This window comes from Micrasema longulum, unplaced genomic scaffold, assembly GCF_059751315.1.
Source record: "Micrasema longulum isolate JH-2025_06_02 unplaced genomic scaffold, ASM5975131v1 h1tg001332l, whole genome shotgun sequence".
Classification (NCBI taxonomy): Eukaryota; Metazoa; Arthropoda; class Insecta; order Trichoptera; family Brachycentridae; genus Micrasema; species Micrasema longulum.
The window spans coordinates 1-136,011 of record NW_028278518.1 but is presented as its reverse complement, the minus strand read 5'-3'; the positions used below and the strand labels follow the sequence as shown (position 1 = coordinate 136,011).

At 32.3% G+C, this 136,011-nt stretch overlaps 3 protein-coding genes across 3 annotated transcripts; all 3 read right to left on the bottom strand.

Moving 5' to 3' along the window:
- Positions 1–28,591: 28,591 nt before the first annotated feature.
- Positions 28,592–35,767, bottom strand: LOC148275852 (uncharacterized). The gene is made up of 2 exons (XM_088235117.1): positions 34,655–35,767; positions 28,592–29,121 (listed from the first exon to the last, which is right to left on the bottom strand). The coding sequence occupies exons 1-2, from the start codon at positions 35,641–35,643 to the stop codon at positions 29,064–29,066; spliced, it is 1,047 nt and encodes a 348-aa protein (XP_088091243.1). The 5' UTR covers positions 35,644–35,767; the 3' UTR covers positions 28,592–29,063.
- A 4,769-nt stretch (positions 35,768–40,536) lies between these two features.
- Positions 40,537–57,401, bottom strand: LOC148275851 (sorting nexin-14-like). The gene is made up of 16 exons (XM_088235115.1): positions 57,176–57,401; positions 56,917–57,082; positions 56,719–56,826; positions 56,513–56,644; positions 54,256–54,506; positions 52,081–52,234; positions 51,783–51,948; positions 49,539–49,819; positions 48,872–48,933; positions 48,525–48,780; positions 47,152–47,339; positions 46,760–47,047; positions 45,903–46,111; positions 44,415–44,579; positions 44,137–44,321; positions 40,537–41,836 (listed from the first exon to the last, which is right to left on the bottom strand). The coding sequence occupies exons 1-16, from the start codon at positions 57,283–57,285 to the stop codon at positions 41,771–41,773; spliced, it is 2,787 nt and encodes a 928-aa protein (XP_088091241.1). The 5' UTR covers positions 57,286–57,401; the 3' UTR covers positions 40,537–41,770.
- A 9,633-nt stretch (positions 57,402–67,034) lies between these two features.
- On the bottom strand, positions 67,035–132,568 carry LOC148275850 (regulating synaptic membrane exocytosis protein 2-like). Its single transcript, XM_088235118.1, has 12 exons — positions 132,505–132,568; positions 109,686–109,810; positions 100,137–100,311; positions 98,889–98,947; positions 89,907–90,088; positions 85,507–85,681; positions 84,384–84,561; positions 82,188–82,373; positions 81,417–81,581; positions 78,118–78,281; positions 69,403–69,564; positions 67,035–67,223 (listed from the first exon to the last, which is right to left on the bottom strand). The coding sequence occupies exons 1-12, from the start codon at positions 132,566–132,568 to the stop codon at positions 67,035–67,037; spliced, it is 1,824 nt and encodes a 607-aa protein (XP_088091244.1).
- Positions 132,569–136,011: the final 3,443 nt, after the last annotated feature.

The window sequence follows — 136,011 nt, the reverse complement described above, 5'->3', positions numbered from 1 at the left end:
CATCTCAGAGGAAAAAAACGGGGGTCCAATGTTTAAGGGGGTTTAAAGTCTTAATCTTATCAATTATACTTGACTCAGACTCTACACTCTCGCCTGATTTCATCATTCGTAACCCTGTCATACATTGATTTTCCACATTCGTCAATGAGATCGCATTTCGAACGCGTTCACTAGTAAAAGATATTAGTACCTAAAGTAAACGTTGAACCCATTGGTATTAAAATCATATTTTAATTGCTTACCTAGGTTTTATGGTAGAATTTCACGCTGTGAGACGTAAATTCCGAGCGTTAATTATTTTAGCATGCATTAATGCTAACGATAAACAATGCACATATTAAATAAATTTTATGCATAGCATTTTTAACTTCTCTAGATAGCTTTATCTTTGGTTTATTTTATGTACATATCTGGTGCATGTATTATACATAGTACGTTCCCAATACATTTATTTTAAAATCATCTTAATACGTACATCAAGAGTAATTCACTATACTTTAAGAAGATTGTAGATTTAGCGAATTCTGTCAAAAAACAAATTCGTAAAAGCTCCTAATTAAAGTCGCGCTGTCAACTATCCCGCGAGTTCCTCACACAATAGTCAGAGCGGCTAAAGGAAAAACTTTATGCAGTAAATAACACATTTTATGCGGGCTTCGCTACAATGTAAGAAAATATGTAGATTTAAGCTATTTATATCAATAGTCCGGCTTCTACTGATCAGTTTTCTGCGGCTTACTTTTAAAAAAGCAAAATCGCAGATCCCTTTTAAAGCCGCTTTGCCGACTATCCCGCGAGATCCTCACACAAAAGTCAGAGCGGCTAAAATGAACACCTTATGCAGTAAATAACACTTTTTCTGCGGGCTTCGCTACAATGTAAGAAAGTATGTAGATTTAAGCTATTTATATCAACAGTCCGGCTTCTAGTAATGAGTTTTCTGTGGCTTATTTTTCAAAATGTAAAATCGCAGATCCCAAGTAAAGCCGAGTAGCGAACTATCCCGCGAGATCCCTCACACAATAGTTTCGAGCGGCTAATGTAAACACCTTAATGCAGTAGATAAATATAAACCGTGCACATAATAAGCAAGAGAAAAATAAAACAGGCAATAAAATAAAAAAGTGTTATAGGGCACCATGTAATTATTTTTAGCAAACACATTACGTCATTTCCATTATCAGATCGTCTTTAATTATTTCTTGTATAAAACGCAACGATGTTTGCGTGCCAATTGGAGATAATCATTTAGTAAAATAGCGACAGGGGAGTTTATATAATTTAATCCACTTAGAGTAATGGTATTAAACCAAAGAAGGAACGCAGCCCTTTAACCCTTTAAGGCGCAAGTATTTTTATTATAATTACTATGATATTTTTAGAGCATATTAAAAACTTTTGTTCAGATGTAACTTTCAAACTACCTATGTAGTTTCAAGATAACCGCAAATTTTCAGTGATCTCAAAACTAACTACCTATATATGTAAGGTAAATATATTTCAACAAAATATAAAACATCTTGAATTATTGTTTATTTATGGAAAAAATGGTACTACTAAACCTATAAAAATTATAAACAAATTAAAAACTAATAATAATAAAATTAATTTGGCAATAATACGACGAAAACAAGTACGGATCCATTTATCATTCACTTTATGAATGTATTTATAAGTTATCGAGCGAACGCGGCAATTTTATACCAATTGCTTAGTTTTAAGATCACTTCCGTCTATAGTGAAATAAGCAATAAGGACCAAGTTCAATACAATATTGTATTGATTTATTTAGTTTTGTCCTCACCTTACGGGGTAGTATTCGGATCCTCTGCCTCTGAACTGAGGATCTTTCTTTTATTCAAGGCCGTTCTCCCATTTCGTGTTTTCAATTATGTTTTGTTGTGTTGTTATGTTTGTTGTGTTAGATATGTTTGCTGTGTTACTTTAGTTTAAGTCCATTGTTTTGTAAACGTTTATTTGTGTAAATATATATTTGAATAATAAAAAAAGCAGAGGCATTGAGATGATCCTGGGGGTGGGACGACGTGTTGGTCTCTGTTCATACATACTTCTCCCCTCCTTAAACTGCATAGAGTTTGTACTCCTTAGGAATATTATAATAACTTTCCTCTATGCGCGCTGACAGAGTCCCCGAGGACTCTATAACAGCTACGGGTGGATGGTGGGCTTAAGGATCTCCCTAAATGTATGAGATATGATATGAGATATAGCCATAATCTCGAAAACATTTTTTTACTACTTGCGCATTAAAGGGTAAAATTTCCAGTAAATTAGCATGTCTGCAAAGTTCTATCTCGAAATGAAATGTACTTCAATATTTGCAGATAGTAATACGTTGTAAGGCTAGACAGGACAGACTGTAGACACGAAACAAATAGGATTGGTAACTACTAGATATCGGATGATTTTTGTAGATTTGTAAAATTTCATAAACTTTATCAAAATTGTACTTTTTTTATTTTTTTTTTTAAAAAGAAATATTTGCGTTCTTATGATTTACCCAAATATTTAATTTTGAGGGCCATTTTCAACGAGTTGTAAATACTCACTATTAGAAAATAGAATCGAGTTGGGGTAGAGTGGGATTCGAACCACGGACCTTTGGTCCGTGAGTCCGAGACACTAGCCACAGGACCAACAACCCGATTAAATTATTAATTACGTTCATGCGATATAGTTTAACTATCGTATTTTAGACTTTGTAATTAGTCAATATTAATTCAGTACCTTTGCTAGTAATTTGAAGATTTATTTATTTATTTATAAAAACGGAAAATCTTGCCTTTTATAAAAAAATGTTATTTGGCATAGTATTTAAAAAAAAACATAAATTTCCTTTTACCAAAAATTTAACCTAAAAATTATGCATGATTTATAAAAAAAATTAACCTAAAAATTATACAACATATTCAGTAGAAAGTTTAAACAATTTAAGAATAAATCTAGAAAACAAATTAAATAATAAAATATTTGAAAGTAATATACAAAGAAATCGTAAGTACTGTTTCATACAGCTGGCAAAGTGAAAATGTTTTTTATATATTAACGAAATGTATAAATAAATAAATAAAGTTACCAATTCACCATCTTTGAAAAAGTTCAAAAGGTTTGTTATATAGGAACAATACCCTACACTAAATATATATGTTTAGATAAATAATGAAAATGAGTAACAAAAGTTGGCTTCGCTAACATGCAAGAGGTCTCGGGTTCGATTCCCGACATAGTTGATGTTAAGTATTTATTTGAAAAAGGTGTTTTTACACTAGAATATTTCATAGTCTCTGGACTAGTACCTGAAGCGGTTAGACTGATCATCTTACCTTCATATAACAAAAATGATTAAGATACCCCACGATTGGTGTGCCAATGCAGTGCCCTATGCACCATTAGGTGCGGAAAGGGAATGATGATGAATAGTATGAGTACCTAAATCTTGATGGGATTTAGACAAATATGGAAAATTGTAGGTGTAAGTATTAAAGAGAAATATGAACAAATAATGATGGAATGGAAAATACAAATGAACGCATAAAAATGCTTGTAATAAGGGAAACAACGTTAATACTTTTGTACATCAATCATGCTGCGTGTGCATTGGACAGCTAGAAGGATGAATGGATCGATACTGGAAGAGCTCCATATTGCAACTCGTCTGTCAGTGGTGTGTCTGAGGAGGATACTGTCTTTCTTTGGACATATTGCTAGACGTGAGCCAGACAATCTAGACAAGGCAATAATGTCTGGCCGAGTTGAAGGTAGGAGAAGAAGCCCGAGCAGAATCCCATATAGATGGACTGACCAAATAAAGGAGGCTACGGGGCTAAAATTTGATATGTCGGTACGTCGGGCTGAGGACCGACTGGAGTGGAACAGACTAATCAGAAGTGTTCATGGTGGTCACGATCCTCAGCATTGAGTGACCGACTTGAAGAAGAAGAAGACATGAAACATAAGGAAATTGAATTTGAGCGTATGTAGCCATATCTACGTGGTATCAATAAGTAATATCGCAAAATAACAGCATGCTGTTAGTAAATAGAGCGAGATAAGTAAGAAATTGAATGTACCGATATAATGATATATAGATACTGCACTTGGATATGCTACACTGCATTATTTAAGATGATCTGTAATAGAGTATACGCAACTATATATGTAAGGAGATATCTTCAATCTAAATAATACTTGCGGAGAATGTGATAAGTTTAAAATGGATAGTGAAATATCATCGCATCTTTTCCTATTGACTATTCATCGTTGCAATGTTTTCTTTTGCACTGTATACCTTGTAGAACTCCACCAAAATATGTAATAGGAAAATATAAATCATCCTAATTCTAATTTCTCTCTATTCTGCGGTTTAAAAATTTTTGTCGGGTCTTTAAGGGAATTACTAGAGCATTTAAGATCAATATGGAGTGTTTTTTTTTTTTAAAAAATATTCTTAACTTTTTTTTTACAATATACATATGAGGTAAAACAGAGTATTTAAAAAATAAAGAAAAATACATAGCAATGAATACATATTACCAGTAAAAATAGTAATAAAAAAATCCCACAAAGGCATGGCCTGTTCGTGGGTATACAAGAAGTGTTTATAAATTTTTTGCTCCTAATAAATAGACAGGTATTATATTTTGTGCAATATAACAAAGAGAAAAGAAATATTGTGTAAAATATAAGAAGGTACTTTTTTATTTTATAGTAATTAAAAAAGGAAATAATATTTTAAAAAACATAAAATATTCCTTATTATTAAAGGTCAACAAAACATATCATAGAAAAAAAGAGTTAATATTTTAGTTTGATCCAGGATAGTGCGTGTTTTTTAAAAGAAGGAACATTTTGAAAGTTTGGATCAATGACAATTTTTAGTAAAAAAATAATTTTAAAAATTGGCCTATAAAATATGCATGTGTCTGTGCTAGCCTCGATTATAACTGTGGTATTTCTAGCACACGATTATTTCTTTGACTTGATCTATTTGAAATTACTTGTAAATACATTTTGGTTCTTAAATACATATTTTAAACATGAGCACAATATATTTGTCTTATTTCCAAAAGTTTAGCTTCTTGAAACAATTGGAAAGAAGAAAAAGTGTGATTTTTGTGAAGCATTATTTTTAGACAAATATTCCATAGGAAAGCGATGACTGCACAAGTGCATAATATACCATTTTAATAGTATTTAGCTGGGCGTAAATACTTATATTACGATAAATATCTCAATTCACGTTTAATTACTTCAAGATGATTAGTCCATTTGGTTACGTTAGTTTCCATTTAACAAATGAAATTGATAAATATAATTTATTTCTGTATTGTAATTCAATCAAATAACATGATAGACTATAAATTATCATTTGTATAACCTTAATCTTTCTGTGCAGTGAAATTCAGCATACAACAGGTTTAAATCGTAAAAGTTTTTTGAATAGTTATAAATAGATTTAAGAATATTTGAAAATGATGTAACAAATACATGGATTAGGTATGCATTATGCCGAGTAGGTACGTGTACAAAAAGGATATGTTCGACATAATGTGTATTATTTCCTTATTGCAATCGTACTTCCGCACGAATGTGAGTGACCTTTACAAGTTCTTTTAAATTCGCAACTCGCGGACAATTTGCAAGGATAATGACACCGGTAATGAAAGAAACGAGTTCTTTGACGTCATCTAACTGAAGCGCGAAAGACATTTCCTACGTCAACCAAACAAATAAAATATTTTTTTATAATGGTATAATCGAAAAATGGACACCAATTTTAGTAAGTGATTGTTAATGAGGAAGTTCAATGCTACGGGGAATCGGCTACAAAAAATGTTTTCTTTTACGTAGGAAAAAATTATGGGGAAAAAAACGTTTTGATAAAATGAACTACTTTGAAGCGTCACAGGTTCGGGTGAACACGTGCCTATCACAATGTGTTGTGATATATTTCCAGTTTCCGGGTAGCCATGTTTAACGTGTTTTAAAAAGTATGGGGTTCTTTTTTTAAATATCAGGAAAACTCACCGTCTTGAACTCGTGGACGTCACGGGCGGCAGAACTTTGAAAAAAAATAAAGCGAAGTTGTGTGATACATAAAAAAAAAAATTATAAAAGATTGTTACAGTTTGATTTTTTTATATTTCTCTCTAAAGCACCAAAATTAGAGCTATAAAATAATAAGAAACCACTGAATTTTTTCGATTTTTTTGTCCGTCACGTAGTGTAATTAATACTCGCAGTAAGATATTAAAATTTTTGTACCAAGGGATAAATATATTACGATATATATCTCAAATTACTTTTACGAAATTGATTTCAGAATTATTGACTAAGTTGCTAAAATGGCGCAGTTCTTCAAAGAATCATGTTTCGAATGTACCGATGTCTATGTAGGTACGTTTATACATTCACACATACCAATATGCAAGAAACTGTACATTTTCGCAAGTTTTTTTGGTGAAAGTGTATGACGAAGTATCTCGAGATGACAATTAGTCACATTTTTATTTTGAAGAAAGTCTAGATATCGTCACGACACAGTTATATAAAATGCTGTAACTAGATATCGTGTGGTTCGATTTATAACTAATATTGAAGTCCGAGAACGGGCGCAGCAGCCTCCTATAACGAGCGTCTTGGGGATGCGGCAGTGGACCTGGTGCCTCAAAATTGCCTCTTCTTTAAACCCGCGGGCTCACGCCGTCCTGGAAGGCCGTCGATGACGATCTTTCGACTTTATTCGGCGAAACTAAGGGCGCTGGATTGACGTAGAAGGCTAAATGCTGACTGGGGATAGGGTCTCCTGGAAGCAACTGGTGATGTCCACATGCTCCGCTTAGGAGCGGGAGTGAAGAGAAGGAGAATATATAATATAAAAGACATTTAAAGTATCAATACATATAAAAATTTAGGTTCCGTATGTATATTTGGGGTCGCAAATCTCGGAAAGTAATTGATGGATTGACTCAAAATTTGACAGAACATTGCATTTCCATACATTCTACAGCATAGTAACAGCAACGCAAATTAAGCAATGTTGTTTTCTCGGTAAATGCATAGTTGCTAGACTATTTTTATTTACTTCTAAATATTTAATATCAGACAAAGACACAGCGAAGCGTGGCCGGGTTCAGCTAGTATTATATAAAATCCAATGATGCCCGTATTGATGACAATTCTGTGAAAGTTATGATTGACCGAAACAAGATTTTCAGCTGAAACCGAACATTACAACACACCTTTCAATTACAATGTACATACGAGTATTAGATTTTTTTTTTAAAAAAGGCACAATAGAAATAACATGTAGTCCATAAAAATAAAAAAAATCAAGACAACTAAATCACCGATACACAGACACGCAGTCTAAAACTGGTAATCCTAGCGTGGGAAAAGATTCACCTCTCTCGGTAGGCTGTTCAACAGACCAATCATCCTCCCCACAGGTATCATGAACGGTAAATTGGTTTAGCAATCGGGGAGAACAAATTATGTGTGTGTTGCCGAGTTCTTCAGTGCATAATTGTATGCATAGATAAATTTGTATTGAAACTGTAACAATATATATGTATTTGCTATAACGTTATCAAACCTTCAACAACCAATTATCCTTATTAAAAAAAAATAAAAAAATGAGTTTCTTGTGTTGTCATTTGTTTTTACACACATATATATTTTCATTTTAAATTGTATTTTTACATTTATTTATTCATACAAATACCTATGTATTACATGAATAACGTATTCCAAACTCTATGAGGCCAACAGCCTGTTTGAGTTGGGATACAACATAATGGAAAGTGGACGTATGCACATTATTAAATTCTATACTTTCTCGGGAGTGCTGCAGGGCTCTAACCTGGGTCCATTGTCGTTCTCAATTTTTTAATGATATAAAAAATGACATTTTAAATGTCACGTTTTCTGTTAGTTGCGGATGACTTAAAACTTTCTTAAATGTGACAACTTTGGACGATTTTCATCTTCTCCAAGCGATATTCTTATATATGCATGTGAATGGGGAGACGAAACAAAACTTAGGTTTAATGTTTCCAAGTGTTCGGTCACGTCTTTCACTAGGGCCCAAAAAACTATATGTTAAGGATCTGGGCGTTTGATTTGTGAGCACCCTGATGTTTCATGATCACATAGAAGCAATCAGTGGTAAATCATTGAAGATGTTAGGATTCGTTCTGCGTTCTGCCAGGGTTTCCGAAAATACCCGCGTACTGCGAACTCTTTACACTCCTTGGTGTAAAGTAGACTCGAGAGTGGCTTGATGATTTGAAGGCCACATGAACTGAAGTACTATCTTATGACAGAGAAAATCCAAAAGAAGTTCCTGAGATATCTCTACATGAGAGAGTGGGGTATTATCCTTAGCTCTACCCGGCCGAGTTCTCTAGGGTATGCTTGGCTACAACAGTTTAGAGACTAAAAGAATGTGTATTTGACTACACATTTTTATTGATTGATGCGCGATATGGTCGATAATCCTGAGATTATGAGGACCATTGGTTTGTATGTTAGTGATAATTACCCAAGACAGCGTCAGCATAGATTGTTTCATATTCCGAAATACAGGACCAACCTGCCCATGGTTATGGGTGTTGGAAGGGCTACAGCTATGCCGAACAACATCGCTCCGGATGTTGATCTGTTCCATGTATCCGAAGGGTTTTTCGGAGCAGGATTCTCTTACTACTTTGACAAAAGTCTCTTTAATGTATTTTTTTCTTGTTATAATATGTACGCCTTAAATTTAGTTGTACATGTTATTTTTTTTAATAAATGAATTATGTATTGATAAACAATAGCAAATATTTAAATTAAAAATTATTACATAAACATGTATTTCACTTAACATCTGGGCAACACGCTGTTACAACATATTGTTTATAACCTCTGTATATGTAAAAGCCCTATGTGCGTAAATAAATAAATAACTGTATTATGTTAAATTATTGAATAAATAAATAATTCTAATAGAAGGACGAATGTATCTATTATATATTAAACGAACCGGTAACCGCGAGACTTTATAAAATATCATTTCAGGATACCACATTCATCAGTCGCCAAATAATAATAATGATTAAATTAACTGGCAATAAAAACAGCGTTACATACACCTACTGGTATTTACCAGCACGACTGACATCTATGGCATTTACGTAGAGTGTAAAAATACTGTATGAGATCAGAGTAGCGTTTGAAAGTAGGTACAGCTCATTTTTTGTGGGCAAAATATTGCATACTATGACCACCTACGTAGCTACTAGGTAAGCTACAAGGAAGTTAATCTAAATTATTTTTTTAATAAGCAAAAAAAAAACGATGGTAACGGTATTATCATTTTTCCTGAGCGAGGACGACGACGGATAAATTTTCTGCAATGTTTTTAAAATACGTACAGATAAATTTATTTCAACAGAGAGGGAAAATTTTTTGAGAAGGAAATATGGAAGTCTAGGCATTCACAGGGCTTATGACCTGTCATTGGCTGGTTTAAGTGGCCACTTTACACACTGTGTAACATTCACCGTTCTGCCCTGTGAATGCCTAGACTTCCATATTTCCTTCTCAAAAATTTTTCCTCTCTGTTGAAATAAATTTAAATATGAACAACTCCCCAGGGAGGAAATCCAGCCAGTCTGCAAGCATTTGGACATAATCAAACATTGTTGAATTACTACCTGGTAAAAGAAGAAGTATAAAAATTGAAAAATTGTTTTCAGGCGTTGCCTAGTAGGTGATTTGGTTCAGCCGGATGAATCTCACCCACGTGATAAAAGTTTCAGCTCTTTTACTTCACAAAAGTCAACAGATGGAAGAGTTGAGGAAATGTGGATGTTCAAACTTGGGCAGAATGGTGAATGTTACACAGTGTGTAAAGTGGCCACTTAAACCAGCCAATGACAGGTCATAAGCCCTGTGAATGCCTAGACTTCCATATTTCCTTCTCAAAAATTTTTCCCTCTCTGTTGAAATAAATTTAAATATGAACAACTCCCTAGGGAGGAAATCCAGCCAGTCTGCAAGCATTTGGACATAATCAAACATTGTTACATACAGATATTTTAAATAACTTGAAAACGAGACGTTTTGCTTCCTATGGTACAGACGGCACGCATTACGTCACCGTGCTGTACTTGTCAATGTTGTAGAGAAAGAAAAAAAACAGAGTTAAAAAAATAAAGTATTTTTTGCAAAAGTGATATAAAATAACATAAATTATAGTATATTATGACCGTATGGTGGTCTCAGCATTTCCAGGCATCGCTCGAACAGGGGTGAATGGATCCACCTGGGAGTGACTAGGAGAAGCGTGTTAAAGCTTTTCAGGCGTTCCCATAGGCTAATGTAAACATGCGTGTTTATGCAATGATAGTTATATAATTAGAATCGTAAAAATCCAATACAAATATTTAATATATTTTCAAAATTTATTAGCGATTTGTGAAAATACCCCATTATAAAAGCGGTAGACAAAAATCATTTTTTTATTTGCAATTGTTATCTATAAGTACCTATATATATTTTAGAAATAACGTAATGGAAGTTAAGGTGTTTTTTTTGCCACAAATATTATTAATTTCATCGTAATTACAATCGTAACTTACATCACAGAACACTGAGGAAAATCACATTTGATTTTTGAAATCTCATCGGGAAGCGAACCCGGAACCCTCCGTGCGCGAGGCAAGCGTCTTGGTTATTACACCACGGAGGCCGCCAATATTTCTTCATATATTTGATAATCCGCAATAATTCACAGTGCATGGGCTGGCCCCTAAGCCCTAAAGCATAACACTTAACCATTAATGTACTTAACTAAAATAATCGCGAGATTCGCTGCAATCGGAACACCAATTTAAATTTTATTTATTCATATAAATGTACATTATAAAATAGAGATCTTAGTTCATACATAAAGAAATAATAAAAATAAAAAGTCAGTAAAATTAGGCACATATAAAAATAACACGTAGATAAACATAATATCCTGAGAATAATATATGTTAAAAAAGTAATAGAATTTTGTAACGAAAAACTTCCTCAGAGACTTGAAAAATGTCAACATCCAAAGTAATATTGTTCAACATAGAGATAGTCCTTCCGGCAGGCATAACCATTGGCAGGTTGGTCCTATATATTGGAATGCAGTGCCATATGCGCCACTGGGTGCGGATTGGGATGATTGATAAAATGAAAGTAAATATTTTGAACACAATTTATTTTACATAGTATGCGATAGAATAAGTCGTTGGGTGGATTCAAAACTATTTTCACTGCATTTTACTAAAATTTTTAGAGCAATTCACATTTAACCACTGGAAAATTAAATACACGATTCACTTAAAATACTTTTGCAGAAATAAGAAATATTATTAATAGTTATAAAACCTTTGCACAGCGTGAATAGTAGATACGTTGGCGGACATAAATACTAAAATATATATTTTTGTTAAAAATGCGACTTATAATAGTTCTGTATCCAGCCAACTTAGGTTCAGTAAACATAAATCCAATCGGTGACATGTTGCGCATGGTACCATCAGCATATCTAATGAATGATAATAAAATAATTATACTTGACATAAAAAGAGCAAAGACTGACGTGTGTGCGTGTGCGTGTAAAATGTACATATTATTCTTAAGTGAAATGGGAGTATACGTCATCATCAGATAATAATTAATTATTCACGATTTCCAATACATGACGAGCGAAATAGACCTAATACTAGTCGTGGCATCGTGCGCACAAGAATAATTGAGTTAAAAAAACGGATATCTAGGAATTTAGGATTTTTATAAATTAATTCTGGAAGTTCTTTAAAAATGAGACTCCGATAAATTCTAAGTTTGAATGAGAGGAAAAATCGTATTCGAAAAATCCAACTCGGAACGGTAGGAAAATCTAAAGGAAATTCAAACTAAAAAAAATCTGCAAAATGCTAAGGATCTCCCAATCTACTCTCAAATATGTATTCAGGTTATGGTTCTGTGGTCATATCCCTCTTTTACGCAATTTATTAATTTAAGTTTATTTAATTTAACATTCAAACAATTATTTTTAATTGTCCTCAATGGGAATTTTGTCCTGTGGTGAGTTAAGACATTCACAATCTGCAAAATAAATGCTTTTTTTTAGAAATGTTATTATCTATAAATAATATATGATATAAATAATAAAAAGTATAATACATATGAATAACATTCCCAAGAGTTACTAAAACTCAATTCGGGACTTAAATAATATTATCATTAAAAAAAAAACACATATTCATAACACCGTAGAAACAAAGCAATGTTAACATCTTTATAAATAAATGTATCTCAACAGCATATAAACCAATAAACTTTTCTTGCACAAACAAAATAAATACATTAAAACGCTTTCAGGGATGGAGTAAGCGGTAAATCTAGGACTATGGGAGATAAGGTCGTTAACATCACATGCTACGCAGACGATGCAACCATAGTGGCAGAATCAATAGATGATTTACAACGCATGTTACTCAAGTTTCATCTAGCATATCAGAAATTTAACATGAGCATGAAATTTTAAGTACGTATTCTTTAATTAAGTACATTTTGTATTTTTTTACACCACAACAAGATAGAAGGTCCAATATAGTCATAATGCATGCAAAAAAATGTAACGATTCATAATTAAATAATAACAAAAATTCATTCATAATTTAAGATAAAAAAATAAAAATTTTAAGCAAGAAAATTAAAAAATATTATGTAAAAATTACGAATTACACTTCTACGTAAAAAAAAAACCATTAAATACATAAATGCTATCAATGAGGTTTTCAATTAAATTTCTGCCTGTAAAATTCTGTCAAGAATCCTTCATTGAATACAATTAAGAAAATCATAGGAAAATAATTGATCGGGTTGTGGTCCCGTGGCTAGTGTCTCAGAATCATGGCTCAAAGGTCCGTAGTTTGGATCACACTCTACCCTAACTTGATTCTATTTTCTAATAGCGAGTTTTTTACAACTCGTTAAAAATGGCCCTCAAAATGAAATATTTGGGTAAATCATATAAACAATATTTTGAGTTTGTCTAAATTTTTGTAGACAAGGATTGGATTCAACTCCCTGGGGAGCTGTTAGTATTATCATATTACAACAGAGATGTAGAACATTTTAAAGAAGGAAATATGGAATTCAAATACGGGCAGAATGTTACACAGTGTGTAAAGTGGCCACTTAAACCAGCCAATGACAGGTCATAAGCCCTGTAGATGTCTAGAATTCTATATTACCTTCTCTAAAATGTTCTTCACCTCTGTTGTTACTAATAATAATACTACTACTACTACTACTACTACTGCCATCACGCCATTTCCCCGTAGGGGTAGGCAGAGAGAATGGACCGCCACATACGTCTATCCTGGCATACATTCCTAGCTTCTTCCACATTCATACATCTTGTCATACATTCCCTTAGGTTCTGTCTGCTTTTGACATGACCAGACTTGTTATTGGTTTATTTGATAGTGCCACGTCTTCCTTGGTCGTTCCCGTCTCACGTTACCGTTCATTTTTGCCATATGTACTTGTTTTACCATTCTTTCATCGTCTATTCGTTCTACGTAACCAAACCATATCAGAGACCCATCTCTGTTGTAATATGTTAAAATCATAAGAACGCAAATATATATTTTTTCATTAAAGAAGTAGAAAAAATATAATTTATCTTGCTAGCAACTAGTAAATAGTAACTATAATAGTATAGTAAGTATTGCGAGTAGATGTGTGCGCCGATCAAAAAATCTCAAAATCATCGGCGCGCCGCGGCGAAGCGGTGCGGCGCATACGTCTAATAGCGAGGAAAGGAATGCACCTTTCTACCGTAATACGTGGATGGTGTAAACGTACATTTTATAAAATAATGGGCTAATGGATGCATGGATTGATGCATATCAGCCGCCTTACTCGCTGTGGTAATGTAAAAATACTTAACATACAGACCCGTACATCTGCAATAGCATGCAAATAGCATAGTGCAGTCACTTTCTTAAAACGATCTGCGCCGTGGTCTGCATAGTATTAAGTTGTAATATTAGTTATTATTATTTGAAACGACTGAAAATATGGATATTGTGGGAAATTGTATAGTTTAACAATTCTACCCACGCTCGGTTAGTAGTGTTAGTACACGGTAGATACACGCTCATTTATTTAATAGGAATTTATAGGTTACAAGAGTAGATTCCAGCAGAATGCTCGTACGAGGTTTTCTTGTAATTTTAATTATTTAATACCAAAAGCACGTACGACTTTTGCTCAGAAGAATCTCTCTTTTGTGGTCACAAGAATGTTCAATCTCCTGGATAAACATATTGAGTTCTCCAAAACGAAAGTTATTTTCAGAAAGAGCGAACGAGTTTGGAATTTATCTAAGGGAAGAGATTTGGGACATTGCAGGAGATGCTGCGAGATGTTGCTAAGAATTATATACTGTTAAGCGTGTTGTTCAAATGTTTTTCGAAATACATGTTTCTGTTAATTTTTTTTCCTATTATTTAATCATGTACATGCTTCCACTTTCTATTACGTTGTAACCCAACTCAACACAGGGGTTTTGGCCTCACAGAGTTAGGGAGACGTTATTATGTTTTTTTTGTAATGTATATGTATTTGCATAAATAAATAAATAAAAAATAAAAAAATTCAGCCAGAAAAAAAAAATTAAACATAGGTACCCAATATATTTTCATTATCATACAATTGCTTAAATATTAATAAAACTATTATTTCTGTATCAGAGCGGATGAAAAATACAGTTCTGCGTGTGAAATAGAACCAGATCCCTGGATGAGTGTTTTCGACTCGATGCTGTTCTTAGATAAACATCCTGAAAGGGCAAATGGATTGGAGATATATCCGCTTCGTAGTAGAGTGTTGGCGTATGCGTCTAGCTTACTTAAGACTCCTGGCAGGGTTAACGTGGAATATTGCTTTTAAAGGTGGTTATTGTTTCTCGATTGGTCTATGAAGCGTAAGACTGTCACCTTACCTTCCATGTAACATAAATCATCAAAATACGCTGCAACTGATATGCAGTGCCCTGTGCACTACGGGTACAGATAGTAAAATATTAATAATAATTACTATTATTTTCAATTAATTTCATATTTTTACTACGTGCTTTTCTGTTATTTCGCAAACCCAGTTAAATTAAACAAAATTTAGGCAGTGTCTTTCGAATGAATACGATAGTATATTATTATTACATGTTATTACTAGATTCAAAATAAAAATAAATAAATAATTAAAGTTTACAATCACATCTAAACCGGGTTGTTGTCCCACGGTAGTGTTGTGGACTCACAGGCCAAAGGTCCTAGGTTCAAATTCCACTCTTCCACAATTCGATGCCTCTTTGTCCACAAGTTATTTACGACTTTTGAGAACTTGTCTGAAAATGGACATATTTGGGGCTTATAAGAAATCAAATATTTATATTTTTTATTTAAGAAAAAAACATCGATTGTGAAAAGTTACCGGAGTAAGAAGCTTTGAAGGATAAAACGAAACGGCGGCCTCCGTGGTGTAGTGGTCAAGACGCTTGACTCACGCACGGAAGGTTCCGGGTTCGATTCCCGGTGAGAACACAAAAATTAAAATGTGATTTTTCTCAAGCCTGGGTGCTCTGTGATGTAATTCACCACTGTAATTAGGCCTCCTAGCCTGTTGTGGTGCAAAAAAAATTTTAGTGTAAAAAATGAGATGAAAATCGACCAAATGTGTCTCGCTTCTCCGGGACAACGCGCTTGTGCACAAGAGCAATTTTGCACTGACTGCTCTTCAAAAATATGACTTCTAAATATTAAACCCCTCTGCCTACAGTCCAGACCTGGCCCCGTCCGATTAATATTTATTCCAAATTTTTAAAAAAGTGATGAAGAAGAAAAGTCAGAAATTTCAGCATATTTTGAGGACAATTAAATCAACTAAAATATTAGACAAATAGAAGAACAAAATAAATATCACTGTTGCTTCATTCTGATATAAAATTAATGTGCGTTCGGGTACCCAACCTTCACAGTTTAAAACGGTATTTAAGTTCATCCATTTTTCGTCATGATCTGTTAAGTTTCAAATGATCGTAACACGGCTTCCAGTGACATTAAGCGAGCAAGCCGGTCGCTGTCGCGATGACATGGCATTAATCTCGTGTGAGAAATTATAATCAAATACAACAAAAAAACAGATAAATACGAGTACGTATTCACTTCACTCTTAAATATGAATGATGTTTATAATATTTATGTATATAAATTAATCGTAATTATAGATTAAATATAAAAATATTTAATATAAGGAGGTTGCCTAGTTCTCTTAAAGCAACTACAACAGAGATTGGACATCACTTTTTAATAATCTGCCGGTAGGTAGCTCGTGGGAAAAAACTTGAATACCTTTTGTGTAATCATATATTATGAAAAAACAGCGTGTTAAAGCTTACGATTGTGGAGTAATTATGCGAGAGCGGGGTATAATAACATCAGATGTGGGTAAGTATTCATACAGGTATGCAGAGGCCGTTTTAAAGCTAGAGATTCTTAAAATTGCATGTAAACGTACATATAGTAACGTTTAGCAATAATTACTTTCATGTGGGTGATTATGAGATTCTTCTTGTTAAATTTTAACAAGTTGTCGCACACTACAAGGAATAGAAATTCTCAAGACATTTCTAGAAAAATTAAAAATGTCTCGAGTCTCGACTCGACTTGAAAAATATCTGTGAGTAACAGCATAATTAGACATTGAAAACATGGTAATACAAAGAAGATTAGTACTACGCAAAATTATTCGTAGAAGTACTCCAACGAAACGAGGAACTTCAGCCCTACGGGAAATTGGATGCAATAAAAGTTTTTTTGCGCGCGGTAAAAACTGGAGCATTAAATTGTACGGGAGTTTCCTGAAAATGTAGGAAAAAAATGATAAAAACGAACTACTTTGAACGACGTCAATGGTTCACATGAATCAACCAATTATGAAAGAGTTATGGAAGATTTCTGGTTAGCTTACCGTGAATGGACCAAAGAGCAGAACTGATCGAGAATAAGCGGAGGAGAACCTCTGACGTCACACGCGGGGTTATTTCAGAAAGGCATAACTTTAAAAAATCGTAACGCTGATAATACGATGCATAAAAATTGAAAAAAAAAATTGTCTTAGTTTATTAGTCAATTAACAGATATATGTTTTTTTTAAAACCACTGAACATCCTCATTCTTTCCATAGTTTTACTTTATCGTTGTAGTGGCAAATAATTTGTCGTCATGCACACGGACGCACCCAGAGATAAATCTAAGTACACTCTGTAAAATTATTATCCGTACATTATTAAGAAGTAACTTTTAAGTTAACTAACTGAGGTTTTTTTTACGGGATGAGGAAAACTCAGGAAATATCTCTCATCAGACGGTAACAAGTAACAATAGAAACGTAATAAGAGAACTTCACAATAAGGAAGTTCAGCCCGGAAAATTAAATATAAAAAGTGTTTCCTTACGCGCAGTAAACATAAGAGTATAGTAGAATAGAGTAGTAGTAGAATAGAGTAGAGTAAATTGTACAGCAAAGTTTCATAAAAATGGATGAATTTTTTTTATATACACTTTAATAAAAATTAACTACTTTGAAATATGTCGCTAATTCATAGGAATCAACCAATGATAAGAGAGTTGTGAAAGATTTTCGGTTTACGGTTAATCAGCGGATCAATCGGCAGAACTGACCGAGAAAAAGTGGAAGAGAAATTGATACGTCATACGCGGAGTAATTTCAGAAATGCAAAACGCAACACAAAAATTGAAAAAAATAATAATTGGCTTAGTTTGATAGTCTATTAATACATTAAAAAAAACACACTAAACTTTCTCATTCCACGATGGTAAAATAATATAACCTCAAAAACAAAAGTTTATTTCTCATAACAGTTAAAAAATAAAAAATAAAATAAAATAAGGGTAGGGACTAGGAACCATTGGTGCAGTGCTATAACTGCAAAGTTCATCTAAAGTTTGGCCCCGGACATAAAAATTGGGAGTTAATGTTTTCTGAATTAAGTTCTTGAATACTTTGTTATTTTTTCTATGATATAAGCGCTGTAGGTTTTGTTGGAACATTGGAAATATTATATAAAAATGAACGGCAGAAAAATAGTAGGTAAAATTGGATGCAAGAAACTTAACTATAAAATCCATTTATTAAAATAAGTACTAAGTAATATTAACACGAGCAGTTATAATGATTTACATATAAATACATTGTGACCAGCACTGCGATTATGAACGCTATCTTCATCGGTACATATCGAGACGATTTAAACTAATATCGATATAAACGTACGAAAACGTGTATATCTGTAAGAAAATTCTTATATAAAATATCTTAGTCGGTAACCTGTAATTGAACATGTTCATACAAAAAAAAAATGTGAACATATTCTATTTTTAAAACAGAAAACATAATTTTACTTATTAAATAAAATTGAAGATCAAATTGAACTTCCCATTAGTATACGGACCCTGGGCCCTGATAACAATGGGAAGTTAACATTTTTCTTCAATTTTACCCACAAAGTAAAATTAAGTTTTTTGTATAAAAAGCAGAATATCCAAACAATTTTTTAATCAAAACATGTTCAATTATAGGTCGACGAAGATACTTTAAATGCTCATGCAAATATCCTCATTTTCGTACACAAATATCGGTCTTTCTTTATAGACAGTCGAAGATAACTCTGTTAACTTCCCATTGTAATTGGGGCCCTGGTTATGAATTTCTTTTAAACCAATCTAAAGTATTATACGATTCAAATCGATCTCGAAAAGAAAAAATACATACTACCTTACTTCAGAATAGTAAATATGCTAACGTGATTTTGATATACAATTACCAAAGGAAGTTATATTTAGCATGCAAATGAGAACAAATGTATGCCTGAAGGGCGGGTGTATACAGAAGCGGAAGGCGATGAACATCTTGAACAAAAAGTAATGTATTTTTATAGTCCTGGGAGAATCTCTGAAAATTAATTAGCATAGGAACAATGGGTGGGCGTTGTGGAGTTGTTCAAGAAGCTACAATACCATGTCGAACTTATATTCTTACTTAGATATGTATTGTTACTTGGTTATATATACTATCATCATATCTCATAAAGAGGCCGGGCATGCTTTATTATGATGGCAAATGGTTTTAAAACCTATGTCATTTTTGTATCTTGAAACATGACGGAATCGCCTGATTTTTTTCACCAAAAATATCCTTTTATTTATTTAATTTCTTGTACGAAAATATTAGTACATTGGCGGGATTATTACCAAATGGCAATTTCTTTCAATCAACCAATAATTTTATTTTTTTTTAAATTTACGTTTCGAAACGTACGCGAGAGAAATAAAAATAATAACACAAAATATAGAGAAAAGGCAATATTTTTGTGTAAATTAATTGATATCAATACTAGTATTTAATGGGAACTGGGAATAAAGATAGAGAAAAAAATAAATCAATAAATAAATCATTTAACATAGATTTATTTGAAAATAATCTTAATAACGTGCGGCGTTTGCTTTCAAAATAACTGGTAGTATTTTTTTTGCTTATTTGTTATTTGTTTTGTTATATAAATATGATATAATTATAGCTGTTGGTTATCCAAATAAATAAAATAAATAAATAAAAGCAGAAATCAATGAAGAGAAAGGAGATATTTCTTCAAAGTAGATTTAAACAAAGATATTGTTGAAACATCTTTGATAGAGGATGCGAGATGATTTCACAGTTGAGCCGCATGGACACTGTATGAGAAGGAAGAGGAAATATTGTGGATAGGAATTAAGAAGGGTGCTTTGAGAATGAGAACGAAGAGACAAACCATGTACTGATAAGGGATGAAATTATTAACGGAGGTATATAGGAGCGTTAGGACAATGAAGTACAGTGAATAAAAGTGAGAGGATGTGGTAGTCACTGCTGTCTGATTTTGAGCGATTTCAGTTCCCTACGGTAATCGGATACATCGTGTGGTTATCACGTGCTTCTCATTATAAAACGACGCGCTATCTAAATCTAGTTTCTTGTAAAATACATATCTCAGCATGTGTATAATGCACCATACGACATATATATTACATATATGTATATAAATATTTGAATCAGGTTCTTTATGCAATGTTCCATAGCAGGTTGCAACATAACACAATGCCAGAACAATACTTTAGTCGACCCTGTTCCTTTATAATTATTGCCAATCCACCAGAGTTCCGATAGGATTTCGCTTACTAGCCTGACTGACAGTGCCAACTTGAGAACCGGTTGATGGTTGACTTCATGAATCGGGTGAATTTCAAATAGAACCAGTCGAAGATATTACTCTATTGAAACAGGAAGAGAGACGGAGCAAGGATTTAGGTTTTTTTAACCACTTTTACACTTCATACTTGTAACTATATTTTAAGTAGCAGATATTATAGAAGTATCAAATATTTCCAAATGATTATGTTGATTCATAATGTAAATGAAAAAAAAAAACGTAATGCGTCAGTGTACCTGAAAAAACATCCTACTTTTGGCGTCGGGATATTTTTTTTTTCAAAGGTGTCAAAATTTTTAATAATCTCCCCAATGAACTAAAAACTATTAAAACTAATATCTCAATAAATAAATACAAAGTAATTTTTTTTTTTTTTAAGTGTAAAAACTGCTTTCAATTTTAATTAGTATGAATGTATTATTATTTCATGTTTTTCCTTTTATATCCTATAAGTTTTTTTTTTCTCATTTATTCGTATACTCAAAATTATATAAATTCTAATAAATAAATAACTAAAACAGTGTAAGTGAGTGACTTGGAGAGTCCAAGCACAAGAGTAAGTCTCTTTTTTGGAGAGTTACAGTTATAACATTTACTAGATGTATAAAAGTAGATTTCAATAGATTAAAAAAAAACATGTACCATTTATGAAATATATTTGATTAATAAAACAATAATTGCTATTCGTTTAATGAATATTTTGTTAATGTCAGTTTTGTTTTGTATTTCCGTTGATATCCCAAATAATAACGGAGTTTATTTTTGAATTAACGTATTGTAAGGAAGACCTAGCAAATTACGCCAGTGAACAATGTTCAGGCAAAACCTGCGTCACAATAAGGCTTATGGCACACACGTCACGAGTCGCGACATAAGACAGCTGTGTGTAAAAAGATTTATTTTTACTCGTAATACGTGACGTCTACTTATCCATACGCACCAGAAAATCTCGTTAATATTTCAACAGAAATACGTGTCACATGCATTGGGAATTATAAATATACTTTATGAATAATTTCTATGCACAACTATATTTTGATTATGTCTAAATGTTAGCGGACTGGCTGGATTTCCTCCCTGGGAAGTTATTTAGATCTAAATTTTTTGCAACATGGGCAGAATGATGAATGTTAGACAGTGTGTAAAATGCCCACTTAAACCAGCCAATGATAGGTCATAAGCCCTGTAAATGCCAAGACTTTCATATTCCCTTCTCGAAAATATTTTCCCTCTGTTGCAACAAATTCAATTTCTATACTTTTTACTACCCTTCCATACGATAATTCATCGCCGGTACGAAGGCTGCTAATAATTAGAAACAAGGGTAAAATGCGTATTATATTCAATTTCATGAACTTTATTATATCATTTTTTCATGCATAGATTTTCTTTCCTTTATATTTTGATACCCTTTAAAAAAAATTATCGTACGTGTATACTTATGTATTCTTGATTAAACTTCTTAGATTTTCACGGCCATTAAGATGCACAATAAGTTTTTTTTTCTGGGTTATTATGCCGTGTGTCGTTCGTACTTTTTACCGACGTTTCGGATCGCGTTACAGCGTCCATCATCAGGGTTGATGTTATTTGTGTATGAATATGTGTTACGTTAGGTACTTAGAATTTGTACCGTGTCGTAGTCGTTTATGAGTGACGTCATGTATTTGGGATTTGTACCGTGTCGTAGTCGTTTAGATTAATGTGTATCATTATGTACTTAGGATCTATACCGTATCACAAATCTGTGTAACATCGCAGTCTTTATGCGATTTCTTTATGACTGGATACCAGGATGTTTTTAATCGCATTATGTATTCTTTACTTATCTTTTGTATGTTTTGTTACTCATATAAAAAAAAATGATTATCATTAATGTACGCTCATATTTTTATTTTTTTATCACCTAAATTGTAAAAAGCCTCATGGGCGCTTAAATAAATAAACCAATACTCGTGAGCCTACTGCGGTCAATTATTTTTAATGACATTAAAAATGAATAGCTTTAAGTGTAGATTACAGAAAAATAATTGAAAGGGGTAGAAATAGAATTGCATATTCATATATTTCAGTTAAATAGAACGTGCCCAGAAACGGGTGTTTTTTTTTGCCGTCATGAACTTTCTATGACGACAAAAAATATTTGTGCTGTGTAACATTTCTCAAATGAATAACGGAACGCCATACACTCCAACGACGCCGACTTGCAACTTGTAATTTGTGGAAAAAATTAGTGTTCAGTTCGCCAACAAATAGGGCTCCTCGTGAAACCATGAATTTACTATATGACAAGTTTGGCGACAACATTACTTCCCGAAATGGTGAAGTTAATTGGTATCCACGATCCTGTGATTTGACGCAATTGGATTATTTTCTATGGGGCTACGTTGACTCCATGGTCTATGGAAAACCAACAACTTTTAAAATATTGGAAATCAGTATAACAAGCACCATTTCGAAAATACTGCCGGATTTGTTGTAAAAAGTGGCTAAAAATTGGACCGACAGAATACGCTACCTAACTGCTAGTCGTTTGTTGATAGTTGGAAAAAAAACATTTTTTTTAATACAATAAAAAAAACTGATTCCAACAAATATTTGCTTCTTTTAGTTTAAAGTTATATCACTTAACACACATAAAGAAATTGAAAAATAGGAAAGCTCCCGGAATTGTAAATATCCCAAATGAACTGATAAAATTCTCAGGTTTAGAAAATAAATCCACAAACTATTTAACAAAATATTAGCAGCATGTATTATACCAGAAGAATGGAGAATGAGTATAACTACGCCTATTATCCTTGGCTCTATCCGACCGAGTTTCTCCAGGGTATGCTTGGCTACAACAGTTTAGAGATTAGAAGGAATGTGTATTTGACTACACATTTTTATCGATTGTTGCGCGGTATTGTCGATAATCCTGAGATTATGACGAGCATTGGTTTGTATGTTCCTGATAATTACCTAAGACAGCGTCAGCATAGATTGTTTCATATTCCGATATACAGGAAAATATAGGAAAATAATAATAAATATAATAAAATAATAATAGGAAAAATATTCGTAAACCATATTTGCCGCAACAAATTGGTTTCTTAGAACAGGCATTTGCCCATATAGGAACCGATTGCAACATTAGGCGTATTAATATTTCTGGCTTGCCGACCCTTCATATACTGAGCCTACTCCTAGTACTAGCAGAATTTTGCCAGAGTGTTTTTTGTGCCATTTTGTAACATTGTATGTATAAACTAATAAATAAATAAATAAAAATAAAAAAAACAGGACCAACCTACCGATGGTTATGCCTGTTGGAAGAGCTACCGCTATGCTGAACAACATCGCTCTGGATATTGATATGTTCCATGTATCAAAAGGGGTTTTCCGGAGCAGGATTCTTCTACTACTTTGACATGAATCTCTTTCATTTATTTTTTTCTTTTTTATAATATGTACGTATTAAATGTATGTGAAGACCACTCAAGAGATGGAGGAACAGTTGGGCCTCATCATCTCGGGAGAACAACTAGTTTTCTGTAACACAGATCTTAGGATCTCTTAAAAGATTATGAAGAAGAAGAAGAACACTTACACTATTAGGTATTTTTTTTTTTTAATACAAAATAATATAATAAATGTCAATCCATCCTAATTTTGCCGTGCCGTGTGAATTTGAACGATACATGTGAAATGGGCTATTGCATAGATTTCGTTTATAAAAAGAGTACACATACATACCCAGAACTATTCATGTGGTACGATGATTTCATGGACGATTCTGGAAAATAACATTCACTAGCTAAGGTTGTTTGTCCAGCATGTTTTTTCAGCGTAACCAAAACAGTTTTTCATCCAGATAATTGACTGAAATAGGCACATAAAGATAAACCGGAATCTCTGCCTAGTAATACTTGAGAATCGACATTAAAAAAGAACGGTATGCAAGATTGGCAATCATTAGATTACACGGCACAGACTTCAGACAATAACAGGATGTTACGAGCTACAAAAAATGTAGCATCTGAAAATATCAAGTTTCAAACAACGGTGCTTAGATTAGAGGGTTTGCGAAATCACACTTTGATATCAATCATTGTACAGACTAGACAGAGAGAACAGTGAAATATACATTAATTTGTTTGACACCCTAAATAAAGGCTTTCTAAACGTTGTCTTCTACAAAAATACTAATATTATTGAAGAAAATACAACAAAAAAACTTTAAATCGGTTGTTTACTTTTTTAACTTCATTCGTGTAAGTTTCCGCGGGGCTGCAGAATAACGGGTACCATTTTATAGAAAATATCATCAGGGCCTCGATTATGATGGGAAGATAAAGACGTCATACCTTCACCTTGACGGTATAGTTGAAGATAAATTCCCTCTAGCAATTATAAAGATATACTACCGACCCCCCACCTTCAAGTGTTAGGTAGGCACATCGATATGAATCAAGGAGAAGCGTACGTCACGGTTCACATATCTACGTTCACATATCTACGCTCTAAAATGACATAGCTTCAGTATGACGTCATAGTTGAAGATAAAAGTCTCCCGACCGACTACAAAGGTATAGTACCGATACCCATCGGTACCATCAAGTTTTGATGGAAGTACATAATTTTATACCGACGGGTCTAGAACCCCTCGATACGTTTATCTACACATTAAAAGTGTCAAAAATTTTGTTCCACAGAGAAATTTTTCCTTTGATTATGATTTATTGAAATTTTTAATCGTTTTGAGGTTGGCACTTTTTTACTTAAAAGCCTATTAAAAATGTGAGAGAGAAATAAGTAAGATTTGAAGTCGAATTAAATTCCGACATAACTGTCACTTTAATAAAACAAACGCCTAGATGTGAAAATAATGTCGCTAGGTTCTATCCTATTAATAAATAAGAGTATCTAGGCGCCAGACAGATTATATGCGTCAAAAAGTTACCACTCTAAAAAATAATTTAGTTATTATATTTTTTCCATCTGTTTTACTATCTTTCCGAGTGTATGTATCGAGACGTTAAAGGAGCCGGCTTTGTAGTCGATCGGTAGATACACACAGACGTTCGTTAAGCGTACCGTCTAGGTGATTTCCAAAAGTCATGCAAAATTCACGTTCAAGCGAGCATTTTTTGCTTGAATTGGGATTTATTGGAGTTTATAATCGCTTTGAAGTGACCACTTTTTATTACAGAAGCCTATTTACAATATAAATGAGAACTATTTTAAATGTTAATGACGTAAGGAACGCGGACTAATTATTTGCAGTCATTCCATTGGCTTGTTTCGATCATATGATGTCGATATGACAAGTGGGAAGAATATACCGACGTAAGATACAGATAGTACAGAAGTTAAGTATACCGTCTCGATATATACAGATGAAGATAGCGTTCATAATCGAGGCACTGGAGCTTTTCCCAGATTATTTACTTATTGCATAGGTATATACAGGTTATATATAGGTAGTAGGTACAAGTGTAGGCAGCAGTTTACACGTTTTGGAAATACTTTGGTAACTTGGTTTCTTATCATTCGTTTTCTTAGCGATTTTTTATCCCATTTTTCTTTACAAATACGTCTTCTGTTTAACATTCAGGGCTTAGTCAATGGACAGGAACAGTTATTCTTTGAGTTAGAATTAAGTAAGCATTCTTATAATGATACAACTATCTTGCCATTAGGTAGGTACTATGTACTTAATCATTAAGACAGAAAACAGACTTACACAAAAGGGCGACAACCTTTTTAGGGCAGTTGAATTTCCTGCGTTTTAAGTCAGATTTATGACCAGAACTTAAGTTACAGGGCACTGAACAAGAACAAAGGAGAACCTACAATAACGACGTGTATAAATATTTTGCTGGCTATGAGAAATACGATACGAGAATGTCCGCGGAGAAAAGTCTCGTTCGCTAGCTTCGGGCGAATGCGCACAAAAAGGTTATCAATTTTTTGCTTCGGTCAATCTAAAAAATCCAATTTGCTACTGGGATATTAATCATTTGTTCGTAATTTACCGGCTTTATTCACGCCTATATTTGAACTGGTTAAATCATTTTTGCAATTAACAGTAAACACATCGAGAGATAAAAATAATTATACATAATACATGTTTGATGTACATATGTTTAACTTTTAATAAGTTTAGTATTAAAAGACAAGTATAATGTGTTCAATGATTACCTTACTTGCCTTTAAAGTAAGATCTTCTTAGTCGTTTGCTATTGGCAGATCAGTCGCGGTCACATGGGCAGGAGGGAAGCACGTCGTTACGATCCGCCTCCAACCGTTTCTATCTTCAGCGCTTCTGGAGGCCTCCTGAAGAGGCACGCCAGTCGCTTCTGTCACCAAGTCTGTCCATCTGTTCGAGTTTCCTCTACTCGTCATTGTACCACTGATCTTTTCATACTGTCTCTTCATCTCGTAACGCGGCCGAAGTACCCGAGAATACTGATTTGTACAGGGGAAGAAAGACGCAGTTCTCGGATTATAGAGACATTAGTCCATGGTATCCGCAGCATTCTACGCCAGCACTGCATTTTAAAAGCGTCTATCTTTCTGCGTTCTCTTTTTTTCAGGGTCCACGTTTCTGCGGCATACAAGAATATAGGAAAAATAAGAGTTCTGACCATTTTTATTTTGGTAGACTTGGTGATACTGCGTGGTTGCCAAACTTTTATCAATTTCTCCATCGCAGAGCGAGCCATGGCATTTCTTCTCTCGATTTCAGCAACGCACCCTCCTCTGATTACTGTCATTGAGCCTAGATAAAAATACCCATTAACGACCTAGCAATTTCCAATTTGAGTTATTTCCGGTCTATTCTCATTTTTCCGGTCAATTATCTTAATTTGGGTCTTTTCCCAGATGATTTCAAGGCCAAAATTATTGCTAGTATTTTATAGTAAACAGAGAAGTAAAGTAAGATAGTAATCATTGGTTTTACCGAGGGAAGTTACACTACTTGCTTAACTCAGAATAAGGTGCAAATTCTGGATGGCGCAGTAGCAACTTTTGTTTTGCCTTAGTGATTTCCGCTGATTTTTAAAAATAATTAATTTATTATTCGGCATTTTAATTATCGCCCCATTTTCAAATAAGTACCCAGTAAAGTAAATTCAAATCCCTATAATAAGTTACAAACGTTATTTATATCGACACAACTACCGACAAAACAATCAATAGGATAATATTACAATCGCACGCGAACATGAATAATTCATTATTTCAAGACGAACATAACCTACTTGGAAAACTCAATTTCAATTCATTTTGACTTCACCATCTTTGTTAAGAGAAATGGGAGAATTTGTACCTAATACTTTCAAGATACGATTACGAAGCCATCTGATCGATTGCTAAAGATGACTATTTATCTATTTAACAAATGTTAACTATTTATTATCATGAAGAAAAAAACCGATTCACACGTTCCAGATTTTTTAAATGTGTAAGAACCTACACGTAATATGGTTAATGCGCATTACTTACATATGTGGTTTTGTGTGGGTATTAAATAAAATACTCTTTGTTTAAACCGCTAAGCATAGCAACATTATTCACATTTATTACGACGTGTTTTTTCATGGCGACAATTCAATAACAACTAATATAGGTACACCTATCTCTAATCGTATGCGTATAGTCTTTTGGCAAAAAAAGATATTGGGTCGATTGATATATCGACAAGTCACACATATGATGATACATGAAACAGCAATAGAGTGATTTATGTAAACCTTTGAATTCAACTGGTAAATCTGTTTTTACGTTTGTTCGTAATTTTAAAGATATTACAAGTAGTAAGTTTTCGGAGAATATCTTAATGACCCCCGGGTCCGGGGACATGGCTGTCGAAGGATTTACCAACCAGCGGCCCCTGTTATAGTTTTAATAAAATTTAAATACATAAATTTAAAATACATTTTTTACTATAAAACTTCCTAAAATTATATAATTTACATCTGTTTTCATTATATAGATTCAAACAAAACTTCAATTCATACAATTGTTATTACTTTATACTTAAATTATTTTAATTTAAACTCTTTTATTCCCATAATTCATGATTAACAACCCCTGCTTGCACTTGTATATAACAGAAATTTGTTTAGTTTCCCACCAGTGTGACGATGCCGGTCACGACGAAACCCGGTCACTGGTAAAAATTATAAATAAAAGTGGAATAAAACTATATACGTATTTTTATTATTATAATTAAAATGCAGTTCCACCAAGAAATGTCATACAATGATAATTTTACTACAGTAAAAAACATTGAGTTTGAGTAGCGCAGATTCAATTTCACTATGTACTTAGAATTTTAAATACATATTAATTTTAACAACAATTTATCCACATAATAATTATGCCTACAGAATAGACTAATATTTTTATTAGCAATATTTATTTTGACACAACGCACCTAATATATGAATATTAACAGCTTCCTAGGGAGTTAAATCCAGTCCTTGTCGACAAAAATTTGTAGAAACTCAAAATATTGTTGGCTAAATTTGACTAATTTATTTATTTTAATATTTCATTAAGGATACTCGTATAAATCACGATCTTAGCCAAGAATATGGTAAATTTATCTCCATATTTTAATTTTAATGGAAGGTTCTGTTAAATATTGAACAAATAAAACTATTTGTCTCAAACTACATCTAAACTATTTATTATTGTTTATTATTACTCGGCACGGGACACCCCAGTGAGGGAACATTATTCTGAAAAAAAAAAGAATACAAACACTGTAAAAGTATAAATAAAATATGAAATAAAATAAGGCGTATTTTTGTGATCAGTTCTTATTACGTGAGATCCTTTTTACACGCGGTTGTTACTTGACAGTCGAAGTAACCTGCGTTGTGTATAGGTAAAAGGTAGGTTACCTGTTTAGTGGCTACGTACTGCGTACTCGCCATACACAGGTGGTCAGTGGTCAATCGCCCTGAGCAGGTGGAAATGGTAAAACGTGGACTTTAACCAAAACAACAATACAACAAGCAACAATCTGAAAACGTGGAAGATTAGCTAGCTATATATTATATAGTTAGCTATCTACCTACTGGGATGCATAAAATTCTATAGATACACTTAACACCTGCCGTGTTCTTTTTACAATAAATTTATCTTACATTTTTAGGTTTATGTAAAATATTTTAACGTCATTATTACTTCCGGCGTTTAATTTTAAATTTTATTTTTAATAGTTATAATTTATCATTAATATAAGATTATGTTTGTTAATATTTTGTTGCAATTTTTCTAGTAATTAATTTCTATCTTCCTTTTAATTTTAGTGTAAGTTTCTCTTTTCTGTTAAATAGGCACTATCAGGTTTTGGTGAGTTTTTCTGTTTATGTTGAAATTTTTGGTGGTTTGGATATGTGTTTATTATTACAATTGATATTTTGATGTTATTCTTGTACTTATATTTTTGTTGTCTATTGTTTGTATCTATATTGTTATTCCTTTCTGTTTATGTTTTTCTTATGTTTATTGGTGTAAATTGTTTTTGGCCGATGTTATCAAGTTTTGGTAGAAGGCCCTAATAAAGGAAAAAAAAAACACCTGCCGTGCACCTTCGATTTTTGTTTATAGTGTCGGTATTGAAGATTTTTTGTACCTACACCGCAAGACAAATAAATTTACGAGTTCTCAAAAAAAACTAAAATTGACATATAATGAATTATTCTTGATATTTAATTAGTTTTTTTTATATTGTTTGACATATGTGATGACTACTCGTTATTTCAAGGTTAAAATAAAAAATCTTACTCATGAATTGTACTTAGAAATTGCCATTATATATCAAGTATCAGATTACCCGAACCTTAGAGACCCATAACGGTTCATTTATGGTCGAGTGTTTGTGATGGAATAATAAAAGACATGTTATTTTTTAATTCATATTTAAGAAGTAGGTTCTTATCGCTTTATTTTAAATTAAAGTATTTTACATTTAAACATATTTATAACATTTAAAAATATTTAGTACTTAGTGAATTCACCTTTATTTTTTATAACATGTAAAATTCTATTATTTAGAGAAGCGTAAAGCGAATCTAAAATTTCTGATGTTATTTCTTCTTCCCAAACTTGAATTAAGTTTTTTTTTAATTCCTCAATGTTTTTTGATTTTTTTTTCCCGACTTTTTTTTTCATAATCGCCCATAAATTTTCTATCGGGTTCAAATCAGGGCTATTCCCGGGCCACGTCAACGATTTTAAGCCAATTTTCTCCTTGAATTCATTGATCTATAAAAAAACAATAAATTATTTATCATGTGGTCACAAAATGCATTTAAAAATATATATATTTGTACTCACAGTGCGGGCTCTATGGCACGGCGCAGAATCGTCCTGAAAAATTGGGTCCGCGGTATACTGCGTAATGTCCTCGATTGTTGGAATAATATGTTTTTTTAACACTTTTTTGTACTGAATGGCATTCATCGTACCCTGTACAAAATTTAGAGGTCCTAAACCGTATGCTGTCATGCACCCCCAAATCATCACGTAGGGTGAATGTTTAACGGTTCGAGTGACGCACGACGGATGATATCTTTCCCCACGTTTTCGTCGAACTATCTTTCTGCCGTCTGGACCAAAAAGGTTGAATTTTAATTCATCAGAGAAAACAACATTTTGCCAATCCTCCAAGGTCCAATTCTGGTGCTCTTTCGCCCAATCCAGTCTAGCCTTCTTCATTTTGTCCGTGAGTAATGGTTTCTTTGCGGGACTCCGTGCTTGGAAACCATGCTCCAACAGCCGCCTGGACACTGTTTTTACTGAAAATGTTGATGTGCTGGTAGACTGCACCTCTGCGTGTATTTCAGGTGCCGTTAAAAATCGATCGCGCATAACAATTTTTTTTATTAAGCGATCATCTCGGGCAGATGTCACGCGCCCCCGTCCGCTTCCTTTTTTCCGTTCTATGGATCCAGTTTCTTGGATTTTTTTTAATAAAAACCTCACTGCACCTTCTGAATACCCAACTCGACGAGATATTTCACAATTAGATATGTTTTCTTGCGACAATGTGATTATTTTGGATTTTATCGCAATCGACATTTGCTTTGCACTTTCCATGATTGTTGTGTTATGTTCACTCAAACGCGGGTAAAACAAGACTGTTGAGACATTTTAAAATGTAAATATTGTAGAAAGGTGACACATAGTGTCCTTAATTTATTAAACAAAAGAAAGAGGTATCGATAAAGGATTTCTTAGAAAAAGGGTTCAGTAAAGTCAAGGGGCGCGGTAGCAGGTAAACTCGTAATTTTTTTTGTCTTGCGGTGTACTTAAGTATTTAAAATAAACAATAGGCAAACAATTTCAAAAATGGCGAGAAAGTAAAAAAAGTTAGTGTAAATTTTAAAATCATGGTGAGTTTTATAATTCAAATAATGAATTTAAACGTCGCGGTAGTATTTTTACTACATAATATATACTCGTATACATACTAAAATAATCATGATTAGATCTCAGACCCTGAAATGTCTTTTAATTAAAAAAAATATATGGGAGACGAATATTTAGGTAATACTTATTTATTATTTATGCAGAATTGAGACAGTAAGAGCTACTTTTAATCAAATGAAGTCCCTCTTCTGCAATGCTAATCTAAACTTGAAAATAAGGCAGAGATTGGTAAAATGTTATGTGTGGTCTGTATTGTTGTATGGTTGCAAGACTTGGATACTATGGTGAACACTATGAATAGGCTGGAGACTTTTGAGATGTGGTTGAATCGCAGAATTCTTAAAATATCTTGGACAGACCTGATAACAAACTCAGAAGTCTTAAGTCGAGCTAGAACGAAATCTAAGTGTAAATCATTATAGTGTGCTTTACAAAAACGAAATTTGTATGTTTACTTGGTCCACTGGCAGGCACTATGTGTAACATTCACTATTTTGTCTATGTTTAAAAATCCATTTTTCTTCGATTCTTGGAGTGAAATCCAGTATTTTGTCAACAAACATTTGGACAAACTCAACATATTGTAACGTAAAAATATAGTGTTCTTGTATTATTTCATAATTTTGTAATATAACACTGTAATGTTAAATGTATTTATTTTCATGTTTATAAAAGGTATCTGTGCCATGTACGGTAATAAAAAAGGATATAATATACTTTTCGGCACAAAGTAGTTTTTCATAGCACTTTTTAAGAAAATAATATATTTCGAAAAAAATAAGAAAAACATTTATTCCAGGGTGAGAAGTTGAGTAAATATACGCCGGGTCTTTAGGTTCGACCCGTGTTGAGCTAAAATATTATCAGTCAATAAAACTAATCATTATACCAATAAAATAAATACACGATCAGAGAAAATTTAATTACGTACATAATCACTTTGACGAGTAAAAAATAATTTTAAAAGTCATAAGATACTCCTCATAAATGGTGATTCGCCCATCAGTAAGTAGACCATAAGCCATAAGTGTTCTGCCTGATTGCCACACACAATACTTAAAATGGTGAGAAACGATACAAACTAGAATATTCATACAAAAAGTAGACTTATTATGAAAGTAAGTAAAATAACGATATAAAGCATTATTCATACATACACAATGCGCACAATTTGAAATTATCATTAGGTCCATGAATAGACAAACTACAAAATATTAAAATTATCAAGGAAATAACCAAACAAATTTTACAATCATGTTCTAGTGGGAGGGTACCTGCACTAAATAAATTTAACTACAGAACAAAATGACAAAAGCTATAAATACCAAAATACTTTTTGCAGGATAGTAGGACCCTGGTAAAACCTTGATAGTACTTATTGAGAGAAGGAAGACTAGCATGGAGAAGACTTTGGTTAGCAGAAATCCAACGTTTTAAATCAAGATGCAATTTTTAAAATAAGATGAGTGGTAAATAAGTCAATTATAAGTACTTATATGTTTAAGTACTTATGAAGTATTTAAAATACACATTTGAATAGTAAAAATACTATTTATACATAGAATTAAGAATAGTCCAGAAGGAGCGTAGAATCATATGTGAATACATCGGACTGTGTCCAATAATTCCCCCCTTTCGCATTTTCGCTTTTACACACTTTCGCCGCGCGCATACTTGAAGTCACCGGGTAATATTGCCAGATCGCGAAGAATATAATCATAACACAAATGTAAGGTAAAAAAAGCAATCTGTTAATTTCTCTAAAAGTTTATTGTGCACGCGGAAACATTGATTGACACAACAGAGTAGATAAGTTAAGGGTCATTTAATAAGAGTAATTGAATTAATGAACTTTGAGCTTAAAATATAAAACAAATTTTATTTTACATGAAACGGATATTTTTATATCAAGTCAAATAATATTTGATGTTTTGAAGATAATGCCGGTCAAACGTCCACCACAGAGTTGTTTAATTCGAGATTCAATTTTCATTAATTCTCTCATTAGATGAGCAAAGGGTAAAAAAATTTACTACCCTGGCAACACTAACGAAATTTTCATTTTGTTTTTTCGACAATCTGGCAGATGGAAAAATAATTATTTTTTTAAGTAATGCATTTGTTATATACACATTCATTAGCTAATTACACGTGAAATGTGATTGTATCCTGTTTCTTTAAGATTCTAGCAGTATTTCTTCACTTTAAAAGGACACAGCACGGCATAGTTGAATTCAAATCAGGAGTTGCGTACTGAGCGACGTCTACAAAGAAACTAATGGGTCAAAACGTAAACCTACTCATTTATGAGTAGTTGAGTCGCCTTCTGTTTGATGTGCGTATGCGGTTTCTGGACTATTCTTAATTCTATGTATTTACAGATATTTTTATACGAGTTTTACCCCTAAAATCATAACTAAAATTCTACATATGAATAAAAGTATAACCAGTTACAGTATTAGGTACATATAAAAAACAAAATGTACAACAGTAGAGTTAAACAGCTCATGTCAATTGTTTTTTTTATATATGAAATGCTCTAATTTTGTATTAAATGACTAAATGTTTTTGAAATAATATGTATGTATTTTTAGTATTGACAACAATAATAAAAAATATTAACATTAGCTACCCATATTTAAGTAAAACGTACAAGTTCGTCAGTCAAAATTCCGGGTGGAAGTTCATTGTCATTTATTATACTTTCTGCTTATATAATATTTTTATTAGCTTTTCAAAGCGTCATCTTTTCCTCTCCCGTAAATTAGTTGTTTTTACACATACGCGCTACAATAGATTTGAACAAATACAGTAGAGAATGTAAATTTTTACCTGCTAAAGAATCCAGAAAGGCCCTTCTTCTTCACTTTAACAGAATCAGTTTTGGCAATACACTTCTGAGATTCGGCCTTCAAACTCGGGTCATCTTTGCCGACACAACTTCCCGACAGGGAACACTCAGACAGGCTGGATATCGTGCTGGAGAAGCTTCCTCCGTCCGCGCCTCGCTGATGTCCGGACCTAATGAGAGTACTTCTGGGAGATTCACTCGACAGGCTATCACTTTTTTCACCATTACTTAACGAATAATTACCTTCGTCACTGAAACTACCCTTCTTAGATTCACATTCACTGAGATTCGAAGCTTGCGGTGATACTTTGTTCCTGTCTAGAACCTTCGGAGTTACGAAATGAAGCTGCTTGGTTATGGGATTATAAGCTAAAGATATGTTGTCCAGGGCTTGATTCAACTTCATCGTCCCCTGAGCACAACCTCTGTTATTACTCATATCCAGACAGCCTCTGACATGTTTACTATTCGGTTCGTTCACTGGTGTCCTCTCATTTTGACAGGTGTTATTTTTATCTTTATCAACCAAATCAAAACCGTTGTTTATGTGGATGTTTACAGAATCTTGCGGCGATTTCAACTCACTGAGGATTTCCTTTGTCTTTTCAACCCTTTCGGGCCATGTTTTGTAATTATTCAAACAATGCTTTTCATCCTTGATGTCATCCAGACTACCTTTACGCGCGACACAAATGGAATCGAATTCTTTTGTATCGTTCGTGCCATTACAATGATTCATTTGTGATTTATCTCCAAATAGAACTTTTTTATAATAAGGATTTCGAGAACTAACACTGCTTGAAGGATCTTTTAAAATGTTAAAACTTTTTACAAGCTGAGAATTACAAGTCAAAATATTATTGTATTCGAAGAGATTTTCATCGCGCCCTTGACATCCCGTGATTTCATTTTGACTCTCGTCACACTTAAGCTCACTGATCACACACGAACTGGCTTCTAAATTCTTCATAATTTGTCTTTGAGAAAAACATTTCTGAGAAATTATTTTTAAAGTTATTTTTTTACGAAAGCGGACACCTCAGAACACAGAACACGCAACTCCTTCCGATCCATTTCACTCTGTTTACTAGACTGAAGTTAGGCGCGTTGAGCATTTCGGAAAGCATAAAACTATTAGCAATCGTTAAGTTGTGCAACATGTTATCCATCACATTAAAATGTGACGTATTCTGTATCAGCGTGCGCGGCGGTAGATTTCAAAATGTAAAACATAACTTTGAGAATACTGTTACCAAGAACACGAGGATCATTAGTTTATTAATACAAAAGTGTGATTGAGACAAGTATGACGAATGCCAAAAGAACTTGAACACAATCCTGGAAGTTCGGCATTGTAATTGAACATGTTGTGACGCGATTTAAACAAAGTTATTATACAAAATATTATAATATAACGCATTATCTTGATTTTTTTATGTGCGTGATGTCTCAAGTTCTCTTCCCCATCTGCTCGATGAGTTCTGCTGATTTGTCAGTTGACTTACCGTAAACCAGAAATCTATCACAACTCTCTTCTCATTAGTTGATTCAGAAGAACTAGTGACGTCATGCAAAGTGGTTCATTTTTATTATTTTTTTCGTACATTTTCATGAAACTTCGGCGTACAATTGAATGCTCTAATTCTGACCGCATACATTTTTTATGCATATTTTTTTGATATCCTATTTCCCGTAGCGCTGAACTTCCTCATTACGTGGAAAAAGATATTAAAATTTAGGTGTAAATATATATATACACTCGTGAGCAAAATAATCCACTCAAGCTGCATGCTTGCGTTCAAAAGTGATGAGTGAAAAATCTAAAGCTCATATTCTATTTTCATTTTTAATATCTTTAAGTTAAAAGTATTGGCTTTTAAACAATTTGTAATATGGTGACAATACCCACACACATAATCCTACAAAGTGTTGTGATTAGTAAACACCCCTTTTGAGCTTGTTTACAGTAGCACTCATTAGCGGCTCCCTATAAAAGCTTACCTACCTGACCAACCCTTATCAGTTAATCGTCAAACATCAACCGATACCTTTCTCCCTTATCAACAAACAGAAATATTACCTGGAAATAGATACAACTTGTTGGTTGCGCTATTGCAACAAGGCCAGAGCTAACGTGAAGTCACTCGTGCGCTGAACACGAGTCAGTCTGCTGTATTAAGAGTTTACCAGCGATACCAAGAGACTGTTAAATTTCAATGATGACACGGTTCTGGCCGAAAACGGTGCACTTCGGAGGGAGATGACTGATTCATTGTCAGTACTGCGCTGAGGATTCGGGCTCTCACCGGCGTTCAAGTCCAACGAGAGCTCAGAGAAACAAGAAGAGTATCTGTCGGTGGGTGGATAGTCAGGAAATGACTCAAGGCTGCCAACCTTACGCCGAAAAGGCCAGCTACTGGCCCAAAATTGACCCCAGCCTACCGAGCAGCCCGACTTCGCTTCCCCAGAGAGCATGTTGATTGGACGTTTGACAAATGGAGCTCTGTCCTCTTCTCAGACGAAAGCAGAATTTTCTTACATGGCAGATAGAAGAAGACGAGTCTACAGGAGGCCTGGAGAACGTTTTGAACAATGCTGCATTCAAGAAAATGTGGCTTTTGGAGGAGGTTCTACAATGGTTTGGGCCGGCATTTCATAGAGGCAAAAACCGAACTGGTTTTTATTGAAACCGGCGGTCGGGCAGGGGGTTTGACAGCTAATCAATACGTCGAAGAGATTCTGGAAGACCATGTTGTTCCCTACGGCGGTTTTATTGGAGAAAACTTCATCCTCATGCAGGATAATGCCCGCCCACATACTGTAGCTACCGTTCGGCAGTACTTGGAGGAGGTTGGGATTCAAACTATCAAGTTCAAAGTAGACAAACAAATCAGTTCATGTAGAGCAGGGTTCAAACCTCAAATCCTTGACTACTGCACCACAACCCAGTTCAATACATATTAGAATTTCATTATGATTGAAGTTATTAACATGTAGGGGGAATAAAGAAAAACGAGACAGTAAAAATAAATATTTTGTATATTTTATTTATATTTTTATAAGCCTACATCTTTTTATCATACTTTTGTAACTAATTGTATATTTTGTAGTAAAAGCACATTCAAAGTAAACCGTTTTATTTAAAAAACAAAATAATTATAATAAAATAAATAAAAACAAAGTGGTATTTAACAACTTTTTTTTTCAAAGCTATACAAGCTTCTTTATCAAGGTATACTTACTTAACTAAAGAATTCTATCTAATTTTGTTTTATCAATGTTTACTCAATAATATTATGCTGCGTATGAAGCTAATAAATCAAGTATTTTTGTCTTGTAAGGGTGGGAAGCATAATGTGATTATTTATTTTATTATAAAGAATAACCACAAAGTTAGTGCTTCAAATATATATATATAAATTACAAAATAATTATTTCAAATATTAAATAAGATTTTGTAACAAACTGAATGATAGATGGCCCAGAAAATAAATTATGCTGTTCTTAGTTTATATAAATCTTTAGAACTTTAAAAGTATCACAAAATGACTGCTAGGCAAATTTTAATGCAAAATTCTATTGAAATGCTTATTTTTAACATACAAACAAGACATCAATTAGTTACAATAGAATGTTGCAGATGAAACGTCACACCAATTATCGTATATATTCAGACAAAATTTAGCTACATATTTTTTTTACACAAAGATACACAGATATGTATAGTAAATTTACAAACATAAAACCCATGGATTTGATTAAATACTGAAATACATACATAAAACAAAAATCAAAATCCCAAATAAAAGGACGGATTTGGCACTGGATAGTATTTACAGAAAAATATAAACATCTATTTTATAAAAAATTTAAACGACGTAATATACAACTAAAAGTTTTGTACTTATTTTACTTATAATAACTGCTTTGAAAAATCAGATTTCATATTTGTATTGACCATTTTACCAACAATAAACAAAAAACAATGTAAAAAGAATACAGCATTTGTAGAGGTTTAATCTACATACATTTTTAGAATTCAGTTTTTATGCAATAAATGGCATCGAATCAATGTGAAATAAAGTCGACTGATATGTTTGGTCTCAAAACTTAAACACTTTCACAAAAAGATCTAGTTTTGTAATTTTTTTCTAAATCAAATAAATTAAATGCAGTTTAAAGATAAATAAAGCGTATTGGTAAAAGGATTCTATAAACGCAACATCGCTTTAATTTGAATACAACGTAAGATACTAAATAATAACTTTACAGGAGACAATAAACCTAATGATTTTGATATAAATATCAATAAAATTCCATGGTAAGCGCTTTCACCTAAGTAGGCATCTTCAGGCCTAGTTGGGTAAAAGCGCTCGTTGGTCAAATTAAACAAAGTAAAACTAAACAAAGAAATTTTAGTGATACAGTAAAACTACAATTATCTGGATTCATGAGTGCCAAATGTTATTCGGATATGCAGAAATCCAGATAATTGGATTAACCATTAAATTAAAAAGCGAGTTAAAAGGCGAGTTTTTGAAAGAAAATGCAAAATTTACGATAAGATATTTTTTTCATTGGTTTAGAAATAATACAGGAAATTGGAATCACATTTCGAACTTACTTAAATATGTCCAGAAAAAGAAACCGCTCAGTGTCCTTTTTTATTTGTTATTAAAACATTCTTTTTTTTAAATCCTGGTAACGAACCGGATATATGACAATGCAGATGACTGGAGTTTGGATAAACAGAGTTCTACTATATTTTTATCAAAATCATTAACTATAGAGCTTTATCAAGATCTACAAAAATTATCAATACCTATGAAAACTTCATAAATCATTAATTTTGTATCAAACTTTAGTGTTTTTTTTTTAACCATATACATATTTTTATTTTTTAAATTCTGATAGGTACCTACTATAAGAAATATTATTTTATACAAAATTAATTTAAGAGTCCTCCCTAGTGAGGGCGCTCCTGTTCTGTTCTAAGGAGGATTGTATTTTGCTTTTAAGGTATACATGGTGTTCGGAAAGTAATGTCAGTGATTTTTTTGACGTGACTGTACGTCGGAGCGCGTGTGGACCGGTTGGAAATGGTAGTGGGGGAAGTCAGTTAATAAATGCTGGGTCTCAGTCTTCTCCGGTCATCTGGAGCGTGAGGACAGGCGTTTCCGCGAAAGCTGTTTTGGGACCTTGTACACAAGTCAAAATGCAGCGCTCGGTAGAGCTAAGGATGGCGATCAAGTATTATAATAAAGAAAAAAATAGCTTGTATTGTTTTTAAATTAAGGCGACGATAACATACATATTATGTTTTATCATATTATGCTTAACAACTATGATAATATGAGGTGCATATTCAATTGATCATATAAACAATGCTGATTTTTAAATGTTTTTATTTGTACATTGTAACTAGGAAAAGATTTGAACTAATGAGTTTTTTTTTTTTTACTCTGAGATAAATATACAAATTGTTAGTATCACTTGGATGCCAAAATGAAGTACCTAAAAATATATTTTTGAAAGCATTATTTCAAAAAAAGCTTTTTTCGAATTCAAAAATTTTTACTACAACACAAAACTTAGATTAAATAAACAGTTGAATCCAATTAATAATAGGCCTAACTTTTTTTATGAATTAAAAAAGGAATATCTGCGTTCTTATGATTTACCCAAATGTTTAAATTTTGGGCCTATTTTTTTTTGTTGTAAATAAACGTGTTAGAAAATAGGAAACAAGTTGTGGTAGAGCAGGGCTTTCAACTTCAAACTGATTTTATTTTTAATATTGTAAAAAGTCTAAGAAAAAAGTAGGCACCTGCATTTTGACATTTTTTTATTACATTTATACTTCTATGGATTTGTGAAAAACATATTTGCTGAATTTGTAAAGTTCCATAAAATATTGTAGGGTAGTTATAACCAGGTAACTTCAAAATCAGCATTTTTTAATTAGCCACTAAAAACAACCCTTTGTACCTTCCTCCATGAATGCTACAAATAGACAAGTCGTAATGCATTAGATTCATATTATCATGATTGAATGCATGACTTGTCTATTTTTAGCATGCATGGAGGAGGAATAAAAGAGTTTTAGTGGTTTACTCAAAAACGCTGATTTTACAGTTATGTAGTTGTTATACGATTATTACCCCGCGATATTATAATACATTTATTTTAAGCAACCTTTGGAAAGTCCTATCATTCTTCTTATTAGGATAGATTGCTAAGAGGAAAAAAAGGAGAGTTATTCTAACATAATTCCCTTAAGGTTTTGTGTCAGATAAATGCTATTTATCATTATGAAGTTTTGAATAAATTAAGAATATTGATTAATTTTATCCTATCACATTTTTAAAAGGTTTTCTACTATTTGATGGGCCACTATATAATTTAATAATAATGTACACACAGTTTATAAATATTGCTCCTCATTGATAAATCAGTTCATTTATGAAAAATTGTTTTCAGATTATGAAGGAGAGAAAAACTAACATTCGTGTTATCATGGTAGCATGTTGACAATTGCTGTTTAAACTGGTAATTTATTTGTTTGTTTTCATAAGTTAGATTTCACAAATTGTTTAAAATCACTATTCTATTGGAATATAGAATATCATAAAGTTTTATCAATGTTATTAACTTATTTCTGTTTAATCATCTATTGACTCATTAAGTCGATACTAAAATAAACTTTAACAAAATATATAATAACAAATGAACCTTACTTCGAGATATGTATATTAATATAAAAATACTAAAAATGTAGTACAAAAAATAACATGCAAGGAGCATACTCATTGGAAATATAAGAATCACAAATAATTGAAAAAATATATATATAGCTGATAGTTCCATGAAAGTTTGGTACATTTAGTAAATATTACATGTTATAAAATTTAATGTTCACTTCGCTCAAATAATTATATTTCCTTAATGAAAACCACACGATTGATTGCCTATCAGCATTTTTTAAATCACAATTTTAAAATGCAAGTATTATAATAATATGTATGTATACAGTGGTTAAAGTAATAAAAAATAACCATTATATTATGATTGCTGATTGATATTAATAAAACAAATATTTAAGTAACGATTTCAAGTTCAGGAAATAGCTCTGCAAGCAATATATCCAGAAGGTTGTAAACTAACTGTAATGAAAACATATTAAATCCATTAGTGAAGAGTTTGTCTATTGCATATTTTATTCTCCTTAAAACAAATAATGCTTCATTAGGCATGCAGCTTTAAACCAATTAAAAGTATTTAGTATTATTATATTTATATTAGGTTTAATTTCAATTGTGAGAGGCGATGTGACTGTAATGTCATCATCCCTTTGTTTAAATTATTGATTTATGATGCGGGGGTAAGATCTTCAATCTAATAATCTTCATATAGTTAATCTATGTAATGACTCCCTTAAAATGCTTGGTTTTGTTCTTAGAAATGCCAAGATCTTTTCTAACACTCATATTATGAGGACATTGTATAATTCTTTGGTAAGAAGTCGTTTGGAGTTTGGTTCCATTATTTGGTCGCCACATGAGACTCGATGCTCTTTGATGGTGGAGAGAGTGCAGAAAAAATTTCTGCGCTATCTGTATCTAAAAGAGTGTGGATATTATCCTTGGCTCTTCCAAACCGACTTTTTACTGGGGATGCTAGGCTATCAGTAATTATGGAGGAGGAGGGACGTTCATTTGGGTGTTCACTTTTTCCAGGTGATCGGTGGTTGCATACATAACTCAGAAATTCTGATGGATGTAGGTCTGTTCGTACCTGATAACTATCTTCGACAAAGACAGCATCGATTGTTTTACCTACCGCGATGCATAACCAACCTGCCAATGGTTATTGCCGGTTGGTAGAGCAATCTTGCTACTTAATCGCATCGCCTCGGATGTCGACATATTTCACGACAGTGGGCCTTCCCTTAGGAAAGCACTTTCTAACTTTTAATTTTTCTTTTTACATTTTGTTATATTATTTTAATAACATAACTATCTACTGTAATTTGTGATCTATTATTGTATTTAGAATGAATTGGGTCTTTTTTTTGTAATGTTCTAAATATCTGAATAAATAAATTAAATGTTCCATCCAAATGACAGTCCAGGGCCCGAATTACTATGGGAAGTTAACAGAGTTATCTTCAAATGTCTATAAAGTAAAATATGAAATTATTTTGAAACCTGTTTGATTACAGGTTATTGATGAAGGTACTTCAAGTTTTCATACAAATATACACCCGTGTGTACAGAAAATTTGATTTTACCTTATAGACAATTTAAGATAACTTTATTAACTCGCCATTGTAATTGAGGATCAGGAACTATCGAGTATTGCAGGTTAAAACCAATCTTGAAATAATTTCATGTTGACCTTGCCGGTACTCGAACCCAAAACCAAAGGATCTACATATGTTTCTTGCAAAATATTATATTTTCGCCGTTCAGACAAAAGTCGCTAACCCTAAAAATGAGAGATGAGAGTTTTGAGTTAAATATGCCATTCAAAGCGTAAAATTATGTTCTTTAAGAGGCAAGGGTCACCAAGGTAACTTAATTGCTAAACTGAAGTTGCATAAATTCAAATTATTTATTTTTTAGTATGTGACTTTACATTATTATACAAACAGGTTGTTCTTTAAACCATGTCACATCCGAAACCACGATGATCAGTATGAGAAAGAAGACATATTGGCACATTAAAAGAATTTTTCAGAACGACTAAAATCATTAAAAAAAATAAATAGAAAACAATAAAATGGTTGCTTACTTCTGCAGGGGAGAAGCGAGGGGGGCGCGGCCTTGCGGTTCAGACTCCCCCCACTTAGTTTCTCCCCTGCAGAAGTAAGCAACCTTTTTTTCTCTCTATATTTTATTTTTTAAGATTTTAGTCGTTCTAAAAAATTATTTAAATGTGCCAATTTGTCTTCTTGCTCATATTGATCATCGTGGTTTAGGATGCCAAAAAACATGTCAAAAAATATTTCTAACGAATTAAAAACGAATTTTTAACAACATTAAAATAATTATTACCAATATTTCCTTCATTTCACTAACTCCTTTAGCTTGCAAATTTTAACCAACTTGCCTCATTAAAAATCATCCAGATATTTTTTAATGTATCAGAATAAAAAAGTTACCAATGAAATTTATTAAAAAGACATAAGAGAATTATGTTGTGTACATAAAACATCCAAAACACAGATTTTTCCTTGGACACCAAAGTTTCAAATTGCGATTTCTCAGAATTAAATTTTTTGGGTTAGTAACTTGCCTGAAAGGCGACGATATATTACTTAACAATGGAACTAAATAATTTATTCATCATTGAATATGGCAATGAGGCGAAAATGTTTCTAGTATTATATCGTAACGACATATTCACTTAATGTTCAGTGGTCATGTGTATGGTATATTAACTTATAAAATGAATGGCATACCTGTTTATTAAGTAAGGGATGTTGTAAAAATTCAAACAAATCATCAACTCCTTGCAGAAAATTGGGGCCCAAAAGAGTTGTAAATAAAAATGGAAAGCCATGCTGTAATTGATTCTTGGCAGTTGTTCGCCTTTCATTCGGTTCAGTTTTTTTACTGGGAGGAATTTTGTCTTCGAATAAAATAGCTGAAAAAATATTTTAGATTTGTCTAGTTTATTTTAAAAGACCCTTGCGTAATTAGTGCAAGTAAATTATTTAGCAAAATCTGTTCATTGTACCTTGTCCTAATTTAATGAGATGTGCTAATCTCGGCGGTGGCAGCACTGAACACAATAAATCAGTTATATATTTGTCAAAGGCACCATCTAAATTAGGTGTACCGAGACTACTGACAATTTCTAAAAGAGTCAATAGAGCCTTTCGAACTTTGAAGACATCAGACACTGAAAAGAATAGGACAAAAATATCAATGTAACTAAATTGTAATTAATTTAACTAAAGTGTAATTATTACTTTAAAATAAGACTTTTAAGAACCACAGCTAATAACTACGTATCCTCAATTTGTGAATATTGTCAACGACCATTCATCACCACGTATTATGATCACTAAAAACCGTTTCCTAACACTCGTAACGCTTAGCGAAGATCCGAAAGCAACTGGCATACTGATAGTGGTATAGGTTACTTGGCTACTGGCCTGCATGACGTATACTTATACAGGGTTTACCGATAGGGGTGATGGGATTTTTATAGCTCATGGTGGTGGCCATATTTTAATGTTAAAATTTGACATCTGCTGTCAGTTGTCATCAGTACGGTTTGTCATTTTATCATGAATCGTTTCACATTGCCCTAGTGTTTGTCTTATCTTGTACAAAATATGTTCGTCATTCTGCTCCTTCTGAGCTCGCTATTCGTCGCATAATTTAAACATTGGAGACTGAATGTATTCTACATAATAGTAAGCCATCGACATGACTTTTTCTGTGGGGCCATTTTAATCACAAGTTTACACCAACAAACCCAGGACTCTTGATGAGCTCGAAACCAACTTTCGCTGCACCATAGTCGCCATACCATCCAAAATGCTGCACAGAGTCATTTAAAATTAGCATCACCGGATCAATCAGTGCAAGAGAAGCCGTGGTGGTCAATTAAAAGATATTTTGTTTAATTTATAAATGGTACAACACGTACCATCTAATAAAACCATTCAGATTTTTTTAATTGACTTTACTGCATTTTATATCAATTTTAAAACATTTTGTTCTTATTGGTAGACCCTATAGCATCGAGATTGAGTTTGATTGAATGAATGAAGAATGCTGAAAAATCATAATCAAGCATTCATATTTATATACCTAAATATTAAAGTTATTAGATGCAATGTGTACTACCTACACATTGCATATAATAACTCTCAATTTCTTTTGAAATCGGGTGCAATAAGGATAAAGGAAGTAAGAGTGTGGTCCTGAAAATAAGAATGTAGATCTAATTGGTCAAATAAACATGTGTACTTGCACAAAGTGTTTTGATAAAATATAAAGTACTTAATCGCCTGATTTGCAATAGGATTAGGTATAAAAATTATATTAAATGTTATCAATTTAAATGGAATCCATTTTTTAAATCATCAATCTGTTGGCGAAGTATACATAGTACAATATCGCATTGCTCAGAATTAAATGGATGAGAAAACGTAATTAGATTTGTAGTTATGTGGATCAATCAATCAGAAATGAGAAAGTAAATAATATTTACATAAAAACGGCAGAACTTGAGTAAACCCCGCAGTCTTATATGTTTTCTTTTTCAATGTAATATCCCTTTTATTTTGCATGTTGAAATTATTTCCAAAAACACCATCAGTGATACATCTCCCTGTACTAGGTTCTATGGTGCCAGAGGATGCTATACTTAGAACATCAGCGGCCTCTTCACCATCGTCAATATCACGTGAATCGTCTTTGCTAAAATGCAGAAAAATAACAATAGAACATACTGTGGACTTTGAAGTGAAAATGATCATACTGTTTTAAGAGTAAATTGTGCTAGAATGTTTTGTTCTGTGATAACCACATTTTTTATTGATCTTGGAACTTGAGATAGTAATTTATAAAAAATCAAATAATTCATTTTAATTTTTTTTTCATATAATCAATATAATTATTCTTTCAATCAGAGGCCCATCCGGCGTTTCTGTTTTACACTAATCATATTCGGGTGAATTGCTATCCCAGAAATCTAAAGTAAATAGCCTGCTAATACTTACTATTACTTTATATTACTAAAATTCATACATTTTTTATTCTTTATCTGTAATCACTAACATGTAATTAATATTGACAAACTCAGTAGACAGTGATATAAAAATAGTACAAATTTGAGTAAATATTAAAATTAGTTGTTTTGTATACTTTATTGATACATTGTACAAACATTTACTACGCTTTTTTAATGAAAGCTTTTTAAAAGAATTTCACTTCATTTTTTAAAGTTAGACAACAATATTTTCCGCTCTATATCTATTTTCTATTCCAGTATTTCACCTAACTAATTTTATTTTAAAAAATAATCAAATTGTACGAACAAGTTCATGTGCTGAAAACATAACTTACAGTGAATGGTAATAGTCTACATCGGTGGATATTAAAAAGGTGTTCATGAATGTATCTAGATGCTGTCCCTTTTCTTTTCTTAGCTTATGAGTCACTGTTTGGTAAATATTTCCTAAATCAGGTACTATAGAGAAGCCTGGCCTAGCTTGTTCAGCTAGGGAAGCAAAATCATCATCAGCGGTGAGGAATAAATGCAGTAAATCACTGCTCTTTAGCAATGGTTTTAAAAGTAAATTTTGAAGAAAAACTTCATATTTCTTTTTTCGTACTTCAGCAGCAGCTTTTACCCTGGAAGAGTAACCAAATTCACATTTAAGATTAAATTAAACAATAGCAAAATGCAGTTCAGTAATAGCCAAATGTTAATTATACAATAAACAATCTTGTCATACCTTTTTGAAGGAACATAGGCATCTCCCATTTCCACTTCTCCGTGAAATTCAACTAATTTTGCTTTGAGTGTATGAAAATCATTATCACTTCTATCTACTGTCCATCTACTTTCATTTCCTAAGCTAAGTGGATCTGTTTTCAACACACTTATGGTAAAAAAATGTTTGATGCCAGTTTTACTGATAGCCTGAAAATATTTCAGAGAAATAAAATATGTACTTAAAAGATCTAGAGCAACGGTCAGCAATTACTTTTGGTGGCGGGACATATAAATGTCTTCTTTTTGGGGGGGCACGTGACTGTCCACATCACTCGTTTGCGTGCGAACCAAACAACAGATTTAAAACAATGTGTTCAATGTACAATTAAATAATTGCTGTGACGAAAGAATACAATTCGAAACAACACTTTAATACAAAACATGCCGACTACAACACTTGTTACCCTGAACATTCTGATTTGCAAAAAAATAAAGTGAAATCTTTTTTTGACAGCAGGGCTGCATGTACCACTGTGGTCCATTCAAAAACTGAACAGGAACCCACAGGGCCAAAAGGTAGCACTTCGCCGGATTTAGCTCGCGGGCCGCCAATTGCCGATTGTTGATCAAGAGTATTCAAATTAGTTCATTTCAATGTTCAACATATGTATGCATCAACAATCACTGAAAAAGCAATGTAAACTTTTTAATAATCAATATAATATGACTTTTTCATGATTCCACCGTGTCCCTAAATAGCTAGCTGCATCTATATGCGGCATTGATTTTTAAACTAATATTAACACAGCAAGGGTAAGCCTTGTTTGGCGTGGAATTTGCCATTTAGTATTTTTAGTATTTTTGGACCATAAGATGCACTTTAACATTGGCGTTTTATCATCCAATTTTTTTTTTCTTTCTAAAAATTGATAGATAAATTCTGGGGTGCATCTTACGGTCCGATGGGTCTTAACATCTGCAAAATATGGTATGTCACAAGTAGGCAAAATTCTTAAAATAATAAATGTATATAGACGGCAAATAAAAATAGTAATTTTATATGCAAGACTTTAAAGGATTACAGGTAGTCAGAATTTTCAAAAAAATATGAACATTTTTTGTAGCTGACCTACAAAAAAATCATTGCCGTGAGGCGCTGTTTGTAAGAGAGGGCTCAATAATTTAACTGATAACTTAGTCCAGAATCGAAAATATCTTTATTTGAAAGAAAACTATTTGAAATATAGTATTATGTATTGAATAATAAAATATATACAACAATTATTTTTTTTTCTTAAAAATGTATATTTTTACATGCCTTTGACTACCAATAATCGCTTTATTATAATCTAAATTTCATAGTGCTGGAAGGATAAATAATTATTAAACTACCTTTTTTTCTTTGACATCTTCGATTGAGACTCTCCAAGATGTTAAATCTCTTTCCTTGAGTTTGGCGTAGTCGGCGAGGATATCAGAATATTGTAAGTCTACTTCACTTACATCAAGCAGCTCTCCCTCACTCCCTAACCGAACTACACTATCCGCAGATTCTAACACTTGTTCATCTAATGTCTCAGATTTAAGAGCACCTTTTGTTTTAGAAATTTGATTTCCTAATTTATTTGTTGCACCTTTGTCATTTTTTCTGCAAAACAAAAAAAAAGATAAAAAATAATACGGATGTAATTAATTTGCTATATTAGAATTCATATTTAAGATGGAAATTAAATACTTACTTATTAATATTCTTCTTAATATATTCCTTTGATGGTCTGTTTCCAAAAATTAGTTTGTAAAACTAAAAATAATAAATTATTTACACAATTAATGCCACTAATATCAATTAAAAAAATATATATACCAAATAAACTGGTTTAATAAAACAGTGATATGTTCATAATGTAAAAATAGAGAAAAAAAAGTTATTTAATCGTAATCCCATTTATTTGTTTATTGACTGAAAAATGTATTTTTTATGTTTTATTTTATACTTGATAGAAGTTGTTAGAACTTTTATAGAAGAATGTACACATTCAACATAAATATTAATGGCTAAAATGAAATATGTTAAGCGACATTTTTAATTATTTCCAATGTTATAACTAAATAACTTAATAGTGGATAAACATATAAATACACACAGTGAGCTAAGGCAAATAAGTTATTATAATACATACCTAGGTGTGCAATGAATTGAGACAAAAATAAATATAATATTAATAAAAAAATACAGTTTCAAAAATTTTCATTGAAAAATTGAAGTGCAACGTTTTAAAGTAAGTAATAAAAGATCACTTATATGATACAGATTAAAAAGTTATCCATGTTAAATACTTAAAAATAAGTAATAATTATTGATGGCATACATTTCCATTATGATGATATATTTAGTAATAAACTTACTTCATCAGCATCAAAAAACTTGGGTGCCCAGATCTGATCCAACACTGAGTAAACATGATCATATGCCTGGTAAAGTGCTTTGCTCGTTTGCAGTTTTGTAATATTTGATACACCCTCACTAAGAATGGTCTTCAATTGGTCCACATTTTCATTAGAAAAGGCTATAAATGAAGGGCTCTCTCTTACAAAATACATGAGATAGATGTCCCAAGCATTATTGAACAAGACGACTTCCTCTTCAGGTTTTAAATCAGGCTTAAGCATTTTTTTGTTAAATTCATCTAGAAAATATTCAAATGATTATTGTATTCAACTGTTCTATCATTCCATCATTTATCAAGCTACTAATATTTATGGCCATATTTTATACTTCACCAAAATATTTATTTTAATATTATTTAAACCATCATTTTCGATATCGAGGTCGATAGGGACGAGGTTGTTAATTTTTTAATGTTCAAGATTAGCAAAAATTAATAAATCTGCTTTCCTTCCATACTTTTACTTTTATTTGCTTTTTATATATCTTGATATTTTCATGTTGTTTCATTATGTATTTTTGTATTATTCAATTTAGTGCTCACTCTTATTTAGCATATTATTTATTGATCCTATTTCTTACTACAGTGTAGAGTGAGTTTATAGAAACCATGTCTCAATTATCATTTCAATTATGTTTTAATATATATATTATTTTTCTATTGATTTCAATGATACTGTTATTATTAATGTATTTTTTTCAATACAACTATATTTTACTATTTATTTATTTATTTATTCACACTCTTTATCAAAATACAATTCCATATTCACTTTGCCCAGCTAACAAGGGTACATACCCCGTTCCAAGCTAGGCAATTACATTTTTATATATTATAATAGTTAACAAATTAATATAGAGCACAGACAAACAAAATATAAATTTATTCGGATACACATTTTGATTCATATACATACAGACATACACATATATACACACATATATATAGATATACACATATATACACATGTACATACACACACACGTACATACACCCATGCGCATACACATACATACATTCATAAAAACATAGACAATTTATTTATGTGAAACTTCATGGTTGTCATCTATAAATATATTTTTTTTAATTATTCCTTATTTTTTATATTTTATTTTTGACATCCAGTAAGGTTCTCCAATCCGTGGCATGCATCAACTTTTCTGACTCCCTACGACCAATGTCATGAAAGAGCGAGGTCAACACCTTCTGTAACTTGACAACACTCCCGTCTTTCCACGATTCTGGCAAAAGGTTATGGACCTTTTTGCCAACGTTATAGTGTTGTCTCGATGCCAGAACAGTGTTGACCCCTTCACTTAGTATCAGATCCCTATTATACTTTTATTTTGTTGATTTCAATGATACTGTTATATTGTTTATTTGATTATGCATGAATCTAAATTTATATAATTTATAATTTACATTTTAATATTTATGTCTGATTTTCTGTATTAAATTGTATTCTTTGGAATTTTGTTATTTATTACTTATACCTTTTTTTCTGGATTGTTATTATATTGCATCACATGTCATTATATTTTAATGTAATTAATTTTATTACGTATTTTTTATGTTAATTATTATGGCTTGACATGGGCACAGCCTAAAAAGCCTTAATAAGTTAATTAATGTATAATGAGTGTAATTTTGAATGAATAAATTAATAAATAAAATTTAATTGTTATATATTTTTATTGTTTCTCTTTTTTTTGTAATACTATCAGTCTCAATATTAGTTTTGAACACATAGGAATATAAATACTGTGTGATAGTAAATTAAAATAAATATGAGACAAATTACGTAGTTTATTTCAACAAAGTGAAAATGTAACACACTTAATAGAGAAAAATCACAAAATATGATGATTATGTAAAATATAAACTTAATTATTAAAGATGGAAAATAACAAAGTTAGTCCTTAAAATATTTATTTTATACATTTATTACTTAAATCTATATTATAAGATAGATTAGCAGACCTGTAAATGCTTAGATTTAAAGTTTTTTGTAAGCCCATGAAATACTAAATAGGCAGTCGAAGTACATTTTAAGACATAAAAAAAGAATGGTTATATGGAATGATTCTGTTTAATTCATTTCAAGATAAGAGTTTTATTTTACTTGTGCTATTTTAAACTGTATGTTAAAATACACAAGTAATAATATGTAAATATAAGATTAATTGTGTAAAAATTGATTTACCTATGTCCATACAGAATTGCAGTAAATGGATTTTTCCAACAGATTTTAGATATTGCATAAAAGCATACAGGTACTCTCGGTTTTTCAAAATTTCAGAAACTTCAATATTTAGTAATCTAAAGCGCTTATAGTTATTACTTTCTACAAAATTTGCTAAAAATTCAACCTGGAAAGAAATCAGAAACCAAATTAAGTTAATATTTTATTAGATAAGTAAAGATATATATAGTGTTTTATTGACAATGACAGATAAAAGGAATAAATATCATTATCAAAGTAGGAAACTCATTTTGATTACCTGGTGTTTTGGAAATTCAGGTAGCTTTGACAATTTTATATCACTTGTTGCTAAAATCACTAAAGTATTAATTATTCCAGGATCTGACAGAATATCTGTTAAAGACAGTAACACCCAACCAGCAAATATTTCTCGAATTAATATGTTTAGTAATCTGAAAAATAGAAAATTCCATTATTAAACTAATGTTTGTATTTGCAATCATGTTGAAATTTCAATCCACCTGTGCAAAAATATACGCTCATATATATTTTCATATACACAAATCTTTGTACTACACATATTAGTCAAATGAAGGAAATATTTGTTTTTATGATAAATGTATTTTTTTACCCTAACAAGATTTACGATGCAAATGTTGATAGATGCAGAAATAGAGGAAGACCGAGAAAGACATAGAAAACGCTCAAAGTTGAACAAGTAAAAAGTCGGAATAATTGGCGCGCGTGCATGAGAAGATGTATAAATGTAGAGGAAGCGAGATCTGTATGCAAAAACAGAGTGATATGACGTTCTATCTTTGTTTTTTTTTTTTTTAGAAAAAAAGAAATATTTGCGTTCTTATGATTTACCCAAATATTTAATTTTGAGGGCCATTTTCAACGAGTTGTAAATAACTCACTATTAGAAAATGGAATCGAGTTGGGGTAGAGTGGGATTCGAACCACGGACCTTCGGTCCGTGAGTCCGAGACACTAGCCACAGGACCACAACCCGATTTTTATATTATTTTAACTAATCGACACAATACCACGAGAAGAAGTATTTCTTTTAATTTTTATGGCTATTTCTCCATTTTTTTCATCTTTGTTTTCCATAATTATAACTGACAAATCTCTGATTGGTCTTAATGTTTTTAATGTTAACATTACATTACTTTCTATTTTTTTGTCAAAGATTGATTTCTAGAATAAATAAATGTAAACAATGAGTGCACAGCATGTTGTGCCTTTGTTTTACAAGATTGTTTGTATCTTAAACTATCTTATTTTGATTCTATCAAATTTCAACTTGTGGCTACATATTGATGAAAACTCCATTGATTCTTGGGCTAAGCACACTGTTCAAATAATGAAAAATAAAATAACAAATCTGTGAAACTGAGATCATATCTTTTAGTCAGAGTTTTATGCTTCTAAATTTATTTTATAATAAGAGATAAGGATAGCTGATCTGATAGATAATCTGCTGCCATTGGCATGTTTTTATACTTTTAAACTACTTTTAATTACTTATATTATATATGTTAATAAAATCAATATAATGTGTCATTAATTTTGAAGATGTTTTTTAAATTGACCTAAATTTATTGTCTTATATTTTACTTAAAGATTCTTCTCATCGTTTCTTTGAATCCCTTAAAATAAATATGTGTTTATGTTTTTCCTTTTTTAAAAAAAAATGTTATTACTATTTTATTTTATTTTTACATCTGAGCATGTTTTTAATTCTTTATTTCCATTCTTAATTTTTAATTACCCTTACAAATTTTCTTCATTTTTAATATTATTTCCATTTGTAAATACTCACTACTAATTACAAACCTTTATATCTTTTTTAAAAAAAAAAAATATTTTTTTCACTTAAATTTTAATTTTTAAACAACTTTCATTTATACAGTTTTAAACAGTTTTCTTTTTCCTTCTCTTTTTTATACTTTCATAATTAACCTTACATATAATTGCTTTTTAATATGGAAACTTCACTGGTCCATTAGAATTAAGTCTAATTGTGTAAAATATTAAGCTTTGTAACTGTACTGTATGTTTCCTGAATAAAAGAAAATAAAATAAAAAATAGCTAAAATATTAATAGCTGCTGGTAATTGAATAATTACATTATTGAATATGGTTAATAGTAAAACTTATAATGTTTGGATTTTTAAAAACTTAACCCTTCGAGGACGAGGATTTTTTATTACTATAAACTATTGTATTTTACTAAAAAATTCGCTTTAAGTATGCCAATGTGGCATACTACAAACTAAAGAAAATACCTTTCAGTGCTGAAATATAATTAATGCAACCATAATAACTTAAAAACAGGAGAAGTGAGGGTAGTGTTTCGCGACAGTGTCTGCTGTGATCATATGGTTGACTCGTACTTGAAGAGTTAAATAACCACTAGATACGTGTATGTTAAATTTAAATAGAATAACAAATATAAAATACAAACTTTGATTCTAAATCATCTTTGGGTAATAAATAGGGCATTATCGCTCTTGTTACACTCTTTAAATATTCAAGTTCAGTCTCTCGATTAGTTACTGCAGGATGTAAGGAATATCTCAAGGGTCCATTGATTGCCGCCTCTTGGAGACATTTGTATCCCTTATCAGCCATAAGTCTTCTGGCGTCGGTACAAACTGCATAGTGGCTCAATGCACAAGGAACTAATTTGTTGGTTATTAACTGACCAATATTCACCTGCAAAAAACAATCAGAAATAAATTGAAATAACTAAATCCATCAAACTCAAAAGAATATATAAAAAGTGCATTTTGGGGTTTTTTTCTTTATAGATGATATTTCACAAAAAATGCTTTTGCTTAGGTTTAAAACAATATAACCAGAAACTCTTTTACAGTGCAATAAAATGAAACTTGCTCTGCAATTTTCGATCAAAATAAAAATAAAATATAAGTATTACTATCATTGGTGCATAAGGAAATCACTTTGTAAAAAATCTACAATAGTGTGGCATATAAAAAATGTGGTCAAGTAAAACACAATAATTTTTTAAATAAAAAATGTAATGTTTCTTCGACAGTGTGTTTCAAAATTACATTGAATAAAACACTCAAAACAATTGTGCAAAGAGTGATAAAATATCTAACACTTTTTAAAATATTAGATACTATGTATTAGTTTTGATTACAGATGCGCCGAATATTCGGTAATTATTCATATTCGGCATATTCCGCGTGCTTTTATATGTTCGGTATTTGGCTTAATATTCAGTTAAAATACCAAATATTTAACTACTTATGGTGGACATATACTGGGCCAGCGAATGGGACCGCAAGCAAGTGGAACTGTGTGACTTTATCAAAAGGCGGCAGCCTTTATGGTGTAGTGGTCATGACGCTTGACTCACACACTGAAGGTTGTGGGTTCGATTCCCGGTGAGAGCACAAAAATTTCATGCAATTTTTCTCAAGATTGGGTGTTCTGTGCTGTAATTCACTACTGTAATTGGGCCTCCTGGCCTGTTGTGGTGCAAAAAAAGGCACTGATCTTGTGTTTTAATGGTAAAATCAAATTACTATAGTCATATTTACCCTGTTGACTCTCAGATGTCAGCCATTAAGTTTATTCAGAAATACAAAATTCGAAAATCAAGTAACTAAAACATCAAATTCAAAATCTGTACAAAAAAAAGAGAGTCTCTTGTAAAAAGCGTGACCACAATGTTGATGGTTTGTTGGTTTTGTTTGCCAGAGATTCTGGTTTCAATTGTTTTGATTCTGTGCTTTAACTTTAAATGATTTGTCAAAGCTGATGTTGAAGCCATTAGTCTTGTCCGCATCAAGAAGTTAAAGAATTGCACAATGTGCACTTGACTTTCGTTTTGTCCAGTTCGTTTTGAAAATATTTCATTAGCACTTGTTACGATAAAAAATCTCGTTAAATGGATTCAAAATAAATTATTCAAACACTTAAGCTCTGTACATGCGAGACTGACAAAGCAACAGATAAATTGCCAGCGGGAATAGAACGAGCTTTGTTAGAATGCCGTTAGTTCGCCTGGCGCCTATCGCTCCTGTACAAACTTGTTCAGCGGGACAAACCACAAGTGTAATGAACCAAATAATTCGGCCAAATATTCAGTTAGGTTAGCACAAAAACAACTAATGTTCCTATTAGATTTTGTTAAAAATATCCATATTTTGGGTATCTCTAGTTTTGACATTACGAATTAATATTAAGTCGTTAAAAGTGATATAAATTATAAACGACCTACTTACTTTCAAAACAGTCTTTAGGATTAAATCATATGAAAATTCAATCTTAACTCATTCGCTGCGGTGCTCACAAACATCTGTGAGCATCTATGACAGCACTACTACTAAGTTTTCACAGCGTGTGTGAGAATTTTATTATCAAAAGTTTCATAGCTTAAGTATTTATAAAGTACAGAGTATATTCATAGTCACTAACAAAATAAGTGTTTCAACTAATAAACAAAATATGTCAATTTTGAATGCGGGGAAAGGGTTAAAAGACGAAATAGGGAATGATATGTTTATGACTGAATGTTACACAGTGTGTAAAGTGGCCACTTAAACCAGCCAATGACAGGTCATAAGCCCTGTAAATGCCTAGACTTCCATATTCCCTTCTCAAAAATGTTTTCCCTCTCTGTTGAAATAAATTTAGATATGTTTATGTTTCAGAACAACAACAAACATGTAATTTAAATAATTACTAACCTTTAAAGCTCGTTTAAGCAATGAACTGGAAGAAAACCTTAGAAGGAATCGAAGTTCTATGAGAAGACTTTGCTCTTTTGTAATTTTTGAATACCATCCGCTAACAAACTCTTTTAATATTACATTGTAAAACTGAAACAAAGTGTTATTATTATTAAAACCAGTTTTTTATAATGTATTATAATGAAAGCAGATAATTATCTTACATCCTCTATTGCTTGATCAAGTTGCTTGTGAATATAGAGACTTTCCCAAGGCTCAGTGCTTTCCAAATGTCTAGAACATCCGGTCCCTCCACAAACACTACAGCCAAACTAAAAATAATATAAGGATAAATACTTATTTTGTATGTAGTGCTAGTAAAATATTCTAATACAATTGAATTTTTTGGAAATTCCAATTACCTTGGGAGATTCTGGCAACTTGCTGTCTTTCGAACTTCGTCTTATGTCAAAGTAATTCAGCAACAAAGACACACATATAAGACACTGGCTTTTGAACTTAAGCACTAAGTAACAAAACAGGAAACCACCAATGTAGCTAGTAAAAATAATTATTGAATTTGCAGCACTGAAACACAAAACAGGTTCATTTGAGATGAGCAAAAAAGAAATATTCCGCAAGTAAAGAGGTCAAACGTAAATATATTATGAGTCAATTAACCTGGTGACAAATAAAACTGAAAATATTAGAAGAAGGAAACCGATTACATAGATAAACGTCCCATGGTTAACTTTACGAACTGATAAACTATTTTGTTCCTTTCCGACCATTGTTAAAATGGAAAACTACGTATATTTTATTTGAAGACATGTCTGACAGCTGTCAGCGGTATAGATACCATTGTTGATGTTACCAGTTACCAACTGACTTCGAGCGCGGCCATAGCAATAAATAAAATATCACCTTATTAAATGGTGATTGGATGGGTAGGATATTATAATTTCATTTATTGATTTTTCCCTCGGATTTATCTATGAATTTATTTATTTATTCATTCAAAATTACACTCGTTTACATATGCTGACAAGCCTCAAAAATAAAAGCTTAGCGGGATATTCTTTAAAAAAATATACATATATTAAGGCTTTTTAGGCTGTGCCCGTGTGTCATTAAAACTAACAATAAAAAATACACATTAAAATTAAATAAATTATACTAATAAAATAACAATCCAGGAAAAAAATATAAGGAATTAAATTCCAATGAAGCAGACGAATAAATTGAATCGAAATATTTTTAAACCTCAAATATGTAGATTATTATAAATATTGGACTAAACCGTTAATATATACTCGTATGTATACACTAAATGCGGCACTAAGATAAGAACCCGACTTATGTTCTATTTCTCATAGGTCCCGGAGTTTATTTTGTTTTTGGTGGAAATTGTGTGTTTCCTTGTATACGCTAAGCAAATGTAAAGCAGTGCAAAAAGGCGCGAGGAATAGCTTTGAATTCAAAATAAGCGGCGTAAACAGTTGTTCGATATTTTTTAGAACACGTCATCTCTATTTGATTATACCTCGGTGAGCCTTACAACCTTTTTATTTTAGTTTTGGTATTTCATTTTTCTTGCCATATAATATATATTTTTTGATTCAGCTGTGCTATATTATGTATTTGACATCCAAATAAAAAACCTTTATTAAAAAGTAAATAAATTGTAAATAATATGACATATCATCCAAACGTGTTTTGTATCACGTTTTTTTTATTTTCAAAACAGTTTGTATATCGCCTATAAATATACCTACTTTAGGTGTGTACTTATGGTCTGACTATATGTGTTATTATGTTTGTTTATATATTGTAAAATAAAACTCAATTTTATTGGTTTTCCATATATTTGAGCGCACTAACAGTTATACACAGTATATATTTTTCTTAAACGTAAACACATAATAGCTATCCTGTGAATAAATAAAAATATGTAATTCCTTATTTAATACTAATTTATATTTGATATAGAGATCCGATATGATAATTTGTTGAGTATTATAACATCTAATAAATATTTGAAAACATCAAATTTTTAAAACTATGATGCAGGTTTATTTTCGCGTAGAGCTCAAGAAAAACTTAAAGAAGTTAAAATACTTGCATACTTGAACGAAGATACTAATAAAAATAAAGAATAACAGTCATAAAATTTGGTTCCTCTAAGGATCTTAATGGTGCAAACTAGCACCTACTATTGATGATAAAGTAACAACAAATGTCGTTCATTTATATCACTTTCTATTTTAATCCAAAATGAAATTGATTTAGTTCAGATTGTAATTTTTATAAATTAATTAACTACGATACAATTTGCATAAAAAGGGAATACATTTCAGGGATCACAGAATAATGAAAGAAATAAATTATTAAAAATAGGCAGACAAGACAAATTTGGTATAACAATCTAAGATGGATGCTAATTAACAATGTACTTTGTTACAAAGTCAACGAGAGTTGTGTTGTATTGGTGTCATGCAAAATTATTTATAGATAGGTAGTAGGAAGTATCTTAAGCACATTGTTTTAAAAAAATATATAAACCATTATGAAACACATCGGTAGAAGTGGTTTAAGAAATGAGTATTCCTGTTTCAAAGCTAAGTAAGTACCGTGCATTTTACTTTGAAATGATATAATATTCTCTTCTCTGGACACAAAATGATTTAAACATAGATTTATTACAATGTAAATTCACAGAGTTTTTGAAGATATATTTTTATGATAGATATTATATAATATACACATTATAACAATAAAGTTTGCTAAGAAGCATGTTGCATTATGGCAAATGATACAATTATAAACTAAAGCTAACATCGACCTAAATACGTGCACTATAGAGTAAAATATTAATGACATAAAAACGTACCAATAGTTACCGAGTATATTTAATGATACCATTGCTGCATTCGGAAAGACTACATACACGATCAAAAATGAGAGGATACTCATTTTTGCCAAATAAAGAAAGTCTGTGCATAAATGTTTACTAACAACATACGTTTTTGATGGATCTTAATCAGATTTTTTCCTTAAATTCCTTAAAATTTCTACCCATTTATCTATTTTTTGTTAAAAACTGAATTTAACCTTTCCCTCACTGAGCATCCAAAAAATATACATGACCAAACGGCCCCAGCGCCTTCTTGAATATGGTATCAGGAGAATGAAGCGTTGGGAGTGTTTATGACCGTGCAATAATTTATTCATGTTTTCGCGTACACATATTTTACTCATTGGTGTATTTTATTTATTTTTTTTAGTTTACCAAATGCTTGTACATAAAGTGAAATTGACCAAATCGGTCTATGGGGGATTCGAATCCCCCCCTCTTAGGTCCGGCTAGGTTAAAGGAATGCTTAAATGTGGTGTTGAAATAATATTGTCACCAGTGCATCCCAGTCAATAAAAGAGGCTTTGCTATTTTTTCGCTAGACGTAGTTTGACATTTACAAAAAAGAATACTTATATTTGAATGAATGATTTTTAGCTTTGTTTATCACTCATAGACAAACAGTAACTAATGAAAAGTCACATCATCCCTTTTACAATGTTTACCCTAACGGGTTTTACACGTTTTCATGATACAAGTAAGCATTTTGGTTTCGGTTCTAACCGTCTAGTTCACGTCACATCTGGCTGGCGGTTGAAGAACTATTAAATACGCATTGGGCATGACTCCGCGTTCCGGCATAAGTTAAATGTCATTATTTTCGAGGGCTCGGGGTGCATCTATGTGTATCAATAGGTCGATGAATGCTAAAGTTAAATTGAAATAAAAATGTTATTTTTGAAAGCTACTTATCCATTTTTCACCACTATCACTTCTCTCCCTGTATCTGTAATATCACTATTCAATATAAACTGTGATGTTATAATATGTTGTATGTCTCTTTCTATATACAAAAAAACTTATTGATATAAAGATACGAGTATAATAAGTTAAAACAGTGGAATTCCTTATACTTAATATGTAGATAGAGTACAAAAGGGCACAGTAATTTCATTGCAACAATGAAATGCATTCATAAAATACAACGCATACGTTTCCTTTTCTAGATAATTACGTATTGAAGTAAGAAAGATATGCAATAGTGACTTGGATTCCTGTTGTTTTAAATTAGCAGATACATTTAATTTGGATTTTTTAATTTTTAATTTTTAAATATGCTATCAAGGGATTGAACGGGATTCCAAATTAAAGTTATGAATACATACAAATAAAGCCAACTGAAATAAACCTAATAGAAAATATGAATGAAATGTTTAATAATATATTGTTTCTTCGTAACCGTCTCATAAAAATAATAATACGAACCTTATTTGAAGGGATGGGTACTTTCTTTATTTCGATAGTACCTATTTACAAAATCAAATAATATACATTTACTCAATAAGATAAACTGATAAAAGTTTTGTATTTTTTTTAGAAAAATAAATAAATGACTTTGTAGAACAAATTAATTAAGACTTGTAAGTACAAAAAACAATTAATGATTGTTTTAATATGTGCGTAGGTTTTCACGGTCATTGTTATCAATATATATCTTTTTTAGGTGAACCCGTGTTTGTTGAATTAGTTTCGATGTTTCGGCTACCATTGCAGGACCCATCTTCAGAGTAAACTGTGTGTTTTGTAGAAAAAAACATGTGTTTATGTACTAGGCGTATATGTAGGCACACTCCGTGTCATTTTTGTAGTGTGTAGTGCCGAGAACCATGTTGAGTTTAATTTTAGCCTGTCGACTTTTTTTATGTTATTTGGGGGTTTGTCTATTTCAACTGCCTTTTTTATTATTCGTGCACTGTAATTTTTAGGTTTATGCAAAATCATTGGTTCGAAAGCGAAAAGATGTCCTGTGTCTATAAAGTGTTCCGCTATTGCAAATTTTTCCGAGTGCGCTAGTTTACAGTACACGATTGAAAAAACAAACCCCCAAATAACATATGTAAACAAAGACGACGGGCTTAAATTAAACTCAACATGGTTCTCGGCACTAAACGCTACAAAAATGACACGGAATGTGCCTACTGTCGACTGCGACACGGTACAAATTACTTGTAATAGTACATGTTTTTTTCGTCAAAACACACAGTTTACCCTAGTAGTAGCCGAAGCGTCGGAATGAATATAGCATAGACGGGATCAACCAAATTATATATATATTTATAGGTCAAAATTGTCAAATTATTGATTTTATAAATTTTCATTCGTTTAAGTTTACGTTTGGATTTTATCACAATGAGGTTTTCTGGGTCATTACGCAGTGTGTCATTCGCATTATTTTCAGAAGTTTACACAGATTTGAAATTAACAAGGTGCATAAAGCAACGACCGCTACACTGTGCAAATCTTAAGTACATGATGTTACATACATATCTACACATACAAATAACATCAAACCTGATGACGGGCGCTGTAATGCGATCCAAAATAGAGGAAAAGAATGCGAACGACACACGCCAAATTAACCTAGAAAAACCTACTAACATAAGAAAATCTACAAAATTTAATTGCGGAATAGAATTGAAATATAATTTCTTCTTTTTATATTGTGAATGAAAGGAATATGTTTATTACTAATTTAAAAGCATCGAAAAATTTGTGAAGCAGTGTATCGTCGGAAATTAAAAATCCTGTAAAGAACACTTTAATGAATAAAATGAGACTGAAATATATTTTTTTAATCTCATTGTTATTTATTGCGCATGTTGTAGATATTTTTTTAAACGCCCTTTCTTTAGCAGCGTTTCTTAATCATAATAATTTTCTGTTATGTTCAAACTTTATGTTGATTTTTTAAATATGTATGTCAAAAGAGCATCATTGCTCAGAAATCTCAGACAGTGGTTTGGTTTGCCGGATGCAGCAGCGCTGATTGGACTGGCCCAGGGTTGTGATGAATTCAAAAGAAAAAAGAGATCAAAGTAAGAGAAAGAAGAATATGTGTGTTATTTACAACATTTGAAATTTCCAATATAAAAATGGTTGTTTAAATTTATTTTGCATATTTACCTATGTTGCAGTTTTCTTTTACAACTTATGTTCTAAAACATATTCAATAAATTTAAAAGATAGTATTCGTATCATATGATTTAAAATTAACATCACATGAAGAGATATAATTATATATAGAGTCTAATAACATTAAATTTATCACTAGTAAGTATGACAGTCATTAGATAAGAGTAAAGAAAAAGAGTTTGTATTTCATACATAGGATTGTCGTAGTTACATACAATATATTTAGGCCATTCGATATATATTATAAACATTTAGTGTATATTTTATTTACAAATTTCATATTACATGCGCGTTGACATAATATTTAGGTAAAAAAACTCTGAAAATTTGCGATAGTTCAAATTATTAAACAAAGTATAATAGCTTACATAATTAATTTTCTCACAAACTATCTTCAATAAATCGATAATATAGCGTACAGTTGGAATTAACGGGATAATATTATGATAATTTGTGCACCAAAACAGTTTCACATTGTTATTTCACGCTTAATCGAAAACATCTACTCTTAATTTATGTTTGCTTATTTGTTTTATTTTATGAGACATATGAGATCACATTATTTGAAATATCTATGAACTTTGTTTCTAAGTTAGGCACAGTGCTTAGAGTGAGTTAAAAATTATGTGGGTACATTCAAAATGTTCGACAACTTAAGGGTTTATTACTATGCGGTATTAAATGTTCAAAATAATATTGTTGTAATAATCAATTTGTGCAAGAGAAAATTTTTTTTGAAGACCACATGGCATTATTTATCATGCACTATGCACTAAACCTGAAAACTATTTAGGTAAACACCAGGAATGCCCATGCCTTGGCCCGCAGGCTACATGTGCCCCAATTAAAGGTAACGTTTGGCCCTTCTGGCGTTTTCAATTTTCCAAACATTTTGCATTTCATTAATGGTGAAATTCAAAATTACAATCACCGTACATAAAACACGTGTATCGACCATCAATAAATGTGGACATCACTATATTACGTCGCTATCAATTAAAATTAAGGAAACTTTTTATAGGAATTATAGCTGCAGTTGGCACCACACATAGATGCAAATAATTGTTCTTCAAGTTGAAAATCACAAAATGAAAATTTAACAAATCTTCTGCGATGCGCGATATTTAAATTACTGGTCGGCATAAAAAATTGCAGATAATAAAAAACTAATTCGAAAATAATAATTAAAGAAAAATATGTATCTTAATTATTAAGTTGTAAAATATTTGCGGACTCATCAAAGACATGTAATTTTTTACGTTGAATTACCGAGTGATTTCAGTTGGGTATACCTAGTATACACAATGGATGAGCACGAATGATTTTTATTTAATTTGTTTTTACTTTTATTTGGTGTGTAATTTTCACTGCGGATTCATTTCTTCAGCCGTTTCAGCCTCTAGTGCTTCCACATGGATATTTTGCAATAATTTAAAAGTGTAAGCCGAGAAGTTAAAATGCTTATTCCGAATAAAATATTATATTTGAAATCTTGCCCCATTAAAAATCTCAAATCAATTTCAACGATTTACGTGATGAAATGAAACATTTTATAGTTTTTTTTAGTCATAATTGTGAAAAAGCAGTGTTGAAAAATAAACATAAATATTGAATTTAAATCAATGAATATTAATACTATTAAATTTGCTGAATGTCAACACTGAAACTTTTATAATAAAAATCGATAAACATGAACGTTACATTTTGGCTTTTTATATCCGAACTATAAAGTGGGAATAAACCATATATATTAAAAAAAAAAATCTAGTGACAAATATTAATACAATCAAAATGCATTTTTATTTAGATATTTAACACCAGGTCATATGAAGACCTAAAGATGGCAGCACAGGATATACCAGAGTGGCAGAGGAGATGCACAGGTTTGCTTAGAAGCAATATCTTAGAGGTTTGAAATCAGAGAGAGAGAACACCGGGTGGCTTGAAAAATGCCCACTGGACAGATTTTTACTGCCAATGAGCAAAATGAAGAGATGGAAACTCTCTTGATTAAAGTTAAAGTCTGAATTTTTTCAATCAATCTGCGCAAGATTCTGTTTTTTTCTAAAAAAGTATTTTTTAAACAAGCTTTACTGGATTTGAACGTCCTTACTATTAAATATTGTCAAGAGACAATTTATCATGTTAAAATTGTTTTAACAAAGCGTTAAGATTCCTTTTTTTAAATATGTACATTAATATCATTACACACCTGAATAAAAATATACATTTGAAGAATATCAAATGCCTTTTTGGTCGCCATCAATAAGAGTTAATCTATTTATTTTACAATATATTATCATGAACAGTTATTATCATTTACCTATTTTCTAATAAAATTTTGTATGTATTCTTAGCATAGGTATAATACATTTCAAATATGGTTCTACTTAAACATTCTCTTTATTTTTTAAAACTTCCTGATATGAAATTGAGGGAGTAAAACTATTTTCATAAAATAAATATGCTCATAATAAAACTTTAAATAAATATAATACCAAATTAATTTGTGAATTATAGTTTTCAAATTTGTTATCACTTTGAACATATTTATATTTGGCACATCTTACCGAGCTCAGATGCAAATGATGCATTAAATTCAACAGTATTAAAAAATAAAAACATTTTTCTAAAAACAGTTATAAAAAAACATTGACATTAAGTCAAAAACCACCATAATATAATAACAAGACTTGAATGCACATAATAATAATAAAAAAAAAACAAATTACCAACAACAGATTCCACTTGGTGTCCAATTTTAGTGATAATATTGTATTTATCATCAGAAACAACACAGAAGAATGATAGTACACCATCTTATTTTAATAATGTCTACCAATTTCAAAACAGTCAAATAATCTTAAAATTAACTTATATCCTAACATTTTAATAAATCACATTGCATAAATAAAATACACATATTTCAAGCTCTTTTTAAAAATCTTATAATATTTTAACTTATATTTTGGATACTTTTTGGTTTGACGATAATACAGTTAAATACTTATCATGCTTATACATTTTTTTTATTATCATCAGTGAAAGATATTTTACATTAAGATTTTTTATGTTATTTTTATTTTTTTGGGTACTTACAATCAAACATTAAACTGCGATATTAATATCGTTACAGTTTTTTGATAATATTCATAGCTGAACAAAATTATCTAAAAATAACAAAACGTTTAGGAATTTTGGCATAACATAATTTTATTAATATTAACTTCAAAAGGTGAATTCTCCAGCATAAAAAAATGGCTTAGTTTTGATGAAATAGTAATTTTTACATTATTTCTTCTTTATACTAAAACATTAATATCAGTGATAAATATAATGAAATTACAAATTATAACAAAAAAATTGTTTAAAGTACACACAATCGAAAATAGTGTTTATTTATCTTAAAATGTTAAATTTTAAAAGTAATACTTAATACATTAAATATTAAAATATTTTTATTTATTCTTTTACACATATTTTTTCTTATTTAAGATTTCAATTTCCATATGCATTTTACAAATTTATAACTCACACATATTCATTTTTAAAAATTTGATTATTGATTTGAAATGGAGAACGATTTTTTAGAAAACATTTTACGTAAATTAACAATTACATACATCATATTATGCTAATTACAATTACATTTTGTAAAACGATAGTGTTTTCAAAACAAGATACCAATAATTTATTAAACTGATCAAGTTTCTTAGGTCATCTAATATATGAAATGCCCATTGAAATATATGTATGTTTATGTAATAATATTTTATTTTTATTTTTGCTATTATTTAATTATGTACGTGCTTCCACTTTCCATTGTGTTATATCCCAACTCAACACAGGACCCGTGGCCTCATAAAGTTTGGGATACGTTATTATTATATTTGTTTGTAATATGTATGTATTTGTGTGAATAAATAAATAAAATATGATGCAGAAATGTAAAATCAAATCTTAAATCTTACTGTTTTTACAAATATCACAATCTAATATGTAAATAAATTAATTTGACAAACGACGGATGATATCATGCTCCAAAATACAAATAATTTATCGTTATTTTGCATTATAAAAATGATTTACGTTGGATCTTATCAGTAGGAATATGTCAAATTGTGTGAAATATATTTCATTTTTGATGATGTCTGCTTATGCGAAAGCGCTGGTAGATAATATATAAATAAAGTAAAACTAAACCACGTAAGTCCATTGATACTTTTTAATAAATTTTATTTAAAAAAATACTAATCCTTAGCATGGGACACCCCAAAAAAACATTAATTCATATTTTTATGTTATATGTTGAAATAACATATAAATAAAACCTAAACATTTTGTTTCTTGCTCCAATGTCATAACAAGACGTAATTAAGATATTTGGGCCATTTTAATCGATTTCAATACGATTTTAAAGCCGTCAACAAGTACGGGTGATGCGCAATATTCGATCCTCTCTAGAACCTTTGATTCCAGTTCTCTTTGCACCTGTCAAGGTGAGTCTCCGGAGTCAGGTATCTTCTGCTGCATCGGGTAGAGCGGGTACCAGGCCGGAGTAGGGGGCTTGGCAGGAAGTTTCTCAAGAGACAGTTCGCACCCTCCGAGGGAAACATTGTGCTCCAATGCTCCAGCGCGCTGCCAAATCATCACAACCAACGTACGCCCAAGAACTTCGGAAGCCTACAATTTCAAAGTGCTATGAGATGAGTGAGACAAGATTCAAGTGAAGCAAAATCAAAGGGAGAAAAAAGGGTACAAAGAACTTCTTTTAAAAAATCACTCGGATTCAATGGGCGTAAGATTAATAGTCGGGCTTCTCGTAAATGTGTTTTCTGGGGTTTTAACTTATTTTATTTATTAATATACTGTTAAAATAAGACAAAAAGATTATGAATCCTATTATAAGCGCTGTGATTTTTAAATGTTTTGTATTTCTGAAATTACTCCGCGTGTGACGTCTCAAGTTCTCTTCCGGTTCTTCTCGGTCAGTTCTGCCTATTGGTCCATTGACGGTAAGTAAAGTGGAAATCTTCTACAACTCTCTTATCATTGGTTGACGTCGAAACTAGTGACGTCGTTCAAAGTAGTTCGTTTTTATTAAAATATTTTTGTATATATATTGTTTTCTTACATTTTCAACTTTGCCGTATAATTTAATTATCTAATTTTTACCGCGCGTAAAAAAACATTTTTGAATTCGATTTCCAGTGGGGCTGAAGTCCCTCATCAAACTTATTCAGAGAAGTTCCAATGGACAGTACCAACATGCATATATGTAAATATAATGCATAACAATAAATCATAATATATTCAACAAGTGGGATTTTTTTCGTTTCAATCAATATAGTGATATATGTAATAATACATGTAGTAAAATAAAATCAATTTTTGGTAAAATAAATTGCTACCCCCTGCTCTTACTATAATGTGGCATTATTTTTGAAGATGTTTTTTTGAATTGACTTAAACTTATTGTCTTATATTTCATTTAAAGATTCTTTCATCGTTTCTTTGAGTCCCTTAAAATACATATGTATATAAGTTTTTCCTTTTTGAAAATGTTTTTTTTACATCTGAGAATGTTTTTCATTCTTTATTTTAATTCCTACCTTTTAATTACTTTTGTATTTTTTTTCTTCATTTTTAATCTTATTTCCATTTGTAAATACTAGCTACAAACTTTTAAATTTTTTTTTTGCTTTAATTTTAATTTTTAAACAACTTCCATTTATTGTTTTTTTCCTTCTCTTTTTTGTACTTATTATTTTTGCATTAAAAATAGTTCATTGATAACCTTAGATATAATTATAATATGTTATGGAAACTTCACTGGTCCATTAGAGTGTACAATTCGTTGAAAATGGCACTCAAAATTAAATATTTTGGTAAATCATAAGAACGCAAATATATATAAAAATATAAAAAAATATCCCTATCTCACTAAAATAATTATTTAGTACTATGTAGGCTAAATCCCTCGTAAATTTGTTTTAAATATTGAAGTTTATTCTTAACTTCGCCATCTCCAACCAACGATTCATGTAATCTCTTGAGCGGTCAATTAGTTTTTGTTATTCCAAAATATTTTGTTTTTAAATATGTTTTATAGCTATTTGGCGTATTATTGATTGTAATTACTCAATAGGTTCTATTGTCGCCGTAAAACACTCGTTTCAAGCATTTACAAGAAAGGAGACGGTAATACGGAAAAACACATAATATTATTATTTTTTTTTTTAAATAAAAAGAAATATTTGCGTTCTTATGATTTACCCAAATATTTAATTTTGAGGGCCATTTTCAACGAGTTGTAAATAACTCACTATTAGAAAATGGAATCAAGTTGGGGTAGAGTGGGATTCGAACCACGGACCTTTGGTCTGTGAGTCCGAGACACTAGCCACGAGACCACAACCCGATTTGATCATCATTCCCTTTCCGCACCCAATGGTGCATAGGGCACTGCATTGGTACACTAATCGCAGCACATCTCGATCATTTATGTTACATGAAGGTAAGATGATTAGTCTTACGCTTCAGGTACCAGTCCAGGGAATATGAAATATTTTAGTGTAAAAACACCTTTTTGAATAAATATTTCATATCAACCATGCCGGAAATCGAACCCGGGACCTCTTTCATGGTAGGCAAACGTACTGACCATAACACCACGAGACCGACACGGAAAAAACATGTTTCCCAAAAATAACCTGGTAAGGAGATGACGGGTTTTGGAAATAGACGACAAGAAAATTGAAAGCCATTGACAGGTCAGCTGAAAATTTGGCTGCTGGCTTCCAAACCCCTTTCTCAAATCATTTATACGTCTATTGGGATTTCAGTTATTAGAAAAATTTACCTGATATTTCAACGTTTGATTATATTGCGGGTCAGGACTATGGCGAAATACCCTGGTTTTCTTTTTCAGTAGCCACCTTTCTCCATCCCTCAGGTAGCACTTGACGTACGTGTCAGGTTGGGTATCTCCGTCATCTGCTATTATGTTTTTAGCAGAAATAATCTGTAGAAAAATAAAGTTAGCATTAGGCGCCTATCTAAACTAAAGTTACGCTATAAAAAAATAAATATTTATTTCAACGTTTTAGAGTTTATCAAATTACCAAAGGTTGTCCCAAAATTCACTCAAGAAGTAATTTTGATCGTAAACTTGGATTTTTATTTAAAAATCTTAATTTTCTTTGTAGCCGACGTCATAGTCCTTTATTTTATTATTGTATGTTAGTATAAATGTTTCAATTATTATTTTACTTGTATATAACCTAGTATGTATGAGTCTGCGAGGCTAATTCCGTGTCTAACCGGCCGCTGCCGTATAAAGGACGAATTGAGCGGAGCGTGTCAAGCTAGCGGCCCTTTCACGTCCGCTCTAGTCGGCGCTCGATTGTGCAATGGAGGGACGGAGGCGGGGGTCGGGGCTTATACGTTGGCTAGGTGGCGCCTATTTACGCTGGCCGCTCGGGAGAATACTTGACAAGAGTGGGGGGCCGGCACCATTCCCATACCTAAGTTAACCGTAGGGTCAGATTTTGTAATCTTGTATAAATATGTGCACATGTGAGAAATAAAGACATCGATCGAAAACAGTAAACACTCTCTTTTAACTCTACTCTGCCCGATTACTTCGCCACTTCGTCTTCAGATCTTCACTGCATCTTTCCTGGACTCAGCCGAATCCAGAAGCGGATTTACAACCTGCTAGCCGCCACTGTCAGCCGACAGTATTTGGAATAAATATTCATACCTACGGGCTACTGATACCTATCGCAGCTCGCAGTAGAATACCAGCGCCTTGCCGAGATTTTTACAGTCTCACAATTCTTTATACGAGGCGGAAACGCGTCTCGTACAAAGTGGTCCTTCACTGCCGAATCTTCTACTGAATATCACAGCCGCCCAAGATGACTCCTGTATTGCGATCGGGGAAGAACGCCGCCGAACGGGTGGACCCTGCCATATCTGAAAGAGAATCATCCGACGACGATGCTTCTGACAACGCTTCTCAAGCATCAGCCAACACCATCAGATTCCTGAAGGCACAGAACAAGGAGCTTCGCATCCAACTGAAGCGCCAGAGTAGAAGAGAGAGCCGCCCACAGCCGTTGGACGGAGAACAGGGACCATCTACACTCCCGCCATTGGAAGGATCTGAGGAGAGCGCTGCTGGACTCACAGAGACGTGGGTAAACCGCTCCGCAGATCCCATGGCGCAGATGGCCACTGCTATTGCTGAGATGGCCTCAGCAATAAGAACCTCGTCGATAGGGAGCCCCAGGCTGCCTAACGTGGAAGACGACAGCAGAGTTGGGGCCATGATGGCCCGACAGTCCAGCGCCAAGGACCTGCCCGTCTACACAGGAGAGCCGCTGGAGTGGCCCACCTTTAGCTCTCAGTATCATCAATCTACTGAGATGTGCCGCCTATCAGAGCCGGAGAACCTCCTACGTCTGCAGCGCGCCCTGAGGGGGCGAGCGAGAGAGGCGGTCTCAGCGCTACTCGTAGAGCCGCGTAACGTCGGACAAATCATCCGAACTTTGGAGCTGCGCTTTGGCCAAAAAGAAGTCATCGTCGCAGCCATGCTGGATAGAGTAAGGAGACTCCAATGTCTTCAGGGTACTGGTTCGACGGAGTCACTGATCGAGCTATCTGGTGCCATCAGCAACGTGATCGCCACTCTGGAAGGCTTCGGTGGTGAATATCTTACTACCCCGCAGTTACTAAGCGAGCTAGTAGCGAAACTACCGCTATGTATGCGTACATCGTGGTGGGGGGCCAGACGAGGTGATAATAACAGAGCCACTGTTAAAGATTTTTCTGTCTGGCTAGAAGAAATATCGAGCGCCGCAATGTTGTGCGGAGGTATCGAACCGAACATTTATAGTGGAAAAGGCAATCGAAAACGCGAGTTAGTAAATACCGCGGTAGTGCCTCAAATACCTACAGGTGAGAAGAACAAGTGTGCATTGTGTAATCGATCTCACCCTATTCAGTCGTGCCGGGACTATTTAAAGTTATCAGTGGCCGAGCGATGGCAAATAGTTAAAAGTAAAAACTTATGCTTTTCGTGCTTAGGGGAATTGCATAGGGTTACGCAATGTAAACATTCACGTGAGTGCAGCGTTGATAGGTGCCGTTCATTGCACCATAAAACGCTTCATGAATCTAACCGCGGAGAAGTGCGCGAATATCGACCTACCGCCGAGGTCGGAGCCTCAAGCTCATCGTTTTCACGACAAAACAATTCCTTGAACGGAAATCAGTCCACAAGGAGAGAATCAAGTGAGAATTTAGTGAGTGAAAGTGAAAACCGCTATGACAATGAAAACTCACAAAATAGAACAGTTGTGAACACGTGGTCAACAAACGGACCGATTCTTTTAAAATTATTACCGGTGGAAATAAGTGGACCAGCGGGAACAGTGACTTCGTACGCCTTGTTGGATGAAGGGTCTACAATCACCCTCATCGACAGTGAAGTGGCGGACCGTGCAGGTGCGTCAGGGAAAATAAGAGGACTAAAAATTCACGGGGCCGGTGGCATGAATGTGACGGATGAGTCATCACGTCGCATAACAGTAAATATCCGCGGCGATAACAGTGAAATATACAAAATGCGAGCTAACACGATGCAATATTTAAATTTACCGCCTCAAGCCGTAATGGACGCCGGACAAATTAAAACTGTGCGCCCGCAAATTTTAATTGGCCAAGATAATGCTTCCTTGATTGTAACGAGGGAAGCAAGGAAAAGCGGGAGATATATTATCTCCGTTACTGCATTAGGAGAGGCGATTCACGGCGGTACAAATACAATGCCGTTTCAAACAATCGCCGCAATACAAGACAACGCCCGATTAGAAAATCTTGTGAAGAAAAATTATGCCGTTGACTCGTTAGGTATTTTGCCGACAATTAGAATATCTTGCAGTGAAAAAAGAGCAATTAATATTCTTCAAAACACTACTCGACCTCTGATATCGGGACAATGGGAAACAGGACTTTTGTGGAAAGACGACGTCATAAGCCTCCCAAATAATCGGCAAACGGCGCTACGAAGACTAGAACTAATTGAAAAGAAATTTCGCAAAAACGAACCCTTTGCTATCGCGTACAAATCGAAAATAAATGAGTATATCAGTAAAGGATATGCCCGAGAGCTCACATGCATTGAGAAAAATACATTGACGAATAGAACGTACTATCTACCGCACTTCGCAGTTAGTCATGTGAATAAACCCGGAAAGCTACGTATTGTCTTCGATGCCGCAAGTCAATATCGCGGTGTTTCGTTGAACGATTGCTTACTAAGTGGACCAGATATGCTAACTTCACTTCTAGGGAACGTGATACGATTTCGAGAGGGAAAGATCGCCCTCGCGGCGGATATTAAAGAAATGTTTCTGAGAATCCGAATACGCGACGAAGATCAACAGTCACAAAGATTTCTTTGGCGTGATAATGAAGACGAACATATCCGCGAGATGGTCATGAGCTCAATGACGTTCGGAGCTACATGCTCACCGAGCAGCGCTCAGTTTGTTAAAAATAAAATAGCGGAGGAACAATCACTTGGAATGATGAAAGCAAAGATGGCCATTTTAAATAATTTTTATGTAGACGATTTTCCAATAGGAATCGACTCGGTAAAAGAAAGCATTCAATTGCGAAGCGATATTACCACAGTGCTCGGACGAGGTGGTTTTGAGTTAACAAATTGGGCCTCAAATAATCCAGAGGTAGTACGAGCAATACCGGAAAATCTGCGTGCGAATACATCTATAAATATAATAAGTGGACAAGATGTAACCGAAAGAGTGCTCGGGATAAAGTGGAATCCAGTTAGTGTCAATTTTTTGTTTAAATTCAAAGAAACTCCAGCGGTGTCCGAACTCTATATACCTACCAAGCGCGAAATGCTTAGTGAAGTAATGAGCATTTTTGATCCCCTTGGATTCATTGGGTGTTTAACAATCCGACCTCGTATCTTACTACAAGAGGTATGGCGTTCGAAAACTAATTGGGACACTGAAGTAGATGGAAAATACGCGGTAAAGTGGCATAAATGGTTGAAAATCTTACAAGAAACAAATTGCGCGATTCCGAGGCAATGCACAAGCTATAAAGAAGCACCGGTAGAATTACATGTGTTTTGTGACGCTTCGGAGCAAGCAAGCTGTGCGGTGGCATATTTCGTCGAAAGGACAATGGACAAAAGTTTAATCACATTCATAGGCAGTAAATGCAAGGTGAGCCCATTGCGTGCCTTATCGATACCGCGGCTCGAACTGCAAGCCGCTCTTATAGCAGCGCGTCTAGCGGCTACTATTAAAAAGGAATGTGATAGCCGTATTATAAAAACTATTTACTGGACGGACTCGACAACTGTCTTAATTTGGGTACAGAGTGATGCGCGAACATACACACCATTTGTCGCACACAGATTGGGTGAGATAGACGAACTTACTAACTCAACGGAATGGAGATGGGTGCCCACAAAGCAGAATCCAGCAGATTTAGGTACCCGAGATGGAGAGATACCTGACCTTACGATGAAAGGAATGTGGTTCGGAGGTCCTGAATTCCTCAAATATTCTGAAGATATGTGGCCACCTGTCAAAGGTTTAAATACAAATCGAAACCTGGCTAACACAGAGTTGCGGACCGAAATAATATGTTTGAACAGTGCAATAATGCTGAATGCTCTCCCGGATCAGAACAGGTTTTCGTCGTGGCAACGTTTAATTAGAACTACGGCGTGGATTTTTCGATTCGTCAACAGGTGTCGCAAAAGAGAGCGAATCATTAGCGCTACACTAACTGCTCAAGAAATATCAGCATCGGAACTTACATGGATTAAGATTGCGCAATCCGATAGCTACAACAAAGAGATAGAAATCCTTTCACGGGGGGAGTCTCTCCCGAAAGCCAGTAAAATTTCATGTCTAAATCCATACCTGGATAAGGATAATGTTTTAAAAATGGGTACTAGATTAATGGCAACAGACAACATGGCCGCCGAAATAAAGTCGCCTATAATTTTAGACGGAACTCATGCTTATACACGCCTGCTTGTAAGAAGTTTCCACGAAAAAGCTAATCACGCAAGTACAGAGAGGACGATGAGTGATCTAAGGCAGCGTTTCTTCATCACAAAATTAAGATCAAATATTCGACAAATAATACACCGTTGCCAATTTTGTCGAAACGAAAGGAGTCATCCGATTGCGCCATTAATGGGACAGTTACCGGTAGCACGCCTAGATCATCACGTTCGTCCGTTTACACACTGCGGAGTCGATATGTTTGGACCTTTATATGTAACTGTTGGGCGACATAAAGAAAAGCGCTACGGGGCCTTATTTACATGTATGACGACACGTGCGATTCATATCGAAATAACTCACTCTTTAAGTGCGGACGCGACCATCCAAGCTCTTCGAAGGATGGCCGCGCGACGCGGACACCCTAACACGATGTATTCCGATAACGGAACTAACTTCAAAGGAGCGGATAAAGAAATATCGGAAGCAGTACGACAACTCGCAGACAATCCTGAGCTTCAGAATGCGGCCACCGTGCGGGGAATTCGATGGAAATTCAACTCTCCGGCAAGCCCATTTATGGGGGGTAGCTGGGAGAGGTTGATCCGAAGTGCAAAGCGCGCGTTAATGGCAATATTAAAAGAACAGGCCCCAAAAGAGGAAGTTTTATTGACAGCCATTGCAGAGGCAGAGTTTACTGTGAATACAAGACCTCTGACTCACCTGTCACTCGACGCGAGAGACGCTCCACCACTAACACCTATGCATTTCTTGATAGGTGATGACGGTAGCCAACCTCGCTTAGCGGATTACCGAGACACGCCCCCAGAAGTGTGCCTTAAAAAACAATGGCGAATCGCCCAAAGAATGGCCGATCAATTTTGGAAAAGATGGCTTCGTGAATACCTACCAACCCTCGCCCAGAGACAAAAATGGAGGGAGATTACAAAACCGCTAGAAGTAGGAGATGTAGTGATAATCACGGACCCAGCTCTACCTCGGAACGAGTGGCCACGTGGGATAATTATCGAGGTCAACCCGGGACGAGATGGTATCATCAGAACCGCAAGGGTCAAGACAGCGAAAGGCGAATTCACGCGACCAACGGCCAAACTCGCAGTACTTAATGTAAAACAAGATGACGTCTGATTACTAAGGAGTGTCTCTCGACAGGGGGGAGTGTAGCCGACGTCATAGTCCTTTATTTTATTATTGTATGTTAGTATAAATGTTTCAATTATTATTTTACTTGTATATAACCTAGTATGTATGAGTCTGCGAGGCTAATTCCGTGTCTAACCGGCCGCTGCCGTATAAAGGACGAATTGAGCGGAGCGTGTCAAGCTAGCGGCCCTTTCACGTCCGCTCTAGTCGGCGCTCGATTGTGCAATGGAGGGACGGAGGCGGGGGTCGGGGCTTATACGTTGGCTAGGTGGCGCCTATTTACGCTGGCCGCTCGGGAGAATACTTGACAAGAGTGGGGGGCCGGCACCATTCCCATACCTAAGTTAACCGTAGGGTCAGATTTTGTAATCTTGTATAAATATGTGCACATGTGAGAAATAAAGACATCGATCGAAAACAGTAAACACTCTCTTTTAACTTCTACTCTGCCCGATTACTTCGCCACTTCGTCTTCAGATCTTCACTGCATCTTTCCTGGACTCAGCCGAATCCAGAAGCGGATTTACAACCTGCTAGCCGCCACTGTCAGCCGACAGTATTTGGAATAAATATTCATACCTACGGGCTACTGATACCTATCGCAGCTCGCAGTAGAATACCAGCGCCTTGCCGAGATTTTTACAGTCTCACAATTCTTTATACGAGGCGGAAACGCGTCTCGTACATTCTTATTGATTCATTAAGAATACAAGATGGGTTATGTACGGAATAGCATATCGGATAAATAGTCTCCACGGCTTGTTCGAACAAACGCATTTTTTTGTTCGAAATTATCCATGACTGTTTTGCCTAAATGTGGCTGAATTTCGTCGATGCAGCGCTTAATTATCTCCTTCAATGCGCAGGTGGTCGTGAGTTTATTGACATAAACCTAAGACTTCAACAAACCCCCAAATAAATAAGTACAAAGGCGTTATATCGCATGATCTGAGCGACCAATTAATTTCACTAAAACGGGAAATCACGCGACTAGAAAATGAATTATGCAGTAATTCAATGAATTCTCCGGCTGTCTAGCATGTGGTACCATTTTGTTGAAGCTACATGTCGTCCAAATCCATATCTTGCCATTTAGGCACAAAAACTGGATTGTCATGCGTGATAGTGAGCACCATTAATTGTTATTGCCTGCCCTGCCGCATTTTTGAAGAATAATGGTCCGATGATGCCTCCAGCCCAAAATCCGCATCAAACAGTGATACTTTGTGAATGCATTTGTTCGTCAACAACTTGTAGATTTACTGAACCCCAAATGTAACAATTTTGACGAATAACGAAACCATCAAATTAAAATTGAGCCCCATCGCTGAAAATGATTTTGTTCGAAAAATCAGCATCCACTTGTTGTTCCATAATCCATTTAATAAATCTTTTCGCTGTACGTGGTCCGATGAATGTGCTATTTCATATATAATTCTACCCTATACTGTATGCTTCATGATTTTTTAATATTTTTTTTCATGCCATTTATAAGGAAAAGAATGAGGATTATTTTTTAAATATTTCAAATTCAGACTCTCTCTGACGACAATCTAGTTATGAAAACCTTCACCATCCCACGAAATAATGCGATAGACCCAGCATCCCTTATCTCTTTTGGCAACTCATTAAAGATCTTTAGTCCTTAATGGTATCGATTATTCCGAGTTTCCTAGATTCTTGTTTTTGGGAGTCTGAAATATTCACCTCCCCTCGTTGGATAATAATTAGTATAGTTTGTTTTTCTTATTCGTTTTTAATTTTATTTCAATTTGTAAATACTAACTTAAAGCTTCTAAATAACTTATTTACATTGATTTTTATTTTTAAACTACTTCCATCTATGTTTTTTTTCTTCTCCTTTTTGTACTTAAAAAATAATTAATAACCTTTGATATAAATATAATAAAATATGGAAACTTCACTGGTCCATAAGAGTTAAGTCTAACTGTGCAAACTAAAAACTATGTAACTGTACCGTATGTTTCCTGAATAAAAGAAAAGAAAAAATAAGAGGATAAGCGGTAGGTTAGAATTACTAGCGGTAGGTTAGTAATTTTGACCAATAGGTATTTGAACATTGTCTTTCTGTTCCTCTCTCGCAGAAGCCTTCTCGATACAGTGCGAAAAATACAGCGACACGACTGACTGATTTTGTCCAACTAATATCGACAAAATCGACGTTTCGCAGTTTCGTTTTTCAAACCTCAAAACTGAACCGATTTCAGTGTTTTTTTTTTAGAAAGAGTAACAAAATGAAATTATCTGTGCCCGTACCTTTTCTTTTTTTATAAATTATTTGTCATATTCGTAAACTGTACGTCCGAAGACGGCAGGCAAAAAAATATTACCTCCACTTCTAGTTGACCCTTAGACATTTGCAGCGCCAGTTTGAGCTGGGAATGGGCCAAGGGGGGCCTGCCCTTGGGTATCAGCTGTCCGGGGCCCGGCTCAGGGGGCGTCTCGTCCCCCGGCCCCGCGAGGGGGCTCGCCGCCCCTCGGAAGCTACTCTTACCTACAACATGGTGCCCGCAGCATCAGACAAGGAGCACAACATCATGAAAACAAAAATATGTAGAAAATTTAAACGGTTTCACTGTAAAACAATCGAATCGATGCGAGTGTGTGCAAAAAATTACAATAAATTATTAAGCTTGAAGACATACGAGTATACACTGGAACCTTTTTAAAATAGTTTCGGAACAACAAAGTTTTTTTTTAAACTGTATTTTATCAATCTAAATTATATAAATACTATACGTTGTTGAGATTCCATACATCGCTCTATTACTAAGGCGTATGATATATTATATGAGGGGTAGTGAATAACCTTTTTTGTGATTTTTAAATGTATTTTGTTGTCATGTTGTATATTTTAATCAATTTAAGGTACAATGAACAGTATATTTTTTTAAAATCCTTAAATGATTTTTTTACAACAAATGCTATCCACAACTGTTATTTTTTTAGTTTATTTTTAAGCAAGTTTTTTTTACACGGTACTGCGTGGAACGTGTCATCACGTAAAAAGAGGTTCCGGTGTATTATAAATGACTTAAAATCTGTAATTGTTTGCGTCTGCATATCGATATGATTAATCTTAAGTGTGTAACTATGAGTTTTTTTTGTGATTTGTCCAATCTTTTCTACATTCTCATCGAGTCATAAAAAACTGTCTTAGAAAACAGAAAGATAACGTTTAATATCTGATAATGTTTCCAAAACACAACCATTAATTTATAATAATAGGTATCTTTTTAAGTTTTTTTTTCATTTTACATAATTGATGACAATCACTATTATTCCTATAAGTACTTCCATACTCATGTTAGACATTTTTCGATTCTCTATGTATGCATGGCTTGAATTATAAATTTGCATGCATTTTGCCCCACTATAGATAATGAAAATATGGAAAAAACGAGCGAAATCTATTGTTGGAATATTTTTAATAAAAGAACATACAAGCATTTTTCATTGGAAGTTATAATTTTTATTTTGCGTTGGCAGTAATATAAAAAGATACCCATTTACGTTATATCGAATCTATTCATTTTTTATTGAAAGTAAATGTTAACATCTTTCTTCCCAAACATACTTATTTATATATAAATTAAACTGTATCTTATTCTGTAATTTCCAAATAATTAGGCTTTAGATTTTTTTGATAAATCAATAACGAGTTAAAAAATAATAGTTCACTCGATGAAAAATGTTGCACTGTAAAACAATTAGATATGATAAATGAGTAAACATTGTTGATGCTTCACAGATGTGGTACGAGGTATGCATGAAGTTGGACGCTTGATTAGACGATGTACCGACTCCGTCATGAAATGGTCAGACGATAGTGAAGCAATGTGGCAGTAGCAGGGGGGATAGAAGGGTTGGTACAACAGAGGAAACAGAGGACAGAATGCGAGTCGAATGACAAAACAACAGACAGGCAAGGGTGATTTTCAAAAACTTGGTGACCTTACCGCTGGGCTAGAGGTCCGCAGCTTAGCAGAGACAATTAAAAGAAAGAATGAGATAAATAGGTTATTATATGCAAGTGCAGGAGTATCTATCCTTCCTCGGTCTTGTGTGCTAGAATAATGCATTATTTTAATAAATCGCATTAGATCTTCAGCTATCCGGACATGCTATCAAAATGCAATATCGATGATCGGAAATTGACACATCGTAAATCATGTGATTATGTACAGTATTTGTGTAAGTGCATTTTTTACACAAACATGAAACATTTTCACATTTTCTTATATTGACTAGAATTATTCACGCCACTTCTTTTTATGCATTTTTTAATATTGAAATACAAGACAAGGTGTCAAAATGTATCATTAATATTTGGAATTTTATTAATTACACATATTCTTAATGAATGAATTTATAAAACAAAAAGTCTAAACAATAATCTACTTCATGTTAAGGTTGGTACTAAAATAAGTGTTTTAATATTTGATAAATACATATGGTAGGTATATTGCATTCATAATTTTTTAATCAATCAATAAATAAATATCACTATCCATATGACCAAATCCAACAATTTTGTGTGTTTTACATAATGTAAGATTAAATATAGTTTTTATTTAAGTAGGTCTGATATATTTATTTGTTTAAATATATGTAATTAATAAAATCGCTTTCATCACAAAAATAAGATCACGATATGATAATTATTTTACAAATATTTCACACAAAAGGAGGCATGCAACTGTTGTAATTAAGTTCATAAGAAATATTCAAATTATAATAGCTTGGTTTTAGATAAGTAAACATGCAATTATGTCGCTTTTAAAAAGGTAAAAAAGATGGAGCTGGAAAAACTGCCTCGAGAAGAAATGGAAGATTATACATTGACAACAATATTAAATTTAAGAATAAAGATTAAAATTAGATCATTGTTTCACCAATAGCCGTAATTTCGATTCTCATTTTAAGAGAGACATTCTAACACAAAAACGTAAAACATTGGTAAATCGTATCAAGTTCAACTATTTACTGTATATTTTAAGATTTCAAATAACAACCAATTTATTTTTATTCAAAATTTCATATAAAAAGGTTAATTTTGTAGTCCTCGGTACAAATTTTTTAAAATCACTAAGTAATATAACACGTTTATTGTTAAGAACTGATATTTTTCAACCGACCTGGGTGTATAAATATTAATGAAAAATCATTGCAAGAAAGATCCATGAATTGAAAAACCTTTCCTATCTTACTAAACATTAATTTGTTTATTGGATTTATTTGTATCTAACCATAAAAGCCTTTATAATAGACATTCTGATTGAACTGAACGAAAGTAGCATTTTCATCATCGGTTTCGTTTGATAATAATTAATCATGATAATTTTAATTCAGCACGATAAAGGTTTAGCATACAACGTATTAAAATATTTTTTATTTGTCATTCAAACGAGATAAAAAGCTGTTACTTACATTCTTAGTTGAAAGCTTTAAATCCAAACACAACGTAATATTACAAAAATCAATTAATTTACATTAGTAAAGTGATTAAACTCTGTGTAAAGTTATGGGTGCCCACTAAGTGACTCGAAGTGTACGTGAAATAAAATATAAAGTGTGTATTATCATTCAGTTAACTGTACAAGATAAAGGTTAGGTAGGGGGTTCTTACGTCTCGACTGCTTGCCAGAGAGACTCATTGTCCTGCCCAGCTCCCCTCTGACTTGCTTCAAGCTTCTGAGGATCTCGTCAGGATCCCTCGGCCTGGCAACGGAGGATCGTCTCCTTTCCGGTCTGTATACAGGAGCGGGTATGTCTAGGTCTACGCTTCCGGATGCTGTTGGAAGCAGTGTAAAGAAAATAACAATAAAGAGAGAAATATATATACGAGTTAGAACTTTAACATTTTTGAGCTGCAAAAAAGCCATTTAGTATATTTTGTGACAAACTAATTATATTAGCTTTTGTTTAAATACGTATTCTACAAAACATTATTTTTTAAATTCCCGAAAACTTTTCACGATGAATGAAATTTTTTGACTCTGTCCATGGTTAAGGGTCCAAACTAAATTTTATTCATTAGAATTATGTTTTTTCATTTATTAAAAAAAATCACATAATCTTAAATACTAAATACAGATTTTTTTTTTTACTTACTAGCATGTTATATTTAATATATTATATGATATATATGTAATATTTAATAATATTTCAAAGTAAACTTTCGCGAACTAGTTTATATTGCAAACTATTCAAAAATGAACGAAATATTTTTCCGAATTAAGTAATGGCAAAACGGTGGATGTATAAGCATAATAATTACATTATTGCGTCACACATTTTGTAAATGCGTGAACGTTTATATTCTTTTCTAAAAAGCTTGTCTGTTTCCATTTAGATTTCTATCAGTTTATTGAGATTAATTTATATTTAATTTTCCCACCTTTCTCTTGTTGTTGCTGGAACGACGACCGCCTGGAGCCAGGCAGAGAGCGGGAGAAGTCCTTTCCAAGCTGGTAGACCTCCACCTCGAGAGTCTCCGATTGGGAGGACCCTCGACGAGATCCTGCTGTCCAGGCGTGGTCAGGATGAAGCAGAGAAGTACATTCACCAATGGAGTCTACGTCATCTGAAATAATCAAGATTTTTTTAAATGAAGGATTTTTGCAGTCCACATTTATGGTATTGTCATGCGGTCCGACTATGAAATATTTTGTCATTCACAGTAAAAGATACTTGAACTATAAATTGAATTATATAAAGGAGTGGTTAAGTCTAACCTAAAATACAAAAAAAATTGCAATGTATTCTCTGTGTCTAGATTAAAAAGCGATCAGAAGAAAATTCACACAGTTCATTTTCTGATTAAAAATAATACGAGTATAATGGGCACAATACTGGACGTAATCGCGCAAAAATTTTACATAAATTTTCTTTCCGTAATATGGTATTATTTGGGAAGTTTTTTTAAAAATTAACTTTAATTTGTGGTATTTTTGTTAACTATTCTTACTGTTAATATGTACATATTTCATTGCTATGTAATTATTATTATTTTTTAATTCCCTGTTTTACCTCTTATGTATATTCTAAAAAATCGAAAAAATATCTACAATTGAATAAGTAAAAAAACAAATTAGATGGTAAATGTTTTATTCATCCATCACGAAGGTTGCGTTCGATGAGAATACATGTAGTAAAAATTGGGAGGATGTTATTTTTTAGGATACAAAAAAATATTGTAATTGAATGTTTACAAACAACACTAATTTTGTTGTGGATTTAAATCAGATTATTTTCTTAAATTCCGTATAATTTCTACAAATTTATTTCTTTTTTCTCGATTTTTGATAATTCTGACTGAATAATATCGACTGACATTAAACACATTTTGGAAAATTTTATTCCTGCATAAAGTACACTCCTGTTGGTGAGAAGAGCAGAGCTTGACATTTGCAAAAAAAAAAAATGGTATACCGAGGGTATACTGACAGAATGCATTCAGCTAACAGTATTTATATGTTTAAAATATTTTGAAATATAAATGCAAGATGTTGATTAAAAATTTTATGCTATGCCTAGAATAAAGAAAGATAACTCTGTTAAAAGAAAAATTGCGTTGAAAAAATAAAAAAAGGTTTAAATGTGATTATCTCGGAACTTGTTTTTACGACTAAATGCATTCTGTCAGTAAAGCCTCGATATATGTGAAAATAAATTATTATTAATTTTGGAATTTAACCATAAACAAGTACCTAGGTACCTACTTAGAAGACTACCTAGAAACACAAAAATAAAAATGTATATCTGCATTAGGGTGGACCGATTTTGTTTTTTTTCGAATTACGAAATGAAAGGGGTCTAAAAAGCTGCCTTTTTGATTATTTGGAATGCAAAAAATATCAAAAAAAAAAATTCAATACTACTTTTGGTCCTCAACCAGGGCTAGTTCTCCATAAATTCAATAGTCAATACGGGAAAAGAAGACTAGAGTACAATATACCAAAAATATATAATATGCTCCCATTAAATATTAAAAAAAACAAAAACATTTATTAGGCTCAAGAGAAAGACTTATGCTGAAAATCTGGCTTTTGGACATGATTTTTTTGTGTTTTTCTTTTTTATTTGGACAATTTTTTTCTCTCTACGTGTAACATATTTCCGAAGCACATGGAAATTCATATTTTCTTTTTTTCCATACTAATAAGAGTTTTTTTTTTATATGTTATAGAATTTAAGAAATAGGATTATGTATTTATATTTGAACTTAACTATAAGCACCTGCTGACGAGCTGCATTTTATGCAGTTCAGTGGGACGTAATAACTTGTATTTTACTTTTTATATACTTTTAGATAAATAAAAAAAATATATATACATACGTGTATACATTTCAATCTAGCAAAAGCGAAGCATTTTCGGGTTCAGCTCGTATAATATAAATTAACATAATATATTTTTTTGTTGTTTCATGAAATATGGTGACTTCAGTATAAATATGTTTTTGGCATAAAAAGTTAATTATGTACAGAAATGCAAGAGTAAATTAATAAATAAAACATCTTTTTGACACCACAAATATAATTACTTTATAGAGGTTATCATAGTCAATATTATTCATACGAAATTATTAATACCTGAAATTGATCTCTGCCCTGCAAAGTCCCTTCTTGGAGTTCCAGGAGCTCCAGACAGAGATCCTCTGGGAGAGAGTCCCGGAGATCGTCCCGAGGAGTTTCCTCCCCGGAGTCCTTTAGGGTCCTCCAACCGATACCATACAGCGCGGTCATCGAGGAAAGCTTTCTCCAAATCCACCTGATATAAAAATCAAATGTTCATCTGTTCCACGAAATACAAAAAGCTTATTTTAAATTAGTAAAAAATACCCTTGGGTGTTTTACTATAATTTAAATTAAAATGAAAATGTTTTAACACCATTTAATTTCAGCAATTTACAATAAGTTTCTTCTCTTCTCTTTATACACTGTTTTTTTAAACATATTTGTAACATTTTATCTAGTTTGAACATAATTCATAACATATACACTTTTTTTTGTAAGGTTGAGTTTTAGTTATTATTTGTATGATACTAAAGTTTTTTGGTTGTTACGCATCTTTGATATAATGTTGTTTTTGAAATAAATATATTTCTTACCATGTAAATATGTTGTTATTTTTGTAAATGGTTCATGAGCGTGTATGTCGCACCTAAGCGATAATAAAAGCACAAATCCAAAAATATATTTTTTGAGTTAAATACCATTGCAGAAATGTTCCTTAATATATTTCGTACATACACAAATAACGGGGAATATTTGTGGCCTTAGAAGCAGAAATTAGAACTTTATACTTTTTTTTTTTGAAAAATTTAAGAAATTATAATGGCCATTACGACATTTTTATCATTGAAAATATTTAAAACTAGCACATAAGTGAGGTAAGTTTACGTTGTGCCTTTGTTTTTTGCGAAAGTTAGTTTACTGATAGCGCGGGTGTGGGTAACTAACTACTCTTCTGTAAAAACCAGTTTCTTTAGTTGTGACACTATTTTCCGGATGTGCGGTTTTTAAAAAAATAAAGAAAAATGGTTTAGGTGTTATTTTAGGGTGGAGTTTTCAATAAAATAGGAGAAGCGGTACAAAAAATATTGTGTTTCCTTTAATATTTGTTTTATACACAAGTTGCATAAATTTTATTCCCCGATGGAATCATAAAAATTACATTTGTAATATTTCTGTGTTGATAATTTTATTTCTTTACCGTGCATTCCCCAAGAAAGACCGGTTCAGCTTGCGGCACGAGGTCCCACAGGTTGACCTGAAGACCCCTACCAGCCAGTTCAGCCCCCGACACTCCGGAGAACGTGAGGGTGGCGTTCCATATGGGGCCCTGGGAAGCAGGTGCTACGGCAGTCTGCATCACGCCACTATTATCTCTGTAATTATGACAAACTCCTATTCACAAATACTGAAAATTGAAGAGAGAATCATTCATTTTCCTTAAGTGCGGGATTCGGAGTAGTGTTGACTCAATGACACAATAATTTGATTATTGATGATTTGCCTTACCGAAAATCGAATTGGATATCTCATTTTGTTATTATCTGCACCTAGTAGTCTAGGGTTCACCACCGGGGTTCGAACTGTCAGTAGGGTCGCACTGAGTCACATCTGCTTGAGGATGCGATTCTATAAAATGCTGCAAACGCCCAGTTGCATTCCATCAGCAGCACTACTGACTAGTCCAACTCGTTAACGTCCACGTCACAAACCCTGGGCAATAGGATCACACTCATAGCGGTGTTATTACAACAGATAACGAGAGGATGAAAGGCGAGTTTCTGGAGCTTCAAAACCAAAACTAACCAGCTAAGGGAAGGTAACCTCGACAGAAAAATCCACCAGAGAAGGCAACGGAAAACCACTCAGGTTTTCCGTTGCCTTCTCAGGAATTTTTTTCTCAGGAATCACTACGGCGAGTACAGCAATAAGCAGTCGTCCTGGCTGCGAAATATAAAAGTAGCGCAGGACAGATACATATCCTTTCGCTGTAGTGATTACCAACGTCGGGGGGACCCGGCAAGGCACTAGAAGAAGAAGTGATCCAAGAAGCTTAATCACAGTAGTGAATTACGGCACAGAAATACTCAGATATGAGAAAAAATAAATTATTCCTATCTACTTTGCTAATACTGATCATCGTAGTTTTGGATGTGACAGGGTTTGATGAACACCCTGTATTATGACACTATTTAAAGTCGATACAATAACATCGCATTTTACTTGTCTCATGGACTGTAAGAACAGTAGTTTATTTAAGGTGTTTTTTTAAAAGTATATATATAGATATATATTTATATACATATTTACATATACATATACATATATATATATATATATATATGTATTTGTTGCAACAGAGAGGGAAAACATTTTTGAGAAGGGCATATAGAAGTCTAGACATTTACAAGGCTTATGGCCTGTCATTGGCTGGTTTAAGCGGCCACTTAAATGTAAATGCCTAGACTTCCATATCTCTTTTCAAAAATGTTTTCCCTTTCTGTTGCAACAAATTTAAATATGAATAACTCCCTAGGGAGCAAATCCAGCCAGTCTGCAAGCGTTTGGATACACTCAACACTTTATATACTTTGTTAATATATTTATATGCTTTGTATATCATTAAAGTCATTAGAAAGCGAATTGTAGAACTTTATCGCCGTATACACAAAACAGTTTCTTTTTGTATTAGTCCTAAGTTGTTCGTAAGTTAAATTATTTGACGCTCTAGTATATTTCTTGGATGTATATTGTAGTTCAAACTAAATATGATATTCGTCTTAATTTTATTATTTTTCAGCATGCAGACGTCCGCCTACGCGCTAACCATGCGTCCCCGCCGCAGCTGGACGCTGCCGCCCCAAACAACAACTCTGCCTGCAACACGCAGCCTCACGCGTCGTCGACAAGACGTCCGCCTACGCGCTAACCGTGCGCCTTCGCCGCAGCTGAACGCTGCCGCCGCAAACAACTCCACCTGCAACACGCAGCTCCACGCGTCGTCCACAGACACGACGCTGCCAACGCGCCAACCGCGCGTCCTCGCCGCAGCTAAATGCTGCCGCCTTAGCTACCCACGCTACACCTTGCAGCTGGAAGCTGCTGCCTCCAGATCGTTTTTGGGTAGTATTAAGTTTAGCTATAAGTCCGTAGTATTATGAATTAATTTAAGACATAGGTTAAAAATATTTTCTTTAATTATGGGGATTGTTATCCTTTAATTGTTAAAAACTATAAAACCTACATAGAATATTTAATCAAGCACTCTTTCATTATTATATACCCCCTCCTCTCAACATAATATTACAAGGCAATCTAATTATTTTTTACTAAATTCTTTTAATAATTAAGATTAGCTTTAGAATTAAATGAAACAACAGGAAATCCTTTATTTCTACTGTGTTACGTTGTTTTACCAATAATAATAATGAAGTGAAAAAAAGTAAAATAAAGAATAATTAAATAAAATACTAATAAATACAAGTATTTTGTTCAATTATGTATTTATTGTCATGTTATAAACATAAAATTTTAGATTTATACACAGATGCTTTGGCTGTTATTTACCCCATTCTAAGACACAAAACAAAGGTAATAAATGTAGTAAGACATAGTAAAATTCACATATAAAAACCAAGTCAAATACTTATAAGACAATAAGTCTATTTGTCATCTAGTTTTTGGTGATGAAAAATCAAACTATTTGTGTTGCTCAGTAAAAAAAAGATTTATTTTCATTTTCATATTCAGAAATAAAACAGTAATTACATTATCATAAAGTTACAAACATTAACTGTAAAACAAATAAACGACATTAAAAGTTTATTTGTCGATCTTTCTTTAATTACCAAACTAAAGTATTTTTCTAATATTTTCACCACTTTAATGACAGCCGCCATTACCAATCTTCTCTTCGGGCGCCACCGATTGACTAAAGCTAGGGTTTCCTAGGACAGCGGTGCCCGTATCTTAACGGCCGTAGTGAACGGTTATGCGGTGGACAGTCGTCGTAACGGTGACTAGAAAGTGGTTTCTTAGGAAAATGGTATTGATAACCCCGTTAAAAAATAAAACCACTGTCTAGTCACCGTTACGACGTCAACAAGTCAACACACAATCACATTTAAAAAGCGCTCCATAATTCAAAAATAAAGGAATCCTAGACATTATTTCTAGGTAGGTATTTCTTTACATACGTAGTAAAAATAAAATACATGGTATATATATATATATATATATATATATATACACTACTACTACCATCACGCCATTTCCCCGTAGGGGTAGTCAGAGATAATGGATCGCCACACACGTCTATCCTGGCATACATTCCTAGCTTCTTCCACATTCATACATCTTGTCATACATGCCCTTTGGTTCTGTCTGCTTTTGACATAACCAGACCTAAGATTTTGGTTTATCTGATCATGCTACGTCTCACTTGGTCGTCCTCGTCTCACGTCATCGTTCATTTCCGCAATATATACTTGTTTTACCATTTTTTCGCCGTCCATTCGTTCTACATGACCAAACCATCTCTGAGACCATTTCTTAATCTTATCATGACTCAGATTTACAATCTCGCCTGATTTCATCATTCGTAACCCTATCATGCATTAATTTACCATATATATACGAGGTCTGTTAAAAAAGTATACGAGCATATTTTTTATTGGCAAAACGTGGGCAAAACAAATAACGCTTTGAGGGCGGAGCTTAGATGAACGCTATTTTCGTCGGATTTTAGTTTTAACAAAATGACAGAAAAAGTTGAACAACGTTACTGCATAAATTTTTATTTTAAGCTTGGAGATTTTCAAGTGGAAAATTTCCGCAAAATTAAAAAAGTGTTTGGGGACAAAGTAATGGGCACCACGCAGATAAAGGAGTGCTATAACCGCTTCAAAGATGGCCGCTCATCAGTGGAGAGTTAAGCACGATCCAGAAGGCCCTCAAAATCGTCTTTTTTTCTCCAGTGGCGTGGTTCATCATGAGTACGCTCCACACGGCAATATTGTCACCAAGGACTACTACCGAGAGGTTCTGATCACCTTCGTGATGCAGTGAGACGCAAATGGCCAGACTTTGCAGGCAAATGGCAGTCGGCAACTTCATCATGATAATGCATCCGTTCATTCTTCACACATGATACGGAGTTTCTTAGCCAAACATAACACACCTGTGGTTCGTCAACCTTCTTTCTCTCCTGATCTTGCTCCTTGTGATTTCTAGCTTTTCCCCCAGCTGAAAATGCCTTGGAAAGGAACCAAATTTCAGGCCAGGGAAAACATCATGAACATTGCGACGGACCACCTGCGCGTCATACCAAAATAGTCTTTCCAGCGTTGCTTCGGCAGCGGCGGAACCGTCGGGAGAAGTGTGTAGCAGCTCAAGGGGACTACTTTGAAGGGTATTAGTGTCATTTAATTGTATCTGAATAAATGTTGGTTTTATGAATAAAAGTTGGATACTTTTTGTACTTTGATTACTCGTATATAGCATATACAGCAAAAAAACATATTAAAAAAACATAATTAAATACGTAGTAAAAACAAAAAAAACTCAGTAATATAAATAATTAAATTTAGTGTCGGTACTCACTGCACTGGTAGCAAGCGGAGTTGAGCATACGCTTCTGGAAGCGATCCATATCCCAAGGAGTCGTCTCTAGCGGCCAGTTCATCAGCAGCCATTAGAGCCACCACCAGCTCTCGCCTCTCCCCGTGATACCAAACCTGAAGCTGTGCCCTTCCCGTCACCATCTTGGCTCGCGCTATCTGCTCCTGGGATCGAAACGAACGGCTTTATTTCACATGCTAGAGCACCCACGAATTGTGATCGTTACAGCACTAATTATTACCAATGATGCGAATAACCGTTTCATTATCGATTACCGATTTGATACTTGAAAAAAAACTTATTATTACAATATATAAAAACATCCGCATATAAGCTTGTTCAAATGATTGTAGATAAAATACTGGATTTCATCCCCTAGGGAGTTAAGATCGACGAATGTGAATGTTACACAGTGTGTTAAGTAGACACTGCGACCAGCCAATGACATACCATAAGCCCAGTAGACGGCCTCCGTGGTGTAGTGGTCAAGACGCTTGATTCACGCACGGAAGGTTCTGGGTTCGATTCCCGGTGAGAACACAAAAATTAAAAATGTGATTTTTCTCAAGCCTGGGTGCTCTGTAATGTAATTCACCACTGTAATTAGGCCACCTGGCCTGCTGTGGTGCAAAAAAAAATGTATTGTATTATAGACGCCTGGAATCTCATTTTCATTGTTATTAGTTGATTTTATTACTCTTTTTAATAATAAATAATCCTCTAAGCCTCTATTTTAGAGGCTTGTCAGCATAGGAAAGGAAGAATTAATTAAGAAGAAACATTTTTTTATTTTACAAAATAATTCAGAAATTATTAGAGAGAAAGCGATTTTTACTAGATGAAAACACAATGTAAGTTAAGGTATTTACAGGATTTTTCAAAAAAAATAAATATTTGAGTTCCTATTATTTTCTAAAAGTCAAAGAGTGGAATTTGAACCTCGAACCTCTGATTCGTGCGTCCACAACTTAATCGCGGGACCACAATCCAGTTCAAAACCGGTCACTTATGACCCATCTGATTTGAGTTGATATCGTGTAAATTATTGTGAAAATAAAACTTTGTTATTAGTATTACACATTTTTTTTACTTTACAAGAACACAACTACAGTTTCGGGAGGGCACATCTACCATCGACGGGTGATATAAAATACCTTTTTATATCACCCGTCGATGAGAGTATGCTCTCCCAAAACAGTAGTAGTGTTTTTTTTATAAAATAATAAAATTATGTAACACTATTAAGAAAGTTTTATTTTCATAATAATGTATAATGAAGTGTTACGAAGTGAATGCCGATTCAATCAAATAATATGATGATGTAATTTAATTTACTGGTTTTAGTGATCACTTTTTGGCATTTTATTGTTTATTTTATTTGGTGTGAATTCCAAAGACCTAGGCTAAGAAGAGGAGATTTGGCAATATTTTATATTAGAGCACTCGTTCTCCACTCGCTAGCCAGGCTCTTTAAGGACCTAGGATTGAACGAGGAGACGCCAGATTTAGAACTGATCTTCGTAATTATTAATAAGAAGAATACGGTCAGTATTTTGAATTCTGATCAATTAAAAATAACGGTCTTGAACTATTGAAATAATAGTTTTAACCTTTAAATACTTATGAGAAACACTTTTAAATCTTAAAGTAAAAAATAGCACCGAAAATAAACCAAAAGGTGTGTGAATAATTTATAAATTAAATGACTGAAATTTTCCATGACCAGTTTAGTAACTGATTATTTGCATCACTGATAAATTTAAAAGGTAGGTATTATGAGTAGAATAATTTCATGAAAATAAAAAACATCCGCATATTTGGTGAAGTTGCAACATATGTAGATAGAATAAGTGTATTTGAATAAAAAGTGAAAACATTTATATTGATTAAATTTCTCAGGGTGCTACATGCTAAGATTGTTGGAAATTCATATGACAAAGTAAAAATGATATGAAATTGACCGAGAAATGAACAAAACGTGGGCTATGATTTGAGGAACATCTAATAATATGCATTCTGATGAAAATATCATTTCTAAATTAAGGCAAATTATATAAAGAGTATCTCAATAAAGCTAAAACGACACATATGTATACAGACGGACATTTGGTTAATATTATAGGAATATATAATCACAATACAGCGGAACAATAATTGAATTACTTATAAAAGATGCTCGTATGGATATTGATACATAAATATAATATTTTGATGCATTTACAACAGCGAAGGCATTCTCATATAGAAATTGTTTCATTTAAATGCTATACCACCTGAATTCAATTTAATTAGAAATTTTTGTAACTTAAGCATGCTAAGTTTACTTGGATATGTAGACATCTGATTACATTTTTCACTTGCTAGAAAGCGACATAAATATTATAGATGCTTAAGCATATTTTCACCTGTAAAGACGAAAGCTCCTTGCTTGACTAAAACTCTATAACTGTATAATTTTCTAAAGGTCTAGAAGGTTGCTTTAAGCGACAAAGATATCAATAAATCTTTTCATTTCTGATTTATCTGTTGGCAAAGCAAATTAGCGATATACAATTACGTTTTTCTATGGCTAAATAAGGCTAGTGAATACTTATTTTATTTATAAAGGTAAAACATAGAATGCACAAATGTAATTACAACAGACATAGTTGAAACAATACAATTTTGTTTAAGATGTTAGAATCACTTAGACTATTGATACAATTTGTACAATTGGAAATACAATATAAATTGATAAACTGAAATGTTTTCTTACATTTTGTGTTATTATTTTCATTAGTCAGTTTTACATCTTTTAAGTGGTTTATTTCCAAAGTAAGTTCATACTACGAGAAATCTTTTTTTTTAAATATTTGCATCCGACAATATCTTTTGAAGTAAATATTGCATAGAGCACACAAAAATCATAATATAGTTGCTTACTTTCATTCAGTTAGAAATTGATTTGATAAATATATAAAAATGTTACAAACATCCAATTAAATGAAAAAGATTCCACAATCATGCCAATAACCCCCATGACGTGATAAAAATATGTTAAAATATCCCCCGATTTGTGGCTAGTTTGATCAAGCAAGATAAGCAGAGCATTCGCCCTTAAAATGAGAAAAAATTAAAAAGTAAAGGGCCTCTATGGAAAAAAGAAATGCAAGGTCCCATATTTTATTCGATATCACCGGTTTCATATATATTTATTAGTAAGTAAAACTTATTTCTTCATCTAATACGTGCAACGTGCCATTATTAATTCACTAAGGCATACCAGAATGTCAGATTACTGGCTTCACGCAAGCACAAGAATGGAAAAGGTTATATTTAGCTATTTGCAATGAGCTCATTGTTGCGACAAAAATTGTCGTGATTTTTCCGAAATAAATGCAAGGGAAAATGGTTCATTTAAAAAACTATTTTAGCATCTAAATTTGTTTAGGTAGGTATATTAAGTATCTATTCATGCAAATATGAAAACTATTGTAAAAGAATTCATCAGATACGAAAAATGTATTTTGAAGTTTACTTCAATTTTAAATAACAGACAAATAAAACTTCTTTTTTATGTTTTGATGAAAGATCGCTGAATTATAACCAAAATTAATGTTCATGATTTCATTTGAAGGATGATTTCAGTGCGTCGACCAACGGTTAAATACTAGGGTTTGAAATCAATGAGTTCATTGCATATTTGACCAAATAAAAATGAAATAATCATAACATATCCGAACGTCGTGCCAGTTGGGGCAATGCAGGGCAAGTGATATTATCAATAATTATGTTACACTAATTAAACTTTAGGTTAGTTATGCATCGTGCTTTACTTTATAATCTTTAATGTCTCTCACCCATTTATCCAATGTCTTCTTCAGGAATGTCACCTTCATTATTCACTCAATAAAACATAATACATTCAAGTTCAAAGTGGTTTGTTCTTTAATAAATATATTTTAATAAAGCTACCAAGACTAAAGTATCTAATTGACAACGGTATGGCTGTATTTCTTTACCTCAATATTAATACTGTTTTTGAATTAAAAATGAAAGATTTTTGACTAAAATATAAAAATAATACTAAAAATTGTAAAGTTTTTGTTTTAAAAAATATGATTTGTAATTTACCTCAGGTAAAATAATTAGATATTTCAAACAATAAATATGAGATGTTTGAAATAGGTGTGTAATGGCATGTTACAAATGGAAAAATCTTATTTTTCAATGATTATAATATTTATTAGATGAACTTGTAATATAATTTACATATTTGATAGTACTAATAATTTATGGTAACACAATATTTTTAATACATTATATATTTTACATGATAATATTTTCAGTGGATGATTCCCAACTGACACAATTTTAATATATGTATTATCATTATACTCATGTAATATTACGTAACTTCTCAACATAATTTGTTAACAAATGTATTTACAAACATGCTAAATTTTTGTTTCCTGATACTGAGATATTGCGCAGATGTAACAATTAAAAAATATATTAGAGTGATGCGTTTTCCAGAAAATAAATTAATTGCATAAAACTGGATATGTAAACCTTTTGTAGGTGTGCAGTTTTTGTTATGTTTGAGCCCATCACAAGTTAAAAAAACTAACCTTCATTTTAAAAGTGAAGTAAACTCATTGCTTATATTAATTACATTTCTGTAATCAATATAATGCAAAAACCATATCTTCCTGGTTTTTTACGTACGAAACATTATGTTTATTAAAAGCAGAATTAATCACTTATTAATTCTGTTCCATCTATGTTGCAATCCGTTTCTTTTTATGTTCCTAACCTTATCATCAGAAGCTGCTATTTATCAAATCATCTAAGAGCAACTCTCGTTTTTATGCCTCAATGTTCAGAATATGTAGATCAGAAAATTCATCTCACAACGAGGAATTCTCTGGAATAGATATACCGGCTTTTCATCGATCTCTTTGCAATTAACAAAGTTGGATTAACATGGGTTAGCTCAAAGTCTTGATGTTAATCAAGTTTTTAAAATCAAAGGCAAACGAGGACAATAAAAGCATTATTTTATTGCCCTTGTTTGTATTTGCTACATAGTTTTATGTTATTTTTGTTCAGTTTTTCGTTCATATGTATCTTCACATAATGTTGTAATTTAATTGGCTTAGGCCGTATATATAAGAAATATATAAAAAATATCAAAACATTTTAGAAAAATAAAAAATCTTGTACATTTAAAACTCTGTTAGTTGGTTAACTCAACATGCAATGGGCTCATTTAAAAGTTTGATAATGCATATGACGCGAGTAAGTGTGAATAATTGACTATTTATAAATATAAAGCTTTCCAGAAATTACATTTAAGTTGATTTAAAGTAAAAACAGGAAAATTTCATTTAAGGTACCCAATTGGATTAAATGAATTGTATAAAATATGACTCATTTTTATAAAAACATTTCTCACTAATAAAATGAGTTCGATGGTTTGAGGAGTTTTATTTTTTAAATGATGAGAAATAGTAGCTACAACACACATTAGTAAATAATTAAAACAAGTACTGTCTATTTCCAGAAATGTAAAAGTATATTGAATTTGATACTTGTATGTACAGAGAAATATGGTAACTTGAGTTTATTTTAACCAGTTAGTACTGTAATTTAGCTGTTTCCAAGGAACACAAAAAAATATGTTGATGGAAGGTCGAGTTAGGCCCGTATTACAATGGGAGTAGTCTCGAATTGTCTGTAAAGCCGAATTTTCTGTGTAAAAATGGAATATTATACCTGTTTTTTTCTTTACATGTTCTATTACAGCTAACTGATGGAGATCATTAAATTTTTTAAACAAATGGATACACATTTTCGAGCAGAATTCGATTATACTTTAAAGACGACTGAAAATAACATTCGTTAACTTCCCATTGTGATCGTGGGCCTGGACGATAATAACATTTTGAAAAAAATCTCACGTCTTAGAAGTAATTTAGTTTTTTCAGGAAACGTATTTCTAAATCGTTAAAATAAAAATAGCCAGTAAAATAATTTGATTATTTTCATTCATACTTGCTAATCTTAAGATGTTACATTATTTAATATAGTATCTATAATCTAAATATTTTGATTATTTACATTGGCAATTTTAAAGTTTATTTGGTTAATGCGCATTTTATTACGTAATGTTAATGATTGTGACAGTTACAATGTATTTGATTTTTATTAAGTAAAAATAGATTTTGTAGAAAATCGACAGTCAGAAAAATCTTACAGTTAAATGCAGCTCAACAAATGGTTACTTAAGTATTCCTAATTATTATTTGACATATTTTTTATCATTAAAAATCATGTTGCAAAATGCAACAGACGTAATAAATTGCTATATTTAATTAAATACACTAAATAACCAAGTTCCCGATCTCACAAAATAAACACAAAAACATTATATTATGTCATTGTGACAGCATTTTTTAAAAAAAAAATTAAATCACTGACATATTTAAATTTATTTCAACAGAGAAGGAAAACATTTTTGAGAGGGGAATATATAAATCTAGGCATTTATAGGGCTTATGACCTGTTATTGGCTGGTTTAAGTGGCCACTTTACACACTGTGTAACATCCACATTCCCTTCTCAAAAATGTTTTCCCTCTCTGTTGAAATAAATGTTAATATGAATAACTCCCTAGGGAGGAAATCCAGCCAGTCTGCAAGTATTTGGACAAACTCAAACATTGTTGAAATCACTCACAGTTTATTTACTAATATTTAACAGTTTTAATGATTTTGAATTTGGCACCGAATAAATAGTTTAAAAATACGTATTTATAAAAATAAAAATTAACTGACCTATGTTATAACTGATAAATATCGACATACATACATACTTAACACAATTTAACTTAATTTACTTATTCCCTAAAAATATTTTTTCTACCAACAAAGATCGTCATACATTTTTGTAGTACCTGCTCAATTTGAGTTCTCTTAACATTAAAATAAATATATTTTCATGTACATTGAAATAGTTTTATTAATGGATGTTGAATCATGCCCTTTACTACATTATAATATTGAATATGGATACATATTACGGCATAAAATAAATAATGATTTTTGAAGTTAACTACTTAACACTTATCAGCAAAGAAATTGTTGAAATTAAATCAAGATTAAATGGTGCTATTATAGATATAAAAAAAGGGTAGAACCAAAAATAATTTATTTTTATATTCATTTGCATCTGTGGTATAGACACTTAATTATGTTTGAATTGGGTGTAACATCAAAGATGAAATTTAGATACTAAGCTTAATCGACGCCAAGATTTAAATTTAACCTTCAAAATTTATTTTAATATCTACTGATTATAAAAATCAAATATGGAGAAAATAAAATTTAAAAGTTGTATTGAAATAAATGTAATAAAATATTATATAAGGTTAAGTATTCGGAAAATATATATAAATAAAAAAAGAGGGATTCCAAGTAAACGGTATATATCATAGCACCACTTGAGTGTTTTCAATCTGAAAATATCACAAAGATTAAGCAATTTTTTTTTAAGAGTGCCTTTTGGAACTACCGAGAAATAAATGAATTTAACAGTATTTTTAAATTATGAACAAACGGCTTAAATAAATAAATTAAGGTTACATATTTTTTACACAAGTTCCTGTAGGTTTAATATTTTAAAAAATACAGCGAATCGGATCGATTTAGTTGATACAAATTTTCAAAAAAAGGTGGCATCACAGGTTTTTTCACTTCATTACCATATTAAGTTCCGTGGTTTTTAGACACGTTATTTTTTTACCTTCAAAATAAATTAATAAAAAAATAGTCAACAAATCTATTATTATAATAATAAGTAACAACGAAATATTTTTGGGAAAGTTGACAAAACAGCTTTATTATGTGAACAATGTAATGGATAGTGTATTTGTCGAAATTTTGTTAAAAGAAGAAAAAAACAATTCTTTTTTTTAGATATATTTAAATCTTTTATGCGAAAACATTTAAGTCTGTGAAAAATGAATGTTTTTTACTTTTATTTTTTTTTATTGCTATCCGCTTCCAATTTATTTAACAATTTTAGTCAGCTCTATTAAACGGGCTATTTAATTAATTACGAAATGAAGACTGTAAATCTTAGGAAGAATAACATAACGAATGAAAGTTAATAAATATAAATGAAATAGCTGCTAAACTGCCGATATGTACAGAAAAATATGTCCATATTATGTGCAGTTGCCGTATTTAGAAAGCGAATTGCCCTATCAACGGGTTCTGACTTTTATTCGGACGGTTTCTGGGTGCGTAAAACAGTGGATGAGATCTCGCTCTAGTATAGTTATTGGGAACATACAAACTGATTTATTTTAGTATATTTGGATTATATGGAACACATACTTCCAGATATCAGCTTCAAGAAATGTTTCCCAAGAAAAATATGACGACGAGATTCAAGTATATTGTAATCCAGCGTCCGTCCTAGAAATAACATGATGGATACAATAATTGATATTAATTATATTCTTTAAGATACATATTATGTATCGCAAACAACGCTTTTAAACCTTCTGTAATGACGGATACTTATTAAAACACGTTTTATAGCGTGATGATAAATTTTACGTTTTAGCGTAGCATTCAAAACATTAATATTGTAATCACTAAAAATAACATTTGGAATCGGAAAGTTTCTAGCACCAGATATGATTATAACAAGTGCAAGTTAATTGCATTTTACTGTAAAGACGAAGAGTAAATTAGACCCATTTTGATTTACACACAGGATTTATTTCAACAGGTTTTTAAAACTGTTTATACGAAAAGAATACTGATTTTATTATTTTACCTTCGAGCAACAAACTAGTAAGATTGTTTAAATGCCTTTTACTGGAGTTTTGGTTAGAAATAGCTGTATTGGTATGAGAAAAAAAACGTAATGATAGTCAATATAACTAAGTTGGTATGTGTATAGAGTTTATACCGGAGTCTTTGGCAGTTTCCGGCGAGTTGGCGAAGATGGAGTCTTGTCCGATTCTGTCTCTGAAAGTTGAGAATTACAATATTAGAAGTATTATCAATAGGTACACACATACCAGTAGCAGAAGAAACTTTTTGCGACACAATAAGTACGGGATTAACATGAAGATTAAGATTGATGGATTAAGGTAGAAGAGAAATTTGATGAATATGTATTAGAAATTAAAACATAGTTTTTCTATCATTCTCTCCCAGATATTGTGAGGAAAAGACAACTGGACTTCGAATAGAGCGAATTTATGAATAATGATATTTTTTTGAGCTTAATAGGTTCGAATTATTTTGATCGTGGAGGAGTGGTGATGGTTCTGGTTCTCCCAAGTGGACTTGTTTCTCCGGGGGTATTACTATTAACCTGGTATAAAGTTACGCCTACTAATATGAACATTTTCGTAAAGAAAATTTGATTTTGCTGTAAAGACAATTCAAAATAACTCGCATTGTGATCGGAGCTCTGGAACAATTGTTAAATATGGAAACGTGCGTCATCAAAACAAAAGCTTACACACCTTTTTAGCTGGAAAATGATAGGAAAAACTCTGTACTAGACAAAATAAGTCGCCCACTCTTTTGCAAGTCAGAGAATTCTAATATAGCAAAATATATTCATCATCATTCCGCTTCCCACACTCATCTATGATGCATAAGAAATTACATTTGTAAACCATATTCCGTATTTCAATTATCTGTTTCATGAAGGTGCGATGATCAGTTCTACCCTTCGGTGCCAGTCCAGAAACATTGAAATATTGCAGTTTAAACAAAACCTTTAAAATCAATATTTCATATCCAATCTGCCAGGAAACGAATCCAGGACCTCAAGAATGAAAGGCGAATGCGCTAACCATTACACAACGAGGTGGACTCACTTCCACTCGATTTCTTTATTGAGGATTTGTACATGAGAGCAGCCATCGAGCCGAAAACACTTTTAAAAGAAGTCTGGTATCATTCATAGATCTGTATTTTTTAACTGCCTGAACATAGAGTAAGGTAGCATTCCATAGTATAGCAAGCTGTTTAATTGTTTTCTGCATACCAAAAATTATATATCTTAATATATTGTTGCATTTGCGTTACCAATAGTGTTAACCATTCAAGTTTTTTTTTCAATTTAACTAGCATTTTAGCTAAATGAAAGAATTACATCAATTTTCATTACTTTGAGAAGTGATTGAAATTTATTTCTTACCAATAGCCAGACCTGTAGGCTGATCTCCACGCCTCGGCTCCTCCAGGAGGTCACACATCCTAAGATCCGTAGCGTGTTCCACCAGCAGTTCAACCATGTCTCCAGTTCGGTCCATTACAGAGCACACCTCCTCGAAACTTCTGTCAGTCAGCGGAACTCCTCCCCACTCCAAAACCTGACACAAATAAACAATTGATTCATGTGAATGATTTATTCAAAATTGAGATTGATATTGGCATTCAAAATTTATTAATTTATTTATTCATTTTTATTTTTACTTTAAAATTAATTGTAGACTCGTACAACAATATTATACGCAGTTTTAGCAAATCTGACGGCTGAAAACCCTTTACTTATATCAGTATTTCTTGGAACTCCCTAAAAATTTAATTGGTCCTAAATAATAACCAAATACGGTATAAGTTATTTTTTTATTTAAGTTAAAAAACAGTTTTTCTGAAAAGTTTAGACTTTTAGGGGTCATAGTCCATTAATCGATGTTACACAAATGTTTAACAATTTGACCTGAAATATAGAGCAACGGCCGATGAAGCAAGTTAACATTTTATATTGAATATAATACAAGATATTTTGAAATACTAATTGTATTGCATATAAAACGTTCGTTTATAAAAAAAGCAACATCCTGCAGTCCATTCACACCATGGAGACATAAAAAATAAAAGAACGTGGCCTATAAAGAGACTTCAGGGCTTGGTTATGCCAAGTCATCCCAAACAGTCAGCCCAAACCAGTCAGCCCAAGTAAGTCAGCCTTGACAAGTTAGCTCGACGCAGTCGCTCAGTCATAGCACGTAGTTCAAGTGTAGCCAGTTCAACTCATTATCGCTATTCTTCTCTCGTGTTTCGTATATTTATTCGCCATGCAAAAATAAACCTTATAACACCTTCATCGTGTTTTCTGTCCATCTCTAACTAGGGTAGGAGCTCTAACCCCCAACAAGAGCAAAATCCAACATACTGACTGACTAATGGGGTTACTCAAATGACCAATTTAATTTCGTAATTTGACAATATTTTTCAGGTTTAAACAATAAACCATTTGTGGTTCTCAGAACTAGATGACGAGGGTTGTGATTTCTACTTTAAGTTTTTATATAATTTTTGAATTTTAGGTTATAACAAAGCAGTCACCCGTACCTAGAAAATCAAATAAAATGTAATCTTAATCCATGTTTTTTTAGAAAAGTCAAAGGTTTTATTTTATTATATTATTCCACTTTGTTTTAAACGGTACGGTATAAGCAAAAAGTAATCATTATCGCAAATAATATTTTTTGTTTTTTTTATCGTTCATTGAATACTATAGAACGTATTCATTAAGGTTTTACTTTGTGGATTTTACATTAAATACTTTTACGCCACACAGGTATTCACAATAAGAGTGTTTCATTTATAATAAAGTTGAATTAATGAATTAATTAATGAAATTATTTTTTTCATTTTTAACATTCCTTAGTAAAAAAAAATTATTTTACAATTGTTTTCTACTTTATACACCTTTTTCATGTTTTTTCGTTAGTTATAACTATTCTTTAAAATAATATATTTTATATTACATTGTGGTTTATTTAATAAGATTATAATTTCTGTAATACAACGACGCAAAATATTATTTTTAAGTAAAAAAATTAATATTAAAAAAACATTAAAAAACGCATGTCCCCTATAACTAGATCTCACGCAAGTCAGAATTCTCCAATTAGAATAATTTTTTTTTTCTGAATTCGGCGTTTGCACAATGTAGACATATTTTTTTTTATGTTGGCAGTTAGCACCTGTCTTTTAAGTATGTTTTGAGAGATAGTTGTTAATTTATTTTTGTGTATATCTGTGAGCGGTTAGGTTTATGCATTTATACATATATCATTATATATATCGGTGCACTTAAATCGACCTTGGCAAATAAATGCTTGTCACAAGAGGCAAAAATTGGCAGTTCACAACGGAGTCCTGGTCCCATCCCTGATGTATGGGAGTGAAGTATGGACTTGGAAAAACAGGGATGAAAGTAAGCTGAATGCTGTCGAAATGCGATCTCTCAGGCGAATGTGTGGTAAAACTATGTACGATAGATGCACAAATGTTGAGATCCGTACATTATGTAAGGCTGAGACAAGCATTATCGACAAAATCAAGAAAGGAGCTCTGCGCTGGTTTGGACATGTAGAACGAATGGACAGCGAGAGAACGGCTAAGAATATTTACAATGCGAATGTTGATGGATGCAGAAATAGAGGAAGACCGACAAAGACATGGCATGACCAAATCCAACAAATACTTAAAGATGGACATGTCAAAAGTCGGAATAATCGGCGCGCGTACATGAGAAGATGTATGAATGTAGAGGAAGCGAGATCTGTATGCAAAGATAGAGTGTTGTGGCGTTCTATCCTCTCTGCCTACCCTTACGGGGAAACGGCGTGATGGTTTGTTTGTTTGTTTGTAATATTCATTCGAAATTTTATTATTTTTATTTTACAGTCTATCATTACGTAATGGGAGTTGACCTGTAAATTATTGTTACCTCAATAAATAAATAAAAAATAAAAGAACCGAATTATTTAGTTGTACACGCTAACCCCTTCCGTAAGACTTCGTAATGGCATTTTTTAAAAAAGCTACTGAAGAATAGGTTACATTGATAAATGATATGAAACAGTCGCAAATGCGATGAAATACGAGATAAAACGATCCCACGTAGCGACCTTATGGAAGTTGTGGAACATTTGAAGGTTTTTGCGAGGTGTGTTATCGGAAACGGTAAGGTGAGTTTATTCCATGGAAATGTAAAAGTTTAGAAACCCAAGCACGGCCTCAGATAATATCATATCCAAGAATCGATCTTCATTTTTTAAGTGGATAAAAAAAGAAAAGTGAGACTTAGAGATTGGACACGCCGTTAGCTGTGTACTTTTAAACGGGCGATAGTTTTATGGATCGCTTTGTGTCATAGCATCATACGAGAATGAAACAGTTTGGTCTGCGCCGGAGGCGGCGTATGTAGGCAGACAGTACAATAGTTGTGATGCAATTATCTTAATTTATCTTTCGCTCAGAGAAATTATTCTTTTGTGGTCCCAAGAGCGTTCAAAGTCTTGGATGAACATAGCAAATTCTGCAAAATGAAAGCCATTTTCATGAGAAGTGTACAAGTTTGGATTTTGCCTAAGGAAAGAGACGATTGCAGAGGAAATTTTATAGAAAAAAGAACTCGAAATGCGTATGGAGAGAGGGCCAGGGCGCATATACTCCCACGCATATTAATAGACTCCCGGACGAAAAAAAGAATAGTGATATAAATAAATATAAAGTAAAGTTGGTTTTAAAAATCTTTTTATTAAATTCTAAGCATAGTTTGTAAAAAAAGGAAACCAAACAATTAAAAACAGTGTTTAAAAAAGTGTTTGTTTATTATTTTTATATATTTCGGGATCAAAAAAGACTTGATTTACTTGTATTTAATTTTTTTATACATTTATATTATTGATGTATTAAGGATTTTTTATATTTTTATGTAGACATTATTATACTGTGTTACCAAAATATTTGAAGAGAGAAATCCCTGCAAAAAAATGCCTTTGCAGTTTGACGGGAATTAAAAAATTGTTCAAAAAAATGCTCATGTAAAAAATATCAATTAAATAAATTTAAAAAAAGAATTGAATCTTACAATTTTATACAAAATTAAAAACAAAGATTAAAAAAATAAAACCTACAAAAAATTAACCCTTGACTATGAAGAGAGGAAAAGGGATGAAACGGAAAGAAGAAGAATAAAGAAACAACTTAATATTTAGATAGTGACATTTCGATATTGACTTAAATGTCTCTAACATTAGTGGGTAGATTATTAGTAGTATGCGCATCAATGAGTGAGTTGAGAATTTTAAATAGAACTAGAAGGTCGGATTTATTTCGAGGGTATTAAAGAAAATATATATTTAAGCTAGTTTCTAATTTATAATTGTTATACATAATAATTCTAATACGTGCTTAAATGTAAAAAATGTGTTTGTGTATGAAATATTGCAGTGTAAAACACAATTTAAAAAAAATAATTAATGGTTTCACGGAATCGAACCCGAGACCTCTTGTATGTGATGCAAACGCGTTGACTATTTGTGGTCCAATGACCACAATGCGGACAAACGTATTTTAACAGTTAAACATTAAACAATCGAATAAACTATCCGCAGATTAAAAGAGTGATGTCTGCGGCGACTCTCATTTTCCTTCACAAGTTGTATTTTACGGACACGAACATAAGCCGGGGTTTCATTTCTCTGACGTCATTTATCAGGCTCAATTGATATGTTATATAGGTACCCTTTGGTTGCAGGACCGGACCCAGTGAGCTGGAAGTGATATATTTTATTGTCGCACACTCCATAGAAAAGTCTGGAAGATCAATGGGCAATTTGTATGATTTTAATACAGTTAGATGCACACCTATAGTTCTTACGAAAAAAAATTGAAAAAAAAACAATGTAGGTATTGTAATAGATACGTTTTATTTTATATCCATGTCCACTCCCTAGTTGGAGCATATGGTGTTCACGAAGATCCTTCAGGCATTTCTGTCGGCTGCCAGTAGCTGTGCATCCTTCCAAGCCAGGTTCGCGTCCCGTAGTTCTGTAATGAACTGCCGACGAACAGACTTCAGAACAGAATATTATTTGAAGTACTTATTTCTACACAATATGTATTTTTTGTAAAGTAAAAGGCACTACGTGCCGTGTATATTGATAAGTAAATAAATAAAATGAATGAAAAAAAATATTAAAATGATTTTAACAAAAACAAGCTACTTTGCACGAGGTCACTAGTTTTTCCGAATCAACCAATGATAAAAAAAACTGTGATAGATTTCCGCAAGTCAACTGACAAATCAGCTTAACTCATCGAGTAGAAGGGAAAGAGAATTTAAGGCGTCACACGCTTAATTAATTTCAAAAATACAAAACTTAAAAAAATCTTACATGAATCTAAATAGCCGTTATTAAATATCATTAAAACGGGATAATCCTACACCGGATCATGTTCTATATAAATATAAATACATCACTCCGCTTCTGAATTTGATAAAATCGTAGGATGACTCAAATCTGATGTGAGGTTTTTATTGTGAACGATAGGTTTATTGTGAAATGATCTATACTCAACAGAAAGATTTTTCGAATGAAAAGAATCATATTAGATTGACGAAAATCAAATGAAGACTTTTGAAAGGAAAATACCGTCTGGAGTCCACGTGTAGTCTTCTTTAAATAGGCTTTGATTGAAGAATTGAACGAATCCCGAATACATTTCGATACATTTTTCACTTGGGCTAGTTTTTTGGAGCACAAAAGTCAGAAATAGTCTAATAAACGTATTGTCCAAGGAACGACAAAGGAAATAAAAAGCCTCTAGTCCAGAAACTTTATGTGTAAATTGTGTGAATTCTGAAATTTATTTTGAAAGATTATTTCTTTATTTCGAAAATGTTTTTGAAATGGGGAGAATGGTGAATGTTACACAGTGTATAAAGTGGCTACTTAAACCAGCCAATGACATATCATTAGCCCTGTAGATGCCTAGACTTCTATATTACCTTCTCTAAAATGTTCTTTATCTCTGATGTAATATGTTGATATTAACAGCTCCCCACGGAGTTGAATCCAGTTCTTGTCTACAAAAATTTAGACAAACTCAAAACATTGTTGATGTATTTATTTACTTATAGGTTGTTGAAAGGAAAACGGCCGCAATTTAAGGAAAGGCACGACAAAGTAATTTTGCAGTAAGACAGCGCTCGGTCACATGTTGCAAGGCCGGTCAAAATGTACTTGGAAACGCTCAAATCGGAAGTTCTACCCCACCCGCCGTATTCGCCGGGCATCGCTCCTTTCGATTACCACTTGTTCCGATCGATGACTCATGGCCTGGTTGAGCAGCACTCCGCAAAAAAATGGCTCGATTCATGGATAACCTCAAAAGATGACTCATTCACTCAAGGTGGTATACGTATACTGTTTGAAAGATGGGAGAAAGTAGCCGCTAGCGATGTACAGTACTTTAAATGACATATTTATTACTATTTTTTCTTAAATAGCTTTATTTTAAATGCTTATTAATTTTCACAAAAAAAACAGCTAGAATTTATTCAAGTCAATGTAACAATAATATTTCAACTACGTTCCAGCGTTTTACAGGTCAATAAAACAACATTTTTTTTTTTCTTCTGTTTTTTATTAATAAAACATATAACAAAAAGATATTTTACTCCCAGGAGTTATTAAATAAAACTCCTTTGAGACCGTACATAAAAAGAAAATATTTTTGTGACAATACATAATATCACATATAGTTAAAACATCCGAAATAGTAAGAAAACATTATAAAAAAAACGTAAAACACAGTACTTTACACCATCTATATAAATAACATTAATAACTTTTACTATCAAAAAGATTCAAGTGATATTTTTTAATTGCGACACTTTTGGATTTGCTATTCGACTTTTCGTGTTCAAGCTCATCGGGCAGTTTATTAAATTCGGAATGGCCAATATTTTCCACATACCTTAGACCAGATTATGTTTGATATCTTATAAACAATTTTAAATTATGCAGGAGAGCCAATGTCAGATTTCTTATTTTTCTGGCCCCTATTTTGTAGAGGGTTGATGTCCATTAAAAAACTTGTTTATTTAACTATTTGATAAACACAAAAACGTTTTGTTATGTTTAAATTAATAATTGTTTTCAAAAACGTTAAACAATTAATTATTACTCTACAAAATGGCGAAATAATTACTCTCCTGATTTACGACATAAGCTTTTATGGATCCAAACCATAGATATTATTATAAAGTAAAAAATAGGCAGGGATATTTTGTTGAGTTAAAAATATCTCTTTTTGTGTCAATCTTTGCGATGGACACCGAAATACTTGAAAGGAATCAAAAATGGTATGGTATTTGTATTATAAATACGTTAAACGAATATTTCGGTAATGTACATACGGGCCATGAGGAGACAGCTTTACAAAGAGAATTTTGACATGAATAGGATCCTAGCTGGATCGTTCCAACAATAGTAAAATGAAATTCAGAGTTTTAGATATTGAATCATTATTGAAAAAGAACTATTTACTTCAAATCCAAGAGGACTATATTACTAATAATGTTTCTACGTCACGAAATGTAAATTTGCGATCGAGAGCATTGAGGAATTTCAGTGGTACTTAAGATTAGACATAAACAATGTTTTCTTTTCTTACACGTGGTAAAAATTCGAGCATTTAATCGTATGGCGAAGTTTCTAAAAATGTATTTTAAAATAATTCATTACTTTGAACTACGTCACAAGTTTTTCCGAATCAACAAATGTGATAGATTTCCGGTTTCCGGGAAGCCCACTCACCAATATACAGAACTCCATGAAGAGAACTGGCGGTGACGGTTAGATTAGATATATTTTTTAAATATGTTGATTTATTTATTTATTATGAAATACATCGTTTTTAACTTGATATATTATATAACACTATCGGACCCGACAGACGTTGTCTCGCCCGAACTTTGGCTTGCCTGCTATTATCTTGGAAAATAACTTTTCATTGATAAGTAGGTATCTAGGTACTAGTTTGTGATTTAATTCCAAAACTAAAAATTATTGATATTCAAATATTTAATTTAAGTAGGTACCTAGGTTAACATGCAATAAAAACAAAAAACATAAAATAAATGTATTTTTTAAATATGGCATTCTTTTTGCAAACGTCGAGCTCAGGTCTTTTTACCAACAGAGGGGTGTACTTCTGTAGGAAAACGATTAAGAAATGTATTGAATTTAATATTATTTTAGTTTTACAAAAAATCCAGTACAAAGTAATAGATGGGTAGGAATTATAAGGAATTTAAGAAAAGGATCTGATTAAGATCCATAAAAAACAAATGCTGTTTTAAACATACAAAAACAAACTTTTTTTATATCCAAAAAAATAACATCTTCCCATTTTTTTGTAAATGCATTCTCCTCGAATGCAACCCTAGTAGATTGACGAAAAAAACATTTATGCTCCTTACTTCTTTTTTACATATTGGATTGAAGATTTTAATATCTACGAACACGAACATCGCAAAGATCTATATTTCTCTGAAAACTGCACGTAAATCGGTTAAGCCGTTTAGAAGCAGTACGGTGACATCACACGTACAGAGGAATTATTTACATATAGATAATCTATTTTATTTGTACGAAATATTCTTAATCAGCAAAAGTGCTGGTATGAGGGGATATAATATATAATGATACAATAGTTTGAATAAAACGTCGATAAAATAACATCACATATCACTCGTCACACGGGCTGTAAGGACTGTTTTTTTAGGTGTTTTTAAGTACGTATATGTTTTGTATATTTTTTAGGTCATTAGAAAGTGAATTGTAGAACTTTATGGCTGTTATACACAAAACTGTTTATTTTTCTGTTAGTCCTAGGTTGTTTGCAAGTAAAATTGTTTGACGCTCTTGTATTTCTTTAATGTACGAGTATGTCTATTGTAGATAATATTAATTTCAATATTTGTCTTTTTATTCCTTTTCATCTTTAATATCATATTTACCTTTTCTATGTAAATTAATTATTCTGAATTGAGCATTTTTGTTATTCTATATAAATCTTTTGTTTTAGTATATTTATTAACATTAAATGTTACTTTAAGTGCTTTATTCATTGTTCTTTTGACTGATTCTTGCGTTTGTTTACTACATTGCGAATTGCGACCATATTATTAATCGATATACAAAGTGTGGAAGTATGAAAGCTTTGTACATCATTAATTTTGTCCTTTTATCAAATACTTCTGTTTTTAAATTACAAAACTTTAAAAAATCAGAGCGCTGATAATACTATACATAAAATATATTTTTTTAAACTGGCTTAGTTTGCTTGAGTTTATTAACAAATAAATAAAAAAAAGAACAATCACGGAATTTTGTCATTGATAACACCTTAATTCCAAAATTGAAATCATCAGCACAACGTCATTATACTTACAGAATAATATTTTTCTTAAAAAGGAAATGAAAAGTGTAGTCAGGAATACAAAATATTCAAGAAAGAAGTTTAAAAAGCATGGTTATATATTTTTTTTATGGAGCACTCATTGAAAACACTGAATATTTTGATATTTAAGGGAAATTTATTAACTAAAAATAGAAAAGTCATCGTATTATCACACCCGTTGGCAAAAAAAGCGACAAAATGGGGATCCACGATCACTTACTCAAATATGTTTACATTCTCTTAAATGTTTTAACTTTCTGTTTAATTTTGAACGTATTATTTTGTCATGATATAAATATTACTCTGGTTAAATTTTATTTATTTTTTACCGCTTTGTGAAAAATTGCCTTTATTTTCTGGTTGTATAATGTTTTCTGTGTATGGTATTATGATAATATGAAAAAATCGTAAAATCTTTCGTAAAATGGTGGTGAAAAAGAAAAGATTGAAGTAAATAATATAAGTGAAATACCTTGTCTCCTTGCTGTAATCCTCCTTTCTCAGCTGGTCCTCCTGGTACAGTCCAGACAATATAAGCAAACAGTCTTCCATCGGGTCCTACTTTTCCACCAACAACCCTCATTCCAAATCCTCGAGCTAAAATGTATGAAAAAACACACAGAAATTAATATTGATACAAAAGGTTTTCTAAAATGTGGGCTTGTGCATCGATTGTGAAAAGAGCCTCAAAATATTATAATTCAACCAAAATTTTCTAAACAGGTTTATTGCTAATATGACCTAAGCGAAAAAGCAAGCAGAAAATAAATGTGAGAACAAAGTTAACAATGGCTATAATGATGAGTATATTACATAGTAAAAAAAAGCAGTAATATACAATTTTATTTTATCAACATTTCTTGTTTTGAGATTTTCACAAAAAAATGAATGAATGTCCGTATTAACAGGTTTATTGCCAATATGACCTAAGCGAAAAAGCAAGCAGAAAATAAATATGAGAACAAAATTAACAATGGCTATAATGATGAGCATATTGTTGATTGATTTGGTGTTTATTTTGTAGAACTCCATATTTAAACTTATAATTAGAAATCAAACACTGATTTGAGTCTACTGAATACTTTATTTTATTTTTACAAATATAAACATATAAAAATAAAACTTCGTGACAATTGTTTCGCCTTATTAGGGCATTTTCAAACGAATGTGAAGATTATTTGGATTGAATGTCCTTATATAGTTATATAATTCAAGGTACTTAAGTAGAAAATAAAAATAATCTTATGAACTATAGCATGTACATTAATCATAATTGAGAGAAAAACCGATGGTTAAGGGTGAGGATAAGTGTTTAATAGGTAATGGGGAATTTAGGTATTTATATTTGAATTTCGGGGAAAATAAAACAAAGTAATTATTTATTGACTACAAGTATTTATTGACTACAAGTATGTATTGTGAGATAATTAATGAAGCGAAATATATTTTCAACGAAAATAATTAATAACGAAAAGAATTAATAACGAAAATAATTAATGAGATAATTATTGAAGAAATTATCCTCACCCTTAACCATCGGTTTTTCCCTCAATTATGATTAATGTACATGCTATAGTTCATAAGATTATTTTTATTTTCTACTTAAGTACCTTGAATTATATAACTATATAAGGACATTCAATCCAAATAATCTTCACATTCGTTTGAAAATGCCCTAATAAGGCGAAACAATTGTCACGAAGTTTTATTTTTATATGTTTATATTTGTAAAAATAAAATAAAGTATTCAGTAGACTCAAATCAGTGTTTGATTTCTAATTATAAGTTTATGAGCATATTGCATAGTAAAAAAAAGCAATAATATACAATTTTATTTTATAAACATTTCTTGTTTTGAGATATTCACAAAAAAATGAATGAATGTCCGTTAATACGGACATTAGTCCGTTATTTTAATAAATAAAAAAAAAGTGAAAATCTTATTACAATAAATGAAATAAACCGTTAACGAAAAACACAATTTTTCCGCATAAGATGACTTTTGTAACTGTTTTATGGACATGATGACTTTTGTAACTATTTTATGGCACTTTGGAATTGTTCAAAAGCGACGAGATAAATTATTATGGTAATATTTTCGACGTAGTTTTAGGGGAAGAATATATAACTTTTTTTATTTTATTATTTATTTAAGCAAAAGTAAAAAAAATATGTAACCCCAAAATGAATTTCACCCCCTAGACCCAGGTGGCCTCAGTGATGGCGAACCTTTTTGAGAAGTGGGTCAAATTTTGTTCACGATTTTTTGTACTAGCTTAAGGGTCACTAAGTTAGTGGCGTCACTTGGAAAAGAGGAGGGAGGACAAGGCTGCCATTTAGTTCAGTACTGGTACATCCCCAAGCTGGTACATTTCACCGTTCTACGATGCAACAAATATGTATGCGCGTCAAGTTTATGACTAACTTTTATGAGTAATACACGCTTTGCGACAAAAGGATAAAACTAGATGTTTCAAGACCGTGTACGTCATACACAGGTGCAGTGAAACGATAGGAAATCAGCAAGTCAATGTCCACTTGGTTGTATCTTTTTAAAAATTCGACACCAGATATTTATGTACTTTATTTTCATTATATTCTTGATTGCCTGTCCTCATGATGTAGAAAATATGTTTATAAAAATCGATGCATGGGTCATTTAAAAAACCAGGGTGGGTTTGTAGGTTCACCATCACTGCATAAGGGGTAAATAAGATTAACAAAAAAATCTGATTTATTGTTTTTAAAAAAATAAACAAGGTAAAAAAAAGCAAATTGAATTTTTGTTTAATTAATTTGGGAGATTAAGAGAATAAAAAGAAATTAACAATAAATATACATGTACAAATGAAAAAACAGCAAATGAAACCAGTAACAGATATCCACAAAAATACATTAAACATAAACAAGTAGGTATAGAATAAGAATTTTTGAGTGGGAGAGAAAGTAAGAGAGAGAGGGTAGGTGGAGGTGTGTGTGTATGAGGGTATGTATTTGTGTGTTAAAGTGAGGCTAAGGGTATATGTATACAATAATATCTTGCGATTGTCTAATATTAATATAAAAAGCGAATTAAACAGAAATGTTGCGTCTCATAAAACGAAACAACATGGATCAAAATTGACACCAAGTCGTTTGAACAACAGGCGTCATCCCTCCAGAATCCCCTTCCAGGAATTATCGAGCAGCTAGTAGGCCACATGGCGGTAGTATCTACCTACTATCTACAAAAGCTACTTTTCAGGCATCTATTTTTATTTTGTTTACCATAATGTTGAAACAGTGCTTTATTTATTTAATTTTTTTATTGCTTACTACTTGGCATGAACACTTGACAAATTTACTACTACGCTGTATGTTTAAGTTGGTTTTTTAATTTATCTATATCATTTTGAGTTGCTAGAATTCCACTCATCTTTGCGCTTTGTAGCTGCACGACCATTGGTAATCTAGTTTCCATTTGTAAAAGTTATCAACTATGGTCAAACTATGTACTAAGGTATTTTATAAAATACCTAAGTTCATAGTTTAAAAATAAATGAAGAATGAAATAAATTTATGTGGACACTTAAGTTTCACTTGCTGATTTTAATAAGTTTTTGACTATTTTTAAAAATAAATATGGATTTTTTTTCACGATTTTCAGCTGGTATTAAATTAAACAGTTTTGGTACTACACTCCCAACTGTTATATCTACATAGTAGTTCTTCTATCGTGGCACCGTCAGCTGCTGTGCCGATACTTGTCGGGTCACGATCTGGTGAATCTTGTAAATGTTATCATTGTAACTCTCAAAAAAAAGAGACTAACTCTAGTGCTTGGAAGTGACTAATACTGTTGTAGTTGTTTATTTATAAGAGTTTATATAATTTTAAATATACGAGTACATGACAAAAAAAACACTTAACAATAATACATTCATACTAATTAAAATGATTTGAAGTTTTTACACGTGTTCAAAATTTTTCTTAAGATTTACTTTAAATTTATTTATTGATATATTATTTTTAATCGTTTTTATTTCATTGGGAAGATTATTATACATTTTTACACCATTGAAGACAAAATTTTTGTTTAAATTTCATTAATACACCGAACTTTTTGGTCAATTAAAAAAATGTGTAAACGGGGGCAAGATTTCTTACCGTTCATGCGCTCTGTAGCTGCAAGACGGGCTGGGATATTTATTTATTGTGTAGCGCCCTTGAAGTGATTTTCACGAAAACGGCAATATATAAATTATTCAAGTTTATTGGAATAAGTATCAATTTTATAATGATAAATCAGAGCGCATAAATAAGTATTTTTAAACATTAAAAATTTCAAAATTCAGACATTGTGAGAATAATTTATTCTTAAATAAAGTAGAGTACGTAAACAAACATAAATGATGTGAAACATCACCAAAGAATTAAAGACTACAATTTAAGAGCTCGCATTTTGAAGTCGTTTTATTACAATCGAAAGAGTCAATATAATGAAAGTTTGAATTACACTCTCCAGTAAAGTGTACAAGTGGAGAGTTCTGGGCATAGCGATAAACATTTTATTTTCAATACGTCAGTATTTTGAATTATATGAGCTCTTGAAATATTTATAATACGAAAGTGTAAGTCCCTTTCCAAGTACAAGTGCTTTCCTATTTTTTATGAGGGCGACTGCGTAAACAAAACACACTTAAAAATATATTGCAAACGATGTGAAGTAAACTAAAATTGAACGCAGTTATGCAGAAAGCTAGCCAAAGAAAAATGAAACTGAGATAATAGCGCTTTGATTAATAATGCATGGATTCGTTTTTTTGTAATCCAAACAATAATTTAATTACGTATTTATTTTATTTATTTATTTCTGAAACCAACACAGTCATAATAATAAACAATAAATAAAGAATAACAACAAATAACAAGACCAATTATGGGTTTTATATGGGAAAACAAATATTAAAAAATAAAACGTACAGTTCGCTAGGGGGGAAAGGAAGTGGGATGGGAAAATAGTGAAGGAAGAGAAGAAGAAGAAATAGTAGGTAAATATAAAACATTGAAAAAAGAAATAAAAATGTACACATACACATACATACATACATATACACACATGAACATGCATATATATATATATATATATATATATATATCGATCGGTTGAAACCAATCTGATGGTTTTTACGAACTAAGTCACGAAAGCTCTGGATGCAAGACATCAGATAGACTATTTGATACTGTCCACCGTGATGTCTTATAAAATAAGCTTTATGAGATCGGCTTCTCGGATGGCATGTTAAACTCAATGGTGAGCTACCTCCAAAATAGAAACCAATACGTCTCCTACCGTCTTTTTGCGTCAGAGTGTTTCCATACTTTCTCAGGTTTCCCGCAAGGCTCTAACCTGGGTCCATTGTTGTTCTCAACTTTCATTAATAATTTTAAAAATGTAATTTTGAACTCGCGTTTTCTATTGTTTGCGGATGACTAAAAACCATTCTTAAAGGTGACAACTTCTGACGATTTTGTTTTCTCCAAGAAAATATATCTAATATATCTGAATGAGGAAGGGAAACAAACTTAGGTTTAATGTTTCCAAGTGTTCGGTCACGTCTTTCACTAGGGCCTAAAAAACTCTATTTTTTCGCCACAAAATGAATGACCAGAATCTAATACGAACATCGAATGTTAAGGATCTGGGCGTTAGATTTGTGAGCACCCTGACATTTCATGAACACATAGAGACAATCAGTGGTAATGCAAGGAAGATGTTAAGATTTGTTCTGCGTACTGCCGGGGTTTTCGAAAATACCCGCGTACTGAGAATTCTTTACAACTCCTTAGTGCGAAGCAGACTCGAGAGTGGCTCGATGATTTGGGGGCCACATGAACTGAAGTACTCTCTTATGATAGAGAAAAATCAAAATAAGTTTCTGAGATATCTCTACATGAGAGAGTGCAGTTATTATCCTTGGCTCTACCTGACCAAGTTTATCCAGGGTATGCATGACTACAACAGATTAGAGACTAGAAGGAATGTGTTTTTGACTACACATTTTTATCGATTGTTGCGCGGTATGATAGATTATTCTGAGATTATGATAATCATTGGTTTGTATGTTCCTGATAATTACCTAGAACAGCGTCAGTATAAACTAGTTCATTTTACTAGTTCATAATATAAGTTATATTGTAAATAAATTAATTGAATTAAATATATATATAAATATATACACATGAACATATGTATATGCATTCACTAATGCACATATACATACGCGTACATATACACAATTAATTATAAAATAATGAAAACTAATAAGTAAAACAATAAAAAAATAGTAAGAAAAAATGTTGCTCTTGTGACGTCTCTATCGCAATTTTGATGTAATTTTTAAAACAGTATTTTCTTTCGGTAAAAAGATCTATTGCGCCAAAATTTTTACATGACAAGATTTATAATTTTTAAAGTCTGGCTGACCGCACGACCGAAGACGCGTATTTTGCAGAAAACAGCCAGCCCTAGTAAAACTCTGATGTGTGTTATGTCATTACTTACTGTTCATACTATTATTTTTTTATATGAGGGTACTTACGAGTAATTGTGAAGAATCACTAAATATTTTTTTTATAAAAGCTTACGAAATATATTAATTATGCTTTTAAGGAATTTTAATAATTTTTTTAAGTTTGGCTGACTACATAACTTAAAATATGCATTTTGCAGAAAACAGCCAGATCTAATATTGAATGAAACCTCATACAAACTCCTCTGGATGTATGACGTGACATTAATTTAAATGACTTTCTGACATCATGACCTTTTCAAAAGGTGATTATTACAGTTTTTTGTATAAAAGCGGCCTGGCTGTTTTAAGCAGAACATGGAATTGACCTTCCTAAATTTGATAACGCCAATATCTTATTTACTAGAACTACGTTTAATTGTTGCATTCTTGCTTGTATTAAACAATCATTTTTTATAAAACCGTTATTTCATAGTTTAAAATAACATGAATTCATTTATCGAAACAGCTCAAATATTGCTTACCCCTGTTTCAATGACACGTTTTGAGTTGGAAAATAATTTGACATGATTTGATTGACGCGACAATTGAATTATTTAGTATAAGGAGTGTTTACTTTACAGACACACATAGCATAAGGTTCTGAAGCAATAAACAACTCGTGTGGTGAGTAAACCATAGAGCTTTCAGGTAAATAAACAGGCTGTGATTGATAGAGGGCAGATAGATGTTGAAGATAGGGGTTAAAACATCCCTCTGCAAATATAAGATATGAAATACCCACGTACCGAGAAAATTATTCCTAATAAAGTTTGGAAAACCGTAAATTATTGTCTCGCCGTAATAAAGTTCATATGGATTTGTAAAAAAAATCCACCAAAGAATCAAAAATTTTGAAATTTTTGCAAAGGTTTATTTGTAGATTTACATATTCCAAATTATTAAAAAAACTAAGTATTTAGTTAGAGTAAAATCACTCAAGTGGCTTCATTTTTATTAGCGCATAAACTTTAAATATCTCTCACTTCTTTATGATATTCTTTACAGCCCTTGGAAGATATTGCTTTAAGCAATAAGTCCGCCCAAGTACTTATTCTTTGTACTTGAAGTTTTAAATACATAAATAGCATAAATTTTATGCATCAACAGGTTTCAAAATATGACTGCTCCTATGTCCAGGATTAAAAATATAGTAAAAATAAATATTATAAATCAAACAAAATAACAAGTACCTAAATGATATTATCTGCTAATGTTTATGTCCTGACTACAAATTATAAGAAAAAGAAAAAAAGTTACCTAATAGGTATCGGATTGGATATTTTATTTTTAAAAATATTTTTATCAAAGGACTGTTACTGAAATTTTATGAATGCTATTTGTATTTATATTTTTTATGGTAGCAAAATATAACATACTACGGATACTGATAATAATATGTTAAACAGATTTAGAAAAATTAATTGTGTTTTCAAAATCAATACGGATATTGTGGAAAACCGTTTTCATTCATATTTTTTAAATGTGAATCGGGCTGTGGTCCTGTGGCTAGTGTCTCGGACTCGCGGATCAAAGGTCCGTGGTTCGAATCCCATTCTACCCCAACTTGATTCCAATTTTCGAATGGTGAGTTATTTACGACTCGTTGAAAATGGCCCTCAAATTTAATATTTGAATAAATCATAAGAACTCGTATATTAATTTTTTCAATAAAAAAACAGAAAAGCAAAACTGTTAAAAAATACGTCTCTACAAAAACGCAACATGTTCGGTTTTGAAAATTATGACGTTAAGATTCGTGACAATATTCTATATAAACTTGAACGGTCGCAAACAGAGGCTAACATTTTAACGAAACTGTGACGTATTAGGTGCTTGGCCAATCCAATAAACCGTTTTCGCTAGAATAAAAAAATATGAATTGAAAAATATTTTTTATGCTACTAGGTAATAAGAACAATAAAAAAAAATATAGTTTATTAGATACCTTATTGATTAAAAATTGTAAAAAAAGCTATATTTCCCATCTAACTTTAGGTCTCTATTACAAAATACTTGAATTTTTCCTTTCTCGTCCCTCCTTCCTTCCCTCTTTACCACCTTTCTTCAAAGAACTACGAATGGCGAACAAAACCTTACCATCAAATACATAAATGGCTCTCCACAAATTATTAGATCAACTTAAAAACTTGAAAGAATTCTACTTAACTACCAGATTGTTAGGGGACTTAAATCTAAAATTTTGGATTTAAGAACATCAATACCTGTCTTAAACCATAACATTATCTGTTTATATGCTTACTGTTTTTTCTTGCATACCTTTGTTATTATTGTTTTTTTTTACTAACTTTTTAACTAATTTCACAATTTTTTTCTGTATATTCTGTGTTTATTATGTAGTATGTTAGCATGCATTTCATTTATTTTTTTGTAAATGCCTTTTGGGCGTTAATGAACAAAATAAATCAATAATGTTGTGTAGATATTCAGTAAATTTTTAACTGTAAAAAATTAAATCTGTGTGTCAATGTTTTGTTTTATAATGAAAATATTATACAATACCTACAAAATGTTCATACACCACTGATTATCTCAAATTAAACGGTTTGGGTAGGTAGAGAAAAATTGCCTTAAGGCAATATGCCCGCCTTTATGCATGTAAACTCTTAATGTTTACAAAATGTTTAAATTAATAAAATAAATATGTCATTACTTTATTTCATTATTATTAACAAAAAGTGATTATTTTCAACTAGGTGAATCACAAAGTTAGTACTTCAAATACACATTTTGCAAATATGATTTTTGGAAAATATTCGTTATTTTCAAATATTAATTACTGAATATTTTCTTACATGAAGTAAATATTTGCGTATTTTAAAATTAAATATTTGAAATTTTGGTGCCATTTTATTTTATTTAAAACTTTATTTACATATCGTCGCTTAAGCGGCAACATGACCAATCTCATGTTTTTACCAAATTTAGATAAATATGTAAAAAGCTTCGTAGCCTTCTGAATCGACCTGAATACTCAGTTTTGGCAAACTCTCACTAGAGGCGCCACAAATCGACTAATTTTAACATGACGTATCAAAATTTTCTAGACAACATGACGTATTCAGTTTTTTGTCTTTCCTGATAAGTGCGAAAAAATTAGATACATCATGTTGCCGCTTAAGTGACGATATACAGTTTATATACATATAAGGGCGGGCATATTGCCTTAAGGCAATTTCTTCCTACCTACCCAAACCGTCCAGTTTGGGAAATTTACAAGTACATGGACATATTGAATCTTACAATTGTATACAAAAATTAAAAACAGATATTAACAAAACATTTTCGACGAGTTGTAAATAACTCACTATTATAAAATGGGAATTAAGTTGTGTTAAGGCAGGGTTCAAACATTGACCTCAACCGTGAATCTGCCATACGGTTTAATACAATTATAAATATTAGTAAAAGATAAAAAGATTATAAGAAATTACATATTTTATAAAATATTATGTGTTGCCAAAAGTTTTGTTCGTTTTTTTAAATTAAAAAATAAGCACGATTAGTAAAAAAAAATAGTAAAGATTATACGCCATTTGAAAGAAAATTTTCTGTTCTACAAGACATTGTATTTGCTTTTACTTTACACGTATTTTTTTTTTAATAACAAGACTTTAATACGGAATGTCAAGTAGACGAGGTTGAGCATTTTCGTCATTTTTCTCTGTTGGCGTTTAATCGAGGGAATAAAGCTGCCACTCGCGATATTCGTGCAGTTTACGGCGACGATGTTTTTAATTATTAATGTGAAATAATGAAGGAAAATACATACGTTTCCAACTAATTTTTTGTAAAATAATAATGAAAAATACATATTTTACTAATTTGATGTATTTTTTATTGTTGGAGTAATAACCCAACAGAATCGCCTTTCTTTTTTAAAAAAAAACATTTTATGATTATTGACCACGAAGTTAGCAACATATTACAGCAATACAACGGACCGTAAGTACTTGGGTTGAGAATTTCAAGGTGCAAACCAAAACCGTCCATTACGCGTTTGTTGTTGAACTAAAAACCAAACTAAAACCCTACCAAAAATTTGGAAAGTTTTTGTTATATGCTATCGAGTTTAAGGGCTTCTCTTGAGAATTATTGATCTGAGGTTTACACCAATAAATTAGTCTATAATGTTATTTCCTTTATTGTTTTACAACAAATTAATCAAATTAGTTTTTCAACAATATTTTGAGATCGTCCAAATGTTTGCAGACTAGGACCGGATTTCGCACCCTAAGATTTCACCCGTCACAAAGATTTATTGAAAAAAAAATCTTTTGTAGTGTGTAATATCTAAAAATTCCGAGGTGGTAAAATTTGATTCTTGTCTGCAAATATTCGAACAAACTCAAAACACTGTATTGAAAAAATAAAAATTTACCTCATTAGATGGATTTTATCTTACAGTATAACGAATGTTTCCCAGCATAAACGGTGTCATTTAGCGTAATCCAGCACTGTAACTACGTCATTCGATGTCAACCTTTGACGCACTGTCTATGTATAGAAAGTACAGAAATAACAATAGCATCAGCATCGAGAAAACAACTTTTAATAGCATTAGCAACTGCTAAATGAATATGCTATATTTATTTAAATGCTAATCATTGCCAACCATATAAAGGGCCTTACTCATAAACCTGGTATAAAGTTACGCATAGGCATAGTGGTAGAATAAGGATGGGAATACCATTCCTATTTTTGTAGCAGAATGAGGATGGTATTCCCGTTCTTATTCTACCACTATGCCAAGGCATAACTTTATACCAAGTTTATGAGTAAGGCCCATCATGTGATACAGCAAAATAATGAATTTAAATTAGCGTTACAAGACATTTATAAAAAAACTGTTTTGAGGCAATTTGTATAATGATGTGTATAATCGAATATTTTTTAATTACATTGTATTTCTGGTTTTGTAATGTAAGGTTTAATTATAGTTTATTCCAGTTTTATTGTATTTAAGGCTGATCACCTTATCTTTCGTATGATATGATCGACATACGCTGCATTTAGTGTAAAAATTATGTGCCCTATGCACCATCAGGAACAGACAGGGGTATTGTGGTGATGATTATTGTCGTTGAATGAGTTTTTTATTTTATTTTATTTTTTCTTTTATTTTATCATGAAAACAAAACACATTATGAAATTTATACAATGGTTACAATATGTCGGTAGAAATAAATACATTATATGTGTCTCAGTTACATTACTTTTTTTATGGCATAATAATAAGTACTAGTTTTAGTCACAAAAAAATAGTGTATCCGTTTTATTATTGTACATGTTAGTAAGGGTGAGTATATATATTTAGGGTGTGTGAGGGTGTGTGTATTTGTGTATGGGTGTGTGAGTATTGCATGTATGCGAAAGTGTGTAGTGAATATAAGTGGACTTATTGAACAATGGTTAACAAAGAAACATCTGTTTTTTTTAAACCTTAATGAGGAAACCTATCAACCACCTTATCCATCGATGTAAAAATTGTTTAGATTGTTAAGAACGCTCCGGCCTAAAATCCAAATTTAAAAATATGTAAAAAAAAAAAGAAAAAAAAACAATATATTTGTATATATTCACATAGATCTGTCACAATAGATATTCACAGGTCGCAGTGACGTCGGGAGCTTGAATGGCACTGACCCCTACCTCTGAGAATAAGAATAGGCAGTCACATACACACACATATATAATGATTACGATTATGCATGTACCAATATAATATGTAAATATTTAGGATGATTATTTTAGAACATCAATCAGGAGTTAAAAAACGTATTGGGTACATAAATTGAAAACCGGAATTTGACACTAGATGTCGACACTTGTGTATGCGCTGTAGAAAATCATTGACATAAATGTCATTTTGAAGCTCAATTCATAAGCTGTCAAAATCAGTCAACAGTGTTTGATTTGCTTGGGCGAAAAACGACCAGAATGGGTGACCAGACACGAGACAATGACTTTGGAACCTGACAATGTACGGCCACATGTTGCTCAACCCGATAAAAACTATTTGGAAAATAGCGGAGGGAAATTTTGTCCCACCCGCAATATAGTCCAGACTTGGTTCCCGCCTTTTGACTTCCATTTGTTTCGGTCGATGCAGAATGCACTTTCCGGAATACGCTTCACTTCAGTCCAAGGCATAAAAAATTTTCCCGATTCGTTCTTGGATTCAAAAGATGACCGGTTTTTTGGGATGGCATCCACAAATTGCCAGAAAGATGAAAAAATGTTGTAACTTCCGATGGACAATACTTTGAATAACAGAATCGTACAAGATTTTATTTGATAAACGCTCAAATTTCTTAGAAAAATTCCGGTTTTAGAGTTATTTTTTTATTAATGTTTAAAAAAAAATTATTTTTTTTTGGTTTATTTTTCCATACATATATTATTTACATACAAAGAAAATAAAAGAAAAGAAAAATAAAAGAAAAATCAAATTAACATATGCTGACATTACGAAAATATGATTTATTTGCAGTATGCATTTATTTTTAATTTTAATGAAGTTTTTTTTTTTAAATAATGTTTCTATTTGCTCCTTCCATGCTAATCCAAGACCATATTAATATAGCTCAGCGTTTTTTTTATAGGAATATTTCCGTTTTTACGATTTACTCTAATATTTTAAATTTGGGGGTCATTTTCAAACTATTTTAAATAACTAACTATTAAAAAATGGAAATCGAGTTGTGCTACAGCGGGGTTCGAATCTCGGGCCTCAGATTCGAGAGACCGCGACACTAGCCATAAGACCACAACTCAACCCTATACCCTAGTTAATTTCTATATACGATCTTTCGGGTTTATTTGGCGGAACTCAGTGACGCGGGACGTATTAGGAGGCAAAAGTGCTAGCTGGCAATTAGTGCATAGTCGAGTCTCCTTATCTCGAATTCGTTGACAGAAATCCCAATATACTATTTATCATGTAGCCATATTATTTCATGTGCTAGGCTTGTTTTATTCGCACGCTAATAAAATAATGAATAGATAGAAATAGTTCCCACATTAACGTGTAGGCGTAAACAGCGTGGGAGGGTCGCGCGGCAGAAGGTGTGGGGTGGGTGTGGAGGGGCAGCAACAGGTCTTTATATTCTGGGCGGAATTCGGGAAGGACTAGTGGAGGGTGAGAAGATATAGGGGAAGTTATTCGCTCTCGCTTCGACCACATTCGATAAAGGAATGTGGCAGACTAGATATTAAGTGAAAAGATCGGTATTTTTTTATTTGCCTTTTTCGTATTACCCGTATAAAATAGTGCATAAGACGCTGCAAAGATTCTCGAATTGCAGCGTATCGAGATAATTTGTTTATGAAAGCAATGTGAAAGAGAATCAGTTTCTTTTGTACTAAAAACCTTTTTTTGGCAATATACTAGTTACTCTTTTGAAATTACAATTTCATAAACCTCGACTTTATTTGAATTCAATTGATTTCATTATCCCTGTCACCATGATTGTCAAAATGATTGGTGTCGCGTTAAAAGGTTATTTTCACAATTTGAGAAAAACATTTAATATATAATATGAGAGCTTGACCTGGAAATGCTTTGCTATTGCTAGATTTGAGTGAATACTCGTGTATATATATATTAAATTAACACAATCGAAAGTTTCATCATTTACTGTATTTACTCCGAATTAAATATGTACGTATACTTTATTATTTTTTTCAAACATTGTTTTCCTGTCATTGTCTTGCGATGCCTTAGAATAGACAAAATCGACGTTTCGTTGTCCCGTTTTCCGCACCTCAAAGGCCAACCGATTTTGTAATTTTAAGAAGAAAATATGCAATAAACCGTACGTTAATTTGTCAAGTCGTTTTCGAGTTTTTGCGAGACTTAAAACGGCGAGTCATTTTAATATGTTAAGATATTTTGAGTCGATTTTTACGATTCTAATCATTAATATTGAAAATAAGTATTCATTAATAATTCATTCTGTTTTAGTTTTTCTTCACAAAAGTTAACAGATGGAAGAGTTGAGGAAATGTGGAAGTTTAAACATAGGCACAATGGTGAATTTTATACAGTGTGTAAAGTGGCCACTTCAACCAGCCAATGATAGGTCATAATTTTAGTAAATGCTTAGACTTCCGCATTTCCTTCTAAAAAATATTTCCCCTCTCTGTTGCCCAATTTTAGATCTAAATCACTCCCTGTGGAAAAAATCCAGCCCGTCTACCAACATTTCGACAAACTTAAAACATTGTATCAATAGTAGTTATTAATACGACCTAGTTGCCAGGAAGAAAAGGGGTAAGTTTGGCTGCTTTTGGTAAGCTAAAGTACATTTTTGAAAATAAACAAGTCCCGCTATTAACATACTACAATAGAGATGAAGAACATTTTAGAGAAGGGAATATAGAAGTATTGGCATAACTTGTCAGATGCCAATACTTTTTTATTTCTTTCTCCAGTTGAATCCATTCCTAGTCTACAAAAATTTAGACAAATTCAAAACGTTGATAATAAGTCCCACGATGCTTAAAATGACAAATCTATAAACCACGTATATTGCCAGTGATGACGTACGGACTATAAACTATGTTTGTGGCACAGAAAAGTAGTCAGAAACTAAAATGCACGGAACGATCCATGGAAAGACAGATTCAAATCAATTCATTTAAATTTATTGATTTAAATTGATACATACATTACAAGCTAGAATTTAAGACGAACATTTTATAAAAAGACAAAGATATTCTTGTCAAAATAATAGGAGAATCCTGCTCCGAAAAACCCCTTCAGATACGTGGAACAGATCAACAATAATAATAATAATAATAATAATAATGTTTGGATAATTTATTTAGCGCCATTTTTGTGAAAATCACCTCAAGGGATCCAGAACGATACAAGACTTGATATATCTCTCTTATTTTTTTAAGTTATGAAGTTGTATTTTTTACAATCTTCATTGGACATTTTCACACTCGATTTGGAAAGTAAAACTTGGATAACTATGCTGGATTTGAAAGCAAAAAATATTTAACTTTGTTACCCGAAAAATCACATCCGCAAACACAGCAAGTATTAGAGAGAGCACAAAGATATAACATATATCTTATAGACAGTACACGCGTTTAGTTTTACGATGTCGGCAATTATGTATGTATTCGTATGTTCATTATTATATTTTTGTACCTTTTACATTATTTTCATAAAACTTTTTTCTTTTCTTATTCTTTAAATTTATCTTGTTTCTGTTTAATTTATTTTTATAACTATTTATAAGTATACGTATTTTTATTTTATTTGCAACTTCTAAGTGCCTATCACTTGCTAATTGCTTTTATTTTGATACCGATAATGTACTCAATCAATAGCTTAGACCACTGTGGAAAATTTTAATTGACCGTTTTCACAATTTTCGTTCATATGTATTCTTATTTTTTGTATACAATATATGTAAAAACTGTTGGTTTTTTCCCCAAATAAAAATAAATAAATATAACAAGGAAGACAGAGACGCTGTTCTGTAGCTGCCGTAGCCGGTGTTATGTGAAACAAATTCAGTCGGTTGTTGACAGTGATGGGGGACGCACGCGTGAATTGTGAGTAGTGAATTTATGATTAATTTTTTTTTTGCTGTTACATGTCTTAATAGTAAGTTTTTTTTATAAATTATGAAAAAATAATTATTCAACTGTATGTCCCCATGTTTTTTTTCTCATATGTCTGAGCTTTAAAATATTCCGTCTTTTGCTTATGGTAACACGATGTTACATCACCGCGCGTAAAATGATAATTTACCACAGTCTTTTAATAGTTAAACACACAGCTGATTTGATTTATTTTAATAAAATTTTTATTCTATTACTTTACTAAACATTATTATTTCAAAAAGATTTCCTTCTCATTTTTATCTGCGTTTCTCACGAACCTTCACTGAGTAATATGTGATGTGAAAAAAAAACAATGAGAATTCTGTGTGGGGGAAAATATTATGGCCGTCTAGGAGAGAGTAGAGGCGGTGCGTATCATTTTCAATTAGCGTCAGATGGCCCACCCAAGATTACATACATGTGTTTTAGCGCACACGGTAGGGTACGTGATATCGTGCTATCTATACTTTGTTTCTAAACAAAGAAAACTAAATTTTATTTGTATGTGCAGCTTGAGTAAAGAATATGTAAAAAAGAATTTCACTGTTGAATCAAATATAAATTTATGGATTTTAACTGGCTTTGTTATTATTTTGACGATAAGGTCCGATTAATAAGGTCCGAACAATTTAATCCCAGTCAGTGAAGAACGCACATTCCTTTATTCCTCAATCTAATAAAAACATGTTTCTGAATTACCAATGTTCTTTCTGCACATTAATGCTAAGGCTACTAGATTACAGAGAGCTCTTTAGCAACTTGTTCTGCAAAGAGCAATTTTTCTGTGCGAGGATAGCATCTTATACAACGTCCTTAGGTGCGGTGTGCGGATGTGAATGGTAATTTGTTAATTAAAATATTCTCATTTTTTGGTCAAAACTCAACAAATAATCATGTGATGTAAAAACATTTAATAAAAAAATATATGGTTTCAAATTATGTGAGAACATTTACGACTACATATTATCGATATTGATAATAATGTAATAAATAAACAATACACAAAGAAGTAATCTCGTTTTTAACATTATACTTAAGATTAAAAATTTATAAGAGTTTTATTTTGCGAAAGAATGAGGAAAAAATAAGAAAATTACGAAAATTTAAAAGAAAGTAAAAAAAATATATTATAATTAAAACAGGTTGTACTTAGTTAGATAAACTAGACATAATCCAAAGAAATCTATTACCCGAACATGTAGCAGATAAAGAAATTGTAATTTTTATTTATAAACTGTGATTTTCATTATTATCATTGTAAATATCGTGGGCTAATGCTATAACTAAGAAATTTCAAAAACTGAATTTTTGAGTTAAAAACACACAATTGTTGGATTTTTTGAGTCTTCTGAAAAAAAAATTCAAATTTTTCTTTCATTGATTATTGTCTTTTCCTAAGAAATGTTATTTAACATTACTCGTATTGTGTTAAAATAGTTACTTATGTATTGTTCTATGAAATTGTCAAATGATTTTTATTGTGTTATATAGTAGTATGGGCAATTGCAACTCCAAATGTCAGGCAACACGTCACCAATGAATGAAATACTAAATTTAGACTATCCGCCTAGCATTGATTCGCATTGTCTTCGAAACAGCGTTGTAAATTACTGATAACATTTAACATAAATTAATTTCAATTATTACAATTAGGTTCAACCAGTATTTTTCGCTTTTCATTTTATCGTATTTTATTTCGTCACATTATTATGAAGACTATGGAGAATTTATAAACCGTCATTTTAGTAATTTAATGCCTTAAAGGCGCGTTTCTATGGATAAATAAATTTAATTGAAAAATGTATATTTGTAATTTAAGTGAAACAATTTATGTAGCTATCACATGCTACGGATTTATTCGAATGACTAAGAGAACAAGTAGGTTTTAGTTTTTTTCCGAAACATCACTTCACTCTCACAGCTTCGCACTTCTGCTGGGAGAGCATTCCATGCCATAGGGCCTGCGACTGCAAATGCGTGTTCATCAAATTTAGAGCGCTGTTTGTGTAGAGGTATAATAACTTTTCTTCTCGCCATAGACGTAGCTGATCTATGTGTAAGACACCTGCCTGCTAGTTCATCTGGAATGCGTAGGTTTCCTGAGATATTCCGGAGCAGAGTTGTGCAGTGACTTATACATGAGCCAACAGAGTGCGTATTCCACCCTTTGTGCAAAACGCAGCCAGTGCAATTCCCGAAGTCGAGTGATATAACTGAACTTAGAGATTCCGGAAATAAGTCTCGCTGGGGCATTTAATTCAGATGGATAGTGAGTCATTTGGTTCATTAGTAGACCTGCGTAGACACTACTATAATAATCGACTCTAGACACTACAGACGCATTTATTAATTGACGGGCGGCATCAACTGGCAATTTTTTGGATGTTCATTTAATTTGTCTCAGCGGGTAGAAGCAAAAACTCATCATTCTATTTATTTGAGCGTCAAGAGAGAAGTCAGAATTAAAGGAGACTCCCAGTAGTTTAACGGTGGGTAAAGCGGTACTTCTCACACAGGGTAGTGCTGTATCCGGAATCGAATTCTGTCGTCTTGCTGAAGCCATCGATAGTTGTCCCATTTTAGATGGGTTTAGTGTTAGTCTGTTTTCAGCTTTCCAGTCTCTTATTTTCTAAATGCACCATCAATAAAAATAATAAGCACACTTGTCTGCCTGGTTTGCGTAAATAAAAATAAAATTTGTGAACATCCGCAAAGCAGTGCGACCACAATCCATATTCTTTGATAATGTTTTCTATATCTTTAGTGTATAGTTAAAGTCAGTTTCGTAATTTAATGGTCAGAGCGTTTGCCTACCATGCAAGAGATCTCGGGTTTGATTCCCGACATGTTTTTTTTTTTTTTTTTTTTAAAAGAAATATTTACATTCTTATGATTTACCCAAATATTTAATTTTGAGGGCCATTTTCAACGAGTTGTAAATAACTCACTATTAGAAAATGGAATCGAGTTGGGGTAGAGTGGGATTCGAACCGCGGACCTTCGGTCCATGAGTCCGAAACACTAGCCACAGGACCACAACCCGATCAACTCAGTTGATATGAAGTATTTATTAAAAAGGGTTTTTTCACACTAGAATATTTCATAGTCCCTGGACTGGTACTTAAAGCGTAAGACTAATCACCTTACCTTCATGTGATAAAAAATATCAAGATTCGCTGCGAATGGTGTACCAATGCAATACTTTATGCACCATTGGATGCGGAAAGGGAATGGTGATGATGATGATAGTTATAGTCAATTAAGTTAAATAAAACTATAAATAAATATGTTAATCGGAATCTTTTCATTTCATACACGCAACCGTGCAACAAAACTACGGTAAGTCGACATTCGATACAATTATTCTTTACAAAAACAAATTCACTGCAGTAGAATTAGCTCTCAATTATTAAGCCATTTTCTGGAATAAAATAATAATTTTTAACAGCGCGGTAGTTGGGTCTTGTACCGTATGCGGTGAATTTCATCTTCTTTCAGACGAAAACAACCCTTTACTCCAGAGAAATGTATTTCTCGAGACATGTTACGGGTTTTGTATGTATTTTTTGCTATTTACATGAACTTATATGGGCTTGTGGGTATTTACGAGGAACAGGTGAAAGGCGAGACTGGCCCGAGGCAAGCTTGTTACAAATACGGCATTGAATTAATGAATAGGTAATTACAAAAAGGTGTTGATGTGTTGTACCAACCTATAGTTTTCATTTGTCTGGTTCCTAATGGAAAGCTTAATTACCTTACTATTGGTAGTTTGAGCCAAATAAGTTATATTACGAGTATCTATTCAAGTTTATGTGAATAAAATGGATTGCCTCCTTAGCCATTTATCCAGAAAGACATTATGTAGTAAAAATGTGTGTGTGGTAATAAAAAAAGGATTTATTTTTATTCAAATAAACGGTACTTTGTGCCTTTTACATGTTAAAAGAAAAAGGTATATACAATTTAAATACAACTTAATAGAGTTTGAAGTTTAAGTTAAAGTTCTTTTATAAAAATTATTATAAACCTCAGGGTAATAATGCGTCAACCTATAGAGAAGCCCTATCACCATGTTTCATAGAACACAAGCGATGTTGGTTAGCAACAAATTGGCGGCCATTTTGTTTTGTTTGACAACATAGGCATAACGGTTCTATCGGATGCTTTTGTAGCTGTGCTTAGCTTTACTCGCAAATAACTTGATTATTTACGTTATAATAAATAAAAATCGACTATGGTGAATTGCAGTATGTTTGGTTGCAGCAGTAGAAGCATGAAAGGTATGAAAGGTGTTAAAGGAGTCAGTTTTTACAGGTAATTGATTTCGAATATTTTCCCATGATTGACATTGGTTTTTGGCATTTATTGTCCCGATACGTGTATTATGTTGCTTAAAAACTTTCTTCATATCAACATATTTACATGAGATACTATTTTTTCTCAATTTAGGGGATAAATTTGTGAATTAAAGTATGTTTGCTATTAATAATGACAGTTGATTACGGGAAATATGTCGGGGCCGCAATACGCATCCATATAAAGTTTAAGTCTTTATCGAGTAGATGTTGATTCAAATTTTACTCGAAAATAGCAACGTTAACCTTGAAATCGCATCTAAAATGACATGTCCAAATTTCAGGCCGATTTCGGAGATTGACGGACAAACAAACAAACTCAACTCATGACTTTGGTTCCATATTCTTCTTCTTCTTCTTCTGCAGCCTTATTCTCTCCACTGCTGGATAAAGGCCTCTTCCAAACGTCTCCATTCCTTCCTATCACCCGCTTTCATCATTCACGTTTTACCGGTAATAGAGGCAATGTCGTCGACCCATCTTTTTTGTGGTCTTCCAACACTTCTTTTGTTTGCTCATGGTCTCCACTTTATTATTCTGGGTGTCCACCTGCCATCATTTTGCCTCGCCAAGTATCCTGCCCACTGCCATTTCAATTTCGCTGCACTATCCATGATATCCACGACTCCGGTTCGGCGTCTTATTTCTTCATTTCTTATTTTGTCTCTTAGACATACACCGAGAATCTGTCTTTTCATAGATCGTTGCGTGCATTTTAATTTCTGGCTACTTTTTTGTGTTATAGACATGGTTTTTAGTCCGTATGTTGTCACCGGCAGTATGCACGATTCATATACTTGTCCTTTCAAGCATATAGGGACTTTTTTATTTTATTTTAAAAATATATTTTAGTTTGCCGAAAGCAGCCCAATTTAGCCCTATTTTTCTTGGTAACTCCGCTATATGGTTATCTTTACCAAGTTGGACTTTGTGTCCTAGATAAATATATTCATCAACCACTTGATGAAAATATCTCGTCCTGTTGAACTCATAATCTTTGTTTTATGATTGTTCATTTCCAAACCAATCCTTTTTGTGAAGCCTCATGTAGTTCTATAGTCATTTCGCCTAGTTCATACATGTCTTTACTTATGACCACTATATCATTTGCGAATCTGAGGTGACTCAAGTACGTGCCATCGATCTTTACACCCTTATTTTCCCAATTGAGGTTTTTAAATACATCCTCTGCTAGCGTAAAGAGCTTTGGTTCCATAACAACACTTAATTAAGTTGAATGGACCAAACCGTATTAGTTTTTTTCCGTTTTTTTAACAGTTTTATACATAATTTGACATTTAACCATCAGTGTGGCTATTACACGAAGCAAAATTTCATCGGAATAAAAAAATAAATATCTCTTCACAAAAGTATCTTCAAATCCTTCTCCAGTAAAATCGCATTTGTGAGTTACGATATTATACGTAGAAGGTGTTGGTTTGTAGATAAATTTACTAGATTCCGCCCACTGCGCACTGGGAAGTTACAACAGCAATAGCGAGCATAAGATGGTTTTCTGCAGAGCGAGATTTTTGCTTTACGCCACTGCATTGTCTTACTAAGTATTCGAATTACCATTTTCGATTTGTCAAAATGTCAACAATCAAACAATTTGTCATTCAGTGATTTTTGTTTTATTTATTTGTTCTTGCTGAATGCTAAAACAAAATGGCCCCTAAATGTATACAATATATACGTATTTTATGAGATGGAGAGAGTTTTTGGCAAGATTCTGAATTTAGAATTTGTTTGGCGGGTCTTCTCTCACTAATTAAATTGTAAATTACTTTTCACCCTATCAGACATAAAAGCGAGGTCTTGTGTCGAGGATTGTGTTACTAAACTTCATTGTTTTTCATTGAAATAATTATTTGTGAGTCATATCGTTCGCTTTTTGTTGAGAACTGATGAATAACAAGAGGATCATTCATAAACTAATAATATTATGAGATCGTCAAAAATTTTGTAGACAAGAACTAGATTTCCCCCCTAGCGAGTTATTGCTATTTATTTATTTTATTCCAGTAAAATGGCTACATAGTGCAGAGCCAATTCTAATATATAAAACCAAATAATCTTATAGATTTTATATTTTAAGCACTTATGGTGGTCTCAGCATATCCCGCCATCGCTCGGACAAGGGTGAATGAATCCACCCTGCAGTTGTTTGGCGAAGCGCGTTATTGGAGCTTTTCAGGCGATCCCACAGGCTCTTTGGCGAAGTAGGGCAGCGAAGGTGTTTACCCGTCCAGCTGTAAACATTTCGGAGGCACTGCAGTACCTAGGCAGTTCGAATAATTGTAGGTATGAATTATTATACGTGACCCATAATTTATTCCATCTTGCTTGCGTATAATTGTTCCACAGTTCCGCTGTATACATGGACGTCAAATACGATGTAAATATGATTTTCTTCACTTTGGCACTGCACTGAAAGAAGCATCTTGCTAGCAAAGAGGCCTTGACATTGATGGCTCTTCTTTGTCTCTCTAATAAGATTGATTACAACAGAGATGGAAAACATTTTCTTCTGCTTCTTTTCATCCTCCGCTCCTAAGTGAAGCATGTGGACACTACCCGACGCCCTCAGGAGACCCTATCGCCAGCTAGTAATCTCGCTTGCTGCCACTGAATAAAGTCGAATGATTGTCATTGACAGTCTTCCAGGACGGCGGGAGCCCACAAGTTTAAATATGAGGCAACTTGGCTTTATGTTCTCCCGAAGCAAGCGCAGCACGTGTCCAAGCCAGGTCCACCGCCGCATCTTCAAGACGCTCGTTGTAGGAGACTGTTCCTTGCATTATGATATCGAACAATATTAATTAACGAATGCAATTAATGTGTATGAGTCGATTTAATTTATCCTTTCCTGATAGGGAAAATCATCGAATAAATTGAACTGCTGGCCACAACAAAATAAAATATCAAAATAAACAAAGCGGAAATAAGAATAAGCATAAAAAAGGAAAGTAAAAAGGATAACAATAGATCATTTCATTAAATAAATCAATGTGTGTGAGAAAATTTTCACAATTTTTGAACCTTTAACTACGTAACTAACATAGAATGCCCCTTTTTTTCTTCTTTATGTTAGTTTTTGGCTGAAAAAATAAAAATTATATTGTTGCATAATAGTCATTGGTTAAAGCTGATTCATATAGTGGAAAATTGTTAAACATTAAAAACATTCTAGGAGCCCCGACTGAAAAAAAACAAGTTACGGGAAATCCGAAACATCGTCTGAAACTTTTATCAGTTCTACAAAATAAAAATCTGCGATTAATTTTACAGCTTTTTTATACAAACTTCTATTGTATAGATTATGCAGAGAATATTATAGTTTTAAGCTTTTTTCTAGGACATTTTTCACTTCATTGTACCGTCACTCACAAAAGACATGTGTTTGTAACTTTTGTTTGTTCTGTGTACTTTTCGGATGGTAAAACAAAAACGTATATGTTATATTATGATGTTGACACTGACCAGAAACAATTCATGATACAATTTACTCATGTAGACTATTCGGCTAGAAAAAAAAACTTAATTATAAAGTCTCGGAGATTTATTTAGAAATGATAGTTGCGTTAGAAGCACGCAATCAACGTTTGCTATAAAAAAATGCCGTAATTACTAATTACACCGTAACATTATTTTTTTTTAAATGTACAGATATACTGTTTTGAATCGTATTTAATGAATAAGCAGATAATTGGTAGACGTATGGATGGAAAAATTGATTTCATTATAACTCATTTTTTAACAATTTATTTATTTATTTTATACATTTATTCATTCACACAAATACACACATATTACAAAAAATATAAAAATAACGTAGCCCAAACTCTATGAGGCCAAGGGCCCTGTATTGAGTTGGGATACAACATAATGGAAAGTGAAAGCAGGTACATAGTTAAATAAAAGCAAACAAAATAAAAGATATATTATTACATAAACAAACATGTTTTTCATCTGAACAACACGCTTAATAGTATATAAATATATGCAATATCTCGCAGCAGTCTCCTGCAATGGTCTTTTTCCTTAGACAAAATCCATACATGTACAATTCCCCTGAAAATGGCTTTCGTTTTGGAGAACTGAATATGTTCATAGAGGACATTGAACACTCTTGGGACACAAAAGAGAAACTCTTTTGAGTAAACGTCGTACGTGTATTTGGAATTAAATAATTCAAATTACGGGGAAACCTCGTACGAGCATCCTGCTGAGATCTACTCCTGTAGCCGCATGACCAGAAATGTGTCAATGACTCTATTTTAAAAAATTGTCTTATGTCCAGTACCTTCATGAATTGGAACAATGTCTCAGATGGGAAAGTGGGGGGACAATGTAGCATCACTCTTAGTATTAATTTTTGCACGTTTATTAGGGGGTTCATGATAGACGCAGTGCAACCTCCCCAGCCCACTATACCATAGGTTGCTACTGATTGGGAAATATCGAACTACACAGTTCTAAGAGTGCTAATGTTCAAGATGTTCCTAAGGTAACAGAATACTTGACACTGTTCTTTTAATCTGGAAACCAGTGATTGAACCTGAACCTCCCATTAATATAACTTGAATAAATTTAATATGCCCACCCAAATCAGAAAATGACCGTTTCTTTGCCAAGGATTAAAAATAATATATTTAAGTGATTTCATCATCACCATCATTCTCTTTCTGCACTTATTGTGCATAAGGCACTGCATTGGTATACAAATCGCAGCGTATTTTAAACATTTTTGCTACACGAAGGTAAGATGATCAGTTTTACTTTTCAGGTCCCAGTCCAGGGACTTTCAAATATTCTAGTGTAAAAACACCTTTTTAAATAAATATTACATGTCAATTTCATGTTTTTTAAGCATATGCCTTTTTTATATAGTATATATCCTTATAAAATAAAATTTAATAAATATCTCTTAACGTCAATGTTTGTATGTGTATTTGTTATCTCCTTTTTACAAATTGTTGTGGACAAAGCAATATTTGCTCTTTCTTGTAGAATTAGCTAGTTAAGGAATAATGTGTCTATTCATTATACGCCAGTGAAAGCAATATATTAATCAATTATTTTTCTATTTTTTTTACATTATATGAGAAATAACGTCCTTATTATATGGATTTTCATAATTCTACAAAACTTTTGATGACGATTCAAAAGCGTTAAATGAATCGTTTTCCTTAAAACGGATTTAGGAATAGAGTATTTTAGTGTAATTTCATATTTGCAACTATCCTGATGTACTTATTTTAAAACAAAAGTAATTCATCAATATTTTTATAAAATATTGTTTTGTTTTTCATTTTTGCGATTTTAAATGAATTAAATAGGGATATCATCGTGAGATTATGTATGAACATTTGTTTTTAAAGGAAAATGCATTCAATGCACTTCAATTGTGTGTTAAATCATAACTGTCAGAGCCAAACGCGTAATGTAATCAACATAAAAATATCTTACACTATTACAAAATGAGAAACAAAAACGTTTTTTCGGAAAAAAATCGGAGTTTTCTCAAGCGGGACAACAGTACCAAAAAGGTATAAACATACAACATTTTATTTTACTTCAAACGATAGTAGTTACTATTCAGCTCATTTCTCTGCAAATATAATATATGCTTATGTAATATTTTTAATTAGATTTTTTTTATTATTTAATAATGTACATGAACACTTTCCATTATGTTGTGTCCCAAATCAACACAGGGGTCTTGGCCTCATAGAGTAAGAGAAACGTTATTATTATTTTTTGTAATGTATATGTGTTTGCATGAATAAATAGATAGATAAATAAATACACACCGGTTACGAAAAACAGGTAATTTAATTTTACTTATAAAGTTGATAAAACTTTATTGGGTAGAAAACAATTACTGAAAAAGCAATAAATTTTACCTCGAATATATCAATACACCCATAAATGTCTCGAAAACAAATAAATGTTTTCTTTTAATACTATGTTTCAAACGAGACGCAGTAAAGTGACCCTTTTCTTTTTAGATGGGTATAAAATATTTATCAAGAGAAACAAGGAAGATTGCTGGTCTAAAGGAAAAGTGTGAGAACAAACGAAACTCTTAAATTGATAGTTAGGTAGTCTGCAAAGACAAATAATAAAGATGGATGGAACGACAAAGAGTGTTTGCCAAATAACCAATTGACTTGTTTGCATGCCATATATTAACTATGGAATAATATTGAGATATCGTAGTTTTGAATCGGATAAATGA

What these genes read in the sequence shown, in the direction of transcription:
- LOC148275851 (XM_088235115.1), bottom strand. Translation starts at nt 57,285, where the DNA reads ATGGTCGGAAAGGAACAAAATAGTTTATCAGTTCGTAAAGTTAACCAT. An exon ending in ATTAAGAAGAATATTAATAA is followed by an intron (nt 48,781 to 48,871) that starts GTAAGTATTTAA and finishes TTTGTTTTGCAG; the next exon opens with AAAAAATGACAAAGGTGCAA. An exon ending in AAGATGTCAAAGAAAAAAAG is followed by an intron (nt 47,340 to 48,524) that starts GTAGTTTAATAA and finishes AAATATTTTCAG; the next exon opens with GCTATCAGTAAAACTGGCAT.
- LOC148275852 (XM_088235117.1), bottom strand. Translation starts at nt 35,643, where the DNA reads ATGAAGAATTTAGAAGCCAGTTCGTGTGTGATCAGTGAGCTTAAGTGT. An exon ending in CTTTCTGGATTCTTTAGCAG is followed by an intron (nt 29,122 to 34,654) that starts GTAAAAATTTAC and finishes TTTTTTTTTCAG; the next exon opens with AATAATGTTCCCTCACTGGG.
- LOC148275850 (XM_088235118.1), bottom strand. Translation starts at nt 132,568, where the DNA reads ATGCAAGGAACAGTCTCCTACAACGAGCGTCTTGAAGATGCGGCGGTG. An exon ending in AGGGCAGAGATCAATTTCAG is followed by an intron (nt 82,374 to 84,383) that starts GTATTAATAATT and finishes TGATTATTTCAG; the next exon opens with ATGACGTAGACTCCATTGGT. An exon ending in CCAGCAACAACAAGAGAAAG is followed by an intron (nt 81,582 to 82,187) that starts GTGGGAAAATTA and finishes TGCTTCCAACAG; the next exon opens with CATCCGGAAGCGTAGACCTA.